This window comes from Numenius arquata, chromosome 11 (assembly GCF_964106895.1).
Source record: "Numenius arquata chromosome 11, bNumArq3.hap1.1, whole genome shotgun sequence".
In the NCBI taxonomy this organism is placed as follows: domain Eukaryota; kingdom Metazoa; phylum Chordata; class Aves; order Charadriiformes; family Scolopacidae; genus Numenius; species Numenius arquata.
The window spans coordinates 33,396,695-33,512,816 of NC_133586.1; the positions used below are offsets into that span (position 1 = coordinate 33,396,695).

At 43.8% G+C, this 116,122-nt stretch overlaps 1 protein-coding gene across 1 annotated transcript; it reads right to left on the minus strand.

The window, feature by feature from the left end:
- Positions 1–19,312: 19,312 nt before the first annotated feature.
- HTR4 (5-hydroxytryptamine receptor 4) lies at positions 19,313–94,822 on the minus strand. Its single transcript, XM_074156109.1, has 6 exons — positions 94,770–94,822; positions 90,776–90,901; positions 89,615–89,815; positions 75,533–75,686; positions 73,087–73,655; positions 19,313–19,400 (listed from the first exon to the last, which is right to left on the minus strand). Exons 1-6 carry the CDS (start codon positions 94,820–94,822, stop codon positions 19,313–19,315), a joined length of 1,191 nt encoding a protein of 396 aa, XP_074012210.1.
- Positions 94,823–116,122: the final 21,300 nt, after the last annotated feature.

Genomic DNA, 116,122 nt, shown 5'->3' on the forward strand with positions numbered 1-116,122 from the left:
AAACCGTGTCTGCGTGTGTACGTGGCTGTGACTGCACAGACGCACCTTAGGATGTGCCATATCACCAGCTATGGCCTGATCTATCATTCATGCTTTTTTAAAGCTGCGGAGTTACCAGCCTAACAAATGACAGTTTGCTAACTTACTGTGGTAAAAGCCGTAGAGCAAATTAGTTTAGACCATTATACAGTCTTATGCATTATTGTTAATGATTTTAATTTTTTGAACTTTGGTATAAATGTGACTAATGGGGGTTTCTGTGACGTTAGCTCTGTAGAATTGAAGAGGCAAAACTATTCAACACAGCCAAGTCAGTGTTGGTTTTCTCCGCATCTGTCCCTCTGTGGAGATTCTTGAGGTAACGTGGAACTAGAAATGCACTAGATAAGAAGAGAATGGTGCCTAAAGGAAGCGGCAGGAGACTTGGTACAGTAGCATTTTCTCACATGTGCTCTCTCTGCTCTAACTGGAGGTGGAGTGCTAAATACCAGATAACAGTGTGAATGTGTTAAATTTGCTTTAATGCAGGATCAAAGTTAATGGTTTAGGTGTAACAAATATATTTAACTATAGATAATATATTCAGTGATATTCAGACAAAACATAATTGTGACCCTTCCTAGAAGTGTTTCAAGTAATCTGAGTCATCGATTCAGTCATGTTTACCATTTGAATACAGCACGTACAGGAAAATGTTACTGCGTTTCTGGAGTATTGCACCAGATCTCCATCTGGCATCTCAAACTTTAGCCTTTTGAAGAAGTATTTATACAAATAATGTACTTATTTATATCCAACATTTTTTTCTGTAAGCAGTTGAACCTTGCAGTAGTTTCGACCTTATAAACGTTACACCCATTTTACACATAGTGACCAAATTCATTGTGTCCATCCCCTGAGAGCTGTGGGTGATTGAGATTGTGTCTGGGCTCTGGCTGGGGAACCTGCTGGCTTCACTAAGGTCAGTTTCTGAAATTGAGGAAGGGAGCAAGGCAGATGAATTATTTTCCTGCTCAACCTTCATTAGTTAAATAAATAATTATTGCTAGTATGTGAATGGGTATAGTTTGTGTCAGGAGGAACTGCTGTATAAATGATAATTTGCTCGCCAGTGTGGCTTCAGCAGTGCTCTGCCGGGGCCGGGCACACACACACTCAGCACTGCAGCAGCTCCAGTTGAAAAGCTGTCCTAGTTCTAAGGGCTGAAAATGTCTTGATTTTGTTTTCGACCGCAAAGAACAAAAAGTTGCAGTTGCCCTTTGGGATTCTGATTTCTTCTTGTGTGAATCCTTGAATCACTGCACTAGGGGATGCGTGTTTACAGTAAAGACTGCTCTGACATCAGCCCAAATTTGCTGATGGGGTGTGCAGTAGCCATGAGCGGTTTCTTTTTGCAAGTTGTTTTTGATGTTGTCAGCTGAAGAGGGTTAACTAGATCAAACATCTATCTGCAAGAGCAAGGGAACTGAAACCTGGTGACGTGCGTGCGCTTGATTCAGATACCCCTCGTTCCCGTGCTAAGCCGTCTCTGAGACTTTCACATTTCACTAAATCTTTTCCCATGGGGGTTACTTCTCCTTTGCAGGACTTGGAACCAAGCCACTCTTTGTATCTGAGCCCTCTAATTTCAATTTTTAAGATCGTTCGCCCGTCCAATCCAACCGAAACGCTCAGGTGGGTTTGACGCCGCTCTGTGCCGCGGCAGGGCCGTGCGGCCCGGCGTGGCTTGGCCCGTTTCGGCCGCCACCCGGCGCCGGTATCGGAGGTGGCCGTGCCGCGGGCACCGAGCGCTGCCGCTCTGCGCGGCTCCCGGCGGGCGGCGCTGCCGGCGCGGGGCTCCGCGGCGGCGGCTGCCAGCCCGCCCCTCGCCTCTTCCTCCGCCGCCTCCTCTTCCTCTGCCTCTTCCCCCGGGGGGCGCGTCCCCTCCGCGGGAGGAGCTGGAAGCGGGACGGAGCGTCTCCCTTCCGCGCCCCGCGTTACTCCAGCGGGCAAGGGTACCGCTACGTGGTGTAAAAGCTGGTGGTGTCATACCAGCTTGTCTTTGCATACCTGAGCCCCGGCTTAAATCCAGTTTCTTGGGAGGCAGGTTCAAAGGTGCAAAGGCTATTTCGGGAGCACTTTCTATATAAAGCAATATCTCTTGCAAACTTGCGGATTTTTATTTATATTTACGAAATTCTGGCAGAAGTTTTTTGACCACTTAGGGGAAACTGAGGCTTAGAGTGAAGTCATTTACAGTCAAGAATTGTTCTCTTGTTTTACTTTAAATGGAACTTGACTTTTTTCTCTTTCAGAAACAATTTTCACTTCCTTGTGTGAGATGCAAGTCCTTTTCATGACAGGGGTTCATAACTTCTTGAGCTAAGATCAGCAAAGAACAGCTGATATAAATAAATAAATACCCTTCTATCAGAGCTCTAGGTAAACTAAGTAAAAATCAATCACTTCCTTTCCTTTTTTTGGTGCTTAAGCAACTTGATTCCAGGAGGTCACAAAAGGTACAATAGAGTATATTTAAACATTTAAAAATATTACGTATTGTACCATGGCAAATCTCCTGCATGCCACAGTGTTTTAACAATCTCTTTTAAGGGAGTTTGATCTAGGTGATACTTTATGTCCATTTCATTTTCTTAAGTCTTACATGTATCTCTAAAAGATCCTATACACCATTTGGAAAACTGTCACCACATTTATAGACACAGATGTAGAGATACTAGGCTTGAGAAATTCTAGTTTGCAGCTTCCAGGTTGTAAAGGGATGTGATCTTTTGTGTCTGAGCTTCTCCTTGTCTCTCCATTTTGCTTCCTTTTGGGGCAGTCTGTTACTCAATTGCCATGTCAAGCCCTGGAGGGCAAGAAAGGGTTTCCATTGGTCTAAGTTGTTAAACTTTCGTCTGTCTGTGTGTGACAGGCTTCCCTCTTCACACTGAAGTCCGGTCTGACACCTCTGTTTTGGTCTCTGGCAGGAGGAGCAGGCTGCTATCACTGCAGATAAGATGGCTGAGAGATCCTGCTCTGTTCATCTTTCTACAATAGAGAAAACTCCAACTGGGGCTTTTAGCTTTACTGTGCTCATGTGTGGCAGCTTTGGAATGAACTATGAAATCCATTTACAGCCCACTTAACAAACAGTGATATTTGCATCTGGATATCAGAGCACGCAGTTTGCTGGAGTTCAAAGGCAGCTTTGCAAACATTAAATCTGGTAGGTAAGGAAAATGACAAAGGAAACTCTGATATGATTGCATAATTTCAGCCCCCTGCTTCCTTAATGTGCTTTGTAATGAGTGTGGCTTCAGGGAAAGAAATAAAGAGGGAGGATTCTCTTCCCAAGGGAAGAGAATCCATTCTCTCTGACTTAATAGTCCTTGCTCAACAATACACTTCCTGGATGGGTTATACCTTTGTTAGATTTATATGCCTATAGTGCAGACGCACGCAGATGCGCTAGTCATTGGGGTCTCCTTACAGTCAGTGAAGAGAAATAAGCACTTCCAGGGCCAAATCCAGCTGGCCAAAGGCAGATATTGACTAGCTCTCCACCAACTGGAAAGTGAGCCTGAGATGACTTGTACCACTGCAGGCAAGCACTTGCTTTGTGCCTCTTTGTCCTCACACCAAGCAGGGGTAACAACTCTTCCTGAAAGAAGATGTGGTGATCATGTCTATGAGTTGCTCAAGTGCCTGAGAAGTGTCATCTAAATAGAGAGTACATAAGGTAAATAGATAAAGCAGAAAGCATGCTTGAGCTGTGGGTACTGGGGAGAGAGGAGCAGAAAGCATTGTGTGGTGGGCAGTATGCCTGTTCTTGCTTTTTCTTCTGATTAAGGAGAAAGGAAAAAAAAAAAATCAGTGTTTGGGTTTTGAAAAGAAAATTATTTTGAAGGTATGTTTTTATTTGAGGAAAAGCTATAAGGAGTTGATGGAGGTTGGAATTTTGCCTCTACCTTCACTCTAGTCTCTTAAGCTCTTCAGTGTGTTAGAAGCAACTACAGACTCCTGCCCTTGCCCATGATTTCTGCTCCAAGTTACTAGTTAAGCAATTCAAGCTTAATCCCTTGTCAGGGCAAAGACAGGGCATTTGTATGTACACGTGTGCAGTGCATGTGACAACAGGACAGCCAAAACTAGTGCCCCATCAACTAGAGAGTTTTCATTAGGTCACTAACAGTCATTAGGTGTTGAGATGAGAGAAGCTTTCTCCACTGCAGACTTGTTACAGAGCAAAACCACCAGCTTTGTGTTTACAGGGAAGAACTTCTGCTTCCCGTGGTATGATGTCTTCAAAGGAGTTACCAAAGCTGGAAAAGTACGGGGGCATGAGGATACATGTGAATGCAAAGGTGCGCATTGTTTGTGACAAGGGGTAAGGAGACATTCCAGTGTTGGGAACTGCCCAACCTGAACTGTGGGTGCTGACCTTGGTTTAGCCAGTCCAGCTGTATCACACGCTTCCAGATTAAGTGAGGCAGGAAGATGAAACAGGTTAGCAAAGCAGCACAAGAACTGCTTAACTTTTCTGAAAGTATCGCCCCAAAACCTGGCTTCATCCCAGAAGAAAGCCTTTGGCTGGGAGCTTTTCAAAACCCACTGTTTTGAAGTGCTTCATTTCTGAAGACCTACAGCAACTCCCAACTTTCAGGGACAGGCCATTCTGAAGAAGAGGTACCTGAGAAATGGAAGTGTTTCTGGTAAGGACGGTGCTTGCAGGACAGTCGTTTCCAAGAAAATATTCAGCATTGTGACAGGATGGGCTGTTAAAAAATGTCCTCGCTTCCACAGGACTGATGGATCAAAAGCAGAAGCAGAGGACAGGCTAGCTTTCTCCTTCAGCAAATATTTCCCATGATGGTCCACAGTTTAGATGTGAGCCTTTATAAATAGAGCTATAAAGGACATAAGAAAAGCTGTACATTGGAGCTCTGGTATAGAAGAGGGAGGTGGCAGGGTTTATCTGCTGCATATAATTATGCTTTGTGGACAAGCTGCCAAATCTGTGGCTGAACTGGAGGGAGGTCTGCAGACAAGAGTCTGAGGGTGGTGGTGAGAGAGCACGATGATAGTCCTGGTTTGGCTGCTGCTGTTTGCTCTTGGATGGGGGACAGGGGTCATCTTTTAAGGCTTATTAGATGAGGGCCACACTTCTGCTGTAAAAAATGAACAACAACATTTTCACTCAGTTTTCTACACATAAGATTGTGTTTCTCTGTGGTCTACGCTGGTCAGCTCTGTAACTGAGATGGATTTCTGACTGAGAATATTGCCCAATAGTTTAATCTCCTTATCTATCTCAGTCTTTTCCTCCTCCAGGAGCAAAGAGAGACAAAGCCCGCAGATTTTACGTTACAATTGGACTCTGGCTTTGCTGCAGTCCTCTTTCCAACTCATTAGTTGGGCAAGGAAGGGAGCAAGCAAGAAGAGGTTATTGGTTTAAACATGACCAGCCTAGCAAAGGGCAGAAAATCTGGCAGTTTGAAATGGGAAGTGAGTTGTCCACAGGGAGCCAGTGCTGGCAATGCAGAACTCAGTGTAGGCTCTTGGGGATAGATAACTCCTCTCTTGGTTGCTCATGGCTTATGCAAGAGGAGCACAGATGTTCACAGCTTGAATTTCTGTGTGAAGACCGTTACCAGTAACGATCTTGGGAATGCCATTGAGGGCTGTAAAGGTGGTAGCAAGTGAATTGACTCTTTCCAAGAGAGTAATGATCGAGTGTAATGGTGGGGCACAATCATGGAAACTGGTATGGAGCAAACATATCTGTGTTAATCTGTGATGCTTAAAGTAACCCCTCAATTAATAGCTGTTGTTCAATCACTGGCAGTAGTTATTGCAATAATGCTCTACACTCTCCGTTGTGCTTTCTGGTTTTTACAGATAGAGGGTTGCCCTTGAATAGGGTTGGTTTTACAGATTAGTGATATGAAGATGACTGTTGATACTATTTGACAGCCCTTTCAGATACTCATTATGTGAAGAGCCCTCTTTGGCAGGGGGGATTCAGCTGTCAGGACTATGAAAACAGATTCATTACTCATACTGCTGAAAAAGGATTTAGTTTTGATACTCCATCTGGATCATTGCCTGACTGAAACACACCCCGCGGCAGCTGGAGGTCCTCATTTGGGGCCCCCCTAATCTTGACCTGGAAGACAGCTTCAAGGAAGTCAAGTGTGCTACTTACTCCCCAAGGAAATAAATTTTCCTCTCGTTCCAGAGGACTGGGAAGCCCAAACCATGGCAGTCTCTCAGAGCGTACAGACCTTGGCACTACAGCTGTTGTGTAAGGGACATCAACTAGCATTCCATTCACGTTCTGTGGTGGTCCAGGAAAGATATTTAGGGTTTCTCTGAGTTTTTTTAATAACTGATTTCAAGAACTTCAGAAGATCAATGAAAATAATTAAAAAAATTACAGAATTCTGCAAATTGTCAAGTAATGTATGCTAAAATAATGTTAGGCTCTTCTGCCAAATCTTTGAAATCCTTTAAGTAATGAGCATGCATTTGACAGGAAATCTACTACGTTTCCTGATGGCATAAGCAGTTTCAGTTCAGTTTAACGGGAAGTAGCTGAACTCAGATTTGGGGTAAATTCTAGTTAAATTATATCTGTTGTTTTAATTAAGTGAGAAAGTTCCTGTGGTAAGGTACGTCTTTATAAGATGCTGAGTAAATATGTGATTGTTTTGGATTCAGAAATATTTAAGCTATACAAAAATTGAAAGAGCTAAAAGCTTTTGTGTATTTTTATTTAGAGTTTGTATTAGTAGAAAAAAAATAACTGATTTATTGCCTTTTGGCATGATAGTACTCAGAGATGGCTGAGGAAATCTAATGCAGAGAAAAAGATTGGATCCTAAACCACTGAAGGATTTACAGTTGACAGTTACAGAATGAAAATGCTCTCCTTGGCTTTCGCGTTTACGAAGATGGGTGAGGAAAACTCTTCAGAATGACTCAGAGTCTGCCGTATGTGGGCTGGCTGCTCCAGGAAACAATCATTTTCCTGGCGTTGTTATGTATTTTTCATCTGTGCTAGGAATTAAATGGACACAATTTGGTCCCAATTGATTAGTTCTGTTGCACACTATAAAGTCAGGCTGATGCCAACAAATACCATAAATACCTTTTAATTCGTCCTCATCTTTCCTGAACAGAGCCATTTTTGAGTGTATTCCATTCTAAAAGCCCCAGTCCTTTGGTCAGATGATCTTTAGGTTGAAGAAGGTTGAAAGGTTTGTTGGTAATACCTAAATTGAGAGGTATTTTGAGATGCGCAAAAGCATTTAAGTACAGCTAATACACTCTTACTAATTATTCACAGAGCTCTTGATCCCATAGTATCAGTAGGAGAAGGCAGGGTAAAAGAAAAGCCATTTTGAAGTGTGCTGAAGTCAAAGGCAAGGTGAGTATCTTAGCCCTCGGCTCTGACTCATATTCAAGTTTTCAGTGGTTATCTAACACATTTCCAATGCACATTCACCCTGAAGTGTCCTTTGTTGTAACAGGCTCATGGAGGACCAGAGTTTGCAAAAAGAAAGAGACTTTCTGGAGCCAGGGATTCATACTGCTCAAAATCAAGATGACCCTAACAATGGGTTTCATTTTGATTGCACTCATTCTGCAAGCTCGACCAGCATCATCACAGTGCTCCTCGGACCTAAGACTCCTTCAGACAGATGTGCTAGGCCAAGGTGTGGGCTGCTACGATTGCAAGTAAATCATAGCCAGTAATGAATGAGGCTTATTAATAGGACAGTATCTCCGTAAGCAAACGGTGGTTTTATGTGCCCCGCTATCCGCTTGTGACTAGAAATGTGCAGAGAACAGGGCATTGAGAAAGAGGTTTTCAGTGTGCTGAGTTTGTTTTTTCCGCTCAAGTTGTCTGCACATGTATACTCTGTGCATGGCCTCTCTTTGAAGCTTCTGTATTGAGATCGGGGGGGATATTTTAGCCTTCAAACAAGCTGAATGTGGAAAATGTAGACTGGAGCCAGGCACCATGTGGGTGAGAAGCAAGTGAAGGCTTCCCACGCATCTCTACAAATACCCCTCAGCTCCACCACTGTCAGTCGCTCTGTTTCCACTGTCAGCCCCTTCTCAGCTCTGCTCGCACACCGCAACTGGAGTGTAGGCACAAAGGCAATGTTCTGCGGTGTAATGCAAATGGAAGCTATTGCCTTCATTTTTCAGCCACTGTGGTAAATACTTTCATTTCTAATTGTGCTTAGACAGGCATCAGATCCTGCAATAGGAGCAGGTCACATATGACGTTTCTGAACTACGTGAAGAGTTTTGAGAATTTATTGGAAGAATTTTTCCAATTGTTCTGCTGAGATACTGTTTCTCCTTTTTTTTTCATTGCCCTTACTAAGTCTAAAAACTGAAATATATTCAGTGTTAAAAGAACTGTGAAAGATAAATGTGGAAGGGGCATTTCCTCATAAGGATTCATTTGTCTATGTGGTGTTTATGAGCATGACCTGCCAGCACGCTTGGGCTGCAGCCCTATCTCCCTACATGTCACTAAGCAGCACGGGTGCTGCCTGCCTCAAGCGCTGACATGTACAGAGCCTGTATCATTCCATTACTGCTTTACACTTTTACACTAAGCAGCAACAAAGGCCTGTGTGAGATTTTGTTCGGTGCAGAGGTGTTGAGATCTAGTAAGTTTGACATCAAATTTGTAGTGGTAGTGGACCCACAAGTTTCCGAACTGCAGAAGTATAAAAACACAGCAGACATAATTCCCTGCACTATAGATAGGAGATCAGGGACTGTAAACCCTGAAACATTTTTGAAGAGTGCAACCACCAAGGGTTTCATTTGTCTAGAAGTCCTAGCTTTTTGTTTTAGTTGACCACTCAGCCTTAACTGCTTTTTCCTTATTTTATTTGTTCCGTAGTTAGTGAAATACATGTCTTCTGTGCCTGATGCCTCCATTTCAGCTGTGCTCTGCAAGTTAGGGAGGACATTCTGCATCTATCCACTTGGCCTCATCCTGAAAGAGTTGAGACAAGACCCTTGTTCCCAAGTGCTCATTTGCTCTAAGGGATATTTTTTTTTCCTCTCAAGAAGAAAATCTTCTACTGGACTGATTATCTCCATGCCGCTAACCTGTCTTGACATACTGAAGACACTTAAGGATTCTGTCAAACTTTACCTTGTACTTGGAGTTTTAGGCTTGTAGTGCAGCCTGGATCTGATGACCTCATTCTTTGATTTATAGCAAGCTCAAGTTCATTCCTTTAAAAACAGGGCTTTCTTGGTAACCCTAGAATTTGCAAGAAAGTGAGATTCAGACACTGTTTCCGAATTATTTTCTTTTTTAGAGTTGCCTTAGTTTTCATGAAATTTGGCAACTGTATGCCAGTGTGAAACCAGCAGGTTACCTGTTGGTATTCTTCCCTAATCCTTCTGCTGAGTTTTGGGGCAATCTTTGCCTGTTATGTGAGAATAGGTCCATCATTTACCTTGCACAGAAGTAACTGCTCTATTTGCATAGCTGCCCTGGAAGCTTTTGGAGAGAAAATATTTTTGGTATGACAGTTTTTTAGCAATATGTCTGGAAAGTTCTTGGGACCTTCCTCCAGGTGACAGCAATCCTGGAGCCCCACTGTGGAACACCTGTGAGGATGAGTGCTCTGAGAAGGTGGCTGCCAATCAGTGGAGCTCAGCTTGCTCCAACACAACATTCCCTTCACCACATCCTTGCTTTCTTTGTTGAAGTTCTTGGAGCTTTGAGACTGAGAAATGCACCTCATACGTCTTAGTTCCTCATGAGAATACTGGGAAGCACAAGGTAAATGAATTGTGTAGGGGTACTATGCATTGCAGGGCTGATTGCTTGTGGCACGTGTGTTAAGGTGAAAATTCATCCAGGGGAATTCCATTTAATGACAAATTACTCTTGCTTTGGTAAATAATTTGAAATTGTATGCTTTATTTGGGAACATTTGTATTATCAGGATGGAGGTCTCAGAATTCTATGCAAACAGCCACTAAAGGATTGTTGTACTAGACGTGTTTCCAATTAAACACAAAAATAAAAATAATAAAATGAAATAATTAACTTTTTCAAATTGGAAACTTCAGAATTGTTCATTTTTGATGAAAAAAGTTTTTTGTTATTCATGGTGAAATCAGAGTTCAAGGTCTTGCAATTTTACACATGATGAATGTTCAGGATTTTTGTAAGTTATATTAAGTGTTTGAAAACAGGTGTTGTGAAAGATGCTTATGTCAGTTTGAAAACCTGGACATACATTACATACTGTTTAATAGTATTTTACATATATATAGGTTCCTCTAAAGAAGGAGGAGCTGGATCTGTGGATGAGGATGATTTTATTAAGGCATTTGCAGATGTTCCTACTGGACAGGTAAGATGCTGTGTATACTCATGTTTTTGGAAATATGCTGTTTGCAATACTGCGTGTTAGCCTACTTTTAAAAGTTCTTTAGTTTTATGGTCTTCTAAGCAAGTGTTGTTACTTTTCCTTCTTTCTGAATTTACAGTCTCCGTGGAAAGCTCTTTACTTTTTCCAGTTCATTACAAAAAAGCCACTTTTCTTTACTGTCTTACTAATTATTATCACATTGTGTTTCAGCTGAAATCCGTTATTGCTTTTCTTAATCTTTTCCAGGGAACTACTAAAAATAATTTTATGTTTTAATTTTAATAAGAAAAAGTTTTCCATAACATTTGGAAAATTTAGGACTACAATTTCATGGGATAATCAAGTACTAATAATACAGGCAAATAATTTTAAAAACCAAGAACTGTATTTTCAAATGTGTCTGAATCGTAATGATGCGTGTCTGGAATTCATGTACTCATCTCTAGCAATAATTAAAAAAAATCTAGTACCTTAATTGAATACTAATGAGCCTCTTGGATTCTGAGTTCTTAGTTGAAAGATGAGATTTTAGTTTCTGTTTTTTAAGTGTGGGAACTGCACATACTTGGTACTTTCAGACAGTTGAGTCATTTAACGTGCTTGTAATCTTCCTAGGCCTATTTTGAATAAGTTTTCCTTGAGCAACTGAGGTGTGGAAGGCAACCAAAAACTCAGTCAGCCATAGCTCCCAAACACCAGAAGGATTTTGTATGACTCCCTTTTCTTAATATGTACTTTTTTTCTGATTTTATTTCCCAAGATGATAGTGTAGTTATTTGTTTGATCTCCTTCTGTAGGCAGAAATGCTGTCTGCTTTTATGAAGGAACACACTATCTCCATGGCTTCTGTCACATTGAGGAAATCTTTGTCTTACACTGTAAGAGCTTTGTGTTTCCCTGCCTCTTCAAACTATGTTAAGAATTCTTTGGAGGGCAAAACCATGGAGCTCTTAATATTATTTATCCCCATTATATTGAACAGAGCCATGTTCCACAATACAGAACTTGTACTGTCTGTTGTTAGATACCTTAATATTTGCATTCCTAAGCAGAGTTCTCTGATCACTCAAAATGGTTAATAGCATTGCAAGAACAAAAGTGGGGTAATTGTATGTCATTGACAAGCCCATGTAATTCTGTGCCTGACTGCTGGATTACCTAGGACAGTAGGTCATTCCTTAACTGCAAGAGGTGGAGGAGAAAGACCCACTCGCCTTTACTAATCTCATCCAAGTTGAGGTGAGGGTGCAGTGGGGAAATGTGTAACTGACCTCAAAATAACTTATTTGTTTCATGGATGAGAATATAATGAGAATTTTTTGCCTCCTAACCAGGCAAAAACATGCAAAGTGTGCATCAAAACAACCAAAAATTGTATGATAAGCAGATTTTAATTTAAGATATGTTTGGGTTTTGGTTTTGGTTTTTGGGGGGTAAGGTGTCGTGGTTTGTGTTTTTTTTTTAAATACACACTCTGGCATAAATCAAGCCATCTCCTCATTTTTCCCTTTCTTGGGAGCACCTTGAGGGATTGAAATGTGACTGTGGAGCTGGATGAGCTCTTCAGAGCCTTCTCTGGAGGCCCTGTAGTCTCTTTGCGCTTACTCTGTGCTTGCAGTACACATTCTGCAGAGCTGATGCATGTACTATTTTCCTGTCTACCCAGAGAAGCTACAGTGTGCTCAGTCATTACCTGAAAAAGTCCTCCAGCTTAATCCCACTTGCCCTCTTTCTTGGCAAACACATAAATTTCCTCCTTTCAGGAGAAAAAACAGGTGCTTACCTGTGTGTCTTTGCTGCACAAGATCCGTGGTATAAGTGAAACTCTGAGAAAGCAGAGTACGCATTGCTCACGTACAGAATAGGAGAAGAGACAGAGGATAAAGAGAAGAGGCGACACAAAGTTGAGGCTGGAGCATAGAGCTCTCCTCTCTGGCACTTGAGCGAGCCACACGACTTGCTGTGCTAGAAAGGTTCGCCAACACAGAGCAACATAATCCAATTAAAGGATTTGATTAAAAGACTTCTGTCTTAAAATTCATTAACAGTTTATTCTTGGGGAAAAAGTATACTGGCCCATACTTTTCCAATGAATGTGTTTGCTACTCTCGTAACAACAGGTCTAAAAATTCAAAGGAGCGCCTAAAAAGACAGACCAAAGAGTTATAATCAATATTCATGTCTCTAATGTGCTTGCAGAATAAATAGTAACTTTATTCTTTGCCCCTGAGGGAAAAAAATACATAAAAATATGTTTATATGTCAAATAAGGGCATTGGTCGACTTATTGCAAAGTTAAAATATTCTGTATAGAAAGCAAACATACAGGCTAACTAATCCTAAATGCCAAAAAACCAGAGGTGGTTCAACTAGCCATCTGTCATTACACACATGCTATGTCAGTTTTATTAGCCCCAAATTAATAGATAAAAATCCATAAAGTTTAAAAATTGTAGGAACTTTAAAACATTAATATTAAAAAAATATCAATACTTTAAAAATTAAGCTTTTAAGTCACAACTTTCCTCTTCTGGGTCTCAGCTGAGGGAGGCCCAGCTGGGTTCAGTGGACTGAGCCCAAAGGGGAGGGTAATCTAAATTGCACTCATTTAAGAAAAAGCCAGTTGATGAGGCTCTGGATTTTAGTTATCTGCTGAGCACATAAAGATGTTAAATGCTGTGGGGTTACAGCCCCTTAGAATTATTTATAGTGTTCTTACCATTAGGAATGCAGTAGTTGAACTTGTCTGTACTTGGTCAAAGGACTGTGTGTTTTGTGGGTAAGGTTAAGAACAGGCAGTATTCGGTGGAAAGCATTAACACTCGAGAGCGGTACTTCTAAGAAATTTATAAGCAGAGCTTGGTCTGAGAAGGTAAGCAACAACAACAAAACAGCTTTTCAGAATATGTGTGCTCTGTCAGATATGTCAGTTTTGAGTCTGTAGGCGGTACTGTCTGAAATAAGAACTTTGTAAAGCTCTGCTGTTGCTTTTGTGGAGGAGAGTCAAGCCTTACAAAAGTGTGAGAAGTTCTTTGAAGGCATCTGCATGTGTGTGACTATTATGTATCTTGTTAGCATAGTAAAAGACTTTCTCCTGAATTGGGAAGCAGCAGGTTGAGTTCTGTCATTTTTTTTGTTAGTCTCTACAGCAACAGTGACTTGGTAAACAGAATTGGTAAACATACCTACAAAGACATCGGGAAGCGACACGAAAAGTTGAACAATATTTTTTCTCCTGGTGCAGTGTAGACTTTTGACTTGCATACAATACAAAGAGAAGACAATTACTTCACACTTTGTTTTGGTATGTAAGTGTGATCATGCAGTTGAGGAGGAGGAAGATTAGTGAAATAGAAGTGAATGTGCTTTTAGAGATAACTTTAAAAAAGCATCACCTGCTAAAAAAAGCACGACCTTTTTTTTTTTTATTACCGGGCAGAGAGGCAATAAAACAATTTTCTGGGAGTATTAATTTAAAAAAAAAAAAAAGTGGTCTGTAGAACTGAACTAGTTGTTGAGACTAGGGAAGGTGGGAAATACTGTGTGCTAGGACTAATAGATTTTAAATAGTAGTATGTCTTTCCTCTTTCTCTCTTTAAAGTAATAAATTGTTATTGCTTAGATAAAGTATTTTCTCTTATTCCTCAGGATGCATTATTGGATGGTGTTAAGGTGCTAGAAAATCTGTCATGTAGTCCATGCTATTTTCTGATTTTAAAAGCAATACTTTAAGGCACACTAAAGAAAATAACATTGACTTACTTAGCAAAGGCAACTTCATCCCCTTTTATTCTTTACTTTATAGCGTTCAGGAGTGTACTATGAATGCTTGAAATCCAAATATTTTCTATGGTTTTTATAGTCATGACCCATATGTGTCAATTTTAAATGTTTGATTTCTGTGTTTATTCCCCTGGCTGAAAATTGGTAAGTAATGGATGGGAATGCAAACTAATATTTTCCCTGCTTTAACAGTGGAATTTGGGTATTTATGTAACTGAGTAATAATACAAGACTTGTATAAACTGTTAATTGCAGGGAGTTTTTTTGCCACTAGTATCATGGGATCACTGTAGTCAATATTTTATCAGGTTGCAAAGAAACACATAGTATGAGCTTCATAGGGGTTCAATGTGTTGTGACAAACACAATGGATTAGCTTTGACTAAACCAATTTTGATAAGAACAGAAACCTTTTATGAGCTGTTTATATAATTTTAAACATGTTAAAAAAATGAGTTCTTTGACCATATGGAAACTATGTTTTAACCTTTAAAAATTAGGTGTTCTGGTAACCTTTTGGCTACTTAAGATTTCTTTCCCATTTACTTTCCTGAATATGTACTGCATATTTATTGTGACTGTTTTGGTATTCTCAGACTTTCTTAAATGTCAGAGTATTTTGGGAGGGACAAATGAGGTTATGAATTGAGCATCCAGACGGCTCTTTGCCTCACCTAGTTTAGCATGGTGCCCCTGTGCCAAATTCTTTCTTGTCAAGGTTTCTTTCCACAAAATTCTGCTCTGACCAGGGCATCCTCCCTTTTAGGAGCTGTACAAGTTTTTGTGGCGGAAAGGTGTGTTCTGGGAGTAAACGGGATCTTTCCCTCTCCCTTTTCTTAGCCAGTCAGGTACTCATTCTCTGTGGAAGGACTTGGACCTTCTACTGTCTGGAGGGAGAAGAAATAGGTGGTTATAATTTCTTCTTTCCCTTCTGGCTGCCATTGGCAATTATCACAGATGGTGTTGGAGATACACATGTAGAAGTGCGTTATGGACAGCGTCTCTTTACAACATCCTTGAGCTTTTGCTGTCAAAATTTGTTAGATGTTCCTATATCATACTGCAGGCACCGTGTCCAAATTTTGCTAGATCATCAGCTAATTAAAGTGTATGGCCTCTTCTGCACTCCTCCTTGCAGCTTCTGTTTTATGAACACCGTTTCCCATTGGTGACATGTTTATTATTTCTCTGAACTTTACTTTGCCGCATGGCTGTGACTTGGTTTCTATCTGAGTAAACTGAGTATCAGAGGCGTGGAAAGCTACTCGGTAGAAAGGATGGCTTGCCTCGTGGTGTTGTTCACCCTGACACTGTCTAGGGCCCCCTTAAAGTCAGATGGCCCAGAGTTTGAGTGTTAGGCTAGGTTTTCAATCTGCCTCTGGAAGTAATCAGCCTGTTGTTGCTCTGCTTCCACCTTTCAGCACAAGTAACCTCAATGCATCTTCGGATTTGCTTGTCTGGGCACATGCCCTGCTAACAGATGTCATCCAAGATCTCAGAAATGCTTCTGGAGCCTAGAAAAACACAGAAATATGGAAATACAACTGTGTTGACAGATCAGCCTCCTGAAGATAGTTTAGCAAAGGCCCAGCCAGCCAATTTTCTATTAGCGAGCTGTTCTGCTAGCACATTATCTCTGGCGAGGGAAAGTGTAATCACTTGTAATCCAAGAAAACAGCTACAGCAGGCATCATGCATAACACTTCTGAGGCTTACTGCATTCAAAAAACTGTTAAATGTTCCCAGACCATAAATGTAGTGGTGTGATAATTTGCTGATGAGTACTAGTGTATGTATGTGAAGAAATAAATATATGGTTATTACAGTGAATCTGTGAGAGATGGTGGGAAAGAGACAGGAAGGAAGAAAGAAGCATCCTTTTTCAGTCAAATTCACAGGGAAACTCAGAGAAACAGTCACGCAAAATTATATCTGAGTCCCTATTTGCAAATACCTGTCTTGACCGTGATGCCCATAGCAGTGACATCTCTCAGAGCAGATAGTGAGAGATGAGGTGGACACAGCACAGGTAAGGGAGAAAGAAGGCTCAGTAACAATCAAAGCAAACGTGTTCATGACAATTTGGTGCAGGATATACGATTGCTCTGCTAGATAAACATTAGGCTTGTACTCTAACCCAAGAGCTCATTAGTATTTTCAAAGCAATGGGGCCAGATTCTCCCTTGCTTTTATAGATGTTTGAGTATATTGCGAGGCAGGTGGAAAGTATTACTTGGTAGCATCTTATGTTTTGAGTGAAAATAGTACAAGAAATGAGAGTGAGTTGGAGTTTACTGCAATGTACATAGAGGATTTTTTATTTTTAGAAACAGCCAATGTGTTACACATTATTCAGCACAGGCTGAATACACACCACTAGCCAAAATGGTCAATGGGATTCTGAACTCAGAGGCTACAGGAGCAGCTACTGTTAGCAAAGGAAATCAAGCACAGGGCCTTTCCATGAGACAGCTTCTTTTCCACAGAAATTCTAACATTATTGATGATGGACCCAGGAATGTCATTTCCTGGGTTCACAGCAGCATTGCTGAGATAATTGACTTATTAAGCAGGAGCTGCCAGGTGGTTCATGACAGGTTTACTGAGTCCAGTGAGCAATTAGCCAGAGATAACACAGAACATGAACATTTCATGTTTGGTATTTCATTCAAATATGGTATTTGGAATTGGAGCCTTTTTCCCAGTTGGACCTGTTGACCATTTTGGCTAGTGAGCTACCGATCCCATTGACAGAGCTTTCTGAACATTGCCCATGAGTAAAATTCAGTGTTGAGAAGTTCATTTTAAATTTAGAAGAGATATATTACTAAAGCACATAAAAATATAGGAGAAAACAACACTTCGAGGACAACAACGGAAACAAAGAACACCATCACTGTAGCATCCCCATGCTGCTGGTTCCATATCACTCCAAGAAATTTCACACCAATATTTTGATGCCTTTTAATGGGGACAGAGGAAAGCTCTTCTAGGATTTCTTTATGAAATTTGATACTTAAGGTGAAACCAAGACAACCTGTTATGCAGTCTTGCATACCCAAATCCAGACAAAAACCCATGTGAGCAGTTCCACAGAAGTGTGTAGATCATAGGATTGAAGCAGCCCTGGATAGATATTTTCCGAAACTTTCAATGATGGCCTATTTTTTTCACCTGTTTTGGTGTTAACAATAAAGTTGAACTGATAATGAGTTCTTTTGGAAACACAACCCTGTAAAAGCAGGTCATTGGTGAACTGTTCCTAATGATAAATCAGGAATTGGCTCAAAATGCCTCACCCTCTCTTTTCATATAGCTCATGTTCTTCCCATCAGCACCTATCACCACAAACGCCTATAGTTTGTCTCTTTCTAACTGCTAGCAATTTTCTACATTGTTAAGTGGCTGGCTGCTCCTAATTAGGGCTGTTTCTGCCCGTTGTCCTTTTGAATCCTAAAGGAAAAGGACGTGAAGCTTTATCAGTGACTTCTATGTGGAAGAAGTATTTAAAGAAGTCAGACACCGTGGCAAGGAAGCCAGTTGTTCTTATCATGCACAATTTTTTTTTCCTACTGAGCAACACTTTTGTTTGTTCAAAGCAGGATTTGTTTGTTTGTTTACAGTAAATACCTGTCACATAGCAACAGAAATATTACTAAATAATAATACATATAATGTTAAGCTCCTGAGTGTAGAAGCTTTTAATGAAAAAACCCATGTGTTCCTGATAAAAAATAATAAATAATGTCACCTTTTCTTTTTACATTAAAAATATCTGTACAGGATTACACAATATAACAAAGTACAATTTTATTTTCTAGGCTCAGGGTGGCATCTCTGGGTTAGATCTTCATCTAAAAAGGGTAGAGGCCTGTAGTCTTGATCCTGCATATTTCCCACTGCATGAAAATAATTTTCCCAAAATTGCGATGTCTACAGCCTTGCTGACCCTTTCCATGCAAAGGTGGAAGCAGCTCTTAAGGAACATAGCAACATCTACATGCGGGAAGCAGCTAAGGACCGAGATCTTTGCAAACAGAGATGTGCATATGGTGATATTTGAAAGTCTTGAAACTTCTTGCCTCAACTGGAAGAGAACAGAAACTCATAAAAAATCAAGATGGAAAATGTAAGTAGAGCTCTGTCTTCCTAATGTAGCTAGAAAAGTTTTTTAGATGGTATATTTTTCAAGATGGCACTTAGTGATCTCTTACAGACTGACTCTGTCTCTTGGCCAACCCTTCTTCTTGGTAAGAGTGCCCAAAGTTTGCTTAGATGAGGACAGCACTGGCAGCTTGCCTGGGGTTTGAGGGCCACATCCCATCCACTGGCCTCCAAATAGCAGAGGATGGCCACTGCCTTTTAGCAACTGGGCTGGATTGAAGCAGTGCTTGCAGGGATGTCTGTTAGGTGTGGAATGTCTCTGTAGGTTCCACTCCAGCTTGTCAGCACTATATACACTCTATGAGTTTTCTACCAATGAACTTGGTCAGGAAACAAAATAGAAGCATTTACAAAGAAAGCTCTGCAGGGTAGGGTGAATCAGCAGCTCATGCTGACCTTTCACCAGTAACTACAATCAAAAGGCAAACATGTCCTCTTATTTTGCTAAAGAAACGTAGTGCTGTTTCTCTCCTGACAGCATCTCTTCACTGGTGGGCAGGATCTTGCAGGCAGGCATTTAGTCTCACATCATGTTAGGGCTTTAGCCAGAACTTGTAATCTTGAAGATCATGATACCACAGGACAGAGAGGTGGCTTGTACACAGAAGGCAGCTGGAAAGGAATAACCGAAGTCCCCACACTGGGTAGTTTGTATCTGTGTTGTTTCCTTACATTGACAGAAATCGGCTCAGTCCTGGAGTAAAGTTCTGACACAGTCATATAGTCCAGCTGTCCTTGCAGATACAGGAAAGTCTCCTCAGCTATTCTGCTCGTGTACCATCCCATGCGCCCATCGATCTACACAGGTGCAGCTGGACATTCATATCAAGTCAGTACAACAGGCACCATGACAATGCAGATGAATGAGTTTTCATAAAATCCTGCTGCCCCTGAATTCTTTGGGTATCCTAAAAGGAATCTGTTCCTTCAGCTAGGTTATTCCTCTTCTAGGACCGTGACTAGAAACAGGATTCCTGTGATTCAGGGTCATTGTGGATGGGAAGCTTCTCATGTTCCTGATGATGTCCATTACGTAAAACAGTGTACCTGTCAGTGGAAAACCATAAAGCAAGATTTGTTAGTGATAGTTAAAAGGACAGGCTTATGAAAAATGAGTTCTTGAAAACGCCAAAGTACATCTTAAGACAGTACATCTTCCAAATATCTGGATCCCACATTAAACAAATGTGAATCCCTACTTTGCTCCATGGCAGGAAACCAAATCTTCAATTTGATGCAGTCAAGGCAATCCCTGAAAACCAAGAACCTGTTGTTTTTCAGGTATCTAAGGTGCAGCTCGTAATGAGAGGAAACAAGACCAAAGAACTAGGAAACACTGATCATCTGTGGGTGGACTAAGCTGAAGGCATTTCACTTAATGTCTTCAATGCAAGCATTTAAAGAATCATTTGAGATTAGCATGGGAAGTGAATGCTGTTTAAGATGGAACCAAGACCAACATTACAGGGCATTTCCACTTACAAAAGAAAGTAATCTCTGTCTCTTACGAAGTTGGGTTTAGTGCCAATTCTAGTATGTCTTATTAAACCAGTGCTGTTCAGGTTTATGTCCTTTGGAGGTATCATGTCATCTATATACCTTTCTGATATTTTTCCAGGCTTTTGGCCAGATATGGAAAAGCAGAATTCAGTTGTAAGGAATTCCACACTGTCTCTTACCTGTGCCTCATCTATCAGCCCCTTTGCTGCTGCCCATCTCAACATGGCTCTCTGAACAGAACTGTTGATTTAGTTTGCTAATGACATACAGCTCTTTTCGCTGAGTGGTGTGCAGTGTGTAGTAGGAATAAGTAGGAATAAGCAGATCTGAGGTGATAGCAAAAACGTTGGCTAACTGGAGAAAAACTGATACAGCACATCTTTCTAGAATTTCACATCAAATCATTCTTGCTTGCAACCCCCCTGGAGGGTACAAAGCAAGCCAGGTGTCTTCTCTTGGTGGTCCATTTCATTTAAACTAAAGCTGAACCAAACCATTTTTTGAGGAGGTCCAGAAGTAAGAAGCTGCAAAAATAACTGTAAAAATGTGTTTTTCCCTAGCCCAAATGCATATTGAGGAAATCAGGTCTCTGTTAAGACTTTCCTCTCCCGGGTGTTTAGAGATGTAGATATATTATTTCTCTTAGTAACAAACATCTAAGACATACCTAAAACATCTGCATCCCAATAAAGAATAAAAAAAGAAAAAAGCCTAAGAAAATAGAAGAATATAGCAGTTATCCTGCTGTTAGCAGAGGGGAAAGAAGTAGCACCAGCCTTGGGATTTGTTTTGAATAACCATTGGAAAAAAGGTCATTGTCTACATATTCAAAAACTGATACTGTGACATCAATTACTTGGCATTATTAATCTGGATGCATGTCTTTCTCCATTGAGTATACTTGGGACTCAAGCTCCTAATTAAGGTGCTTACAATGCCACTGAAATGGCATCTGAAAGTAGATGAATATCCTGCAAATGATGTATCCATTAGTTCCAGTAGATCAGCCATGGGCTCAAAATGAAAGCCAGGGTATAAACTGTACTGCCTGTCCGAATTTTTCCTGGTGAATAATATTCCTGGAGGAATTTACCCTCCAATGTATTAGATGCTGCTTTACAACATGGTCAGGCTTAGTTGCCTTAATACAGGTCACTGTATGTCCAGATATATCCATTGAACATTCTCCCTTAGTACTCCATCCCTTTAAACAACGATCATAAATTTCAAAAAAATGTGCTAGTTCTACCAACAAGATACAGACTTGATGTAAGAAACAAGTAAAAACACTTTGTATCTAACACTGAACAGACACTCCGATTAGACGACCATAAAGCGTACAAGTCATAACGTAATTTTAATTTTCTATACCAAGTCAGACATGGCACACTCTGTGAGGCAATCCACCAAAGAGACCTCTCGTGTGGCAATGCCTCTGCTACAGACGGTGATACAGAGGACGAGAGCCAGGAGATCCCCCGCTCTCTGAACAAAGCAGACATAGCTCAGAGCAACTCAGGTCTTGCTCAGGAGCACAACAGACAGGCACTGAACGCTGACAGGGTACCCAAAGAGCCAAACCTTTCTTCTTCTTCTGCAGTAGTCAGAAAACAGTTGTGCAACATCAGCAATTTAGCAGGTGGTGCCGTTTTTTACAAAGGTGCATTAAGCTAACGAGAAGTCATTAAGATGTCCCAGGATCTCCTGTGGCACAAAGTGTCTGTCTGAAGCCTCTGGCAGTGAGCTCAGCACTTCCAGCTGTTTACCCTGTGGGGAAAGAGGACGGGTAGGAGAGGAGGAAAGACCATTCGTATACAGGGTGCGAAAGCTGTGCTGCAGGGGTGATGGTTTTCTCAGGTACTGGCACATCATTCCTAAAAACCTTACCAACATCTCCAGGAAACTGTTAAAGGAGTCCTCTGCTCGTGGGCTTTTGTGTTATCAGGGTTGTTTCACATACTGTAGTTTCTCCCTTCAAATGAAAGTTCGAAGCTACCTGCCAGTTACACGGCACCAATTTAATGTTGGATAACGGGCAGGATTGTAACAGCCCTGCTTTTTTTCACACCACTGTGTCTTAACTGATCTGCTCTCTGAAAATACAATTAATTTTCCAGGCATCAGTATTTATGGGAAGCAAGTTTCAGAGAGAAAGCACAGCTACAGCTGAAACTCATTTTTACCTCACCTACACAAACGCACAAATAATGTGCCTCAGCTCTTGCCCAGCGGAGAAGCCAAGCACCGCGGGATTTATCCTACCGACCACAAGCAGACAACGGCACTCGGAACCTGCATGTGTGGGCTGAATGTTTCGAGAGAAATTTGTCAAGTAGGTTTGAGTAATGAATGTATCTGAGGAAGCCATAATATATGAGCAGGAAAGAAATTTAAAAGGTTTAAATGCATTAAAAGAGTTATCTTCAGCAAATTAGTTGCTCAGCTTTCCTGCCTACAACAAGTTCCTTCGGTGGGATTTGTATATTCTGGCACGTTAAGCTCCAAGCTCAATTGCAAATAGCATCCCAGGCTGCCTCTGCATCCGACTCCTCCCAGAACTGGGGGCAAGCGTCACTGTCATTTTACCTGACAGCTTTACTCGGATCATAAACACCACTACCCAGCAATAAAGCCCAATAATGAAAAGGCATTACCACCTATAAAGGGACCCTGCGGCAGGCTATTCACATACTTGCCAAATGGTACTTTAATTGTGATGATGACCAATTTGGAGATAATTGCTTCTGCATCTCCTGCTGTTTCTGACAGTCCAATGGACTCTTTAATTAACTGGTTGGATTAGCTCTCAGCACCGCAGAGGGGAGCTCTGTGGAACAAGAATCTCCAGCGTTATTCTGGGAACTCAGCAAGAACCAGGGAGAAAACACCAAGGGGGTGCAGTGGTGTTTGTAATCTTCCCACTTTCTTTCCCTGCAGAGCTACCCCCCCCACCAACTTATACGATTCAGTAAGGAAGCAAAGCCAAAAATTTGCTAGTCTTTGGCTTCCCCAACTGTAATGAAAAACAGTCACTATTTCCATGGAGCTTGAGGTCCCTGTTTAGTCCTCTCCTGATGAGCAGAGCCCCAGTGTCCAGCTCTGTTTTCTGGGATCACGCCTGCCTCAATGCTAAGCATAAAGCAGTGCAATTTTGGGGCACAGCTCCTGGCTCCGAACACAAAAGCTAACTGCATCCATCTCCTGGGCAGAGCATGGACCAGGAGGAGGGGAAGCAGTACCCTGATGGTGTGCGTGCCACCTCTCTGTCAGAGCTCACAGCCACCGGGTCGCTTTCCAGAAGGGAGCCTCTGTCTGGAGACAGTGCCTGGTGACCTTTGGACAGCCAAGAACTGCTGGGAATTGGAAGGGATCTGCTCTTTTTCCCAGAAATGCTCCTGCCTACCCTTCATGCTTGCAGTATCCGTGTAAAGCTGCCTACACTGGTTACACATACCCAGGGCTCCGCTGCGCCAGCCGGAGCAGCTCAGCTTGCAGTTCTGCAGCTGCTTTACCCCTGATTTACTCCCCTGGTTTTAACCATCGTCCTTGCTCTGAATGCTTGTATCCATCCTTCTTCCCTAAGCTCCCCGCAAACTCAAGTTCTTCAGCCTGCAGGCAGTTAATCCCGGTGGCTGCCACAAAGGGCAAAGGGCTCCTCACAGGTACAGAAACTCTGGGAGGGTTTGGATGGCGTTAGTAGGTACTGCTCATTAATAACAAACTGACAAAGAGAGAGCACAGACAGCCTTTCCCAGCTGCAACTGAAGCACTAATGGGCTGTAGGACTCATGTGGCAGCGTCTCCTGCACTTTCAAAAGCCTCTTCATGTTGCTTCAGCAGCCTCTGTCCCCTTAACCTTGGCAGGAGAAATAATTTTACATAGAGGGCCATACTAATAGCAGAGGAAAAAATGAAAAAAAAATTTAAAAATGCCTGCAACTGTCCAAGCATGGCGAAGCTTTCAGCTGGGCTGGATGCATATTAATGGAGGAGACCACAGCATCACAAAGTGCGCAGCTGCCTTTGCTCTCTGTTTAGTAATTCTTTCCTAATACACCTGCTTACATTATTTATTGCTTCCATTTTTGAACTGGCAGAAGGTGGTTCCTGTTGTCCTGTCGTTGACTGGAGACTGAGGAGAGGTTTTGCAGATGTCCTTGGGCTAGGCTGGGAAGGGTTTGCTTTTGTGCCGGGGTACCGGGAGCTGTTAACTCTCTGCTGCCTGGGGCCTTGCCACCTAAATCCACCCCCCTGCCCAGAAAACAGAGGACACGTTGTTACCAGGGTAGAGAAGAGATTTTGCACACGTGTTCAGACACTGAGGGGTTAATGTTGCTGCAGAAGTAGGTTTGAAGCCTGTAATACACTCTGCTCCTACTGACCCCACACTTGCCATCACACAACTCAGGAAAATTACCCCTAACTGAAATGAAACTGGGTCCTCGAACATCCCTGTACTGGGATTTGGGGTTTATTGGCAGCGGTTCATTAGCGACTCCCTCCTGGACTGATTGAGGGAACTTGGGCACGGCAGAGTCGGGCAAGGGGCATAGTTTTAACTGTGACATTCTTAAAAATTTGAAATAATAAGAAAAGAAATAGATCTGCAGATTTTGTGGCACTGAAAGTTTTCCTGAGTTTGTCCCAGTGTCTCTGAATTTGTCTTTAAAAAAAAAGTCAATAACTCTGTAAAATGACAAGCAAAACTTTTCACTTAAAGGCATTGCAGTTTGTTGTTTTTGAGAAGTCCTTTATTAATATTTTTATAGTGAATTTTTTGTCAACTGCTTGCATTCCACATGAAAGATTTCAAATTCAACCAAGCATTACATTTCAGCAAAAACAAAACTCTGAAAAGTCTATATTAGATTTCTATTCATGTTTTCCTGGCAGTAGCACACTGTAGTCCAAATTAAAGCAGAAACCTGTTGTGCTGAGCTCTAGCGAGCTCCTTTTGAAGACAATGCATACCCTGAAAAAATGTACAGGCTAAATTAATTTACAACTAGGAGATTTAACAGGTTGGAGTGGATGTTTAAGGGAGGTCAGAGTATCTGAGAAACATGCAATTATAAAGACTTACTTGCTCGGTCAAAAATAATGAGTTTCAAGCTAAAATCAGAGTGGTATAGAATGTGCTTTTCCCATTCTCCACAAGTTTTCCCAGTTTCAAATATTATCCCCATTTCTGTTCTGGAGCAAATCTGCAACTTCTCATGAGACAGAAAAAAAAGAAAAGAAAAAAAAGAGACAACTCCAGTTCACGTTCAAGGCCTTTTTCTGCTTTTTATCAAGGCGACTGATCTAACCACTGTGTTATTGGCAATTTTGTATGAGTAAGCACTCATCTGCCTCTTTCATTTTCTCCTTTTTCTGCTTGTTGATTGCCAGTGCTACAAATGAAACATTTCAAACTACATTTCTTCCTTCATATGCAACTAGAAACTCCCAGAAAACTTCTCAGTTAACAGCTTTTGTACAGCCAATTTGCATCTTTGAAGGTTGTGACAATGTTTGCAGAGGCAACCCAGAAAATGCAAGTATTTCTGGTTATTTTTAGTGAACAAAATCAACTTTTCTACTGGTCTCCCATCCCTCCCACCTCCAGTTCTGCTCCCAGTGGGCTCAGACATGCAGACAGGAGTCCTGCACCTTTGCCTCTCATTCTCAACTATTTCCTTTGACTTTTGCCTGCAAAATTCTGGTGGCCCCATGTGCAAGTGATGCCAATCGCTTTGGCGCAGAAGAGCAAAGCTTTCAGCCATAGTAGAGCTGTAAACTGTGCTTCTGAGCAGCTCACCAGCAGCACAGCCCTCAGACTGCCTGCTTAGTGAAGAAGATCTGCCACAAGTGGCATCTTGAGGTAGCCTGGGTAGGACATATGTGCAAGGAGATGTGAAGGCCAGGAATAAGAACCTGGATAATAGCCAGAATTGGAGAAATGGAGACTCCTTCAATTGCAACAAAGAAATCTTGACATTATGTCTCTGCTTTCATCCAAGTTCAGACCAGATCCTGAAGTCTCAGTGGGAAAATAGTGGGGCAGGAGGTCTCAGAAATAAAATACTGCAAAGGAGTTGAAGTGCACAGAATTGTCTCCAGATCCATCCATAGGCCTTGCAAGATGATGAAGCTGGTAAAACAAGATTTCCAAGAAGGAAAGCAAATAGGTGATGATCGCCCCCAGTTACATCACAAAACCTCTTATTTGCAGAAGCAGCAGCGGAAGTAAACACTTGTTGGGCTTAGAGGAAGACAAAATATTTGTTAGATGTGATACACTGCAGATTTACATTTTACCTGAGCAGAGATCCCCATTTTTAATAATGGAAACTACCATTATTGAACCCAACAACCTAAGGCAATAGACTCTAGGAAGAGTCTGCACATAGGTAGAAGCTAGCTGGAGCCACATTTTAAGTGGAATTGAACTTCCAAATTGAATAAGGAATTGAAACTTTTCTTTGATTTGAAAATTGTGTTGATCCACAATTTATCCTTCCCTGCATATTTATTTCTGTCACAGCTGCACAACTCTTCAGTGCTTTCCCATCTGGAATATATGCAGCACCGTTATTGTAGCTTCACACTCAATATAGTGTCCATTTCTCAAAGCTCCATTTCTTTCAGAGGGATTTACAGAGAAAGAATAAATATCTCTCTTCAATATCGAATTGGGATTACAGTTAACAATCACTGGCAGATTAGAGTAGGTTATTTTTATGAACACATCATTCTGAAATAAGCCTTCCACCATCTGTTCAGTCCCATAATTATAAATGCAAACAACATAATTCATAAATGCACTATAAAAGAGAGGGAAAGAGAAAACTGCTGAAGATGACTATTTGTTAGTTATTCCAGGCAGTGATGCATCTGCTTACTTTATTCTTGTTTCAGGAGCAGGTAGAAAACAGTCTTTTAACTCTGTATTTTATGGCAGTCACTAACTCACAGTAAATGATTGCCTGTAGATGAGAGAGAGGTTGTGAAGTGCAGTACGGTTTCTGGTTGGCATCATTATTTAGCCACATCTATGATGGAAGCACCCAAGAAAGATCATACAGACCATCCTGAATCCCAGTGGGCCAGGAATAAACTTTGAGCGTGTGTTTCAGAACAACAGGAAAGAGCCTGTGGCTTTGGAGTGCCCTCCAGGGTTACAGGAGCTAAGGGTAAAGATGACAGCTATTTTCTCCCTGAAAAGGTGCTTTTGACATTTTGAAAAAGTGTGGAAACATGGGAAACAGAAAGTTCAGAAGGGTGCCACACAAAATCCAAGAATCTCTGGAATTTGCTATTTTAATTTGTGACATTTTTCACTTGGATAGAGACAAATTTATTTTTTTTAATCTGAAATACACAAAGTATCAAAATGAAATGTGAAAAAAAAATGTTGTTTCATTCCCATTTTCTGTTGAAATAATGAATATAATCCAAATTAAATGTATTTTCATGAAATGTTAGATTTAAATACAGCTGCATATTTCATTTTCAAAAGGTCAGTGCAGAATTGTCCCTCTCTCACAATTACCAGGTTCATAGACTCCATAAAATTATAAGCTTTCTAGTAACTCTGTAATCTCTGGTCTGGATGCTTCATGCTTCCAGCCACTAAAGTGAACTTCCACATTCGGACATCAGTAGAAAATCTTTATAGCAGGATAAGAAGAATACCACCCCCCACCCTCAGCGTCTACTCAACACTATACCCAGGGCAAAAGGGAGCCAGAAATTATGAGCTCGTTTTGTCTTTTTGTTGGTATGCATCAACATTGCAGAACAACATAAATTGATTTCATATTCAATGCTGAAAAACTAGCAATATATCTAGTAATTCTAGGATGAAGAGCTCCTGCTGCTTTTCTGTAGGTTTCTCATTTCTTCCTGTTTCTGAGATGAGAAAGATACTTGCAAAATTTCCTAGCAATAAGGCTTAAGATTATTGTATATCATCCTTCTGCTGCATCTGATTGACCTGCAACCCAGAGGAGACCAGCTCATTATCAAAGGTGAGTTTACTAAAGGTAGGTCTTTCGTTGCACCTGCCCATGACTAGCTGCAATCTGCTTTGTCTAACAGAAGCCAATTCAGAGAGAATTTATCTTCTAAATGTTTGGGAAAACAATGAATATAAGAGTGCGTGAACTGAGAGAACACAATGAGAACTGCTACAAGAGAAGTCCCTCAAATACCAGATATATTCCTTTAACTCTGTAGAGATAGGCGTAATGTTCATGTCTCGTGGGCTTTCAAGCACAGGGCTCTCACCCAGGGGGACTGGAGGAAGCAGGATTTCAATGAACTCAGGCATGAGGATGGTGAAGCTCTTATGGCTGGCTGCTTCTCCTGCCTGGGAGCTGCGTTAGTCTGGATGGCAGACGCATGTCTCCATCCCCTCCTCCTATGACTATTTCTCTTCATTGCAAGCTGACAGCCTGCAGAGCCCGTAAGGATATGGTATGATTATCTGAGTAAAGCGGCTGGGGTAGATGATTTGCTAAATTGTTTGTTGGAGCTCTGGTGGAGAAACAGCCAACCAGATATGGTCGGTGTCTGTGTGTCCCTTTGCAGCCAGGGCCAGGAAAGCACAGTGATGCGGTCAAGGAAATGAAATCCAACCTCTGCAGTGAGCCTTTCAACTGGGACCTTCCTTTGCTTTCAGTGTCTTACATTCCACTCTTGGAGAAGGATCATGTTTTTTTCTGTATGTAAAATCCACCCAGTCGGTGGATCTGATGTCTCAAGCAACATCAGTCTGTCCCCAAAGAGAAAATATTCCTAAATTCTTAAAATGCCCTGGCCAAAACTGAAGACTGTCCTAGACTTCCTTTTTTCTTTTTTTTTTTGCTCTTTTTAAATAAAGAAGAGCAAATATCAGTGGATCATTCCTCCTTAGAGAGGATGCAGCCATTTGGGAAAACATTTCCACAGAAATACCATAAGTTCAATTTTCCCATTGCAGCTGAATGGTGAAAATCCAGATCTCAGGAAAACATTTGGACTGCTAAATTATTTATATGGCTATGACAGCAATGTTGATTTTAAAGTCCTTTGTAGTCAATGTAAATACAAATTTGCCTCTATCTCATGACAAGTGTTTATTTTTTTTCCACTCTTGAGTAGTTATGCTGAATATCTTAATTATCTGTAAATCAAATGATGCTGCTCAGACCTTGTGAGCTGGAATTAAGCACTCATCATTCTTTACTAAATTTCAGTTAAAGGTTTTAAAAACAGCTGTCTCCAGCCCACATAATCCAGCCTTCAGTACATTTTGTAAGACTTCTACATGCCTCCTCAGATTTAAAATTAGCAGATAGTTCTCCAAGTAACCAAAGCCCTCGAGTGAGAAAAAAAAAGACTTTCTTTGTGTCTGAGAAGTCACAGAAAACAAAGAAAGCATCTATTAGTACGTTTGTTTCTCTCCTTTCTTTTTCCTTTGTTCCATCATTCCTGAAGGATGTTTTCCTTAGCTGAAGCTTGCCTGTTCTCTCACTTTTATGGGCCAGCTTTGGCTGCTGCTTGCTCTGATGACCTCCAGCTCCAGGACACGTTCCCAGGCCCTCTCAGTTAGACTTGGGTCAAGGCATTCCCATACCATGCCAGGGAAGTCACACGAGGGACATCCTCATCTCCAAAAGTGGAGATGTGCAAATAATGCCTAGTGGATATGTAAAAGAAACACTTTTGTAAGCCATTATCTCTGGGTACTGGCTAAAACCTTTTGCATGATGATATGAAGTCTCATTGTTGTATCGAATAATAACCTCTTAAGATGATAATTACATTCTTGATAGACATCAAAAGTTAAAAACAGGAACATGACTACAGATGCTTTAATGCTAAGCAAATTGACAAATTCTAAGCATGCTAATAAGAACAGAGATCATCTAAGTTCTTCAGTGAACTATTTTAAAAAATTGTTGACAGAAGATTACCAGGGACTTAAGACGCTTCAAGACTACAGAGGTGGCTTTTCCAACAATTCCTGTTTGATTGTGGGCAAACCATGCCATTTCTCTGAGCCTTTGTTCATTGTGGGTAAAATAGAGGCAGTGATACTTCCTTTGTATGCCTTATCTTTAGATTTTAGCCTCTTTGGAACAAGCATTGTATCATTTCAGATATGAATAGTGTCTGGTACAACTAAATCATAGTTTGGTTCAGGGTTGTGGTGCTCCAGCAGCAGCAATTACTCACATATACAAAAATAGATTGTTTCAATTTTAAAATGTAAGAAATGCTTTCCAGGACAGAACAACCTACAGCTGTAGGAAAGGTGTTTTATTTACTGAAGAACTTCTGTCCTCCACTAAATCCTTGGCGCCCTCAGAAGCTGAGAGTATCCTGCTTCTGGGTCACTGACCATAATGATGTTCTCAGGCTGGTGAAACAGAAACAGGGAGATGACTGAGTTTGGGTTGCACCTCCTGTTCCTCACTGCGCAGTCTCAGTAATTAGATTCCACCTTTGCTGTGGGTCTCTTAGCAAGGCTTATAAAAAGGCTGAAGCCTCTTGTGGAGCATCACAAGCTGGTGTCAGGATGGGACAGGACAGTCCCTTTGCACAGAGCAGCACCCACCAGCAGCTGTCCCCTCTTCTGCTGACCATGGGATACTGCTGTCCTGGTTTAAACTTCAGCAATTTGGCTTTACCTGACAGAATTTCAGACAAGGGGAAGGATTGAGACTGGCCAGGCACTGTCCCTGTTGGCCCTGGCCCACATTGAACAGGTTTGTTTTCCGTTGCCTCCAGTGGAGATCGCTCTGAAAGTCCATCTGATGTTTGTCACTGTTGGGCAGTTATTAATTGTAACACGGATGTTGCTAAGCTATGCCTGAGATATTTAATAACTTTTAAAGTAAGAACAGTGAACAATCTGTGAGTGGGGCCTGGAAGAGGCGAGAAATACAGGATGTGATCCCTTGAGCAAATATGTTTGTGAGTGTATTTGTGTAGCTTTTATATCTGCCTGCCTGCCCATTTCCTAGCTCTTGTCTTATGAAACCAAGCCTTCAGAAGCAAGCAGCTGAACAGGTTAAGTTTTTTTGGCATAAAGCAGTGTCATAATTGAGAGGGATAATACTTTGGGAGATGGTTACCAGATCTCTTCCATGATTCAGAATCACTGAGCTGCTGATGGCTCGGTGGCTTTTTGGACACGAGCCAGCAGGGGTCAACTGGACCTTAAATAAACCAAATAACCACATACCCAGAACATGCCATCGCTGTTGTCAAAGTTGTCAGCCTGACCCAAGAAACAATGCTCAACTGAGAACGAAGTTTCTGTTTCCTTGGGAGCTGATAAACTCCTGTTGCCCCTGTGCTCCCGTGGCCTGACTGCATTATCCCTTCCATGCTCAGGCAGGTGTCTGTGCCTTCCAGAGCTGTCAAATGTGGCAGATTTCAAATGGCAAAACTCACTTTAAAAATAATCAGCCTCATTATACCGTTAGCAGTTTTGATCCTGTCGGAACAATAGCTGCCACGTTTCTCCAGCGCATCCCAAATGCATCTCACGCTCCCCTCTCTAGGAAGATTAGCAGTTTGTATCTCACCTCCTCCTTGGTGTAAAGATGAGAATCGCAGGGACCCCTACGCGGAAAAACACCCGACTCGGGATGTGCGAGGGAGTGCCGCCTCTCTGCTCCCCTCCGCCCCCTTCATGGAGACCTGCTGGGGCTCTGGTACCCCCAGTTCTCTCCCCCACAGCCCTGCGTGCTGAACAGCGCTGTGGATCTTAATCAGAAAGATATTTCTAGCTAATGCCCCTCCTGACCCTGCTGGAGGCGTTGAAGATCACCCTCACCTTGACTGCTGAGCCTGACTATTGCAAAATACCAGCATATAGTGCAATCGTTTAAAAATAAGCCTGCTTTGCTTTTTGTTTAGAGCTGCTGAGACAATGTCTGGAGAAGCAGTCTTGGATCTCATGTCAGAGTGAACCGAGGGATGAAGAAGGCATCACCAGGAAGGTCACCAGGCACCTGGGCTGAAAGGTACTTTTTCCTTGTTCTAACACGTCCAGTGGAGGCATTAGAGATATGACAGAGATTATGAGCTACCCCGTGCCACCCCTCTGCTGATACAGGGCTGTACCGCTTGCCATTACTTCATCCAGCCTAATTTTGGTCATCCAAAGGGTTTTTCTACAGTGGTTCCTTCAGGAGACTACTCCATGTGGTAACAGACGTCATCATTGTCTGGCTTTGCTGATAGTCATCTTAATTATGCTTGTTCTATCTCCTGACTAGGAGTTTTCTTTTTCCCAGCCTCCTTACGCTTCCGTCTTTCAGATGCTTGACCTGAATGATGTTTACTAGTTCCTTTATTTTCCATTGCAGGATGTTCTGCTCAACTTTAGCAAAAAGCTTTGGATTTTGGATATTATGAAGATAAATGTGAGAACGACTGGTGATGAAAAACATGGGACCACACAGCAATGAAGATAATGAAGTAAGTCCAGAGATGTTGGCTTCTTCCATCACAAATTTGCAAATTGTTAATGTTATAATAGTTGATGTTTCCATGAAAGAAACAGAAACTTGGGCACTGAAGTTCAGAAACTAAGCTAACTTTAAAATCAACTATTTGTGTTCAGTGATCTAAGTCCATTTTCTAATTATAAACACCAGGGTAAACAAGTAAGCAAATGAGTGAGGCCATTCAATGCCATGCTGCAGAAGACGGGCGCATTCCCCTTTTTCTCACATTAACTCTGTATTTCTATTTCTCTCTCATTAATGTTGTGTCTGGCACTATGTTATATATGCTCTAATTACCTGCATATTTTGGCCTACAGTTCATTTTTGCACATAATTAATGCAACATTCATAAGAGGCCCAAAACCGATAATTAGGAGAGTACTTGGAAGTGCTCACTTACATTAGAAATACACAGCATCACATTAAGAGTGGTTTATAACTACCTGCAGATGGGATAGCTCATAATAGGCTTCTGTTTTTTAAGTAAGGTGTTTCAATTACTGAAGTACAAGCAGGATCAATTAAGAATATTCAAATGGAAGATAATGAATGTTTTTTTATAAATGGAGATCTCGCAACTGGTGTAATTAGATCTTTCATCTACTAGGAAAAAAACATGAGCCATTCTTCAAAGCTGCGGAATGAAGAAGTGGCAAAAACACTTGGAGCTGTTTCCTTGTGAAATGGAGACACCACGATTTCCAAAGGTATTGCAGACCGGCAGCCATGAGCCCCAAGAGTGGCTTTTGCTTGTCAGGCTTCTAACATGTGCCCCGGTGTCAAAATTGCAGCTATCTGGGAAAAGGGGTGGCTTTTCTGCAGCGAAATATCCAATGAAAAATGACAATTGCAGTTTGCTGAAATCTTTTGGCAAAAAATTCTTCATTATTTCATGTGTCTACTTTGTGTGCAATAGCAGAACTTTTTTTTTTTGTGTCAAAACAAGACTTTCTGTAGAGAATTATGTGTTTTATAACAAAAGTTTAGCATATGCACATTGTTAATGTCAGTCACTACTTTACGATCCTTTCTGAATAGCAAGCTATCACAAACTCCCTCACAGCATCTGGGGCTCACGCATGTTCCCTCCTACTCTAGAGCCTGCCGGTCGGTCTTCTGTCACCAGGGTACCGTCACCTTTCCTGCCTTGGGTAGGGCCAGCTCTCACACATCAGGTAGCAAACACCATGTTCCACCATGTTGTGTTGAATGGGGCTTGCCACTCCTCTTTCTTTCCTCCTCCTTTTTCAATTAATATTTCTATGATATGCATTAACTAGCACATTCCTGACTTTAGACCACTTCTGTCTTACAGCCCACTAGGTATGAATTTGTAAAACTTTATATGTCATGTTATGAAAAATATTAACATGGCAAACTTTTGAGCTGTGCTCTTAACTAGTCTTATTTTGTAAGCATTTTATTAGGATTAAATGTCATACCACAGATGGTGACATTGGCAATGGGTGCTTAATTTGAGTAAAATCTCCATGTTCTCCGACCAGCCTTGGTTTGATAAATGCACACCGCATTTTCCTTCAGAGCATTCAGGGCAGCAGCAGACCCTTTGTGCTCTCCATCCTACTCTCTCCTCCTATATATGCCCCACTTGCAAACATTAATTCCCTGCGTCACTTTCATAGGCAGTTGCTCCTCATTTTTAGCTTGGTTAAAAGCCATACCAGAACAAGCCAAAACGTACATATTGCTTGGTGGCTGTGTTTTCATTCCCCTGTTGTTCTTCAGGAAGGATGATGCTTCGTTTGCTCATCCGCCTTCTCTGCCAAGAGCTATTTCACAGCTAGGTTAGATCATCTTCAGGAGTGTGCTGGGGAGGACAGGAGGTGCCTTTGATGGCTTCTTCATTTCAATATGATTCAGAGGTTGCTAAGTCCCCATTTTCTGTTAGCTATATCCCCAAACATCCTGTGATTTGACTTCAGCCTTTCCAGTCTCAACGGGAGTAGTTCCTGGACATCTGCTAGTGAGGATCTCATATGAGGGATGCCAGCTACGGCTACCCTCTAGACTCAGTGACCCTCTGAACTTCTGTGTGCAAGAAGGACCTGAGGAAAACATTTTCTCATTTGAGCATCATAGCAAGCAGAACCTCATCTCTTCTAAGATGTCTAAAGGAAAAATATCAAGCTCAGTCTGATCATTTGAGTACCTCATGTCCAAGGATGCTTCTCCAAGAGTCAGGAGAGGCAAAAATCTGAAGAGGAAAGAGTATAGCTGCAAACAATTTCTAATTTTTGTGAGGGTGTGAGGAATCAAAGAAACTAGGGAGCATAACCAAAAAGAGATATTTATTGTCTGGTGGGTTTCATAAAGTAAAGAGAGCCCTTGGCAATCCCTTTTGAGATCCTCTGTTACACAAATTCCTTGTAGGTTGGAGCATGATACTCAAGAACTGTATTGATCAGTATATTGATTTTCACCATAGGAGAAGGTAACTAGTGCAATCCAAATATCTGGCAATCAGCTGGGAGAAATGCATACAATAATCACTGAAAAAGTCAAATTCCTTCCCCTGCTGACACAATTAAAATTTCAGTTTTCTTGCAGAAATACAATGTGGGGAAATCAAGCTTCAGGTGAAACTAGTCATTTATTCTACTTGATGTAAAGTGAAATGCTGGCAGAAAACAATCCAAAAATATTTTATCAATATTGAGTCTTTGGATTGACTCAGCCAAGTTTGAGTCCTTTAAGTGTGTGTGAAGCTCTGGAGTTTGCTGGAATGGGTCTGTGGGATATATATTTTCATTGGCATTCAAGTCACTATCAGTTACACCTGCAAATGGCAGAGAACAACCAGAACAGTATGTGGTTCCTAAATCTGAATGCTAACTGTTAAGACGGATCATAAATATACTTGTCATTTGTGCTGTGGTAATAGTAATTGTATGTTTTAAATACCATACGGATTGAGAATCAAGAGACTGAGTTGCTTCAGATGGGACAGAGAAACCCAAAGTCACCAAACCTTGTAACTGGTAAATTCTGTTCTGCAAGATCAGCTTTTTCAAAGTCTCATCACTTTTTAGCATAGTAACAACTGTTCTCCACAGCAGAAGTAGCTCAGAAAGCACAAGAACTCAAGCACAGGTGCCTGGTAAGAAGAGTGGATGTCCCAGCAAGCCTCAGGTGCAAAATCGCCCTTCGATCCACAAAGGAAACTTCTGTCTACATGAGAATTGCTATTAGCTCACTTAAGGAATTTCTTTATAGTCTATCCAGCACAAGAAATACTAGCTTCTTATTTAAACAAAGAATGTTTAAAACATAAAACCAAACCCAGATGTTAAGTAAGCAAAACCCCATCTGCGTTTTTCCTTGGTTTATGCCCGTTTAGGTCCTTCAGCCTGAGCCAACGAGGTTGTATTGGTCAGGTTTGCTTTACAGGGTGGGACCTTGACCATGTCCTTGCAGCATTTTCCCTGAAGATATCTGCTTACCTGGATGAGATCTGCCCCGACTTTCTAACTAATGGGATCTCAGAGGCTGGTGCTGCCCCAGGGACGTCCAGACTGAAGGAGGATGTTTAACGAGAAAAAGCCGCTCTGGCACAAGTATGAAGACATGCTGGGAACATTCAAATAAGACTTGGAAAACTTTTTTGGAGAGATCAGATTGTGCCTTTTTGCGCTGTTTGCCACCACAGTGAGAATATCTGCACACGCTGCCTTGGACGTTGATTCCTTCAGGCAGAGCTGTTTCTCCCAAACCAGACTAACCACAGAGCTGGTTTCTTTCTCCTCTCACATAATGAATCTTTCACTGGTGGCCCCAGCCCTTCAACCTGTGGACCTGATGTCCAGAGCACTGCAGTCCTATGCTGTACAGCAATTCAGATGCATTGTTGAACCCACCGTACTGCAGCTTTTCTGAGTCTTGGCATAACTGTTGGAATATCACCCTCTGTCTGTGTCTCTTCATGCTTGTACCAGTGTGTGTAAATACCTAATTTGCATATACCTGCTGTTAACTCTAGGCTACTTGATTTCTTTTAGTCCTGCTGCAGATGTGAGTATTCCTTCAGGGCTCACAAAACCATCAGCCCCTACCGGTCCATCGCTTTATATATTGCCTCCAAATTTAAAGTGCAGAATCAAACAAGTAAGTTCAAACTTCTGAAGGTTGTGCTATCCCCTTCCTTGGTTTCTTCTAGACCTCTGCATTTTCTGCTTCAGAGGAGATGACATAGTCTATAAATCTCTGCTTTAGTCTCTGCTTTGGTAAATAAACGTTGCTCAGATTTATGTTTGTTCCTGTTCTTGAGGAAAAGCAAAGCAATGATTCCTGTAGCAAGTGGAACAGGAAACTGCATTTTAGCCAGCAGGTTTCAAATGGAACTGACAAGTTTTGGCTCAACTACAACAATCACCCAACAACAAACCAAATTTTGTACCTGCAATTCTTTGTGTTACGTTGAGGCCATCTAAGATGCACTTTGCCCAATAATTTACCAAAAGATCATGTCCCTGCATGATTACCATGATACTTGCTACATGTATAAAATACAACAAGGTTTTTCTCCCTTTTTAGGTAAATTCATCTCTGTTTCTATAAAAATAATAATGTGAAGGTGTATTAGAGAAATAATAAGACGTGTGCTGGACTTTGCAGAGATTTGTTCTTTATTATTTTACCAGTGCTCATCCTCAGTCCTTTGCTTGCCCTTCTGTTGCTTCTTAGAATAGTCTGACAGTAGTAATTATTTTTAAAAGTGAAATGGTTTATTCTAGAGCAGAGATCTCTGATTTGGCCAAAGCATGTGATTTTCGCACACTGCGCCTTTAAGCCCTTTGCTTATGCTTGTAACCACTTCTTATTTATAAGTGAGAAAATCCAAATATTGACCTTTGGGTGTCCAAATTATGGCACTGTTTTCCAGCCAGAACTGTGCTATCTTAAAACTAATACCCGAGAACAGTATTATCAGGGGAGGACATTGTCACATCACACCCTTGGTAATGAGCACGTTTGACAAGTGTGATTTCAACCATACATAGCAATGAAATTAAAAGTTTACAGACATCCTCTGTGATATTGATAATATCAACACTGAGCTCCTGGTTAAATGGTCCTGTTTTGAAGCTGGACTTGACCCTGACAACTCTTAGTTTCTGCTCCTGTTGATCACACTAAAAGAATAGAATAGAATAGAATAGAATAGAATAGAATAGAATAGAATAGAATAGAATAGAATATTTGTATTTGGAAGGGAAAATATCCTATCCTATCCTATCCTATCCTATCCTATCCTATCCTATCCTATCCTATCCTATCCTATCCTACCCAGGCTGAGAACACCACTGTAAAGTAAGAGTAAAGCAACAAGTAAAAGAGCCTCAGGAACTCACTAGTGTCTGTCCCTTAGAATGCACCAGTGTGGAAAGACAGGGGAATGTGACGGACTTGGGATGCCGAAGACACCGACCCAAGGTGGCAGCTTCCCCTGGCACCGTGACAAAGCAGCCAACCTCAGTTCTCTTGCTTTCTCTGGAAGCCATGGAGCAGCCAGCCCCCAGAACGCCTCAGTAATTACCTGCATGGTCAGAGGAAGGGTGAGAAGGAGCCAGACAATCACAAACCACACAGTTTTCAGTGCACAATCACACCAGTTATGTCAGGGAAACACAAGATTTTTAAGACCCTAAAATGACATGCAATTTTTTGGATCACAGTCTCTCATTTAACAACCAGCTCACCTCCTAACTTCCATCCCCAGACACAATCTTGCTGTTGCAGACCCACTGAATGTGTTTACACACCACCATCCCCACACTGAGCTGCCTGGCTGCTTGCAGCTACTCTCAGTGGTTTCCCTAACAGCGTAGTAGAGGAATCTAGGATGGGTTACCTAAAAAATGAGCCTTATTTAGCAAGCGGAGATGGCAATTACACTGTGCCTGTGTTCCTAATGCAGTCAGGAAATTACTTTCAAACAGGACCAGAAGATCAGGTGGCTCCAGATAGGCTCGTCACCTCATATACCATCCAAAAAGCAATTCAGTTACTGACATGGAATTCATTTCAGCTGACTATATTGGTGCAAAGAGTGTTTTTCTCGCTGAGCTTTACAGCTTTTGGGTGATTGAAAAGCACTAAGCAAGATCTCACAGTGATTAACAACAGTCTGAAAAACATGGTTTCCGCTACAAAACTCTGGAAATATACTGCCACTTAACTTCTGTGGGAATTCCCAAACTGGCTGTGAACACGCCATGAGGATACAAAAACCAGGACAGTGTGGTACTGGGACCTCAGACTATTTAGGAGGAGGCGTGGCTTAAAGAAATAACTATTTTTAAAAAAATGGGGCTGTCATGGGTGAGAAATAAAATATGGAGAGAGGCTATCTATTGAGATCATCTATTACATATGCATTAGGTTTGCGAAACCAGAAGCTGGGAAAAAAAGTGTATTGGGAGACCCAAGAATATCTGCAGATTTCTGCCTGGGACACGGGCAAGCCCAGAGCACATGTATAGCAGGAGAACACCACAGCTGAGGCACAGAAGGTGTGATACTGTAATAGGTCAAATGGGGATTTCTAGGCAGGGATTCCCCAGTTCTTGTAAAAAAAATATAATAATGTATAGCTTGCTTTTATGTCTTGATTTGTTTTGTTTCGTTTTTCAGTTTGACCCAGAACAACTAAACTTCTTGCTTTCTTTTTATGGGAGAGACCACTTAGGATTTCTCTCCTGAAGTAAGAACTGATGACACCAATTACTGGAATTTTCCTGTCATTCCGACTAGGCTAAGAAACACGGCTTTCTTCCAACCATGTCATACAGCTGGTGTGCTTGGAGTGTGATAATTCTCTTACACAGGTAAACTGTGTTGCTATCAGAGTAAAAGTTTAAAGATATTAAGAACACACCAATCTAGCTGCTGCCTCAGGGAAGGCTTGTAAAGGAAATCTTGTGTATATTTTAGCAGTGCTTTATCTGTGCTACCAAGCCTGCAGCTGCCAAGGTCTTAACTCCTGTCTGGTTAACAGGCACACCTGTGTTTGGCCAAAAAACTGGGTGTGTTCCTGGGGCTAAACACAACCTCATTAAATAAACTTGGTTTGTGAGACTGCTATAGCAGTGTTACCGAACAACATGTTCGCAGTATGTGCCTTCCTGAATTCAGCATGTCACAGCCGCTTTGTCTAGCCAGCTTTGAATTGCTCAGTTTCATCTTCTCCAGCTGTAAATCATGTTGCTTAATTAATCTTAATTGAGTGTTGCGGGCATCTCTTGAGCTCAGTTATCTCTTTATTTAATTACAGTAACATACCATATAATGTTCTGTTTGATGGGGTGTTTTGCACAATAGTTTAATCCAAAAACTGAAAGAATTAATTAGTTCTTAGAATATGTCTCTAAATGGGTGACCAAGTAAACTGCATGTTTGTCACAAATTCCTGGACTCGTTAGTCATCATAATCTATTGCTGATATTATATACACAGAATCAGAAACACATTACGTGGTTCTGTGGCTCTCAGATCTCCGTAGGCTCTTCTGAAGCAGGAATCGGACAAATATTAAACAGAGGTATCTGGCATTTGTCAGCTGAAAGGCTTGGCCACAGCCCAGCAGAGTTTACAGTTTCACTCTCGTTCCATAAACATTTACTGCCTGTGAACTGGCCCCTCTCTGCATCCGCAGCCGTACCGTGCTGTGGTCTAAGCCATCTCTCAAAAGAGACGAACTGCCCAGTGAGACCTGGTGCACCAGCGCAAACTCAGAGCAGAACCAGCTCAACCCAGGGCCGTTGCTCCCAGAAAAGCATCTTGACGTTTGTGCTGGCTTCAAGGCACTCAGGACATTTCCTTCCCCACCACCTGCCTGCGCATCAATACAGGGCCATACAGGTTTCTTTTCTAAACAAAGCCCAGGGCTGCTGGCCTCCTCCTTTTATTTGTCAAATAGAAACTGGGTCAGCAAAAAATTTAATATTACAGCAAAACTCTTGCAGGAAGGACAACGCTGATCCAAGGCGGGGACCCCCCCAGGACAGCCTGCTGCCCCTGAGCTCTGCAGGGATGCTGGGCTCTGCTCATCACCCTGACTTGAGGCACCCTTTGCTGTCAGGGCTTTTCTGGCTTTGCTGTACACAGCTGTTACTCCTTCAGCAACACTCCTTCAGGTGAGCACAACGTGAGCTGCGCTGGCATCAGGGGAGGTATGCAATCCCTGAGGACTGGCTGTTTAAGATGAGCACTTTCTGTCCACCCACCCAGACACATATACTCAGTCAAATACACTTTACCATAAAAGTACAATACTTGCTAAAGAAAAACATGCAGAGCCTGACTGGTTTGCTATCAACATTTCCATGAACGTTCTGCTTCTTCTTGAACCAAGCAGAGAGGTTCGGATGCATCAGCCATCTCTCCATGTGCAGGACACTTGGGTTTTGCTGGTTAGGAGACTGATGAGAACGTGATGATCCTTGGAGATTCAAAAATAAGTACTGAGGGGGAATTACTCCCAAGCAGCACGAAACTTTCATTCATACTTCAGGAATCGGCTTCATCCAAATGGGGAGCAAATCCAGCTGGCCCAAAGCCCTTACAAGCTTAAATGCTGGTTTTCCGGTACATATGGCAGTACCATTCAAAGAGCTATGACAATGATACTGTTTATAGCTCTGAAAATGGCGCTGCCATCTGCACCATGGTGCAGCGGCTCTCATCCCCAGGATGCGGCTCAGCTCTGCGGCAGGACCCGTCCCCTGCCCTGCTCTTCTACATGCCCCAGTGTCCTGCTAAAACACAGCGTAACTCCTGGCTCGTTAGCCGAAATAAATCAGAATGGAGGCACGATTTTGGTTGAGAAATCCCTGTCATCCTAAAGGAAAGCACCCTTGAAGTTGGTGGTGTGGTTGCTTGGAGGGAAGGACAAGGAGGTGCCAAACGCATGGTCTTCTGCTGCTCTTGCTCCGGTTGGCAGCCGGGGAGAGCACCGGCCCCCTGCACGCTGCTCCCTGCACATGCCAAGGAGGCTGTTGCAGTGGTGCAAGTGGAATATAGTGACACAAACACATACACACACACACCAGTTTCCTCTTCTACCCTGTGGTTTAACAGGAAAAAAAAAGAAAGCCTCCCTTTCTCTCCTGATTCCTCCCCATAAAACGGCACGTTTTCTTTACTTCACTTTTGAATGAAGTGAAGATGTTGCAGTGGAAGCGTACTGCACTTCCCTCACGGACTAATTAGTAAATGCTGCAGAACATTGGATGTTAATTTCTCGTGGAGAACAAGCACGTGGCATTTGCAGGGCACAATGCACGCGCTGCACCTACTGAGCAAATTGCCAGATATCCACTTTCCAATTAATCCCAGCGTGCTGCTCGCAATGAAGCATTGATCTTTATTATTGCCCTTTCCAGCTGGAAGCCAGTTCTAGGCTGGGTATTTCCAGTTGCTCTTTGAAAGCAGTCTTGAAAATGGAAAGATTTATGCTTTGGAACATTGTGCAGCCCCTCCTTTGTGTTGCTCAAACATCTTTCCAAGACAACTGCTGTATGACTACAGCCTTAACTCCCACCAGAGATTATCCTTATCACAGTAATGCATTGTTAAAGCAGGAAAAAAGACAAAAAGGAGCTTTTCCTTCTTCTTGGCAGTGGCATCCTACCTGCAGTCTCCAAGGATGATTGTGGGAAAAGGTTTGTGTTACAAGTTGAAAATACTTTTTCTGATGTCTGAAGTGTTTGAATCAGCTGTGTTCCTGTGACAGGCACTGACAGCTTTCCTCTCAGTGCTTTTAAGCCTCCAAAAAAAACCTCAGCAGGATCTCAGATAACTTTTCTGCAGCCTCACTCAGTATCTTATCAGTAACAACTGTGACAAAATCAGCTAGGGGACATAAACAAGGACAAAAAGAGAAGCAGAAGAACAAGAAGCAGTTTTATCATCCCAGTTCTGTCTCTAGCCCGTGTTAAATTGGCTCAGAGCTGATATAACCTGTGGGGGTGGCTCATGGAGTTGGCCAGAAGACCACTGCCACACTCTGGCAGAGCTGCCTATGCCACTGCTGTGAGAAGGAAAGCAAAGGAGCTTACTGGCTGGGACAGCCTTCTGGGGATTGACTCTGGCTTTCAGGCCAGCTGGGATGGACACAACAGCCCCAGCACAGCCCTGAGGCACGTCCTACATCAGCCTTGGGGACTGACTGGAGGATCCCCCCCCGCCTCTCATGTTTTTTATTAGCAGTAGCTTCTTGCCCTCCCTAAGCTCTGCATCCTCACCTCCACACAGCATCCCCACCATGGGCATTTTTTACCTCCAGTTTAACAATTCAGGGTGGCATCATGAGTACTCAGGTTTTTAGAGCAAGGTTAATGCAAGGGCTAAAATAGCATTTAGGGAGTCCATTTATCTTATAGAAATATAAACAACTTTATTTTCTATTCACAGTATAAGGTCTCTAAAGGACAACACTATCTTGGAGAAAACATCTGCATATGTTTGAGCATGGTTTTTCTAAGTGGTGATTTGATTTTTAAAGACTTGGCAATACTTTGAATTTACTTGACCCATGAAGGGAATATATTTGAGCAAGGTGCTGTATTGTTTTATGAAATCATTGCTCAGAAGCCTAGTCAATCCTCCTTTTTGATTATAATTTTTTTTTTTTTTTGCTATCGGTCTGCTTTCTTTGGTATTTCAGGAAAGGTATGCTGTCTAAATTTTGTAAATAATTGTTAAGGGACCAGGAGCGTAGGAGTGTGTTTATGTTGCTCTGGCTCTGTAGATAATCATCAAAGCTCAGCAATGGCTTAATGAATCTGTTGGCAAACTTCTCCCTTTGACCAACCCTGTGGAGTTCCATTTGGGAACCTCATAAATTGTAGATTCTTGGTCAAAGGAGCTAGCAAGTGTTTTTTTTTAACAGCAATTACTTTTACCAAAATATTGTAGTGCCGGTTCATTCTGCCCTGACGCTCCAGCTCTCTGCTCTGATTCACAAAGTGAACCTCTCATTATCTTTCACCAGTGACACCAAGGCAGAGTCACCCACCTCTTTAATAAAAGAAATGGAGCAATCCACATTAAGCAGGGAGGCAGCCTCAAACCAAAGTACTGTTCTTAACTAACTCCACCATTGCAGTCTGCCAGGGTTTCTCATTCCATCACAATTCCATGTTTTGGAACAGCTAAATTCACTTCTGAATGAATCATGCGGTTCAGAGACTGCCTTTACAGCCTGCATGGGATTTTTCTGCAGATGCTAATCAAAGTAGTGGTGACTTTAATGACTGATAAATAAGGACTGGTTTTATCAATGTCAAATTGTGAAATACAGGTCTGCACATTTCACAACCAGGATAGCAGGAGTCAATCCTGTGAAGGAGCCTGCCGAGCCATGGGCTCAGATCCCCGATTGCTGCTAGTGAGGTAGAGCAGTGTAAGAGGCAATGGACTGTGCTGATTTACACAAGCATGAATTGGCTTGTGCCAGCAGTGTTTTGCTTTTTTTTTTTTGTTCTTGTTCCTTGTTGCTTTCTGAAACTGAGCTGCTTTAGCTATTGTCCTGACCTCTAGGGAGGTATTTTTCCCTTTGACCAGGAAAGTGTAAAATCCTACCAGACCAGATTGTTAAGGTTTTGTAACTACTTAGCATAGCTACAATTGACTATATGATGGAAGATCAAGATTTTCCTCTCTGTGACTAGCAGAGCAAATGGAGAGGTGTTATGTTCAAGTGTTGGTGGGTCACAGGATTTGTCAGCACCTCAGTTAGCTTGGATTGCTCCAGGCAGAATTACTTACTTCGCCATAAAGCAGAGGTAGCAGCACACAGAGCTAGAGACTGTAGATCACCTGTTCCTTGCTCTCTTCAGTTGAACGTTTTGGAATAACTGCAGCCAAACCAGATTACAATTAAGTGATGGACACGCCAAGTGATGTTTGTGTAGGGATAAGGGCATGTGGCCTATGATGGGAAATGACAGTGGAGAAACTGCCAGCAGACACAAAAACTCACACGAGGACATTTCACAAACACCCAACACAAAGAACTGAAGGAATAACAGGCACTTTGGACATCTACGTCTAAAACTTAGACCTTGACCTCTGTGCTCAACCCTTGTCTATTTATGAGTGCCTAGTAAAGTCCATAAGATCCCTAAATGTGAAGAATCCTGATGCAAGAACTGCAGGAATCTCCTAACCTAGGTCTGAGTGAGTCTCAGCTTTCCAGCCCCATGCTGCCAGCTCAGGCTGACTGGCATTGGAAACAGCAGGGTAGTGAGAAGAACCAGAACAACCTGCCCTCTGCACCTCATTCAAAAAAAAAAAAAAAAGAGAAGGAGCCTGACCAGCAGAGCGAGGTGCTTCTTTCACCCCACTCTGTGCATGCTTATTAACAGACATGTAAAAAAGAGTTGAAGACGACAGCCAACAGGTCCTAGGCAGTGGCTTAGGTAAAGGAGTGAATTGCAAAATTATAATCCTCAGTGAGAGACCTCATAGGCAATGGAGCTCTCCCTGAACTCAGATGCTGCCTGTTTACAGTGTCCTTCAATGCTACAGAGCAGTGTCCTACTCATAGCTGAAATGTGGCTGCAGGGTGCTTGTGTGCAGAGTCTGGCCAGGAGAGGGTTACCAGAGACAGCCGTCCCTGCAGAGCACGGAGATGCTAGGACAGAAGGAAGCCTAATGAGCCTCATTAGCACCAAGTGCATCAGTGGAGAGGAGGAAATAAAAGAGCAAGAGTGGGAGAGCAGCACTTTTGAGTGCTGGAGTGGGTGTGGTGATTAAAGGAGCTCTGTTAATGCTGGGTTATCCTGGAGAACCTTGAAAAGGTGAGAAAAAGATGTTACAAAAGATAGCTATGAGAAGGAGTGATAGCTGTGCTAATCCTGTTCTTGCTGACAGCTATTTCAGCTGAGGAAATCTTTCTGGGTTGGGAGTTATGGGGTTAGTACCTGGGTTCTTCCAAGCGCTTCCCTTTGTCTTTCCTCTCTCCCAAGCGAGACATGGTTCTCACCCTACTCTCTGCCTGTCTACCTGTAGATGGCTGTGGGGCTGGGGAAGGACCTGAATATTACTGAAAACCAGAGTTGCTGGTCATGGCCTCTGAGAGACAGGAACTGAGTCCATCAGGGATGAAATGCGGTGGGGTGATGCTGGCAGCCATTGCTGGGAGGCTGTTCTCACTGTCCTGGACACTGCAAAGGGAGAGAAGGTCTCTCCTTTGAGGAACCCTGCTTCATGGGTGCTTCTGTACCTGCAAGTGTATCCAGGGGATAGTCCAACGGGCTCTTAAACACCCCAGAGTCTCCTCCTAATCCTTCAGGTTTCAGTGATGGCCAGGAACTGGGGGATGCTGGAAGTTACCGAGGTTTTTCTTCTCTTCTAGTAATGTGCTCAGTGTCCCTTCCTGTTTAGCCTGGATGCTCTCTCTGTGCCTGAGGCCCCTACTTGGTGTTAGTCCATTTCAAACCAGCAGCTTATACAGCTTCCACTGGCTGCTTTCGAAAAGGCATTTTGGCAACCCCTTGTTGCTGAGGGATGTCATTTATTTCTTACAGCCTTTGAAGGGATGGTGCCAATTCCTCATCAGTGGTTGGGAGTTCTGCAGTGCAAAACTTCAAAAGCAGGTTGAGCACTGACACAGGGAGCAGATTGTGACCGATCACAGCTCTGACTGTGTGTGTGCTGCGTCGTATCCAGGGAACCTGGCTACGGAAAGTTACAGATGGCAGAAACAGAAACTGCGTTCTCCACTTTGAACTCTGCTGTCTTAAAGCACCTGTTGAAATCTGCTGCCTCTCTTCAATATCTGAATGACCTAATGAGGAATAAACAAAAAGCATTGAAGGGAAAAAGGAGAGAAACCCCCTGCCTGGCACAAATCTGTTGGAATATTTGGAGGTTTTTTTGGGTACTGGGATGTGCAATCTCCCCAGGGTCTGTGGCTTCATCTGCTGGATGCAGAGGGCATGATCTGGAGAGCAGGTGGAGGGATTGGTAACGCTGAGATGCTGGAGCACTTGTGGGTGTAGGACATTGAAGGGCCAGATACATTCTGTGTGTCTGATGGAAGATGCAAAAGGCTGGTCAAGTATCAGTTGTTGTGGCTTGTCATCCTGGTTTCAGGGTAGAGAGATTGTCATCGTGACAACCAGGATTTTCTTGGTCCCAAAATGAGCTCTGCTCCTTTTCCCTACCCTCTTTCCAGAAACATGTTGAGCAGGAAGCCAATTTCACGCTTATTCCTTTTTTCTTTTTAATGTACAGCTAATTGGACCTGTGTGCCTGCACGTGCTTGGGCCCTGGAGCATGCCCATGATGCCTGTCCTACTGTGGCAGGAACCCAGTTGGAATGCCACATGCCATCTGAGTGAAGAGGAAGCCTCAGAGCTGTCAGAAGGCTTGACTGACAGGTACTGGAGTTACTGCAGTTTTCCACATCCCTATAAGAACCTCTCATGGCTCTATCTAAACTCTAGGAATTTCTAAAGTCCTGTATTCTTTATGCATTGGTCAGGCTTGGTCCAGCTGGTGGCCACAGAGAGCTCTTCAATCCTGAGCACAGTCTGTGATATATGGCGTTATGCAGCTCTAATGCGAAATTAATCCCAGCTTGTTACCGTCCTCTGTATCTTGTTCTCCTCTTGTGTGTGGTGACTTTTCTGGTCTCACTCTACTGCTGAGACCCTGCGCTATTGTAACACAGTCCCTTGAGGGAGAACAACCATCACCAAAAGGCAGCGTTCCTGCTGCCTGCTGTCCCCAGCATCCTGCAGCCAGGAGCCCACCCTCAATGTCCTGAGGTGAAACATCCCCATTCAGCTGGGGTTTCTGCCTCTACCCCACAAATCTTAAGCTACACATCAAGTGAGGCTTTAAATTGTGGTACAATAAATACTGAACAGACACATGCACAGAGCTGCAGAAATAAAAGAAAGGACTTACAGAGCATGTTCATGGTTAGACAGGAGCTGGTCTACTGCAGAAGAGCAGGAGGAGCTTGGAGACAGAGAACAGCCACTTTTAGTGCAGAAAGGAGAAAAGACAGATACAGTGAAGTAGTAAGGGGAGAAAGGGAAAAAATCATGGAGATAGTTAATAGGAAAATGCTTTCCAGCTAGCCCGACATTAAACTTCAAGAAGCTATATTCTAATAGTGTGAAAGTTAGAGCTATATCCCCAAACCTCCCAATAAAAGGGAATTCTGATTTTTCCAGTAGTGGTGGTTACTGAGGTAGAATTTTAGGAGCCATCAGGTAGGGTCTTTCTTTTATGAACCATTTTGGGAATCCTCCAGCTTTTCATGAACATCCTTTTCCTGTCTCACTGATGTGATTTTAGGCAGGAATGCTCTGCTGAGCCCATTTTCCAAAAGCTCTTCGGCATTTCTCTAGGAGGGGATGTGGTAGCTACATATTGTCTTCCTCCTGTTAATTTCATGAGTACCACCAGCCCATTTGGTCTGATTGAGGATCCTCTTTTGAGGAAGCCACCTGTACCTCTTAAAAGTCTAGGGAGTCGTAACTAGGTCACTTAATTTCTACCCATGATAACTGACGTGTTCGCTGCTAAGAGTTCGATTTATGTGGGAAATGTGGACCTGCCATAGATACCAGGCTCGTGATCCTCGAGGCTTTTGACAGCTCCAGTGTGCTGGAAATGGTCTGCTTTTTTAAGTACAGATGGGGGAGTAATAGTTGAGCTCCTTGATTCTGTCAGACTGCACTGCAGGAATATGGCAGTTAGTATTTAATTTTTAGTAAAGTTATAACTATACCTGGCTGCTAGCCAGACCCCAGTACTAACTTTAAAAATATACTGCTGTTGGCTGTGAACAAGGTACTACTGGCCTTACCAATCCTCTGAAATGTAACAGAGAATTACCAGTGCCTCTTAATGCACTTAACTGTTGTAACTCCACTTCCTAGTTTTGCATTTTTCTCCTGATCGGCCGACAAAATGGAGGAGAAAAACTTCCTATATAAACAGCAGTTCTGATGCAGACAAGTTGAGAGCTTCTTAGACCTTTTAATAAATGGGGATTTCCTTGGATTTGATGGATTTGTTTCCCCCCGCCACTGTCTGTCGGCAGGGTGCCTGTCGATTTACAGGCAGACCTTGGTCCCTGTTGTAGATTTTGATGTCACTGTTCCCTTCATCTGGGCTGCCCCAGTGATAAAACACCACCCTATTGCCTGTGTATAGCACAGGACCTTGTTAAATGTTTCAACCAGTTGTATCCTTTAATTTCTTAAGACATAAGTAAAAGAAAAGCCATGCTGCAGTTGATAATTTTCTCTATTGAATAACTGCCCTCGCTGTTAGAAATTCGTGCTTTATTTGCAGTACAAATGTTCTACTCTCAGCCTTCAGTTACAGGATCCTCTTTTCACTGCTTTTTATACTAAAGATTGTCTTTGATTGTCTTCTGGAAGCTTTGATTAAAGACCAGCTTCCTCTTTAGGTACCAAGTAAAGATCATCTGTGAATTTCTCACTGCAAGGCAGGCTTTCAAATATTTCATTTACCTCGTGTTTCGTTCCCCTTGAATTTTCTAATTTTTTTCACGTTCTTGATCTGTGCACTTCATAACAGGCTATAGCCTGTGACCAGACCATGTCAAATAAAGAGGTCACTTCTTTATTTCTACTTGATATTCCTTTTATTTCTTCATTCATGGACAGGAGAGAACCTTTTCCCCTCCTGACCCATGGGTGTGCTGAGCTGCCAGATTTGCATTCTGCTGCCCATCCTCTGTTACACACAAGCCTCATCCTCTGGAGACCCACCCCTTCCCCTGATAGACCCCACTCACAAACAACTCATGGGGATCAGAAAAGGGGACTCGGATCCTCCAACACCTGCCCAAAAAGGGAGTTTTGAGTAATTAAGAGAAGCAGGTAGTGGAATGAAGAATACCTACGTTTGCCTTTCCAGCCTTGAGGGTATTATCTCCACCCATATATCTAGGTCATTATAGTTACACTTCCAAGATCCTGAGCAGAAAGTCATGAGATGAGAAGGTGGGGTTTTTTATCCCATACTTATTAAAAAAATGTAAGCATCAGCTGTAGCCCTTATTTCTCGGAGGTGTAGCAGGTCTAGACATTATTCTGCAACAATTATCAAACATAACAATACAATGATAAATAAAACAGCATATATGGAAAGAGAAGCGTGCAGTAGAAACTCTCTTTACCAAACAGAAAAGGACAGAACAAGTCAGGAAACACAAGGAACTTTGCAGGTTTGAAGATGTCACAAGCTGTGGAGGACATGGAGGTTAGTGCAAAACACAAGTGATGTAGCAGCTCCACTGAATGATGAAGGCAAGAATTACACATTAGGGCCAACGGTGAGAAGAAGGAAGAGATTTGCACAGTTAACAGACCTGGCTTTTTTTCTGCATTTCTTTGCTTTTTATCAACATCTCTTGTTTAGTAAGAGCAGTCCTTTCAGTCCAACAATACCCTTGTCTTCTGCATCCGTCTATCAAGTATTTTGAGAGCATTGTTCCAGGAGTTGCATGATCAGGGTTTTATTCTCCTTCTGCTGACTTAAAATGGGGGTTGGGAGTAAGGCTTTGCAATACACCTGTGTGATACACTTGATTGCAGAGGTGGAGTACCCACAGAGCCCAGCTTCAAGCATTTGGCTACCCTGAATTGCCTTCACTGATTTCTCTGGGGCAAAAGGGATGTCCCAGCTCAGGCGCCTCACCGGGGTGGTGGGACTACCTGCCCCAGGCAACTGCAGGCTCATGGCTGCCTCAGACCTCTGCCTGCCTCTACAGAAGAGACATGTTTCTGACACCCAAACACCTGGATATTGCTTTAGCTGCCTGTTTATCCTCCCCTAAAAGCCACTGAATTATCTTAAGAGGCTGCACTAGTGGCGTAAGTAGCATCAGTGGCAGTGACAACATAATTAACAGTTGAAAATTATCCTGTTGGGGCATGAAAGCTTTGTTAGGCTAATTTAACCACAAGGGATGTCTCTCTGAGTGTGTTATCTGTGTCATAGTTTGACAAAAACTGTGGCAACAACAGCTGAGAACTTGGTTTGGTGAAGAACCCAAATTTCAGGCATCTAAAAATTCACCTGAATTGGACAACCTTCCTTATGCCATGAGAGTTTAATTTAGAGTTGTCCCTTAACATATGCCTGATGTTTGAGTGATATTCCAAAGAGCAGTCTCTGTCCAACTGCCTCTCTGTGTTTTTTACTTAAAGGCATGTATGGGTTTTGCAGATCACTGAGGCTCTAATTGCCTCTAAAACACTCAGGTTTGTACTGGAAGCCAAAGGGAGAAGACCTGCTGAAAATCAAAGCCTTTTTGTTTAGTCTGGGGCGCTCTGAAATACTTGCTTGTAAAACTCTGTGTGTGCCTCCTGACTTCAGACAAGATGCGCGGGAGAGGCAGGGCAGCTCCAGAGGAATGTGACAGCCCAAACTGCTCAGCCATTAATTAAGCTGACAATAAGAAGCCCAAGGTAAGCATACACAATTTTACTGCCAGTTCTTCCAAGGCAAACCCACGTGAACCTGTGCATAGGGGAAAGAGATTTTTAAGGAAATTAATTTAGCGTACAGCTTATTTCAAAGTATTTTTATGGGCTTGTTTTAAAACTAAGAACGAAGATTCTTTCAAAAACAGAAAATGAAATGGTGTGTAACCGGAGTGCGTTATTTCCTTAAGGTCTTTGAGCTGTTTTTTTACGGCCCCCTCTCTTGCATCCTGTTTTCTTCACCCCCATATGATCACAGAAGCTGAACGGGGCTGTCTGTGCCTAACGAGGGAGCTCCAGGGATGCCGAGGCGCTGCGGAAGGTGCATGGCCTTGCTGGGGAGGTGGCTGCGACACTCCTGCTGGGGTGGAGCGGAGCAAATGTTCCCATCTCCTGGGCTGACAGCACTGTGCCGGTGCCGGCTGCTGCGCTGTCGATGGCATGAAAGTGAGCTCTGTGAAGATTTCTTGGTAACACTTCGTGAAGTGTCATTCGTAATTGCTTCCTTGCCTACGAAGTAGTTGCTTTGTGCAGTTCTTGTCTCAAATATTGTATCAAAGTGTTACAAAGTGCTTTCACTGCTAATAAACACTAACTACAGTGCTATAAAAACTTGTCAAAAAAGCACCATAGGGCATGAATCTCACTGAATAAATTATATGTGCCTTTAATACATTAATGTAAACTGTTACTGTTTCTGTGTGCTACCAGGCAGCTTACGAATCAATCAATGATAAAATTATTCATACATAACATTAACGTAAGATACTTTCAGTTTCTTGATTTTTCTGTTCTTTGGTACAAATACTCGAGTTTGCCTGTTTGGCTATGCTCCATTTCATGTAGCAACACTGCATCCTTCCATTCCTTCCAAAGTGACAAATCCACATCGTACTTCTTCCACTTCTTAAAAAATAAAATAGCGTATTACTGTGGTTTGCACTCGAACAGCTGTTACTTTTCTTTTCAGAGATGGCTTTACTTCAGTGGTGGAAAAAGCGCTGCCAAGACTCAGACCTTTAGAGACGTTGAGGTTGAAGGAATTTCTTTACTTCACGTTGAGAGAGGTAAGGATTTCAGAGCAGTCTAATGCTCCTATGAGGATGTCACATTATATGGCGTGTGACATCGTGCCTAGGCAAAGCACAAAAATGAGGAAAAAATATGATGGGGACATAAGAGGATGTGAACTACCTTTTTGGTTTTCCCTTCATACAAGTGAATGAATGTAAAGATAGGCTAACTTCAGTCTAATATCAGCATATTTGTGCTAGATTATTTGAAAGGTGGTCTGGAAGGGGTTATTCTTTACAGTGGTGTTTGTCAAGTTATTTTGGCCTGCCTCCTTCTTCCAGGAGAGTGCAAAATGCAGGCTGATGCCCTTGCAAATGCCATGCCAATGCATGGCTAATGCTGTGGGCCATGTAAGTACCTCCCCATTTTCGGGTGTAGGCAAGCTAATGCCCAGGTTAGTGACCAACCAGTCAGTGACCCTGTGCAACACCGAATCCTCCTGAGACTGAACTAACTCACTGAGAAAACTCTTCTTAGCTTCAAGAGGGTCAACAACTGACCTGGAAGAGCATCTTTCTGAATTAGAACAAAGTTGATGATCTCAGAAGCAAAGGCATCCCGCTGCACTTGGACTCACAGCAATTGCAGGTGGTCCCACTGCCTGCATGAGTCTCAGCCTGCGTTCCCACTGCACGAGTGCATTCCATGTCGTTATTTAAGGAGGCTGCTGCAGGCAGCGATGGATCCTGCCACAACAACTAACAAATACTGGCCGATACCTGACTTTCTTCCCAGGTCATAAATAACACTTTTATAGATAAAGATAAATGCTCTTTAGTACCATGTGCCTCTTTACTTACTGAAGTGCTGCACTGTGTTTGATGGGCCTATGGAATAACACAAATCAACAGCCTAATTAACATCCCTTCTGTTAAATCTGCAAGAACATCTCTTCAAAGACTGTTAGTGACAGTGACACTTAAGAAGTGTCAGACAGAATCAACAAGCTTCCTTGAGGGAAATAAGATTGACTTTGAAACTACTGTCTCAGTCTGCTAAGAAAGGTTTAACAAAGCAAGATGGTTATTTTAACTTCTGTGAGGGAAAGCAGCATCGGAGAAAAGGAAGAATGCAAGATGGACCACAGCTCCTCCTTTCCAGCACAGAGTGTTCAAGCAAGGACAAGGTAATACAGCTCAGCTGTATCCTAAGGATTGCCCTGTTATACAAAACTCATTTCAAAACCTGTGCCTGTATGTGTTTGTATTTTCTGGAATTTAATTTAAAGAAAGTCCAGCTGAAGAAGGGAAACCTGTTGAGCTGTCCTCTTGAAAATCCCCACATTTTGTGCGGTGAAAGTATGAGACAGGGCCATTTCAGCCAGCTCTGCATCTGACAGTGCCTACACCATTTCTCCTCCAGGGTCAGAATGCCTCTGTGCTTGAGAGTTAATTTATAAACATTTTGCATAGAAAATAGTGTAGCTCACTTTGATCCAAGTATATGACATCTGCGGAGGAAGTCGCCCAGCTCTTTATGACCAGATGTTTACATGTTATCACACCCTTAGAATGATCTGTCAGGAAAAAAATGCACATTTCTCCACAGACAGTGGTGGCTGAGTCCCACAGTGGATTTATCAGTTACCATTGACATCAGGGATACCAGCAGAGACCTCTTAAGCTTCCAGAAGACGCTATCCCTTCTAATCCAAACAAATCAGTCCACCCTCAAACTTCTTTGCTGGTGGTCCGGAACCATGCAGCAGGCTCCTGCCAGGACACAGTTACAACCTCCCAGCATTGCTCAGGAACGCTCGGAGATTTTAATGTAGATCAGCACCTTGTAATATCCTTCAAATACCTTTCATGCTTGGATCTGTTACGCTGTTCCTGCTCACATGTTGCCTCTGGTCCGTAAGAAGTTAAATTCATACAAAATAGCAGACATTACTAGAAAAGTTCACTCTAGCTGCACAGAGATTACATCCAATCTTTCCTTCTTCTGGCGTCTCACAGTGCAATTAATTACACTTGATGTGTGCTAGTAACATTTCCTGTGCTTCTGTGACCTCTTGGGAAGTTCACAGGTTGTGAATGTGAAGTAGTGTTTATAGGTTAAATTCAAACATGAATTTGTAAAATAGAGGCTGGTTAACTTGCTTTGTACTAACTACTTACATAGACTTTGGGTATAAGGTGCCAAGGATATTCCTCTCCTTCAAGAGAGGAATTCTTACTAAATAATTTAAGTGGACATAACAGGAGAAATTAAAGATTTATTTTTAAAGAAGAAGCAGAACTTAAAAACCACCTGATTAGAAATCATGAAAGTGTTCCCTACAGAGGATTTGCTCTGTCTCTGAAAATTTGAAAATAGACTTGGGACTCTGACATGTGTCAGTCACAGGTTTCCCCAGCCAGGAGTCACTAATCTTGCATGATAAGATATGATTACTCTTCTGATTACAACGCCTGCAAAATACGAAGGCTTATAGTGAAACTTGGCTTCAGATTATAGGATTTCGGATGGTTTGCTATCAGTAGCAAGAAAATACATCCAGGTTTATCCCTGCAATGTAGGAAAAAGACTTCAGATGTTGAGAAGCCTGTAGATCTCAAAGGATAGGGCTACACTTTGTCACCAGTAAGAGGTTCAATGAGCTCTTTAAGCAAGAGAAATGATGTAACTTAATCAGGATTAAATGAAGACACAGGGTCAAAGGGAGAATCCAGCAAAATCCCCACTTAATAGAGTCTTGATCAATGAAGGAATCATATACCAGGTATAAATCTCATTGATGAAGAAGCAACCATAAAGCAAAACATAGCAGCAACAACAAAGGTGAGTTCCAAAACTGCCTCCTAAATGTAGGTACCTGAATTTTAAAAATGCTGTCTTCTGTGATGGATGATAGTAGTGCTGAAGTAACCTGTGATAGTCAAGGAGTAGAAAGAGTAATGCAGAAGTAAGGGCTGGAAATCGTCAGCTAATGCAGGAATAGCCTTACTCAGCTGTATGTAATGGTTGATGGAGTATTTGCAAGACATTATGTACTCCCAAAGGCATACATAAAGAAATATCACATCGTTACTGATGACAAAACCAAAACAAAACCACATCTGTATCAATTCATAGGTCAGGTCATCTATTCAAGATGCAAGTGCATAATGAGCAGCAGATGTTAGCAACAACAATAATATTTGCTATGTCAAATAAATAAAAACAAAAACCTCAAAATGGCCAATTTACTGTTTTGAAATGTGCAGTTTAAGATGCACTGAGATGGGCAGCTGACTAAGAACTGAAATCCCAGGTGGATGAGCACTGCAGACAGGCTCACAGTGGACTAAGCAGGTACCTGAAGTCGATGAAGTATGTGAACCAGGCAGGCTGGCACCAGCAGCCACTCAGCAATTGGAAATACAGGCAACGGTTAAGGATCCAAAAAGTGGCAAACTGGTAAAAAGCAATCAAATCACAGCAGATGTAGTGAAAGTCCTTGACATCTTCCTGGAGATGTCAGAGAGCTGGCTAAAATGTTTTGTGAATAACAGGGCTCTTCTCTCCCACAGATACACCTAAAGCTTTAGAAGCAGTTTTAACTACAGCAACAGGGAAGCTTTTCCACGGTGTGAGTTTATAAACTAAGAGGTGGTGCATATAATGCTTAAATAAATTCTCCTACAGCAATCAGAAAGGGAGTTATTTAAAAATGAAAAAGAAAAAAGAAGTTAACCTAAAATTAAAATGCACTTAAACAATTAGCCCTGAATTTGAGAGATGTCTGCTGCCACAATGAATAATAGAAAATAACAATAATTGCTTAGATTTATATAGCATTTCTAGCCCTAAGGTATGTGGAGCTCTTTGCAAATGCTGATATGTATTGTCTCAAACCACTTTGACATAAAACATATTAATCTCTAGAGAAGAGGGAAACAGCCCAACACATTCAGCACAGCTGCGCAAAGGTTTCGGTTGGGAGCTATGCAGCTGAAACAGAAGGGAAGTAGGTGGACAGTAAATTGCTATCTGTAATAGAATTTATTCAGGTACCAAAATTAGTTTTAAACCGTAGTTTGGCCCTCTGGAATGAATGGAGAGAGTCCCAAAGGACTTGAAATCAGATTCACTATGTTGGTTATGTATTATGAGCGATGCATATATTTACCTAAATGTAACTAAGTTACATTCAGTTATTTAAGTGATATCTTTTCAATAGGTCTGGGCCTTGCCACAAAACAGGAGGAGATGTCAAGCTGTCCAGCCGCAGGGAGCAGAGTGATATGTCCAGCAGTGCTCCTCTATGGGCAACGGACTCCTAATTACAGCTGGAAGGCAGAAAATCTGTACGCATCTTGGTCCACCTCATCGCGCCACTCCCAGCACCAGATATTCAGCCTGGCCTGTATTCCCAACACAGGACACACTGCTGTGTTTACACATTTAGCTCAGCTAAACATCACTACATGAGAGAGAATTCATTTTTTCAGCAGAAGCTTTCCGCTTTAGGTGTATAAACCTCAATAACTATCTAGCATCATTGATTCAGGAAGCAGAGTTGGGATTAAATTAGGCAGTCCAATAATGGTGCTCCATATTGGTAAGGACTCAAGTGAAATCAGATTAGAGCTTTTCCCAACAGATAATGTCCTGCTTTTTCATCAAGGCCTCCAAACCAATTAAAATTACCATTCAAATCACTTTGTGCAGAACAGGAGCTGCTTGCTTTTACTGTCAGGAGACCTAGAAGGATGAAAAAGTAAATGTGTGGGAATCTTTACCGAGTGAGTCCCACCAGACAGATGACTTTCCTATTTTTGTCTGCACTCCCTTGCTGTTTCCTTGCACTATCTTGTGCAGGAGAGAGGAAAAGAAACTGCAAGGAAAGCTGCAGATGCTGGACAGGAGGGAAGCAGATGGGAGAACAGCAGTAGGTGCTGAGGCTTTGCGGCGAGGGAGGCGCTTCTGAAGCCCTTGGGAGAGCTGTCAGAGCTCTCCAGGGCTCCATGTGGAAATCGTGTTCCTGTTCCACGCCAGCGACTGCAAAATGCTGGGGACACACTGTTCATTATGCAAACTGGCTGCGCAAAGCAGAGAGAAATAAGAAACAGTCATGCATGTTAAAGACCAGAGAGGTTTAATTGGAAAAGACAACAATTAATGTAAGTTACTTAAAGTTTCCATTTGAATCAGAGAGACAGTGAAGTGAAACCCAACAATAATTGCACAGAGAAGAAACATTGACCTGCAGCAGTACTACCCATCCCTGTGGCTTCTTCCCCTCTTCTGCATTTCCTAATGGCACCCTTCCTTCCAGCACCGTCCTCCAACAGCACTGGAGGGGCTACCATCAGCTGGATCCCCGCAAACTTCTACAAAGCAAGTTACTTTCAATTTTTCATAAATAATAAACAGATTAAGAGAGGCTTTGTACAGAGTAACAGGGCTGAGCCAGGGATTTGGTTATGTAGGCTTTGCTGGTGACGTATAGAAAGACTGGGCAGGATGGCACGGGCAGGCAGCTCCTGGACTGCTGGACTCTCCCAGAAACCTCCAAATTATATGGGTCGTACTGCAAATGGGGAGCTACTGAACCAAGGGTTAGGGTTTCCCTAGGGAGATATAAACCAGGGCAATGAACAGCAAAAGTAAATCTTAGACCAGAAAGCAAGCCTTAACTGGGATCCTGCCCCACCAGAATACATCAGTTGCCTTCATTACCCAAAGCACAAGTCATGCAATTAAAAATAGACAAAAAATGAGTTGATATTTCAATCATTTCCAAGCTCAAGGTGCCCTTCAGTGCCTTGGCTTCCCTACCAGAAACAAACCAATGCAGAAGAGAAGTTCTGATCTTGAATCTTGTATTAGGCCAAATAACAAAAAGGGGTTTATCTTGGCTCTAATCTCTTTTTCCAATATACAGACATATTGAAAGAGATTACCTTACTAAAATTGAAGGAAACTGTGGTATTTTAAACCCCTAATCCCCTCTTTCCTCCGTAGGAAATAAGATAAATATCTTGATTTCACTCAGTATAATTACAAGAAGCTTTTCTCTTATCAAAAGTTCTCAGTTTCCTCTGGTGAGGCATTTTCTGAGCTGTGTACTGGGCTTCAGCAGTGTCCTGATCATTGGCAAGCCAAGTGGTTTTTGGGTGAAGGAAGGTACCAGCCTCCTCTGACACAGGGTGCAGCACAGACACCAGCATCAGCTTACCCGAGGGCAGGAGTCCTCGTGGGAGCTGGTTTGTACTGGGACAAAGCAGTTTGCTTTGGCAGGGCTTGGCTGGCGGTGGGACTGGTGCCCAGCCAGCAAGGAGCAGGGATGGGGCGATGGGCACAGGCTGCCCGCATGGCACTTCGCCGTCCCCGGGAGCCGGTGTGATGCTGAGCAGGGGAGGGGAGCCACGGTCACCCCACGCCCCTTCCCTAGAGTTTAACCTTTTTTGCAGAAGAATTTTGAAGGGTCGAAAGAAAAAAAAATAAAAATCTTGAAACTGTTCAGCTTTTAAATTCAGCGCAGATCCCTAGGAAAGAAAAAGCAGGGAAGGGGTAGGATGAGGAACCTTACCCCAGACTTCACAGATGACGGCTAAGAGAAAAGAAATTAGCGTCTCAACTTCCTACCTTGGGGACAACCCAACCCCAATTAAAAGCCTATTGCATTTACAAATACAAAGAAAGGCTTCAGCAATAACTTTAGAAAACACCCACAATAAAAAATAAGCCCGCCTCCACACAAGCTGGAGGTGCGGTGTATGCAGTAATGCCGGTGGGTGTTTCAATAAGCACAGACATGCTTTGCCTTCCCAAAACCTGGCAGGGACAGAGCAGGGGCTGTATCTGAGACAGTGAGCACAGCTTCGGGGAGGCTCCCAACTACCATGTCCTGCCAGACGCTCCCACCCTCACACAGCTTTTCTGCCTTCAACTAACGGTGCAAACCCTGCTCTTTACTTTCCAGGCTCTGCTGGAGTCTCCCTTCCTCTTTTGCAGCTCTTGGCCTTTGGGATTCTTTTTCCTGATGTCTGGATTTTAAGTGATGTGGGGAGCAGCTGGTACCCGCGATGGCGGTGATGCTGGCCCACAGGTGTTTTTGCAGCGGCAGCCCAAAGGCAAAGTTGTGCCAAACAGCCTGGCAGCTCTCAGCAGCTCCCAGTCCCTTCCACTCAGGGTGACATTACAGAATGACAGAAAAAGCCTGGAGATGCATCTGTGTCACTGTTAAGTAAAAGGGGCCAAAACCTCCGCTGGCACCAGCTCCCATTTACGCACAGCTGCAAGCCCGTGTGCATTTTTCTCTGGCTGAAGCAATCAGCCGGGCTGTAGCACTGCCCTTGGCTCTCTATCCTTTCTCCCCAGTTTTCCTTTTTAACCCTTGCACTTCAACAGTGAGAAGAAAGCAGCTGGAGGAGAACTGAGAAAGCTGAGAGGTCCAGGGCTCAGTGATGGGAACATCAGTACAAGGTGAGCACAGGCGGCCAGCACTGGGAAGTGTTCTGGCAGCAATGGGAAGGGAAGAAGCCCGTACTGTGGCTTCCCACCAGCCCAGCCGTGCCTGTACCTGCTTTTCCCTCTGCACATCCCCATGCATGATGCCATGCTGAATGTATGTCCTGGCCATTGCAAATGCTCTTGCCCAGTGTGGAATCAGCCTCTGTGGGCACCACATCAGCTGCCTGGAGGAGCTTTATGTGCCACAGGGTGCCCTGGGCATTCACCTACTTGGAGAAGTCAGGACATACGGAAATACACACATCTTTCTTCAGACGAAGGAGAGGGGAAAGGAGGGACAAGCCAGTTTTGCAGACGATGATGTCCCAGCTTTTAGTTTGCAGGTTGTTTGATGCTGCACAGAACAACAAATGGCCAAGCCCTCTGCGATGTGTGCAACTCTCTGTTTTTATGGTGGTAACTTCTGCTGTTGTGGAACATCTGAATTCCCAGACCCAAGGGCTTCTCTGCTCTTGCATCCCACATAGCAGAGTGTATAACCTCACCCTGCACGTCTTGACTCAGCCCGTATCTCCTGTTTGAGCTATCATGTACCTCCTGATATTTATAGCTCTCTGTGTCCTGATCATGATCCCTCACCACTCCCCATCACAGTATTTGTGAACGTTAGAAGGGGTTCCAGCTAACACTACAAGGCTGTTACAGTACAGAAGACTGATGCCAAGTTGTAAAATCATGCCAGGGAAGTTGGAACATAAGTTTGATTGTAAATATTGGCAAAGCTTCATAAAAAATTACAAGAAAGCTCCTCCAAGAAATTACAAAACTCTTTTTTTAGTTGTTATTGAGTCTAAGGCTCTCCCATATTTTTACAGAATACCGTTTCAGGTTTGCAGCTAATGAAATTTCAGTGAAAACCAAATTATCTCTTGACTAAGATTAACAACATTAGCAAAAGGGAAGAACTAATAAGTGCTATATTCTAATTCCCCAGTCTGAGCCTTTTCCCTGGTACAAGATTGTCCCCCTATACTATTTTTAACTACTTTGCCCAGTCTAGCTTTAAATGGCAGAATGAGGTAAGAGGTCTGTGTATACTGTACATGCCATCATATACTCACTCTGAAGAAGAAAATGGGAAATAAGAGCAAAGGCACAAAAGAAATTTATTTAGAGAAGTAACAGAGGTTATGTCACGGTCACTGAGAGCCCTTGTGCTGACCGGAATGCAAACCAACGCACTCGTGCTGCCCCTGCAAATACCGCAGGGACAGAGGTGGAAGCTGTGGAAGCTCTTTTCTCGCACTCATCACCCCCATCGGGCTGCAATAAAATACTCCTTCTCCCTACAAAGCCACACACTGCTGGGAGCTGATGGGCTGAGCCGTGGTCCAGCCTGCCAGCTCAGTGCCGCACGGTGTCCCTCTGCTCCCCAGCTGCCACCACCTGTCCCCTCGCTTGTCCTGGGCACCGCTGCTGGGGGTTCAGGCTGCCTTTCCCCCCTGAAATTGTGCGGCTCCCAGCAAAATGGTGAACTTGCTCCTGGCTGGGTGCCCTCAGAGCTAGTACAACAAAGCAATGGATTGAAAGCAAAGGGGCTGAGGACATCCCCGCCCTGGACACCAGGCCACTCAACCAGCAGAGACCCTTCTCATCACCCAGTATGTCCTGAGAAAAACAGGCTGCAGGTCTTCCCTGAACTCACTCTTGCTTTGTCTTCAATACCTGTTCTAGAACTAGCAAGGTTATTACAAAGAAAGCCAACCTTCAATCTTAAATTTCTAGTGGTAGAAAACTGCATATAATGATCTGTGTCATGGCTTACGATTTTCACTATTAAACTGTTTCTAAAGCAAGTCTGTGCATTTTAAACTTCCAGGTCTTTCCCTTGCTACACATCTGTGCACTAGGCTTCTGTACCCGGACACTGATCTCTCTTCTTTCGCTAGTACAAGGTAAGTAGTTGATGTGCCAGGACTATTTTGTTACAACCTCTTTTTGAAACCTTTCATCACACTTCATTTTTTCCGGTCTCCTTGCAGAGCGTGGTACCCCTGCCCGGGCTGGGTAGGGGGGCAGCCCTGGCTCCGTGTCCACGGGAATGGCCACTTTCCCCCTCCAGGCACAGTATCAAGTGGGAGCTGATGGTCAGCATGGAAGCCTGTTTCACGCTGGCTGTTTACCAGCGTAGCCTGTGGTCTGTGCTCAGCATGCCAAGAAGTACAGCCATAAAGACCATGTTTCTGTAACTCTGCGGAAACATTTTCCTTGTGCTCAGGTAACCAAGTAATTCAGAGCGCAGAGTAGCCCTGTGCTGCTCGCTCTTATTACTGTTAGACCTCTAATCTTGTGCTATCTGCATATGTTATCAGCAATTATTTGTTTTTCTTCAGAGAGGAGATTAAAAGTAAACAGTTTATGGCCAAAACCTGTTCCTTAAGAATCCTGACTAGAAATATACCTGCTAGAAGATGGTAATTTTACTAAAATTTACAAACTATGGGGATGATCTAGTTATTACTTGTCATGCTGATGAAGGTACCAAGTCAAACGTGCCACACTTCTTGCAAACTGCAACCTCCTAAATAAAATTAGTTTGGAGAATTGAGAGCCATTTTCCATTATTTCATATTTACCAGTGCTAGAGACATTACTCTGTCTTTTCAGATTTTTTATATCATGGTCTAGATCTAATAGTCTGAACACTATCACTTAAGGACCATGTCCTTCCTATTTATCTGTGGGCGCAAATTTGTGCCAAACCCGCATCTTGGGAATGAGACAGAGGCAACCTGAGGACACCAAGCTGCTGATCCACAGGGTTACGATCATTAAAAGCCCACTTGTCAGCCAGTGGGTGACTCCACACTACAGCCACTGCCCAAAGGAGAACGGGAACCTGGCCTGTGAGGTCTTTTGGGAAATGGGGATACATTGTTTCTCTCGATGCTCCCTGGTGGATGCAAAATCAGCAGGATGGGGGAGAAAGCTGCACTTCACATAGTGTGGTCAGGTATCAACAAGACTTGAAGCAGCCTGGACAGGCTGGAGAGCTGGGCAAGGAAGAACCTCATGAGGTTCAACAGGGAAAAGTGTAAGGTGCTACACCTGGGCAAGAAGAATGTCAGGCACCAATACAGGTTAGGCGTGGACCTGCTGGAGCCAAGCTCCGAAGAGAAAGATCTGGGAGTCCTGGTAGCCAGCAAAATGACAATGAGCAAGCAATGTGCTCTTGTGGCCAGGAAGGCCAACGGAATCCTGGGCTGCATAGGGAAGAGTGTGGCTAGTAGGTCGAGGGAAGTCATTCTCCCCCTCTACTCTGCACTGGTGAGGCCACAACTGGAATACTGCATCCAGTTCTGGGCTCCCCAATTCAAGAGGGATAGGGAACTACTGGAAAGAGTCCAGCGAAGGGCAACAAAGATGATTAAGGGATTGGAGCATCTCCCTTATGAGGAAAGGCTAAGAGAGCTGGGACTCTTTAGTCTGGAGAAGAGAAGGTCTGAGGGGAGACCTTATTAACGCCTATAAGTATCTCAAGGGTGGGTTGAAGGAGGAGGGAGCCAGACTCTTTTCAGTGGTTCCCAGTGACAGGACAAGGGGCAACGGGCACAAGTTGGAACATAGGAGGTTCCACTCGAATATGAGGAAGAATTTCTTCACGGTGAGGGTGACAGAGCCCTGGAACAGGCTGCCCAGGGAGGTTGTGGAGTCCCCTTCTTTGGAGATTTTCAAGACCTGCCTGGATGCAGTCCTGAGTAGCATTCTCTAAGCAATCCTGCTTCAGCAGGGGAGTTGGACTAGATGATCTATATGGTTCCTTCCAACTCTAAAAAAAAATTCAGTGAAATTCAGTGAAATTCAGTTCAGCTCTGCTTCTGGTTTCCACTAGGGTCAGAATTAAAGCAAAAGTGGGGCTTTGTGGGGTCCTGAGGCAGTTTCCTGCTACCACAGTCATATCATATGATGAGATGACTTTTGTAAACTCATCAGGCTTCAGCTTGGTAAAAATTAGACTTTTCCTCCCACTACTCTTACTAAGAGGTTCTTTCAAACTGTCACGGCCATGATGGCTGGAAACTTATGTCTAATTCCATGCTTAAATTTATTCCTGGCCACTTTATATCCATTTGTTCTTGTCACAGCATTATTCCTTAGTTTAAATAACTCTTCTCCCTTCCCAGTCTCTACCCCCCTGATGTATTTACAGAGAGCAATCAGATCCCCTCTCAGCCTCCATTCTGCTGGCCGAAAGGAGTCAGCCGTGCTGGGGCTGTGGTACGGAGCTGCCTGGTGCCGTTGCTGCCGGCACGGGGAACTGATACTGGAATTGAAACTATGGGAGTGGAAATCACATCTTGAGTAATCTCTGGTTGCACTGCCCAGCGGGCTCAGCCCTTGGGCTGTGCCAAAATGAAAGAAATACTCTGAAGTTACCATTTTTAAATTGTTTTGGTTGATATAATATTTCATGCCTTGGGATGAAGAGCTCTCATGAGGTTTCCCTCCTTGGCATGGCTCTGTACAGGTGGAAAGAGCAGCCTCCGGAGTGACCCACAGGATCACCCGCTCGATACCCTTCCAGCAGTGCTCATGCTGGATGGGCTGTGCTTTCGGCCATGCCTAATGCTGTGCTTGCAGACTTGTAACGGGGAAAAAGCACAAGACTGGTGAAAATTGCTGCCAGACAGAACCCCAGGATGTCATCAGGACTTATCCAGGCACATGCAGCTGATGAAAATGATGCTACTGCAATTTAAAGTCAAGTCCACCAACAGATTTATGTCTATTTAATGAAAAATTTCATTAGCTTCTCTTGTGCTTCTTGCTAAGTACCGTCCGTAAAGACCCTCCCAGACGCAGAAGAGGATGTTCCTTCATGTCCTCCGGCCACCACAGAGCAATATGATAATGCCCCTGCAGGGTACAGTCAGCTGACGGTGGCTGCCCACAGGCCTGCTAATCACAGTAATTTAATCACAGGAGCATGATGGTTTGCATGCCAGCATCATGTTTGCATCTATTTGCTAAGATGAAGCAAAAAAAAATCCATCAAGGGCAAAAATCAAAATCCCAGCTCAAACATACACAAAGGTATTAGCTGCACCCTCACAGTATTTCATCAGCTTCTCTGAAAACAAAAATTATTTGTGTCTCTCAATGGCGAATTTCCACTAAACTCCTGTCAAAAAGAGGAATTACACAAAAAAGCAAAGTTTGCAGGTGATGGAGCTGCCAGGGGAATGTCATCATTTGCTGTGTTTCTCAATCCTTTGCTCAGAAACTTCCTAAAAAGAGCTTAGTGGGAACGTGCTTTATCAGCACATTCACAAAGGGGTGAAGTTCTTGCCTGTCGGTCCCATTAATAAGGTGCCCGCTGGAGAAATTACAACACGCGTCCTAAAGCTCAGCAGCCTGTAATTGCTCCGAGTCTCACAAGCGCAGCAAAATATATGCTGCTTACATTGTGCCTCCGAAATGACCTATGGAAATCCAGTGCGAAACAGCGAGCAATGAGGCAATGAAGGAAAGAGCAGACCAAGTCTGAATGATCTGTCCTGGGGCTAATGACCTTGCAGTGAAGAAGATGATAACATATGTCAAAGCTCTGATCCATCTTGCAGGATCATTAAAATTCCCAGGCAGTTCCTGCCAGTCAGAAATGTTAACCCTAATGGCCTGATTTTACTCTAAATAACTGTATAGTTTTGGGCAGTAGTATTCTGCCACTGAAACACTTTTCCAAGTGACACTTTAGTGATACGAAAAAAATCACAGAACATTTATTGTTTGTGTAAGGGAGAAAAAACTCTTTTAGAAGGGTATTCATGTCGTACTTAGTGCTAAAATATATATTAAAAAAATCAATTTTAAATCAAAGACCTGCATCCTTTGTGCTTAAAAACTGAGTCACGGTAAAGACTCACTTCCAGATCAATTTCAAATTTGGTCAAACCAAGCTAAAATAGCATGTTTGTTATTGATGGTTTTTGTTCCCTTGTTGGGTCTGCTCATGAGTTTTGTGCACCCAGGTGCCCACCTGCTGCTTGCCTAGTTCTCCTTAAGGGCAAAAGCAAAAAAAAACTTTCAGAAACTCTGGAAGAACCAATAAATACTGGATTTTTACCCTTTCAACTAATTTGGTGGAGCCTCCAGGCAGCCCAGCAGAGTGAATGTGGAATGCAAATAGCTGGCTTTGAAGATGAGGGTAGTCAGGAGACCCTGAGTTTGAACCCAAACCTTAATTTTTCACCTCTGGGCCAGCTGAAGATCAGAGCTTTCTGCAAGTTTGTCCAAGCGAAGTTGTGCATGTACTGAAATACCTAATTTTCTTTCATTTGTTGTTTGGTTTTGTTTAAAGCAGCACTGAAGCCCTTCCTTGCCCAGCCTGGCCTGCTGCAGCCTGGAGCTGAATTCCAGGTTATTGCTGCAGCCCTCCCGCACCATCCTCTTTCCAACATCACAAACAGAGCAGAGCTGTAACACCTCCCTGATAACACGGCCCGTAAACATCTCCTTTCCAGAAATAACTTCCCTCTGGTTTACATAATTAGTTGTTTCCGCAAATGCGTGCACATGTGTGAGAGAGAAAGAGAGAAAACAGAGGGGAGACAAATATTTAGCATCATGTAGCAGCAGCAGCAGCCCAGTAGACCTGGGCTCAGATTCCTCTCTGCTGCTACTGAAATGGTTTTTATGGACTTCAGCAGGGAGGGCTGAGACATTGTCCTGGCCGTGCCCGACCTGTCCCCCCCACGCTCGCTGCCGTGGTCCCTCCTTTCTCCAAAACACCTCTGTTGCTGCCAGCGGCCACCGCTCTGTCCCACGGGAAAATGTGATAACGAAGGCGCGCGTCCTCCCCGTCTGAAGCTAAATGCACCTTTGCCGACGAAGCGCCCGTGCTGGGAGAGCTTTTGGCTTGTGAACGGGACGGCCCTGCCCCGGGAGGGCTGGAGAGGAGGCAGGGGAGCAGAGGACAGGGAGGCTGTGCTGGCCAGGCTGTCGGCTGGAGGCTCGGTCGGGCTTGGGTAGAAAAGCCCCACTGCTGCAGAGGAGGAGGAAGAGGAGCGGCGGGATCGCCGGGGCTTTCCAACCCCCAGCAGCAAGTGTTACTCTGCCTCGGGAAGCTCTGCAGTCTCTGCGGCTGTCTTAGTGCCTAAGGAAGGATAAGAGATAAGAGGAACAGGAGGAGGCAGAACAGGAGGAGATAGTTTACTTGTAAACCCAGATCCTTGAGAGAGACCTGCCAGTTCTGTCAGAACGCAGCTCTGAGTAACTAACCTCTGTTACTGCAGCCCATGAAGTCCCACTGTGGCAGGCAGGATGGGATCACTGCTCCGTCCATGCCCTACGAACGCAATTGAAATGACCACGCCGGGCTCTGAACCTGCTGCGTGATTCACCCATACGCATGCCCGGGTGCACAGGGAAACCAGAGCAGTCTTTAACCCATCTTGTGACCCCATTTCTCAGCCCAGGAGGTTGGAAACAGCTGCCGAACGCGCCCATTCCCCTGAGGGTGACTCCGCAAGAGAAGGGGACGGTGCACGGTAGCACAGGAACACCTGTCCAGCCAGGATTTGACCTGTGAGGAGGTGACTGAGCACGGATGGAGTTAATCACCTTGTGAGACTGAAGCTGTTGAAAAGGCATCGTCATTCAAAATCATCTTTGAAAAGATGCAAATTGCTTGGCTTCCACAGCAGTGGGCATTGGGGCATCCTGATGTGTATTTGCTGCCGGCAGCAACCAGGCTGCTGCTCAGGCAGGGGGTTCTCCGTGTCGGGGTGTCAGGGAGACCCCAGGAGCCAGGGGAGCTCGGACTCTGAGCTGGCAGACTTGCAAAGGCAGGAGAGTTTCGGGATGGCTGCTCATCTTTGTGAAAAGCTACCTCATAAACAGAGGGGAAAAGACTCTTCCAACTTATTCACTATTTTAAAGCTCTATAAAACAATGCAATGCCCTCAGCCCATCCATCCCACCTGCACCTGCATGTAATGGCCTCTAGCCCAAAGTCTACTCTGCTCCTGGCCAGGAAAAGGAAATGAGAAAGGAAGAGCTCCTACCTTTGCCTTTAAAGACTGGAAGTGGCAACACAAAGCTAAACCCAGGTGCAAATTCCCCCTCAAGCCCCGACCCTCCTGCCAATCCCCCATGTCAAACCCCTGCAACAGGCACGTCTGGTTGCACAGAGTTGGGAGCAGTGGGTGCACCCGAGGAGCTCCCCTCACCGTGTGGACACCAATGGTGTCACTATGGGTCTCCCCTCAAATTACAGTAGACATTTCACAGCGTGGATGTGCCAGGAGGGTCTTCCAACTCAGTGCTGGGGCAGCTCCGTGGGAGGGACGTGTAGGGGACTGAGCCTTGGGGCAGGACCACCCCTGTGCACTCCCGCTGGGGAAGCATCACAGGCACACATCACTTCTTCCTTCACCCCACGGCAACTCTGACCCTCTCTTCCCTACAACCAGGGTGGATTTATTTCTATTCCAACAGATCTATAAGCTGTGGAGTTGCTAAACTTCTAACAACGGGAGTCCCGGGTTGTTGCGCTGCCTGTTCCAATGGCAGCAGGGAAGCACCGCTGCAGTTCAGGAGATTTACTGGCACAATTACCCTTGTTCCCTACAGGGAGCAATAAGACTCCGCAGCAGCACTCTGGCGTGGAGTGCCGGCTGCACGCAATGATGGACTGCACACTTCTCCCGGCGATTTGTGCACCTTCAGAGTGCTGACATAAGTGTGGGCTGATTTGGTTATTTATTTAATTTTGTATTTATGAGGACAATGAACTTCCAGCCCCCCAAGCTGCATGCTTCTTTTTTTTCCACTTTGTTTCTCTTGGCTCTTCTTAGAGGAAAATCAGAATGTGTTTTACTTTGGAGAAGTAAAACTGGCATCAGCCCTTTCTGAGAAGACCTCTCTATGATGGAAAACGAGTAAATAAACCGCTCACTATCGCTTTCCCTGAAGAGACTAATACACGGTACTGTGCTGAACAGTGCACTTCTGAGAGGAAATGGGGAATATACCAAAGTCTTGACCCAGATGTTCTCGAGTTTATCTACATTGATCAATGCTCAATGATATTTTACCCAAAGTCATCTTCTTCACTGTGGCAAAATTTCAGAACTTGTTTTATGCAAGAATTCAGGCAATGCTGATCTGGGTTCCCATCCACTTGTGCAGTATGAGACTTTAATGATTCATGAACGCATGAGTTTGTTGTTTTGTGTTGAATAAATATCTATGCATGACAAAAGATATGCAAGCACTATGTTTAAAGGGGAAGACATCATTTTTCAGATGATTATGGCATTTTGCTTTCAGTCTCGTGGTGCACAGAACTCCTGAACACATGCTACAGCCATCCAGAAACCCGTATCTATTGCAGCTAATTATTGTACTAATTTTTGCCATACGTTCATTGAGTGCTCATTGTAAATTCTCCTATCCACTCATTATTCAGAATGGTTCCCAAGTCCTTTCAATGAATGATATTCCAAACCATAGGTTATTAGAACTATGAATTGCAAATATTTATAATGAATTACACAATTTGTGCTGCAACCAGAGAAACAAACCTTTGTATATAATGTGTGAGTTGCAATCTCAGCCATTGAAAGATGAATAGGGCATGAATTTCAGATTGTAGCCACACCTGCAGATTTCAATCCACCATTTGCATGTGTCCTGCCTGAATTTTGCCGTTAATGGTACACAACAGAATTGAAATAGGTGAATATCCAGGGGTAAAAAAAAGGGGTTCTGGCAATTCCAACACTTGCAGAAAACAAACTTGGAAAACAGGCAAATCAAAATTTTCTTTCAAAGCTGAATATTAATTCTAACACTCTTTCCCATCGTACACATAGATCCACCTCTAACCGAATCCTGTCTCCTGGCTGTTCATGACATCTTCAAAACATGTTTTGCACCACATTTACCCCACCCAAGGAATGGGTGCCAGGAAATCCTTTCCCCATCTTCTGGTTCATAATTTAGGGATAAAGTGGGGTGGTTGCCAGGGGATTAAGCAAGCTGTGGTCACCCTCACATCATAGGTAAGCAGCTGAGCAACTGTGCAGTCTGGCCCCAGGTGTGCTGGAAAAAGTCTCTCCCTGCCTGGGTCACCCAGAGCACCACCGTCTTCACAGATCAGTTGAAAAATAAATTAGAAAAAAAAAAGAAAAAGAAATGAGAACTGTCTCCCCAGCGGTCTCTCAGTCTGTGTGTGGTGAGGGCGTCTGCCTCTTCTCACTGCAGTGTTTTACCGCACTCTGCTCTTCCTTCTTCTTTTTTTCCCATTCCTAATATAAACGTGAAAAATCCCAAAATGGGAATGTCAGAATATTTTGACACTAAAGTTGTCGGAAGAAAAAAAGAAGAAATGCCTTCCCTCCCTGCAAGGCACTGTCACAAGTCAGACGCATCCAAGGGCAAGAGCCTGGATTTAACCACGACAAACATGTTCTCTGCACTTGCAAATGCATTGGTGAGATGATTGTGAGCAAGGACAGAGTGGTTTGGACAGGTAGAGCTGAAGGAAAGTTCAGATGGTCTGAAGATTGGAAGTAGAGAGGAGTTAGAAAACCCAGTCCTACTGTCAACCACTCCTGACACCCTTTGAGGCTAAATGACTCACGTCAGCTTAATACAACACTGCACATCTCTGCGGTTTTGAGGGAGGAACTCTGCCCTAAATTCAGCACAAGGTCTGTCCTCGTCACTGCTCTCCCTGCCAGGGTACAAAAAGCAGCTGTAAAATCCCACTTGCACAACTTCCCCATTTGCAGAAGCTCTTGGTCAGGAAGAAACAACTTTGAGGTTGGAAAAGAAGTGTGTGAACCAGGTCCAGCCCCTACGCAGCTTCTCGGTTGGGTTGGTGTGAAGCCAACCCATACAGGAAGGTCTCAATATTTCAGCTGCTGGGCACAAACCCCTTGTATTTCCAAGCTAGTAAAGCAAATGTACACTGTAACTTGAGAAAACCTGTCTCACTAAATTTCTTTTCCATCTGTGCTGAGTTCAACCTTTTTTGCATGTAAGAGAGAAGCATTGAAGAAATAAAAATTCCTCAAGTGAGCTTAACTATCCAAAGACTAAAATTAGTTGGTTTTGCTTTAATCCCCACAACTCTATCATCATCAGTGTATAATCTGCACCAGGAAAAGAAGTCACGCTTTTCTCATTAGTTACAAAACTGAGGAAAAACAGAAAATAATTGCTGTGTGAAGTGCTGATGTGCAGAGCCGCATCCCTCCCGCGTGCTGGGGGAGGAGGGGACATGGCAGTGGGAAGCGAGTACCTTCTGCAGAGCTGGAGTGATACGGAAAGGCAGGAGATAACCTGATTTACACATGTAGCATGTTGAAGAGAGGCGACACACTCCATAAAAGTAGTCATAAAAGCTAGAAGTGGACGAGATGCCCTGTGCGGGTTTGGTTCTTACAGGGCCTTTTGCAATGGTTGTGACACCTAGATTGACAGCACTGTTATACATTTCCATGGATAACTTCTATGTGGTACAAGTGGGAGGGAGAAGCTGGAAATCTATCTCAGCTCCATGGTGGGATCCACCATTTCCTGCAGTCCACCAGAGCCTCCCCAGCTGGTCGGGGCAGGCAAGACCATAGCCAGCCCTAGCTTTGGAGGAGAGGTGACTCTTCACATTTGCTTTGGCCGCTGCAGGGACATTGATATCTTTAAAAAGAGTCTCAAAATGAGGCGTTTGTCAGCTCAGGGACACTCAGCAGAGAATGAAGGAAACCACCAGCTGCTCAGCCCTCCTGGAGCTTGGGAGGCCATCTCCACTGCGCAGTGTCCCCAGGGCAGTGCTGGCTGGACCCTGCCAGTCCCACAGGGCACAGCAGGACCATGAGATCTCACAGAGAGATAACTTTGAGACAAAGCAGCAAGACAACCTGGAGACATGAGGAGGCACCAGCATTGCCATCTGCAACACTTGGAGGTCAAACGTCAGCACAGACTGAAGCAATTCACCTTCTGGGCTGACGTGCTCCCTGCCCTCTACATCTCCAACACACACTGAAGAGATGCTCCCTGTCATCTCTCTGCCTTGTATACTTTAACAAAAAGCATCTTATCGCTATGCTTACCAGCAAAACTAGACACCACTCTCTCTTTCTTTGTGTTTAAGGCCACCAGACTGTCCCCTGCACCCACCGGGTGCAGTTGTGAGAGCATGGAGCCCCCCTGGTTAACCAGGGACTGGAGCGAGCCCTCCCTCCCCACACAGGGACATTTGCAGCCTTTGCCCCTGCAGCTCCACAGCCAGAGGTACCAGGTCGCTCACTGCGGGATGGTGTCCTGCATCCAGCAAGGGCTGCTCTCTCAGTCCTCTAGACTGCAGCAGAGGAGCATCTGGCTTGTCCCCGAGAGCATGGCTCCAATAGACACACAGGCTGAGCATGGCACAGTGCCACGCATCCATCACAGACAGAGGGCTCTGGGACCGTGGCCCCTGAACAGTTTTTAATCAGCAGAAGATAAATATGTTGTAAAGTCCTTCATGACCTAGAAAGCTTGAGAGGTCTGTCTCAAGGCTGCGACAAGCCCTGCCCCATCTCCCATCCATTATATGGCTCAGGACTCTTTCCAGAACTTCGGAGATCACTGCAGAAGGGAGCCTGGGGCAAACCAGAAGATCAGACTCCGTTGGGAAGAGCTCAGTGTCTGATTTAGTCTCCAGAAGATGGGGTCAGCTCTGAATACAAATTTGGTTACCAAGTCCTCATCTGCATGTGAAGGGCCATGAATCCATATACCAAAAGAACCAAATCTCCTCTAGACAGTTGCATAGAAACACCTATGGGTTTTTTTTCAGAGACTGCAGTTTGTTCTGATATTACAGGAGATAATTGTTCTTCCCTCCCTTCCTCCCATGCTCTGCCTCCCACCTCTCCACTCGGCGAGGAGAAGACAGCAGAGGTTGTCTCATACCATGAAGCCCTCCAAACCCCTCTGTACCCCGGCAGAGCACAGCCCACACACTCTCTTCCTGCAATGAACACATTGTGGTACTCAACAAAGGGTGAGGTGTGGGGTCCAAATTCACTGGGACCCCAAGCTGCCAACCACCAGGACTATGTCCTGCAGCCATGTGAGGCACACACAGCTCTGGGGCTCCTGCAGAGATGGCTGCTGCTGCCTTGCACAGGGGCAGGCTTTGACTCGGCTACAGTAAAAGGCAGACATCCCACCATTTTCTGAGCTCCTAAACCAAAATGGCGAGCACCTCTCCTCCTAGAGAGCCTCTGAAATGCTCCAGCAGGGTCAGGGCGTTTGGGGAAGCTCATCCTTTGCCCTTCACTAGTTCAGAAGATGCAGCAGTGGCTGGTGGGGCTACAAAGGCAGAACCTGAGAAGGGGCAATGGGAGCCATGATCCCTTTGCTAGAGAAGATGGAGTAGGCAGCCTCCTCCCCGTGGTGTGAAGTTATTACCCTCAGACAAAAAAGCAGGGCTTGCCAAAATGCATACATGACTTCTGCGTTCTCCCAACTCTTTCCTGAACACATCTCTGGAGAAACTGCACGTGCCAACACATACCTGTTATCTACAAACCAGGTTGTCTGAGCACCCTAAGGATTTCTGAGTGCTTTTCTTGTCTGCCCCCCCACCTTTTTAAACAGTTAATTGATCGTACATTTCAAAGGCAAAGAGAAACAAATACTTTGCGAAAACTCTAGAGAAGTACTCTTTCTAGTACTCCAGGCATTTTGCAGCATCTGAGAAACACTCACCTTAGTACATGAGTCGATCCATTTATTGTGGTGGTGGAACAGGGAACCGTCTGCCCCAAGATGGAAGGCCTTCGGTATCGCTCATCACCACAGCACAGGATGATGAGGAAGGCACGTCTGAAGGACTTGTTCAGGAAGGCGTAGAGGAAAGGGTTCAACCCTGAATTGATGTAGCCCAGCCACAGGAAAGCCGTCCACAGTTTCCCTGGCACCGTGTAGTTTATGAAAGGGTCCACTATGTTTGTGACAAAGAAGGGGGCCCAGCACAGGCAGAAGCAACCCATGATGATGCACAGGGTCTTGGCAGCTTTGGTCTCAGTCTTCATGCGGTGCGTGCTGTGCTGGTCTGGGTGGTGCTGCCGGCCGTCGGTGGGGGCCCCCGCACGCTGCAGCACCTGGATCTGGCGGGCGTGCTCCCTGGCCGTGACGTAGATGCGGTAGTAGGCCAGCACCATCAGGAGGAAGGGAATGTAGAAGGCCACCACGGAGCAGGTAATGGCGTATGGCTTGTTGACCATGAATATGCAGTAGGTGGAGTTGGAAGCCTTGTTGAACTGCCTTTGCTGAATCTGGTGCAGGGAGAAGAAGGATGAGGACAAAGAAGAAGGGAAGAAGTTCAGCACTGTGTCCTCCGATACCACCAGTCTGTTTGCCAGAACGTACCACCACCGCTTTCTGATTCTCTCTCCTCCCTCCCCTCTCCCATCTGCGGTACCTGTCTTTATCCACTGCTGCCTCTCCTGCCCATGCTCACACCATGGGCTCTCCAGCCCTGCTGCTCCCCAGGTCTGCTGGACCAGCCCATCTTGCAGCTCTGGCATCTTAAAGCATGCCGCAACAGGGCAGTGAAAATCAGCCTAACACCCCAGGCCAGACACAGAGAGGGGAAATAAGGCACTTCGTGCTGTGCTTTGTTGCAGTGCTCACTGCTCCGTTCATCAGGGCATGGTTTTACACCGAGGATGCACAAGTTTCACCCAACCGAGTCCCACAGGGGGAAGGACAGGGAAGGGACTGGGCTACAGTGGCCTCAGCAGATGGGGGCGGCTCCGGGCTGGAGAAATTTGCAGGTTGAGTCCGTAGGCTGAGATCTGGTCAATGACTTGTGATGGAAACAGAGAGAGCAGATGAAGAAAGGGGTCCTGCATGTGAGTTTGGGAAGCAGGAGGCATAACTGAGACAGACAGGACTTCTCTGAGGCTATTCTTGCTACAGAACGATGTCGCTGCAGGTCCATCAGGCCCATAATTTCTGGTGTTTATTCCAACAAGAGAATAACCTGGTCTCCTATTTAAAACTGTAATATCAAAATTATTTAACTGGGCATGTAAGGAAGTTTACCTCTAAAGTAAACTATAAAGCACTTTCACTAGGTGGTATTTGAACCCTGCGCTACCTCTCAACATGCAACTACTGAAATCTGCCTGGTGAGCATCAGCAAGTTACCAGGAAGGGCAGGGCTTGCACTGGTGTTAAGAAAAGCCGGTACAGTCAGCTGGGTGTCAAGTCTTTTCTGAAAAGGTGGGGGCAATAAATCAGTGGAAGAAATCAGATACCTGACATGGTTTGTTAAATAAACAAAATGCACCTCCCTTTTCTACCAGCTGCATGTCCTAAAGGTGCTTGTCTAGGAGCAATTTTGGCTTTATCACCTTGTCTAGAGGCTTGGCAGCCGGCACCTGTTATTCTTCATGAGCCAAAAAGTATTCATATCTTATTGACTGAGACTTGGCATAGGAGACACTACATCTCTTTAAACAAGCTCTTCTAAATAAGGTGTTTTCACAGTTTGCCATTTTTTAATTCCTGCATCTCCACACTGAAAGGAGAGCAGATTTGCAGTTCTTATCTCCGTGCCTGTAGATAGGATCCTGCAAGTGAAGCCAGACTGCGGTTTGGAAAACTGACTCCTGCTGAAATGACTTGCAAGGGGGAACTTCACCTTCTCCTCCCCTTAAAGGCTCACACCAAGACATGGGATATTGATGGGACTGGCCCAAAGCATCATCCCTTCTGGGGAAATCTGGGTTTCCCGGCTCTCCAAACATGCTAGCACGGCAAGGAGAGACCCTCGGGCTCAGCCGGCAGCGGCCAGCAGTCCTTGAGAGCTGCAGAGGCCAAGGGGAACCAAGGACTCCCAAGGTGCCCATCAGGAGCCAGACGGGGCTTGGCATGTTTTCGAAGGACTTCACACTGAACTGATTAGTAGAGACAGGTAAAATCCTCTCCCAGAGCCACCACTGTCTTTCTGACAGTCCTTCCAGGACAAAGTCATTTCAAACCCCCTTAAAAACATCCTCCAGAAGTTCAGCAGCCCCTCTGCATCAATACCAATAGTTTCTCCTTCAGCCTTTCTTACTTTTTTTTCTTTGAATATTGCTTTTTAAAGAATGTACAGCACCGAATATCTCCGATACCAGGTTGGTGCACCTCCTTAGCTACTCACCAGATCAATGATGCCAATGCTATTCCAGCCTTGCATGATAGGGAGGAAAGAAATAAACGTTGGGATTACCCAGCACCCTCCAAGCATTACAGCAATGCGCAATGGAGTCATCTTGTTCCTGTAAACCAGAGGCTGGCAGCAGATAGCATAGTACCTGCAAGGAGAAAAGTGAGATAACAACCATCATCAAAGAAGAGTTCCAGGCCTTTTAAAAACAAAACTGTAAAGTGTTTTTTCCAGCTTGTTTCTCCTGCCTTTCAAAATAGAGAAAAAAATGAGTCTATAGCCTATTTCCACTGACTGCCTCTCACACAAGGAGCTCAGGATATTTTCACAGCATGAGTAAATAAGGTTTCATAGTACCTTGCAGGGGAAAGCCAGTATTTTCTGTTTTCCATCTAGGGAAAAAGAGGCACAGATTAATGCTGTGGTTTGTCTGAGGTCGCAGAGCAAGGGAGGGACTTCATGTTCAGCCCTCCTCTCCCTCGGCACTTAGTCAGAAAGCTGTCTGCACCCTCCTTACCATGACAAATGAGTCCACCTTCCTTCCATTTAGCTGTAACTGAGTAAATGTTGGGGTTTTCCTAACTGCAATGGACATTTATTTTGACAAGACTGAAAAAGCTGTTATTGCAAATTAACAAAGTGTTTCAAAGCTGTGAAAATGTCAGTAAAATGAAGTGTGTTTTTCCGTAACCAAGCTTCCTTTCTACCTCCCAGGAATCAGCTTCTTTCCTGGCTGGGCTTTAACCTCTGCCACGAGGACAGAGCAAATGTCTGCACGGGGCTTCTAGTCTTTACACCACCACGGGGACGTGCCCTGTGCTCTCCTTTCTCCTCCCGACCCATCCGACGTACTCATAGTACAACAGATTCCTGCCGTTGTATATATAAACAAATAAACAAATATATATAAACAAATAACAACTGGCTGTGGACTGAAAATGTCTTCTCAAAGAGATATGAAATCAACTTTTCTGTCTGTTTGGTCCCTGTGCTACCCACCTTCTATCAGATTTCTACATCAGGAAGGTGTATCAAACCTAAAACTGGAAATTTCCTCACTCTGAAATTAATATATGCCCATAAGCAAAGCAGATCAGCAACCATATCATCCTGGTGCGGATTTTTGGTGCTCCTGACCTGACAGACCGCCTCAGGTTCCCAATAAAATGTTTTCGATCTTTAGAGTTCTGGATTTCAGCACACGTTGTAGAGACAGGGCAGTACTGATGCACCCACTGCTGCGACACAGAACTGGGGTCCAGAGACACAAGCAGTGCCCATAAATTCTCAGCTCTTCTGTTGGAACAGGTTGCCCAGGGAAGTTGTGGATGTCCCATCCCTGGAAGTGTTTAAGGCCAGGCTGGATGGGGCTTTGAGCAACCTGGTCTAGTGGAGGTGTCGCTGCCCATGGCAGGAGGGTTGGAACTAGATGATCTTTAAGGTCCCTTCCAACTCTAACCATTCTATGATTCTATGATTCCATGGTGCCCCATAGGATACGAGCACTGCATTGAAGAAGTGGACACTGTTTCAAAAACTATTCATAAAAGGAATGAACGACCTCCGTCAAAGATTTTTTTGAGCCAAGCCTCACATCAAGGCATAACATGTACATAGAGGGAGCCTCACTGCTGAATGCCTATAAAAGTCAATTTTATGAGGTCAGTAGAACCATGAATTAGAGACATTAAATTAGCAAACACACACTAAAGCTGGACCACTAACCTGAGATGCCTGCAGCACATTAAAATAAGACATATGTGAATGCACACATACACTCAGTTTATGTGTATATATTAGAGAGATGTCCTTGATGTGCACAATGTATTTCATCAAGATTGGAGTGAGAACTAAAAGGTTTGTGCGAAACAGGCATAAAAATCTAAGAATTTCCAAATTTTCTTACGACATTTTTTTAAAAGTCATGTAGAGTCAGCTGAATTGCTTTATTTTGATAAAACCAGATTTTATATTCCACACAAAGGGTTGAAATAATATCAAAGTGTCAAAAGAAAACATTTTTTAAGTCTCTTTGAAACAAGATTCAAAATGTCACAGGGGAAAAAATGTTGAAACAAGCATTCAACTATTTCAATTTGATCATTTCTACATTCTCTTCTGGTTTCCTGTGCACATGAAAATCAGCCTGTTCCTCTGAAAAGTTTCACTTTCAAGGAAAGGGTATATTTGACAGTAACTGTTCTTTTAGAGCACTGGGTGAAATGTTCCTCCCGTGGAGCTCATGCTAACAGCCTCGGCAGTCAGTGGGTCTGACTCCTGTCCCCACTAACGCAGCCCTCGCGTCCCTCCCACGAGGAAGAAGCAGAAGCTGAATAATGTACAGAAACCAGATTTTCCTTTGTTCTGGAGCTTTCCTTCATGAGATCATGAGTTGAACAAGTGAGGGTGTCCAGCCTTAAAGATACACAAAACTCAACTGGGTAGGACCCTGAGTGATCTAATTACATGACGATGGATTTGAGTTGGGCCATGTTTTGTGAGGAAGGCTGGATCAGAAACCTCTAGATGTCCTTCCCAAACTACATTTTTCTGAGTCTATCAGACAATGAGGACTATCATGGTCAGATTTCAATATCTTAACGATTTCAGATGATAGAATAAACATTTCCTTGTTCCTAGGATAACTACCCTCCTCATGACAGCCGCAATGTGTTTGTGTAACCTTGTCCTGTGTTGCTAGAGCTTATTGTGTTTGGATTTCCCCCTGCTCTCCAGATTTCCTTCCCCCAGGAAACAACCTGACCTTTGAATTCAAACAGGTATTTTCAGTAATGTTTTTGACTGCTTATTAGGACAGATGGTGCTTCCCTTGGCATTACGTGCAACTGCTCTTCTGACTCTAAACACAAGGGAGATATATCTGGCATATTTAATTGTTTGCTATCTGAGAGACACCTACTGGAAAGTGCTACCCAGTGCTGGACATCAAAGGATTCTTCTGACATGCCTGATGGCAAGTTACTGCAAGTCACAAGAGAGTAAATTTATTTGCAGAAAGGGCAAAAGAAGAAATTCAATAAATAAATAGGGAAGAGCAGCCAGGATACCAGCTACCATTTCACAAGTTGAATAAACAAACGGAAAAGGGAAACCACGATACACTGCTAATTAACTACAGCAGGAAAACAATTCTTCCAAGCAGTTTGAGTTATTACATTTCTGTACTTCTATCTCTGCTGCAGCTGACAGCATTACACTGACTTGTATATGCTATTAAAGGCCATTAGAGTAAAAATTATGCCTGTAAAAATGACATCTTAAGATCTCATATTTCTTCCCTCCCAGTGATTCAGCAGCAATTTTCCTCCACTTACATGTCAAAAGATTTTATATATATATATTTTTTTTTTTTTTTCTGCTAAGTACTGCTACTGTGACTTTCCTTGTGTTCAGAAAATCGAGCTGAGTTCTTTCTGCCCTACACCATTATCGGTAACAAGGTTCTACAATCAGAGTGTGGGTGACAATTTTGCTGATGGTGAGGGAGGCAGAAGCAGCACATAGTCCACTTTTCCACAGCTCAGCAGGATTTCCATTCAATGGTCCAGAGAGTCAGAAAATAGAAATCTGTGTATGCTAACAGAAGTCACACCAATTTTTGCAGTAGCTAGTGATTTGATGTATGTGATGGTTTGGGCATTTAAGCAGCTATTTATTCACTGAGAAAAAAAAGTAATTATATCTTTAAGATTATCAGTAGTTTTAGTCAAAACCTGAAATAAAGACATTTTCATATTCTACATTTCTGCTTTTTTTTCAAGCTAAAGCTGTTTTCCTGTGCTCATAAAGAATATCTATTACATACTGGTATGACAGTGTGATGGATGGATATAAAACGTACTACATACACATGATTAATATGATGTCCAAGCTTAATTAAATATTAATTCTTACTATTATCAGTTAAGACCTGTGTTTCTGCAGTTACTTGAACATGTTAACTTCCCTGTTACCTACAGCAGAGCAGATGATGCAAAACACATCCTCTCCTCCGCCTCTGTTATGACATTCTTCGCTGCAGGGGAAATACAAGAATCCCTTCCTGGAGCTGCAGATCATCCAAGTAGCTCCATAAAGCAAAGGTTATTACAATACTTTTCCTTTCCCACATCAGACATTTGCCACATGAATGAATCAAGTGTTAACACTTTGCAGATGGCTCAGAAGAAGAAATCCATAGCTCTTATGGCCTTACTTATGGCTCTTATGGCCACTGTGGATCTGCCTGGCTACCGAGGCTTTGTGGCCTGCCCAGTGTCACTTAATGGCTCTATGTCAAGGAATTTGAATGTGATGCTCCCTGGTCTTCCAGTGGAAGTTCCAGTGGTATGGATGTAGGGGGGACCTATTAGTGCCAAGTGGATTGATTCCCAAAAGCAAACCTCATGTCACAAACATTCTCCTGGCATCTTCGAGGGGATGCAGGTGCACCTCGATCGTGTTCATGAAACCTATAAAAAGCACCCGAGGTTCAGTGGCTCAGTGCCCCAATCTGTGGGGCAATTCCCTCCGTATTCCTACGAGCATCACCAGCAGGAGCTGTGGCAGTCACATGGAGGAGCCCGTACACAGTGTCCATGTGCTGTAAGAGCAAAACATTTTATCCTTTCCCAACAGGACTGGCGCTTCGCCCGCCGGCGAGCTCCTCTCTACAGTCAGCGCTACACGTAAAACCAGAAAGCAGATATAAATGCCTGTGTATCAGCAACACATTTGTACCCAACAGCCTTCAGCACTTTGGGTAGAGAAGACATAATATCACACTCCTCAGCAGCAGGATCAGGGACAGCTTGCCTAATGTTAAACTTGTGTATATGTGAAGACAGGAGATGGCAGATAAGAGGGAAGCTGTGAAGCCAAAGAGAAAATAGGCAGAAAATGAACCTCAGTTACATTCTTGCCTTGTACAACTGAATGCTGAATCTGCTTTTGTGGAAATACAAGTGTTGTAAATCACGGGTGTCTGTTGTTGCCATTTTGCCTGTATGAAAAATCCTACGCATACACATACACACATGTATGCACACTCCTTGTATCATACTCTGCCTTTCCTCCAGGAAAAAAATTGGAAAAAAAAATAGAAAAAAAGGATTCTTGAAAAGAACATCAACTTTCAAGAGATGACACCCGTAGTTATTACAAGTTTATAGCTGCTAGGCTCTTGCAGACAAGAAAGGAAAGACTGAGACTGAGAAACAGCACTGCATTTCAACACACCAGTGACCTAGATCTGACAGCACCATAATTTAGCTGTGGTCCGTGGCAAGGACGGCTATTTGTGGTAGCAACTCTCTACATACTCATCAAAGCACTAACACAGTGAGACTCCATTTGTGACTGGGATCTGTGGTCAAGACTGAAATCAAAGGTCCGAGACTCTAGATAACCAGCTGGGTCAATAACGTTAACATACACCAGTTTCTGTGGCTGAAGAGAAGCAAGCAGGGACACAGCAGCCAGCACATCTGGCCACCCCTCAGCCTGGACATCCAAGCGCCTCCTCAAGCCCATGGCAGTGGAAAAGCTGCCTGGGACACATCCCAAGAGTCCTGGAGTCCACAGCTCCTGCCTTGGGATCAGTGATGCTGCAACCACACCGCTGCTCTTCCCTTGCCTTCTGGTCATTACTGAAATATAATTACATAGCTGCATCAGGTAACTCCTTGCCCTTGGAAAAAAAATAAAAGTATCTCCCTGGTTTGCAATATAATTTTGTTTGAGCTATGGGTATGTAGACAATACCCTGCAAGAAGCTCCTTAGAAATCGCAGACAGACAAATACACACCCACCTTTACCAAACAGACTGGTTCTGTGGGTGGCCCACGCTTAAAACCATTTGGTGTCATGTGCATGTATAAAATTATATACGTACCATATGCTTGATCATCAGTGGGGCCAAAATGAGCCAAGGAAAATCTACTGAATATCATAACTGAATAATTTTTACCCCCCTTAAATAATTCAGAAAAAAGAAGACAAGAGAGTGGGAAAACTGTGGGTGCTATTAGCTCTCTCCCAAAGTCAGGGTGCAACAACCATGCCCATCCATGCCCTGTGCCTGTACGTGTCTGCTGAACCGTGCTCGAACACCAAAGTGGGAAAGGTTTGTTTGTGAGATCCTAAAGAAAAAGAAGCCAAAGAAACGCAAGAGGGGACAGCCAGACTCCATTACCTGCCACCACAGGGGACTCCGCTCTTAACCTGATCCCGGCAGGGGGCTCCCGGGGGCTGCCCCCCCAGGCAGGCAGCTCAGACCCTGAAGACACTGAACTGTACAGACAGAAAACTCTTGCGGGCGAAAAGGACATTTATTTCAGAAGCTTCTTCCCCTCACGGGACACAAGTTACATATAAGGATTTGGCTAGTTCGGAAAATCCTCTTCTTTGTCTTTTTGGAGCTCTGTGGCTGTTGCGCTCTACAAAACCCCAGTCTGAGTGTGGTTTTGCACACTCCTCCTCTTCCTCAGTGAACCCAGGCTGGGCCAGAGCCTTCAGCTGAACCCTGACCAAGCGGTGAAGTCTAAGGAGCCAGGATCTCAGTTTATTTGTGCCTGTGTGAAATTCAAACAGCGCTACCGGCTTTGCTGATATTTCAGTGAAACCAGATTCTGGCCTCCACATAACCAGATTTTTACACTTTTTTGGAGAGAACAGCTCTTTCTCTTTTCCTTTTTCCCACTGAGCAAATAAGCTATGGTCTCTGATGGAGCCAAATAAAACAAAGTTATGCATTGCTGGTCCAGAAAAAAAAAATGTCCTAAATTAGTTATATCTAACAAAATTAAATTCTTATTAGAAAAACAACGGCCTGCTGGTGTTGAGATAATTACACTGAGAAAAATGCTAAAGAGAACAGTTAATTGGAACTGGATAAATTTAGATAGTAATACAAACAAACGTATATTGCCAGAGATAGAGGACTCCTTCATGGTCCCCGTGTGGGTCGGTGTGTGTGGAGGGTTATTGGCAGCAACAGTGGCAAAATAAATTACCATATTTCTAGAGGGTTGGTAAAGATTAATAAAGGACAGTGCATCCCTCAGGCTGTGCCATGGCCATCTGCTCTGCTATTTTTCTTAATGCTCTTGGACCTGAATTCTGCAAATCCCGTGTTAGTTTTCTTGCCGAGCTGAGTGCCGACAGGGATAACTCCATGGTTCCGTGTCACGTCTCGCAGCCCTCGGGGATGGCCTACAATTGCCCTTGCTCAGCCCCTTCCCGTGCCGTCTCTCTGCTCCTCCACCAAACCGACTGGGAGCTGTAGGAGATCAGACATCTTTCCAGCTGAAAAGGGCACAGGGGATTTATGCCCTGGTTCAAAACTATAGCTGGAATTTGTGTCATATAATCAGATTGCTGACTGCCTAATCATTACTTACTGATAGCTATTTAAATCCTAATAAGTCTCCCTACTAATAACCTCCCCCCACTCCTGGCCAGCCGGCAGATGTTTCACAGAGCACCACTGGGCACGGCTACTTTCTCCCCGTCCTTGAGAAAGATATCGTGCTCCCGACCTCGAGCTCCACCATGGCCGAGGCATCCTTTGGCGCGCCCATCGCTCCCCCTGCGCCTCAACTGCGCAGTGCCGTGAGAAAGAGATGACAGTGGAGAGGGATGTGGTGCAGCATCGGGAGCAGGAGGCAAAGGGTAGGGTGGGCAAAGCCAGCGACCACCCAGACCTTGCCACTCCTGTGCCCCCTGCATAGGCTCTCTCCCACCGCCTGGAGAGGGCTTCTTCTCCAGAGGGACTACCACTGAAGAGCACCGGAGGTTGGGAGTCTCTAAAACATCATCTCTCTCAAGGGACTGTGCTAATTTGATGTCTGAACAGTACATTAATGTTAATTAATGTTTGTAAATGGTGCAATGAGCATCTGTCACTCTGGTGCTCCAACACTCTTTGGATACATCTGCTTTGCTTTAGCCTTTATTTAGCAGTGATTATGTGGTATGTTTGAATTCCAGTAAGATTAGGGTTGACTATACAAACACACAGCCAGGGCTGTTTTGTTGTGTGTTACGTAGCAAATCTGCAAATGTTCCGAACACACCAGGCAAACAGTGTACCTAGTGCCCAGCAGAGATGCAGACTGGGAGGAAAGCTTCATGTGCTGGGAAACAGACAGGAGAACTGGAGGAAGCAGAGGGAGGGTGCAGGATGATCTAGTTGCATGAAGAGCAGAGGTGCCAGATGTGCATCTAAGCCCAATAATACAGACATTTAGGAGCTGTTTGTTTCTCTGATTTTTGGTTTTTCTTTTTTTTTGTTTTTTTTTTTTTTAATTCCCCCAAGACTTTGAGAAGTAATTGTATTGCAAATTGTACTGCAGATATTGGAGAAGAAAATTGCCTTTCCTGGCAGGTTAACTGTATTTGGAGACTCTACCATAGCCACTTGGCCTATTTATATGCAGTGCACGTATTTTTATTGCATGGGCACAAAGAATGGATAGATATGCATAAAACATGCAATAAATAAATAATTCAAGGCTAAATCTTTCTTTTATATTAGAATACCAAAGAGATGATGAAAAAGCATAACCTAGTGACAGCAAAATTTGGATTCAGTGAGCTCTGAGGTACCTCTGGTAATTTTTCAGATAAAACTGTATCTCAGTCTCTGCAGTGCTTTGCTCCCTGTGTCTGACTGGTAAGATCAGTTTATCTGGTGGTGATTTCTCCAGATTTTCTCAAATGCCTTTGAGAATTAAAGCCTGAATGCTTTCTTTTTTTTTTTTTTCAGAAGTAGTAATGGAAACAGATACAAGATATTATCAGATAAGTCTTTTCAAGCAACACGTTCTGAGAATGTTGAACAGAATAACTTTCCAAACCAAGTCCTGAGGATTAGATTAACCATCCAATTTATTTTAAAAAAAACACAGTTGTATGCCCCGAAATAAAACAGAAGGCAGGAAATATATGAATCACAGGAAAAACATCAGCTAGAAAAACCATACTCCCATAAAGTCTGAATGAACAGAGGGGCAACAGCCAGCAAAATTAAATAAAACAGGAAGCAGTGCTGTCAGTGCTCCTCCAACCCAGCTGCCAAGACGGGTGAAGCAGTGGTGATGGGGAACAGCTTAAGGATGGGCTGAGTCATCCTTCCTTGCACAGAAACCCAGGCATCCATCTACCTGCTCTGATCTTCTCAGGGCCACCCACCACTATCTCCTCATGTGTTCTGTCCTCTTAACACTGTTTGGGAGTCAGTTCTCACTGGGAAAAAAAAACAACCCCAAAACAACCAAAACTTGTCACAGAAATTCAAGTTTCTGCCAGCAACCTTTAAAGCCTGGGCATGATGCTTTGCAGACAAGAGGGGAAAAGAAAGACATGTTGCTCTTTCTCATATCAGACTGGGTATTTTGAGCTGACCTGGAAGTTTCTTGGAGATGACTGCAGAATACCGCAAAAATTAAACTGTCTGGAAGACTTTTCAAATTTCAACTAATGTTTGCATAGGACAAGGGAGAGATATATTTTGAAAGACAGTAGTCTAAGTCATAAGGAAAATTTGGCACAGTAGTTGGAAATTAGAAGACTTTTCTAGCCCGTTAAATCCTTGCTGTGAACAGCACGTGCTGGGTACACTGCTCATTTGGGTTAGAGGATGGTTACTCTGTCAAGTCATTAACCTCTAGTAGACTGCGCTGTCAGGTACCTACATTTTAACTAGTAACGCACAAGGAAGAGAAAAACTTTTTGAGTTCAGTCCACAAAAGGAAAAGGATTTTTAAAATTGGAAATACTCAAGAAATAGATGGAATTTAGAAAATTTTTGTTCTCATATCTATTCAAATGTGACTGAAGTCTGGATATTTTCACTTTTCACCTCTAGGACAGAAGTGAAGTGAAGTCAAAATTTCCTCCTTGCCCTTCTCAGGATGATGACAGGCCAAGACATATCTGGAAGTGATGCTCCCATGACAGTCACAGCAAGGGGCTGGCACATCACAAAGGAGAAAAAGGCAGATTTAAAAGGTGGGGTTCAGCCTTCTTTTGTTGTGGAAAATGGATCTTTTATTTTGCATCCACCACTCCACCCAAGCTGTGCTGAAAATCCCTGTTGTCCTGCTTGCCGAGGAGGTTTGGAACAGCAGCCAAATTCACAGCAACAAAAGTGAATTATCTCTGTGAAAAGGACACAAGAGTGAAGGACGACTGTCACCGGCTCCAGGTGACCTGCAGTAGGATATGGCACAAGTGTAATATCCCCCTCAATGCAGCAAGGAAGAGACCATGGCACGTCTGAAGGGATGTGGTAAGGGCCAAAATCAAAATGTCTACGTTTTCCCCGTCTTCTTTCACCCAAATACCTCCTCTGAGGGATGGAGGGAAAGAACTCATGTTTCATTTCAATTGGAAAATGTTTTTTCAAAGAGGCCCAGCAGGAAAAAAAATTCATATCCTTGGTCTTTGAGAATGTTTAGATCTGACAGTGTTGCTAGGTAAGTGCCATCAGGTTTTGGATCTGCAAGCATCAAGGTCTGCTGCTTGTGTGGTGGAGAGTAATTGCTTTTATACAAAGTGTTTCCTGATTTACCTAATCAGGCTGCCAGACCATGCCAGTGAGCAAGCACTGCAGAAATGTAAAATAACACATACAGTGGTAATTCAGGAAGAAAGGAAATCTTCTAATAGACTGTTTGGGACACGAAAGAGCTCATGACTTAGCACAGAAATTCCCGGTCGGGTTAGGACTGTTGCTGTGCTCAAGGACGACGTCCAGGTGGAAGTTAAACAACTTCAGCGATTGTTACAGTACCCTACTGGTGTCCTACTTAGTTGTATTTTGAAAATCATGTTAACAACACAGTCAATCAATCAGAGGAAGAAATACTTTAAGAGAAGAATATGACTAGGGGCTGACCCACCTACATAGTATTTTCACTTACAGCAGTTTCAGGAGAGCTGGTCCAGTGCTACAGGAGGCACCTTGGTCTGCCTTGAGCACTGTGGTGGGTAGTCTGAACTGGACATCTGGTCCTGGGAGAACCCAGAAGCCCGTAGTCTTGGGACTCGATCAGATTCATACCGAGGTGTCTGATCAAACAGCAAGTGATGAAAGCCACGCAGTTGACTTGGGATTCTCCTCTTCACATGAGACAGAGAGAGAGATCTTGGGCTTTCTCTTTCAGCTGACATTCACTGTCAGCAAACACAGACATAATTGTGCCTTCTTGTACTGGGAGGAGAAATACAGCTTTTGAAATGCCTGAAATGAGATCCTGGCTTTTTTTCATGTCAGTGGCAAAGCTCCAAATGATTACCCATGGAGTCAAAATAGCATCCAACATGAATTTCTACAGCAAGACTGTATGGCTAGGAGAGCTATATATGCTCTGCAGAGATTAGATGACAGAGAAAAGTTTCTATGGCAAATTTGAGTGCCTTTGGAGAGGAGCAGCCTGCCTTGGGGATGCTGCTGTTAGTGCTCTGCTGATGGTGGTGTGTGTGGTGGTCATTGCTCTAACAAGCACTCAATAAAGCCATTTTGAGAAGACAAACAAGAAAAAAACAGTACCGGAGAATTATCTAAAATTTAGATCAGCTCTGCAGCTAGTCTGCAGAGGCGTCATTCTTCAGTGTGAAAGCACCAAGCAAACGATAAAGGCTGAGATAATTACCCGTGTCAGGCCACATCCAGCCACCGGCCTGGAGAAACTTTTCTCTCTCTCTGCCTGAGAGCAAAGAACAGCACATGCGAAAGAGAAAGAGCATTTGTGTCCCCTGAAATAATTCCCTGACAACTGGCAATTTCAGGTTTGTCAGCAGTCAAAAATTGGTGCTGTGTTTCTGTATCCCAGACAGTGCAGTGCCCGTCACCCTCAGACCCCAGCGCAGGGCGTGCTGCACCTTCCACAGAACACACGTGGAACTGTGTCTTACGAGAATTAGAGAATGTTTCCTCCAAACCACGGTTACAGCTCCTGCTTTCTTTCAAGACAGCCATTCTCCTCTTCCGTGTTGTATTCTAGTGACTAAAGTATTGGCGTGGGATGGGGGGATGGAGTGGGGGTCCCCAGAGTCAGCTCCCCATTTCCCACTCTCCAAAAGAAGGGGAATCACCTCTGTGTGTCTGTAGGCAACGACCCTCACCCATTGCGACAGCAGCCCCGCATCTGGCAGAGAGAATTCAAGACTCCCTGGGCAGAGAATAAAAGAACATAGAAGGAAAAGTAGAGCTGTAGTCCTCTCCAGGTGTTCATACTCTGCTCTGAATATTTCATTTACTACAGAATAATCTAATCCATCTTATTATAGGGTGGGTTTTTTTTTTGGTTGGGGTTTTTTCTTCCATTTCCAGTTCCTTCTACTGAGCTGAGTGTTTGCAGACTGCCTCAGGTCTGTTTACAGTAAAAAAATTTTCCTGTATAAAACTGATCTCTGTTCTGTATCCCTAGAACATTAACTCTGAGCCACGTATTGCGACTGTCATAGAGCCAAAGCTGCCCCAACCCCTTCACCACCCCAGACAAGGCTGTCCCAGGAGCGCAGGGACAAAGGGGGACACAGCAAGAGGTGATGATGGGGGGGGGGGTGTCTGCAAGAGGGTGTCACAGGCAGGAGTAAGGGGGGAGTTTTTTTTCCCTGCATGTCCCTTTCTCTACACAACCCCCTATGTTTAATTAATGGCCTGGAGAACCAAACTCCAACATTTTATATAACAAGGCCACATCCAGAGCACATCTGCTTTACTGGTAATTGGCTCCAAGTGGCAGTTTGTCAACGTTTTTAAGATAATGAGCTTCCTATTTGTGTTCCAGCCATCTAAGCTTCCAGATAAGGCAACGTGCTGTAGCTATTACATGTCAGCTTCTCTCTGGACACAACACTGAGTGTGCCGGTGCCCCTCTCTCCCACAATAAAGGAGCAGTGCCCATCAACTGAGAAGTTAATCAAGTATCTTTTGAAGTCTGGCTGGGTACAGCCTCTTTGGATGAAAGACACTATTTAAATACCAATTGTCATGATGACGAGAATGATTATGGTTATTTTGGCCATATTAATAATACTAAGTAATAGTATTTTAAAAGGTATTGAAATGTCCGCACAGAAGTCAAATGAAAGCTCTAAATATTGCTTATTAGAATAGTCGGTCAAGACGTTTTCTTCTAAGTATTTACCTTGTGAAAAATTCTTGCTATTCAGTATGGAAAGTTCTGCCATCTGTCCCAAAAAACTGCAGACAACAGTAAAGCAGAATTGTTTGCCACAAACTATTTAGGATTTTGTCTTCATTTTAATTTTGCAAGAAAAGTTTAAGAGAAAATGAAGTTTTTAGGATCTCCCACAAAGCCTGTGCACCCTTTTCACCAGCTGTATTTATCTCCTTGTTGCTGCCTTCACTGGTGCAGATGTACAAATGGACAGCTTAGAAAAACAGCCCATAAAATTGGGGTGGGCGGAGAAATTGCCCTTTATATTTTCCTCCCAATAATGTAGTAATATATGCCACAATGTGTCATTTAGTAATACCGGTTTTCACCTGCCCGCATGGCTGCTAGCAGCAGGAAGAACAGTTCTGATAGCACTTGAAAGATATGCCAAATATGTTTGTGACACAAGAGAGGAAGCCGGATAATTCAGTGCTTTGGTTCCTGGGAAGACAGGGCTCAGCACGACACGTCAAGCCTTGCACCAGCCAAGGCTTCCCTGCCGCCCCTGGCAGCGAGCAGCACCTGACAGCAGCGTCCCTGCTAAAACAACATCCTGTGCACGATGCACCTCCTTCTGGTTTTTTAAGGCGTCTTTTCTTTACTTTGACGAAGAAGCTGTGCCCCGTCTGATCAGTAATGCAAACAAAGCTGTGCTGCAAAGCAGCCGAGAACCTGGCTTGCTCTATCGATGTAAATCTCATTCCTTTCAAAGTATTGAAACTGGTGAGGATTCAGAGAGCTCTCTCAAAAATCAGCTATCGGGAGAGATTTATTGCTTTCTGTTCCCAGCAGGTTCATATTTGCCCTTTGGCTACTGCTGACAAGCAACAAGGCCAAAGAAACTTAAAGCAACTATAATTATTCTCTCTGCTCTTCTATTCCTACCTGTCCAGCGAGATACAGCACAGGTGCAGGATTGACGCTGTGGTGAGCAGGACATCGAGGGACGTTCGGACCAGGCAGAACATCTCTCCATAGATCCAGTTGTCCTGAACCAACTCAATGGCTCCAAACGGCATCACCAGCACTGACACCAGCAGGTCCGCAAAGGCAAGGGAAACAATGAAATAATTGGTCTTGATTTTCCTGCAAGACAGATCACAACATTAGGGTGGAATAGTCTCAGTCCAGCATCTTCTACATGTGGACAGAGATTTCAGCTTGTCGTTTGGGTCTGATTTGCCCCATCACCCTGAAAGGTCCTCTCTAACGTACTCCTCACTTTATATGGTCACCTCTAGCTTGTTCCTGATTTTTACACCTAAATATCCACTGGGTTCCCTGCATAAACACATCTTTCTGCTCACAAAGAGGCAAATAGATGCTCACAGGCCTCTGCGTGCAGCTTGGCCTCACAGCTTGCATCGGAGAATTTGGGATGGAGGAGGGGGATTTTATTTTTACTTGTAAATTGAGAAAAATCCTTCCAGAAAGCACTGAGAACAATCTAGACTGAAGCTGTAATTTTAACTTGAAGAGTACTTTTTAAATCATAACAATAAAATAGAATTAAATCCATTAAAAATCCCACGCAGAATATGAATAGAGGCTGTTGAATATCTCACTCTGCTCCTGAGGCTGGTCTGACAACTCCCAGGGGTAGCACCTTGAGACAGGAGTTTTGCCTGTGACCCCCCCCAGATCACTGGCAGCATTTGTCAAGCTGCAGCAGAGAACCACAACTGCAACGGGACCTTGATCTGTGTGGTCTTTCTGATGGGCTTGTTAGGAAATTTGAGATGGAAAAGGGGTAGAGGCCAACTTGCTTCTCCAAGTAATTGCTGTCTAGATCTGTTTTTCACTGATTTATCTGGTTTTTACAGTGAGAGTGCTAAAAATGTAGAGGATGGATACTAAAATGGTCTGAGTGGGGATGCAGTGAGGCGAGTGTGAGAGTCTGACATCGTTTTGGTGCAACACCTGGGCAGAGACACCTTTCATCGCAGCGGTTTATGCCCTCAGCTGCAGGCACGGGGCTCTTTAGGTGGGGATTCTCCCCTGTGCCTCCCCGTGGAAGGGCAGCGGGGAGGCTGCGGGGGGGCTCACCTGAGCTGCCTGTCCCGGCACACAGCCACCATCACCAGCAGGTTCCCCAGGATGGCCATCAGTATAACGGCGGAGATGAAGGTGAGCAGCACGATCTTCTCCGCTACGCCAAAGCCCTCACTCGAACTGGAGAGAACACAGGGGGAAAAAAAAGAAAAAGGAAAGAAAAGAAGATGCAGCAGCACTGGGAGGGGATCGCCAAGTGTGAGAGCAGCATCGCCACCACCGGCAGAGTGAGGCAGCCTTCCCACCAAGACCATTAACAATGAGCATTTCATATTTATGGGGAAAGCTGCGAGGCAGCAGAAAGGCTACAGGCGGAGGATACCTGCAGCACCCGTGGCCACCCAGGTCTCCCCGGGGTGGGCAAGCTGACACATACGGTGCAGGAGCCCACTTCTGAAAGCTAGAGTGAACCGTGCCCAATTTCTGAAAGTCCCTTCCAATTCAGGGCCTCTGGACAAAAATGTTTGCATTCTCTTTTCACCCCAATAAATAATGCTATTTTCTATGCAAAAGCATTTTGGTTTCCTTTCCTTTCTTTTTTCCATTTTTTCCCAAGGTTTTCCTCAAGATGAGCATTTTACATCTTGAATTTCGAAATCTCCTGCATAATCTTTTCCCTTGTTTTCTCTTCCCTTCACTCTGTGCCACAGAACAAGAGGCAGTCCGGCTGTTTTGGTTTTTTTTTTTTTCTTTTTCACTTTGTAACTTTTCTAGAATTCAGGAAAAGAAAATAAAAATTTTTTAAAAGGAAGTGCCCAACTTCTCCCTATCCTGACATCAATAATTTCTTTTAGTTAATGAAGAGAAAGGAGAAAAAAAAAAAAGAAGGATAACATGAAAATACAATGTTGGACATATTTTAAGTCAGCATTCCTACAAATATCTTGTTAAACGTTTCAAAAAAAGTGTTGGGTTTTTTTTTGGAGCCTGCAAAGCAGGAAGGTAATACACAGATGCAATAGTGTTCCATTACTCATAAAATTGATCTTATTACAGAATTTTGATCCATTTTGCCATTAAAGCTATTTCTAATTATGTAGCCAGAACAAAATGCATCCTAAACCTTCACCTTGTTGTGTAACTTTCCCTATTACATTACATGGGTGAGAACGGGTGTTTGTTTGTGTTATCGAGTGTGTCTAGAAATAAACTGGCATTAAGAGCAGCAGTTGACACTAATTCATCAGGGAAATTTCTTCACAGCACACGGAGCGGGTATTTGGCTCCCAGGATTAATGTTGTGAGATTGTTCAGGTAATTGAAAAATTGAACTGTTATTCTGTTTTACTTTGACTTCCCCTGAGGTCACTTTTTATTTACTATTTATTAAATACATTCCAGACTTTTACACTTTATCTCACTGAATTCTCCTGATTTTGGCAAAGCTGAAAAAGATTAGAGACTGCTGAAGTCCTGCCTCCACTACCTGTGTTGTGTTAATAATCTTCTTGTGACTGACTTCATCCTGAGCCTGCATTGCAAAACATCCACTTAATCACAATCTCCATTTTTGTCCCCGAAAATAGTGCCACTTTGAGTATGACTTTTCTCTCCCCAGTGCCAGATACACCAGTGGTCAGATTGCAGCCTGCTGAAGTTGTACTTTTCATATTGATTATGTACAATATCTTAGGAATTCCTTCATTTTCAGTGTTGCACAAGGAAATACATCACTGGGTATAGGCTCATCCAGACGGGTGAGGATGTTATAAGCAAATAAAGAAGAGGAAAGGAGAAGCCCCGGAGTCACACCAGTTTCACAGAAAAACACAGCACTAGGCAGATATATGCAGGCTCAAAAACAAGTGCAATTATCTGGCTATAATAAGAAAGGGTTCCAAGGCAACTACGCGTTCTAGATTCATAAATGTATGTCCCTAAGCCAAGTAGTGCTTTCTCACCTGAGAGAGCACAGGTAAATTTTAATTCCGGATAACCTCCTGTGTTAAAACTAAGAGATTAATAAACATCATGTAGAGTGGACAGCTGGGTGTATCCTACCTCTTTACAGAGTTTTCAGGCAAAAATTCTCTGAGCACTGCCAGGCAGGTGTCCTTCTGGAGGTGGTGGTTGGGGTACCAGTGTGCCAGGACAGGGGGTACGGGTGGCTCAGGGTGAAGGGTACCTGCTAAGGAAGCGGGTTTTATCCTGTGCTGGAATGAATGATCCCAGCCCAGAGGCACAGGCATGACTGCTTCTTTCGCCCTGCCGTTTTTCAGTGCTAACGTCAGTAAATCCACTCATGCTTAACGTAGGAATGTCTCTGGGGTTCAGATGCAGCCATGGGTCTGCATCCAGCAAGACACTTATTTTTCTGCAAGCCAATTATAGATCCTAAGATAGGAGAAAGCCAAAGTCAAGATGTGTTTTTATTTAGCACCTGAGTTTGCACTTAATTAGAAAGAGTTGTCTACTGAACTTAGCACAACTTCAATGACGGCAATTAAGGCTCCAAGAAGCTGATAGCCCTGGACAAATCCTTCATTGCATTCAGAAATGTTGACAAGGCTCTGTCTGAACTAAAAGTGGCTTTCCCAGTTTTTACGGGAGAGCACTGCTTCCTGACACCTTGGGTCATTAGTTCTTGGACAACTCCTGCAACAAGTGGATTTTGTTTCTGCAGTTCTCGCAGTTATACTGCAATTGCTGCCTGCAATTTGCCTACACTGGTCCAGTCATACTTCCTCCCATCTGACAGAAAAAAACCCTATCGATCAAAAGGATATGCCTCAGCTATCACTCTGACAGTGGCCTCTAGGAGATGAAATGCCTACACACGTATAGCAGTGTCTCCCATGCCGTAAAGGTCTGCCACCGTGGCTTTGTGTTTAACAGCTCTTGGTGGATTCCTTTGCCTTCCTTTCTCTGGTCTGTCTTTCAAACTCTCAATACATTGCGAACACTGTCTCTGGGCATCTTTCCTCCTTGGCCTCGTACTAACACGCTAAAAGCAAAATCAAGCAAATGGCATCAGTTTTTGTGCTTCTCAGTCACCAGTGACCACTCCAAACTGCATACAGAGATTCTTTCCTCAAAACTAAAGGTAATTGACTTCTAATTCCTTATCCTAACACTAAAATCCCAAACCACCCTACAGAACCAGTCACTGGCCACACGGCTGCTCCTAGAATAGGATGTCACTCCTTCCCTCTCTCCCATCCATCTCCACATACATCTGACCTGAAAAAACTCATTTTCCCCAGAAGCCAAGTCCTGCCTTGGAGATTTTGGGAGGCAGGAAGCTGACACGTGAACCCGCACTGCAGCAAAGTCCTTTGGAGAAGGATAAGCACCTGAGAGCGGGTCCTTCCCCGTGGGCACCATGCACAGCAGGATGCACAAGGTGATTCTCCTCTGGAGCTCCACAGACTGCTCTGGGCCCACCGATTGCCCTCCTCAAGGCCCACGACTTGCCTGCAGATGGCTGCTGCATGGCTGGGGAAAGTCAGATACTTGCCAAGCATCAGTATTTTGACCACAACTGAACGGCAGAGCCTTCGTTAATAAAGTTCATCAGCAGAAGAAGACGCCATGAAAATTAAGGGGAAATTGCAAGTGAACAGCTCCTAAACAAGGTCTCAGGCACAGGCCTTCTAGCTGAGTACCCAGAGGGATGAAAAGCCTCAGGAACAATGGGGATGCCGGGATCAAAGGCACCTTCACTGCCAAGCCGTAATTGTACCTGCCTAAATAATCCTGCACAATAGGCTGACACTGCTCTGCGGCTGCATCTGCGAAACAAAATGTCAAACCCCACTGAAAAGCACCACACAAAAGATGTTCCTTCTCCTCCGAGTGAGCATGGCAGCACACACATGCTGGCACAGTGGCAAAGTGGATGATGATGGTTTAGTTTATGCAGAACCAGGCCAAGTTAGATTTATATTTTGTCTTATCGAGTTTTGCCCATCCTTCTGCTCTTCCTAAACAATTCTCATCGCTGCGCTATTTGAGCGCCTTGCATCTGCACTCTGCGGTGTGTACAGACGAGAGAGACACCTCCCTCTTCTCCAAGCCCTGCCGGGGGGATGAGCTGGCCATCGTCTGTGGATGGATGGGGCTTCTCCCTCCACCACGCAGTGCTTTGGGAGGGGAGCTGGCAACTGAGCCTGCTGGCTCTTTTTTCAGGGGTTTTGAGGCTGCCTGCTGAGAGATCCCTGTCCCCTCCAGGGACGCTGGCTCTCAGGCTGTGCTGACCAGCGAGAGGCACTTGGTATCAGGGTGCCCTTGGGCCTCATCCCAGGGAGGGAGGTACAGAGCAGGAGTGAGGCATTTTGATTTGTCCTGTTCCTTGAACAGCTGCTCTGATCCTAAAGCCACTCCTCTCATTTGGGCTCGTGAAGAAGTACAGGGACCATAGTAGCAGGTGAAGACTTAGATCTGCTCTGTGCTGCCAGAAACCCTCCTCAGTGAACAAGCTTAGTGCCTGGTACAGAGACCTCCATCCCTTCCAGCCTCATCAGCTGCACAGAGCTGTGCAAGTCAACAGACACTGACGAGAATTACCCACCTCAGATCTTCTTTGCTGCACAGAGATTTTGAGTTTTACTCACAAAACAATCTCTGGAAACGCCAAAGGAGACCAGTACTGAGCCACATTTCACCAGATGTTGCCCTGCTTGAAGGCTGATGGGTGCCTCAGCTTCAGCCAAGAAGCAGGGCAATGTTTTAAGCCCACATCTCCCATCTGGTATAATACAAGAAACCCTGCCCTGAAAGTGGTGGCATCCTGGTCTGCATCATTTGATTTGGCTGGCCACAGCCCAGGGCTCTGAACACAGACCAGCAGGTCAGAAACACACACTGGTACACTTATATCTGGAGCATTTGCTGTGATAATAGTCTCGGAAGTGTTTAGGAGATCTCTCCAAAGAGTATTTCTCTCGTGCCATGTTGCATTGTTCCCCTGGGGAACATTAAATAGGCATATGCATCACTGTGGGTGCAGGAAGGATGTTCACCTGGGGTATGTTTCTGTACATCTGCCTTTTGAATAATCTATCATCAAGTAGGAATATTTGTTAATTATTCAGTCTCAGTAATTCAAAGCTGTTAATAATGGAAGAAGTGGATATTGCTTTAAATTAAAATCAATGGTTTGCATAACATCTTTGATCAAATCTGAGTGCTCTGGCTTCCAAGCATGCTTCCCTGTTTAATAAAGCAGAGATTGATGGGTTTGCTATTATGAGGAAATGAGATTCAGACAAAATGATTGTTGGTTAGTAGGAATATAGAAATCACTTAAGGAAAAAGGTGAAATACTGATGTGGAACGAATTCTTAAAATCCATATATGGACACATTTAAAAAGGCTCTTCTGTATAGTCATTAATCTGAAGAAAAAAAAGTGTAATTATTTTTCCAAGCTCAATTTCTACTTTCCTGTAAACACCCCAACTTTTCTAAATGACCTCAAGTGCTTTTGCATACTTTATGCAGCAATTAAACTGCATAGATCAGTCATGTTGGTAAGACCACGCACATCGCTCCTCTGGTTTCGTTACACACATCACACCCTGGCCTCCCCGCCACTGCAGTGGGAAAAAATCACTAATAAACAGCTCAGTGCTGAGGGCACCACGGGCACTGCACAGACACTCCTGCGGGAATGAGAGAGATGAAGACAGTGAGGGCTGAAGAAAAAAGACTTTGCTTTTGGGGGCTGAGGAGTGCAGCTGATACAAAGAAGGCTGGATGGCCCATTTCCAAACTGGAGGGGAATAACTGCCTGCAGAGCCAACCTGGAGCACCTCCTGGAGGTAGTCAGGGACCATAGTGAGCACTTCATAACACAGGATGTGCGGGATTCTCACTGAAAAAGATTAAAAGTTTGGAGCAGTGGTAGCCTAGAAAAGAGCTTTCCTCTTAACACTGGCCTCAGTGTATGGTGAATGAATGGAAGAGTCGGTCCTCTTTGTTTTCAACCAAGCCATGGCTTTTCCCTCTGTAACTCCAGCTGACATGATATTTCATGTAGGTCTTTAACTACAAATAAGCTGCCATTTACCTCTCCTCCTTTCTACTCCCCTAATTATTCCTAGGCATAAAATCAGAGGCTGTGTTAAACACTTAAAAATCAAGTTACGTTATTTTATGAGTAAACCTAACAACGCGTGTCTCAGCATAGAGACTTGACAATAGGGAAGATACTATTTGATCTACGGCTTTCCAGCTGTTATCCTATTCTCTTCTACTGCCACTTAAAAATATTAATCAGAAGTCAGCATTAATCCAGAAGCATATAATTTCTTTTAATGCCTTCAAATGCTACAGTGCCTGTGCCGCTTCGCTTCAGACTGTGCAGATGGCAGGACAACTTCTAACAGATTCAAATCAATTATGTACTTCACTTCTATTTTAGAAACAGATTGAAATTAATTAAAGTATTGACAAGCCAGAAATAAACAGCATTCCACATATCAAAATAATTCAGTCATATGATTAGTTTATTTGAGTGCTTTTTTTTTTTAAACCAAATAAATTGCAGCAGAGAGGTGGGTGGGAAGGGATGAGGTTTTCTCCTTTTATGCTGGTTTGGACCTCAGAAACGTTCTACAAACTGACTTGCTTCCACTGCTGGTGTGGGGCTGAAAATGCACCATGCTACTGCAAACAGCAGCAGCCCAAGTATGATCATGAATGATGAAACAAGGACCTCATGCCACCTCCTCCTGGACAAAACTACTGATAACATCACTGATTCTGCACCTCTGCTCCACGTATCTCCTGGAGGCTGAATGCTAGAGCGCTTCAGAGAATGAAGTGTTTTAAGCAGCTCATAATACTGATTAAAGTCAATTGTCAAGATGAAGCAAAGAAGACAGGGTATTTAAATGTTTTAAAAATTGCCGTGTGTGGGCTGCGCAGTCAATCAGTACGTGCGAGGAGCACTCTCCCATCCGGGAGCGGGTGTGTGCCGGAGCTGCCAGACGCTGCGGGACCTCAGGAGACACTGGGGCAGGAGCAACGGCTCCAGTTCTGCAGGCACCTCAGGCTTTGAGACTGCCCAGATTTGGGCTGACAGGCAAGGCAGGAGGGGTTCCAAGTAACAAACCCAGAAGAAAATGAGCTCTCTGCTGGTCCATGCAATTTCCTTAGCTTACACCGGCAGAAGTTCTTGCCTTTTCTAGGTGGGAACGGGATCTGGGGCTGAAAACTGATCCTGAACAATGCGCTGCTTTATCATGATCTTCATACGGATAAAGGTCTGAGACCTCAAGAGAGAGTCAACAGTTTGCACAGTTATATGGGAAGTGTGTGACAGAGGTAGGAAACAAACCCAGACCCTGTGAGCCTCCAGGCACTGCCTAAACTTAGGACCTCTTCCCCCTTGTGGGTAAGTTAGATTGGAGTCCAGCAGCCACATCCATCTCTACTGTTCATGCAATGAAGGATGAAGCCCTGGCTCTGCTCTTTCACAAGCAGCAGATCAAGTGTTAGATAATTTACACCCACATACAAAAGGATATTGCTGCAAGGCTGATGCATGTAAGTACAATCCTTAAAAGCCATTAGACTGTCACCTAAAATACAAGCTAAAATTAACTTATGAAATTAGCATTAGATTACAATAATGATATTTACATGGAGGAAGGGCAGCTGCTGCAATTCCTCTGTTCGGGATCCACTACCAGGACCGCAGGAGAGCTCTTCTGCAAAGCCCTGCACAATGACAAATTGCAAACTCACGCATCTACCTGGAGTTTGCAGGACCTTGGCACCATGTTTTGTTCCTTACAATATATTTTCAAGTTTTTAAATGTGGCTCCCAATGACCCACCCTTCACATGCCAAACATCCCCCTTTTATTTTCACATAAACATAACACTACTTTTTGGATATGCAGGGTCTACTTATTTTAATGAGGTTGCCAAACATTCTATAGCTATAAAAAAAATCAAATCTCTGCCGTAGGCATAGGTAGGATTTTAGGCACATTACAAAGTGCAGCAGAGATGTTGTAACATTCATTTCTCCTTTGTAAATGCTGAATAAAACCAAAGATCAAACGTGCCTTTAATCAGAAATGTCTTGATCAGTTCCTAATTAAAATTGTTCCTCAGAAGTAAGCCCGCTGCATCTACCAAACTATATACCAGTTTAATGAAGAGAAGATGATGAAAGAAACACAAAAATAAACCTGGCTTTTGGTGTATATTCCATCTTAATAGTGCGATTATCCACTATTTTCCAGATAAGTGGCTCTTGCCTATCTTGTGCCATACAGAAGTCTTAAACAGAGCAGCCTGTACGTTCAAACAACAAATACAACATAGCTGTGCTCAGGAGATCTGATTGAACAAAGCACCTTATTTCCCAGCAGCAGTCTCACTAATTGTCATTCATTTTACATCTATATTCTACAAATGTTGAAGATAGAGTCTAATATGCACTTTCAAACAAGAATATTTGTAATTCATTTATTATACAAAAGAGTTTTGCTTTACAGAGACATAAGTGACTTCACCATTACACATACAACTAGCTCAAGTTTATCTCATCAGTTTAGAAACAGGGAGTAACTTGATGCAGGTTTGTGACATAACCTCCTCTGACATCGGAGTGAGCTGGAAAAATCAAAGTTTAGACTTGTGCTAAACATACTTGGAGTGCCCAGATTTCTCACAGAAACCTGTGTGATGCCTCCTACAATAACTAGATGCAAAACTGGGGTGCACTGAGTCCGATCAATCAGAGCCTGCTTCAGGAGTGAGCTGCTGGTCCTGGGTTAAAAGTATTTGTTCCCCTGTCTTATTATAGCTTTTTCCATAAAAACAAAAAATTAACTCCTGCTCTATCCACTCTCATTTGTTTCCCCAAAGAGAACTCATCAAAACACCATAATGGCAGTTCTTAGTCTTTACTGTTATTCCTGTACCGAGTTCTCATTTTCAAACCAGGGAAAACCTTTGTTCCCATCTTTGCCGAAAGCCTAGGGGTTGCAAGACTTTCAAATCCAAGCATGGAGGTTCTGCTCTGCTCTTGCAAGCAACATTTGCAATCAGGGAACTATTATTAAATGAGAGACATTTAGTCAAGACTGATAGAAGAACCCTGGCATCAGGCTGAATATTAAAATATCCAGGCTGTGTATTTTTGTCACTGCTTGTTTACACCTCGGACAATAAAAGACAAATACAGCTATTGGCTGTGTAACTTCTAATATTTCCTGGATAGTTTCCCAGTCTCAAGAATCTATAGGAATGAAAGAGTTTCTTGTTATTACCCCTGCTAATGGAAGACTTGGCACAGACAAGATAATACAATGATTTCCGGAATATATTTTATTTGAGACACCCCCAGGCACCGCATGTGGCTCTCAGACACACAAAACCAGTTCCCAGCTCATTCATTGTGAGACAATAGGAGGAGGTACTTCCACTTCTTTTTTGAAGGCAACACAGGACTGTACGCCCCAAGGAGTTTTTTAAAGCACGGCATGGTGGAGTTCACCTGTCCAGCTCCCAAGGTGCGCACACCTTGAAGTATCTGACTCATTGCCTTCTGTCCCCAGGGAACGGTGTGTCTCCTTAGTCCCTTCTCCAGTGCCACAATTCCTGAACTGTCCGACCAATTCGCTGTATCCCGACACAAAACACATCAGTCAAATGGAATAAAAGTCATCTTTGAGATGTCATGCGTTTCCAACTCTGCTACCTCAATTTGAGCTTTACCATAAAGACCAGAGTTTGGTAAAGCTAATTTCACAGGTGGTAGCCAGAAACCTTCACCCCCAGACTACATGTTCATCAGCTCATTCTGTATGAACCTCGCTCTTGTATTTAGGCTCCAGATAGGTGTCCTTTCTAAGCAAGGACATGGCAAGTCTTTGATTCAAGAACAGAGCGCTTAAGTTTCTTGTTTTATTTAAACCTCCTTCTATGTCCCCAGCTAAGTGCACGTTCTGCATACTCTCCACAAAAGCCTCATCACATTTCTCACTTCAAATAAACAAGAGAGGACGTCAACCCGGGCAAGCAGCAGGACAGAGGAAAAGCAAATACTTGGGACTGCTCTGTAGCTGGTGAGTGCAGACACTCAGCTCAGACAGAACCCAGATCTCACCCAGGAGTCACTACCAGCACATTGCCCTGAGGCCAGCTTCAGAAGCTCTGGAAGTGTTTGTTCAGTTGTGATTTCCTTTGGCTAACAAGTACAAGAGCTTCCAGGAGGAATGTCTCACTGTACTCGTCTGCAGAAGCCCTTGACAAAGATTCCTAGAAACAGCCGTTCCTGGAGGTGAGAGCAATGCAGAGGGAGAGACCTTCTTCCCCACATGGGAATGAAATGACCTAGAGGTTTCTTGGTGGCATCAGCTGTGGACTCTCTGCTCACTAGTTTTATGAACTTCAAGTTTGATCCATAATTGGGAGCAACCTGCTGCCTCTCCCAGTCATCTCACTGCAGGCTGATTTTAAAAATTTGTTTTGATTTGATAACTGACCACCTGCAAATAAGCTACACCCTGATATGCTGGGTACCACAGGTCTATAATTTTCAGTGTTATTGACTGAAGAAACTGGTCCAAGACCTGTGAGGGAAAAAATAAAAAGGAAGAAAAGCTCAAGAGGAAAACAGAGATAAAGCCAGCACCACTGTAATGATATTGGTTATGGTGTCCCCATTCAAGGGTCAGCACCATCAGATGCTAAGTTCTTTACACCAGAAAACAAGCCACGAAGCTGCATATCAAAATGGAAGACAAACTAAGAGTCCTATTGGAAAAGAAAACCTACTGCCCAGATATACTAGAAAAGAAAAAAAAAAAACAAAACAAAACCAAAAAAGGCCTGGAGAGCTGGTATTTGACAAAACAGAGCAGAAACACAGGATCAGTTTGAGGGTTTAAAAGCCCATGGAGGAAGAAAGCCTGGGCATGTGAGCTCTATCTTGTGGCCCTATTTGTAAAGTTTTGAGACAAGCAAAGAGGAAGAGGTCTTAGATACATCTGGAAAATGACACTTGCAAACGCAATGCTCTTTCCAAGTGTCAGAAAAGGGACCAACCAAGCATAGAGGCACAAAGCTCAAAAAAAACCAAACAAAACCCACAAGACAACAGACGACAACAACAACCACCACCATTTGTCTTTGTAAGTAATTTGTTCCTCGTCGGAGCAGGCAAACTGGATCCCAACCCTGGGTTAGGAGATCCCTGGCAGTGCTGAGCAGCCGGGCTGCTCATCTGGGGGTAACCAGGGAAGAATGTTCCCATTGGGCTTAAATTCTCTGCTTAGGGGTCTCTGAGGCTGTTGGAAACCTAATAGCACCTGCCAATCACAAAGCACTGGAAACCTTAATTAATGACACTGCTGAAAAACCAATGCAGGGCATTTTAACTGAGGAATACTGAAAATTAGTTTGTTTTGTGATTAATTTTGTGGCCATTTAAACTTTGTTAGCAACTTCAATAGTTATTTCAGGTGAGGGACACTGTTAGCTGAATCAGTGAACAGCTTTGAGCTCCAATGACAACTTCTGTTTTACAGAAACAGATCTTCAGATTGCTGCAGGAAGGCAGCATCAACAAGGGCTTTGAGTGTGGCTTAGAGGGAAAAGTCCAAGCCATACAAAAACACTAGGTGCCTGTATTGGACTAGACCCAGCTCTGCTGGGCTCAGGGAAGCATACTGAACAGTAGCTGAATTGCAAGAAATAAAAACCCCATGTTTCATTGTAGCTGCCAGCTCTGCCTGAGAATCACATCCCCATTATGGCCCATAAAAATGGAAATTGCAAATAATGGCCCTAATGGGACCAAATCTATTCCAGCTGCTTGAGAATGGAGGAAAAAAAAAAAAAAAAAAGCAGTGCATTCTTCCTCTCTAACATGGCACAAAATACCACAAAAGCAGTTTAATCCCCAAAGAAGCAAGGCACTCTATGTATTTTCCAGGGATCTCTACCAGCAAAGAGGAGGTTTGTATCTTGATGCATCATCCCCAAGGAAGCTTCTCTCGCAGAGGCTGGAAAGGCAATGGCCCACGTCTTCTACTGTCTCCTTTCCACAGAGTAACTAAAAATCTGTCTCGACTCCTGTGACATCCTCTGCATGCCCTAGTCCTCCAAATACCTGAGAACCCAGTTGAGTCTGCTCAGAAACATGTCACAGCTCTTGGGCAGCCACCTCACCACTCAGCTCTCAGTCCTGAGAATGTCTTGGCTAAATTAACACAAACCAGGGCCTGCCTTCTTTTGTTGGATTTATTTCTTCTCCTATTACGCTTCCTGTTGAGTAGAAGACAGTCTGTTTTCAGATAAGTCCTCAGAGCTCTCAGGAAGTTCACGAGGAGAGCGAGCCCTGGACAGGTCTCCAGACTAGTCCACTGACAATGAGCAATGAGCTGGCCCATCACCACAGCCTTATGGTCTCTGTGGAAAGGAGGCTTTGAAAACACAAAGTCTACTTGTTTCCAGTTCCTGGTCTTCAAGGCAAAGTTGAACAGAACTTAAATGCCAATAGATACAACTTTGGAGATAAGGAGATGGAAAAAACATCATCTGAGTTCTCGGAGCCAACTGGGATCTCAAGGGATTTTCCTGATTAGGCTAAGGAACTGGGGACTAAGTGAAGCAATCTGTTTACACACATTTGACTTCTGGAGCAGACTTCTTTTAAAAGAATGAAAGTCACCAGGATGTGCTCTTGCCTAGTGCTATAACTGCTGGAATCTGCTTTTACGTCTATCTGGTACTCTGCTGGACCAGTGACCCAATACTCCCACAGGGAGGGTGCCTGGGCTGTGAAAGTCACATCGTGAATGAACAAGCAGACTCTGGGTGCATTAAAGCTTTGGAGGAATCGGAAAAGCAAGGAAAACATCTGTGTCTACGGTTAGGTAGAAATACTCTTGTGCCTGTGTACAGAGTCACAGTCAGAGCTGACCTATGAAATAAATGCCCAACCTTGGGAGGGGTGATGGAAGACAGATATGACCCCAAAACAGCCACGACGTCTCCTCTGCTGTCATGCAGGCACGAGCTCACGTGCCCAGGGAAGGGAAAGGTTCTGCTTGATTCACTCTCTCTCCTTCACTCTGACCCATCAACAGGCGGACAGACAGATATTTAACAGCACCCTGCTCACCTCATCCCATCCCTCACTTGCAGCAAGCAGAGCCCTTTTCTCTCTCCTTCACTCCTCCGAGCATACAGCAATGCCAACGTGCAGCCAAAAGGTCAGCTGCTGGTCTGTTTATCACAGGTATATACCAGCACAGAGCCAGAAACCCGGCTCCAGTCCCCAGCAGCCCTCTCCAACGCCGAGATTCTGTTTCTAATGCCTTTTTTTTTTTTTTTCGCTTCAAGGATGCTTTTTTCCCTTAAAGTTTCTGGATTTACTATTCTTCAAATGTGAGAAATAGAAGCATGAGATCGAATTCTCCCTGCAGCCCAGGCATCATATCCTGGGAAGGACTTGAGTTGCATAAGGCCGTATTAAGCTTTCACCAACTGAAAAGAGAGCAGAAACTGCATCAACTGCAAAAAGTCACCTGCAACAGGCAGATCCTTCACCTCTCCACCTCCTGTGCATGTGCTTAAAGGTAGTTTGGCCTCCAGTTATTTGGTATCTCCTGAGGGATACAAGCACAAGAGCTGAAATTGTCTCTTTGCAGGTCCCTTTGCAAATGTGAGCCCAGCAGTTCACAGCATTAATGGCACTTTGTCTTCCCATGGGATGAGGAGGAACCCCTTGCTTTGCTATGCTTTTCAACGTGCCTCAAGTTGGGGTTTTTCTCTTTGACTTTTTTTTTAAATAACCTGCCCTGCAATGGATTAACCCCCAAACAGACAGAGACTCCCTGAAAGCTTCATCTCCATGGGGTTCCTGTCCGTCAGATGGCAAAGCTTGTGTTTAGGCAATGGCCACTTTTAATGTTCTGACCTTGGGGAGGCAGAGGTTGCTGCTCAGGGGACATGTGATGACAAATCCTCGGTTAACAAATGGGGCAAGACAGTAAGTTCAGACAGTGACTGAGGTTCAACCTCATGACTGTTTGCCAGACCAGGGAGTCACATCATTGATGATTCATTGCCACAGCACAGTGAGGGCAAAATAAAGAGTGGAAAGACTGAACTAGGTAAGAAGAGGAGCACATTTCTTACTTGCATTGTAGATACACTCTGCGCCAAGGCAATAGTCTATCAACACTCATTTATACTACCCGACAGCAGGTCCTAGACACACGGCCAAGCAAATAGCACCAAATGTTTTGCTGTGACATCTTTCATACCTGAGATAGTAAAAATGCTCTTTCCCAAGCAGTGAATGGCTCGTTCTGTAGCTGCACACACTATTGCAGCAGGATCTGGAGCAGGTAACACTCACAGCAGCTCACCATCACAGCCCTATTCCCAAGACAGCATTCCCAGAACAGATGTCTACCCAGGACCCCGGGACTGTTTCTGCACTTCTTCAAAAGCAGCTCAGGGAATTTTAACTCACTGAGAGGAGAGCAAAAGCCATTAGATTGCCACCTACAGCCAATACCCTTTGGTTTTTAGACAAAACATCATGACTGTTCTATAAGGAAACAGCTCTGTCACTATGACTCATGGTGCCCTATTAACCCTTACACGCCTAATCTGGTCCCCTGCCTCCCACACAGCTCCAGTTTTGCCGCAGTTCTGTCTTTCAAGGCACCCTGATACTCCCTCCCAGCTTCCTTACTTACAACCTCTGAGCACGGCTGTCTTAAGAAATCCCAAACATGAAGACAAATTGAATTTTGCCAGCCTGATGCTGAGGGTCAGCCCTCAGAAGTCAAGGAGGGTGTCCTGGAAAGCCCTTGGTGCTGAAGCCCGGCCCTTCCATGCAGCCGGCACAGGCAAACGCTGGCAATGAGGGCCAGCCCATTTTCCCGTACTGGGAAATCTGCCGCTTTCTAGGGCACCTGCCCATTTTTGCCAACCCCTAGAGCCAGGTCTGCCCCAGGATATCCCAGGCTTGGACTATTTTAACAGCCTTCCACAGCCTCTTCTAGATCTTCACCACTCTGTGCAGAGACACTGAAGCTAAAGAAAGGCTGTGCTGAAAGACACCAAAATGTTAATTTTTATGGCCCAGCTCTTTGTCAAGGGCATTTTCATTTGTGTAGATTCCTCAGGGCACACTAATAAAAGCCAAGTGAAACATCGCAGAAGTGCATGATGGCCATACCTCCCTGGGGGGGCTCAGCACACGCAGACAAATGGTGGAGCTGCCCCTCTGCCTCTGCACCCTCTAACATATTTCAGAGGGTATATATATTTCCCACTTGCTCCACAGCTGCCGTAAAGGAACATGCTATTAATTTGCAGAAGCTGGAGTCAGGCTTAAAAATTCCATTAATTAAGTGTTGGCGGAGGTGTTTGGAAAGACGTTCTGATAAATATAGTGCTATAAAGTGTTTCCCTAGAAACTGAGAAAAAAGTTGAGCAATATGAAAAGTACCCAGGCTGATAACAGCCATCACTCCTGCTGCGCTGTGCCTGGGCTGTATGCAGGATCTGGCAGAGAGAACTTTTTTTGCAGGGCTTATTTGGCCAGCCAGGATTTCTGGTTGGTAGCACAAAAATATGAAAGTGAACCTCTACACCGTGCCTTGCTTCCCTGTGCCCTCCTGTTTAGCCCTTCTTCTTGCAGAGGGGAAATGTTCTGCAAAATCTATGCCAGCAGGTGCCCCTGCTGTGCCCAACCACCCCAGCACCCCTGGGATGCAGCAGCTAAACCCTACAAACCCAGCAACTGGCCTTCTTTCAAAGGGCTACTCATAAAATGGTTCATTTTGTTCAACAGCACGGCTTATATATGGTCATATCTACAGCTGATGTAAATGAATACTGTTAAGTTTTGCCTCATAAGGGATCTGCAGGGTTTTGCTTTGCTCTTTTCTAGCACTGCATGTTCTGCCTGTCATTATCCTTAGGAGAAAGCGCACTCATCCACATCAGCTCAGCAAGCGGAACAGGACATCATATCACTTGTATACCAAGGGATGAAAAACACTCAGCTCTCATCTATGTGCTCCTCTGATCACTGCACCATTGCTGGCTGGGGGACGCAGGCAGGCAAGGTGGGGCTCTGTAGAAAATCTTCTCCATCAGTACGTCTGTCTCCACAGAAATGCGTGAACAAATACCTTTCCGGACAGATGCAGGAGGTCTTACAGAGGATTAGAGTTGATCTTCCCTTAGAAAAGGGACTAGGAAGAGTGTTCTACGCTGATTCTGGCCTGTTAAATGACATTTTAGCCTAGTATTTCTCACCTAAACAAAACTGTGATCAAAGAGGTTGAGATAAACAATGATTTAATGACTCAAAGCGTAGAAGCTGGAGAGGTTTTGAAAAGAGCTTGTGTATATATAAGAATAAACACTTATATTGCAACCTGCTGGAGGAATCTTAAGCTGTTTGCTTTCCACAAATTCCCACTAGCAGGGCACTTGGAGCACACGAGCTCTTTCCTAAAACCCTTTCATTTTCCAGTTTGGGTCATTAAATCAGACACATATTTTGTTCCAACCACTCAGCACAGCCTCCTCTCTTTCCCAAACAGCCACTTCTGCTTTCAGCCCAGTTTTCTGCCTACCCTGCCTCACAGCTCGGTTCTTGGCCCCCTCCATCCTCATTGCCAGCTGCCAGTGCCCTAAGCAAGGGGAGCACAGGGACTAAGGACACACACCGACTCCTCTCCTAGGACATGCCTTAGCTCCTCCCAGGGGTTGAGGGATGGAGTTCTTCAGGTCCCTCTCTCTCCCAGTACTGACTATTGCTCCTGCTTCCCCCCAGGTCTGGATGGGGAGAGCAAACCCAAGCCCTTCTCTGCCTCTTTCTGCAGTCGGCCATCCTGCCAGCGCACTAGCTTTAGGTAACAAACCCATCTTAGAGCCAGCCATCAACAGCACCGCTTCTTGTGGTCCATGGAGAAAGAAGCCTTTTGTGGCAACACAGCAAAGCTCCAGAATTGGGATTCACTCAAACACCCAACCTGACTCGAGAGCAAATCATTGAGAAGGTCTTTTGTCAGAAATAACATTCACTGTGCCTCTGTATGAGGACTTTGGGAGCAGCAGCTGGGTTAAATAATGGAATATTTTCTTTGGTTCAAAACAAACACAACTAATTCAACCAATTTGATTCCTTCTTCCCTCAACTTGCTTCTCATTTCTCAAAGTCAAGACAAGATTAATGAACCCCACACAATACTGCTGTAGGGCTCTGCATTTTTCAGAGTACTTTAAGATACAAAAATACCTTCAAGAACAAACTGAGAAAACTAAAGCTGATAAAGCCAAGTTTGGAAGCAATTAACATCAATCTAAAATTCAGTTGTTTGGGGGGCTCAGCTTAAAAATAAAAAGCAATTACTGCTGTGACAAAGTCAAATAATACATTGTTTCTCCATAGATGATTTAGCAAAGGGAGTCTGCTTTCACCAACAGCTACAATAAAAAGGCTGATATAAAAGCTATTTACTTGCACTGGACATTCTAGTGATTTTTTTTTTCAAAAGCTTATTTCCCAAGAGCGTAACAGCCTCTCCCCAACACCTGAGGAAGCAAGAAATCTTTATACGGTGTGAAGTACACAGAACAGCCTTGACCACACTCAGAAGTCTCCAGTCAAATAGCAGAGGTTTCTCCTCGCTGCCCAAGGGTGTGAGAGGAGCTCCATCCAGCAGAACCACAGCTTTGCTTGCCCAGGCCTGCCTGTAAATGCCAGGCAGCTGCTCTTCCAATTCCCCCCTCCCAGCTACGGACTTGAGGAGCAACAAGGGCTGCTAGTGCTTGTATGGGACTCCAGTTGTTACAGTGGGGAGAATCAGTCAGTCTTGAAGATCTGCCCAACGTCCTACAAAGATTTTGGTGTGAGAACTGGAAAACAACCTGGTTCCCAAAGCCCAGAGCACAGCCTCTTGGGTTAAAACGCTAACAGAAAAGCTGCTTGAAACAGAACTGTGTGGTCAATATTTAGCATGCAACATTAAGGTACTTTCCCAATGGAAACATCAGCCGGCACACCAAAATCCGTTTGCAGCTTTTGAGAAGTGTTCAGATTGCCTCTCGTTAGTAACTGCAACTTCCCAACCTGTTGCCATGCTGTAAACCACACTAGAGCCTGACTGTGCCAAAAGCTCTTTCAAAAAGCTTGAGCCGATGGTTTTCAAACTGTGTCAGCAGAGCATCTCCAAGCAGCCCATTGAAAGAAGCATTTGAGTACCCTGCAGCTGTAGGGTGGTGGGAGACTTGCAGAACTGCATCACGAAGAGTCCTCTATGGTGCCTGATCAGCTAAAATTGAGCATCCCAGGAGCTAGAAATGCTGGGCTTGCCATGCAGCACCCTTAGCATGGGATGAATGAATCAACAATGAGTGCTGGAGCTCAAAGAAGGGAAAATGCACAAGAATGGCCAATCATGCCATCCAGAACTAGCATAGATTTGAATTACCTGGGTTCCCAGCAATGTAAAGGAGTGAGATTTAGCTGCTACCAGATAAGGAGGGATTGCCGTGATGATAGGAAGCTTTACTTCATTCCTGGCTACAGGGAATGCTCTGTAAGGAGATGATGAAAGTCCTACCAAAGGTCTCGGAAGGCTTTAATAATCTTTAAGAAGGCCATTGCTCACTCCCTGTGCATGGCACTGGCAAGTGCCCAGGAGAAGCAGAGGCCGCCCTGTTTGCGCCTCTCCAGATTGCTCAGCGAGATCTGCAGGTGCTGTTCCTGGTACATGGAAACTCCTCTCACAATTTTCACGGGCAAAGTTATTGAGTACCTACGCGCTCTCTGTAAGTGCCAACTGCCTGGTTTGTACACAGGAAAACAAGAGTCTGTGGACTCCTAGGTGGCTTCTGTACATACAAACTATGTCTATTTTAGCAGGCAATTTGGCACAACAGGAGCAGATCAAAGCAGACGGTACTGAGGCCCCTTCATCTCCACTCTATGCAGGACATGGGGGATATTTTGGATTAGATTTAGCCCAGTCTCCTTGCCCGAATGCCCCCACCACACCTGAGTGTGGAAGCTGCACGGTTTGAATTCATGCTTCAAAACCTTTAGTCCTCATTGCGGACTGAAAAGTGCATGGTGCAGAGCTGCTGGTTTAGTATCGTCCAAGAGGAATGTTGTTCACAAGCCCCCTTGCTAAGTGCTATGTGATCTGAACAGATACACCGCGTGTAGGGATGACTGGGAGATTCACCTTACTGCTGCTCTGCACTGAAATGCAAGCACAGGCACAGTAAAACAGACAGCACCAAAGCCATCTCTCTGCCTATTTTCCTTTTGTGCCCAAACAAATTCAGTCTTTTTCTGCTTTCTCCGAGGCTGTCAAAATCATTGTGTTTGTATGAAAATGAAATTGCCTAATACACCAAAAACCAGAAAAAAAAAAAACTGATAAAGAGAAGCGCAAACATGTTTTGAAGGTTCGTACTAATTTACCAGAACCATGGGCAAATGCCTTGTCATGAGCAGGCAGGGCAGCCGCCTCCTTGCTCAAACCCTTGCACCAGCTCGGGCTCCAAACAGAAGATTCAAAGCGGTACATCACAACCTTCAGGTGCAGGAAGAGGTTTGTGCCACCAAGGGTAGCCATGAAGGCATTTACAGGAGCTCCTGCCCTTTGGCCATAGGGCATCATCAGCAAACAGCCTTCAGGTTCACTAGGTGTCTGCTGTGCTAAAGCCGGGCAGTGGGAAGGACCACTGTACTCTAGTATTTACATAAAGTTATTTGAAATGAAGAGAATAAAGAGAACAACTCTTTTTTCCATAATCTAACCCATTCAAGGGTTTGAGTTTTCATTCCAAAGCACTTGACAGTATCTCATTAACCTACTGCCTATAATAAATATGTCCAATAACAATCACCAAGTCACACAAAATTAAAAAAATTCTATAAAATATAAATCGGAAATACTTGGGAGGTCATTTATTTTTCAACTCTAGAAATAGAGAAAATGAGGTTTGCCACCCTCCTCAGCTGTGATAAATACAAGTCCCAATGCAGACTGTCTACAATTTCCAGGAGTGTCTCTCTAACCTCACACTGCGGCCTTTGAAAAATTCATAACCAAATTTTTCCAAAGAAATAGAAAATTTGTACAGTTGAATCTGCCTGCAATGCTTCAGGTAGCTACAGAGATGTAAAGGCACTCATCACTTGGCATTCTCTGGGGCACCTCATCGAAACCTGTTGAGGGCAGGAGCCCTGTGCCCATGACCATCCCAGCTGGCTGGAGCAGGACAACTGTGGCACTTGCTGCTCTGATCCAAAGAGCTACATGCTGTTTCCACAGGGCTCAGCTCAAAACTAAGTCAACCTGTCCCTCTCCCCACCATCCTGCTGTTGTCCCCAGGTTGTCGAAGCACCTCCCGTTTCCCCAAGCTTTGCTCCCCTTCTCATGCAAGCTTCCCACTGCAGCATCCCTGAGCCCTGCAGGGATGGGGAGTGGGGATCCGAGTGCTCACTGCATGGCTCTGGAAAATCGTGGGTAGAAGCTCCTTGCTTCAACAGAAAACATTCAATATTTCACATCTCGGCAAAAAAAGCTGAAATCAGGGCAGATAGGAGAGACATGAGCTACCTACTGGTAGCTGACAAGCAAAGCTCTCAAACTCAAAAATTCATGGCTTAGAAAAATGTGGAGTCAAAATAAAAATATATGCCTACCACAAAGGCCGCATATGCAAACAGCCACACAAAGCTCAGAAAGAGCCTCTGGGAACAAAAGAATGAAATCATTCATGAAGTGTAATGAAGTGAGATCTGACCACAGTGTTTGATCAAAACAGCTGGGGAACGATGGATCAATATTGATTCACGAGAGCTTTCAAATTCCCATGGATTTTCATTCATCAGACCCCTAGGACTACCTTGCCTTGCCTTTTAACATCTAAAAAGGAAGGTGGGTGAAACAGTTCACCAAACGAGAATTTCCTCCTCAGAGATGCTTCCGCTGCCCTGCCAGGGTCAGACCATACCAGAGACCACACTAACCAGTCTTCAGGAGAAAGCAGTCTCCTGAGGTACTCTTTCTAAAAAAAAAATAATCTTTTTCTGGGCATGTGCAATGGGCATTTTCTGCAGAAGGTTAACAGAGGAGGTAAAACTGAGGAGGTATGTAAAAACATACTCTGGCTACAACAGACTTTCCTTTTATGAATGATTAAATGTATAGTGGGGGATTTTTTTTCCACCATAGTGAGAAATAGAAGATTTTTTCTAGTGTTTTTAAAGGAAGGAAAAGACTGTAGGGAAAATTGCCTGGTGTCAGCACCTTAATTCCCTCTACAGAGAAACAGCAGTAGCCTACGCATTTAACCACACTGCTAGTATTGAAAAGGCAAGACAAATTTCATTAAGGAAAACACATTACCTCTCAGCATTGATTACCGGGTTATAAATGTGACCTGCTAAGTGTGCATTAAAGCAGCAACCTGGAGTTGCTGGTGACTTTCCCGACACTTGAGTAGGTGAATGAAGACTAGAGATGTTCTCTCTGATAGTATAGCACTTTGAGAAGGCTCATTAAGAACAGAAATTGTCTTTGAAAATGTATTATCTCGCTCTGTGCATGCAACTGGAGAGAGTGGGTTGAGGCTTGCACAGAGGCACATCTCAACCTGAAAGCCCAAGAGCTAGAAAGCTGTGAGGACATGGTCTCACGACAGGACCCCCTTTGAGGTGTAAGACCCTGTTCCCCCCACTTTTGAGCATCATCATCAGCCTGGCCAGTCAAAAGGCCAAGAAACAAAAGGGACAAATCCTACTCCTGCAGAAAAAACCTGCAGATCACACCTGAGGGAGAATGGCAGGGCTGATGCCAGCCTTATGTCCTGGGAACAGCTACAAACAGGATCTCCAGCCTTTCTGAACAATATATGTTGGCATCACACTTCCAGGATCAAAATGATCCATACTGAAATTTCTCTCTCACTGAGCCCACTAGTGTGCCCATGGGTTTGAAATGACTTCAGAGATGTCAATTTTTTGCTTGCCCCAGTATAAGGCAGCAGAGATGAGGCTGTAAGTTTTTAGACCATTACACCAAAAAGAAAAAACCTAGGATCAGACTTTCAGCAGGCACAGGTGGGCTTGTGCCTGGTCTTTGATGAGGCCCTGTCCATCCTACTGCAAGGAAGTCCTTGTCTTGGCTATGCCAATTCTGACATTTACACAAATAGAGTGACACTACATCCTAATGGAAGCTCCAGGAAACCCAAAACCCAGCAACTGCTGCATGAGCAGAGACCTTCACCTACAGGCAAACAGAAAATACCATCCTGCAGCTTTGCAAACACACTGTACGGCCGCTGCCCCCCTGCAGCTCGCCAGACGCGGTACAGTAGGAGCTGAGTAGTTTATCCTACCTCACATTAACATCAAGTTCTTCCATCACAGGCAACAGGCATAGGTTGCTGGGAGTTCAATGTCCATAGAAGAGACCTCGTCCTGCAGTGGAGAGAGTTAGAAAGGACAGCTATAAATGAAAGGCTCTCTCATGGGTGCACATCTACCCCACTGAAGACACCCATGCACTGCATTTTGCCCCTCTGGCCTGGCTTCTCTTGAAAACGGAAGTTATGTAGACATGTCAAAATGACCATTGCATAGAGCTGTCAAAACACAGCTTTCTGTTATCTACCTGGACATATTTGTATCTCACAACATTAAGGTGCATGCCTGGAGGCATGAAATCAAGCTGAAGTGACAGACAACCCTCTGTGGCTGTGTATACACCATCCATTCATGCATAAGCTAGGGCTAACAGAGTGCTTCAAGGTCCCAGTGGGACACGGGCTCTACTGAAAAGAACAAAAACATTCCCCCTTTTATGAGCTTCCAGCTCTTCACCTAGAAGCTAAGATCAACCTTTAATCCGCTCCGTGATCATCACTTCTCCTGGGAACTTCTGGGATTTAGATTCCCAGAGGATTGTTTCAACTGCAGCAAGGTAGTAAAATATTGAAGGACTGCTGGGCTGGCACAGGGAAAAGGCTCTTCTGAACAAATACTCAGTTTCACAGGAGTCAGGAGAAGCAGTGTAGGCCCAAGTCATAAGAAACAACGCACAGGCTATAGATCCCATCTGAGACTGGAGACATCTCGTGTCACTCATTGAAAAATCCCATTCTGTGTAATGCCTCCCCAAAATGGTAGCACCTCCTTCCCTCTAATTACCACAAATGAGTTAAGTAGGGAAATAATTTCAAAAAAACACAAACTGAAAGCACTGTACCAGAAACACCCTTGGCCCATCCATCCTGTCCTTCTGCAAGTGAAACCCCCAATGACCTCAGAGGAATCCATCTATATATGTTTTCAAAGACTCTCACAGCTGAAATATTCTTATTTCTAGAAACTAATGCAAGCAACATAAATTACTAATACAGGCACCATTCTTGAAACTTGCTCTCCAAGACTAACTTTTTATTAAGTTTATGAAAATATGTTATGTTGCAATTCTGGTGACAACGAGGAGCTGAGCACTGTGATACAAGTGTCCTCTTCCAGTTTATGCTTACATTCAAAATTACATGTTATAACATGCACACATGTAAGCTGCACCGGACCTGAGACTTTTTGTGGTAACTTCCAAAATTTCAAAGCTACAAAAAGTAGTTTAAAAACAATGAACTGAAAAAGGCTTGTAAAACCTGGCTGGGAAAACAGAAGCAACAATTCTTGGTACATTAGTTTCTGTTTTTACACAAAATTAAAAAATTGACTTACCACTAAATTAAAATAGGTTTCCTGTGACACTATATTGTACAACCTTATGAATACTTAATAGCAGATCTGTAATTACAAAGAACTAAATGATTTGCAGCTCAATAAATAAATGTACTTACTCCCAGTAACATTACGTGATATAAATATTAATGGTATTTTTAATTCTATCAAAATTCCATCATGATTCCGAAGAAATGAATGCACCGTCTTAATAAAGCGTTTGTGTGTTTGCTGCTGTTAATCCAGTGGAAAAAATGGGGTAAGTTTCTGAGCACTTCAGACTGTTGATTGCCCCTTGTGTTGTGTCTCCAGAGAGCCACGGATAATGCCACCACCACGGTGCTATTAATAATAACTCAAACGCAAATGATGCCATTGTGGTTACTTGGATTCAAAGAAAAGATTGTAATAATACTGACTCAGACTTCCTAGACATGATGCCAGGTTTGCACTGCAAATGAACACCCACTATCCTGGCCTGGTTCAGCGTTTACCAGAATTAGTACTTCAGTAGGTATAGACTAGACATAGTTTCACCAGCAAAACTTACTCAAGTCAAAAGGGTGTTTTTATCTGAGGGTGGAAACCTTCAGAATTTGGCCACTATTTGCACTTTAAGCCTTCAACTGGTGTTTCTAAGGGCACTCTGGAATCTGGCGACTTAAAGACTACCGCTGCATTCTGCAAATGTAAGGGTCTAGAGCTTCCGATCAAACCATCTCTGCCTAAGAACTGCCCTCCAACTTTAATTTAGGGACCCAAGCCACCTCTCCTGTGCCCCTGGCTCTGGAGTTCTTCCATAGAACAAAACGCCTTGCAGGCTGCTGGGACAGCTGCCTGTCACAGATGCAGAAAGAATATCCTGGAAGATGGTAAAATACAACCAATAGGCTTTGAGATCAAACAAATGGACAAAAAGAAACCTAATTATTTCATCTCCAAAAAGGTTTTAAGTAACCACTTAGTTCAAGTAATTCCTTTGGCATATCAGTTAAAGTCATTTCAATTTATGACGAAGGAAATATGTCAGGATAGGTCTGATGCAGTGCTTTGTTTCACTCTTTCCTGTCCTGCCATTTCAAAAAGGAATATATTCATATAAATATGAAACAAACAGAACCTTGATAAACTGCAGTCAAAACACATGAGATCCTGACCCATCTCCTCCACCTGCCAGCACAGTTTGCGGGCACTGGTTAATTCTGCCATATAGCATCCTTCAAAGGCAAGTTGTCATCTCAGCTTACTCTGTTCCCCAGGCTCCCTTCAGTATCAGGATTTAAGAGGTCTCTTGGCTAACTTTCTAAAACAAGAAAAACTCACCATTTCAGTACAATCAGAATTGTTGTCTTATCTATTCATCAAAATGTAAAATTTCGACGTGGCACCAGCATTACTGTTCCTTCAGTCACAGCAAGTATGACACTTTAAAACACAAGAAAACTTATTGTTTCCATTAGTATTTTCTTCATTTGTTTTGTGTTTGTTTACACAGTAGGAATATCATTTTTGGTAAAAAATAGGAAAAAATGAAGGTCTTAAGGATTTTGATAAAACTAGGAATTTTGCCTACAGAGACCCATCTACATCTCACTGTGCTGTTAGGTGTGTTTCTGGC

What these genes read in the sequence shown, in the direction of transcription:
- HTR4 (XM_074156109.1), bottom strand. Translation starts at nt 94,822, where the DNA reads ATGGCCAGCTCATCCCCCCGGCAGGGCTTGGAGAAGAGGGAGGTGTCT. An exon ending in AAGAGGGAGGTGTCTCTCTC is followed by an intron (nt 90,902 to 94,769) that starts GTCTGTACACAC and finishes TGTTCTCTCCAG; the next exon opens with TTCGAGTGAGGGCTTTGGCG. An exon ending in TGCCGGGACAGGCAGCTCAG is followed by an intron (nt 89,816 to 90,775) that starts GTGAGCCCCCCC and finishes TCTGTCTTGCAG; the next exon opens with GAAAATCAAGACCAATTATT.